Here is a 104928-nt window from a genome sequence, read left to right on the forward strand (position 1 = left end):
AGTTAGCTTGTCTTCAGGTTATCATCCCCAAAGTAACGGACAATCTGAGCAAGCCAACCAAGATTTAGAGAGGACGTTGCGATGTTTGGTCTCCAAGAATCCTTCTTCCTTGAGTCAACAACTCTCTATGGTGGAGTACGCTCACAAATCGTTACCAGTGTCAGCTACAGGCCTCTCTCCGTTTCAGTGCAGTTTAGGTTACCAGCCACCAGTCTTTCCCCAGTCTGGAATCTGAAGTCGCGGTCCCCTCTGCTCACGCGTTTGTCCAGGGGTGCCACCGCACCTGGACCAGAGCCCGCGAAACTCTGCTCCGGATGAGGGAGCGCACTAAGGCCAAGGCCGATCGCCACCGGTCAAAGCCTCCCGTTTACGTCGTGGGTCAAAAAGTGTGGCTTTCTACCAGTAACATTCCTCTGCGTTCCGTATCTAATAAATTAGCCCCCAAATTTATTGGCCCGTTTACTATCACCAAGATCATTACTTTTAATTAATTGCACTACTTTTAAGGTGCTTTAATAGTGTCCTTTTACAGATTGATAGCCGTTGGTCTATGCAAGGTAATGAGAATGTCTCAACATTCGTAAAATTTAGTTGTTACGATTCTGAGATTCTATCATGGTCCACTGAAATAAATTAAATTAAACCCACCCATAGTTACGACTAATAGGGGAGGAGTGGTGCAACAGTTTGCAGTTACTCTGGTGGTGGAAGATCTAAGTTTAATGTCGTAGTAACACGTGAGAGGCACAATGGATCCGAGAGAGCCAAGGAAATGAGAAGTTCCTTTGCGTGCATCTTGAAGGCAGTGTCCTATACATCAGGAAGCAACCAGCGGCTGCTCCCGAGGGGATTCAGTCAAATCTCTCCTCCACACAATGCGCTCTGAAAACAGCATGACGCAGAGTGTCCTTGACATTTAAAACAACAAAGCTCAATGCAGGATTAATGAGAGAACAAGATTTGCACTATTGTAGAATTCATTGAAAAATAAATAATGGGTGTGTTCAAAGATGTAAGGCTTCGACACGGCTTTCTGGCTATTACTGGCTGGGCCTTTGTGAATTCATGATTCTGGAAACAATTGTTCACACTCATTTTAATGCATTGATTTCCTCTTGTGGGACGATGGGGAATAGATGGTCTCACTGTGCCCCTGGCTAAAAAGATTAAATTCAGGGTAGCCTCTTTCAACTTATTCAGCGCTACCATTCTCACAGTGGCTCTTATTTTTGAGGTCCAGGAAAAAAAAAGAAAACTTTCTCTGAAAAATTTGAATGAAGTAATGTTTCTAACAGGATAGTCTTAGCTGCTTCAGATAGTACATGCAGCTAAAACACTGGATTGTCTGAAGAGTCTGCATAAATGACTAACTGCCAGTTCAGAATATTGTAGCATTGAGGGTACTTTATGATTATTTTTTTAATTGAGAATGGATGTCAACATGAAAGCTCTATATACTTTGAGGATGAAATAGATTTTAATGTTTTAAATACTCTAGTTTAAGAACATACACAAAAAATAAGTTGAATAGGTAAAAGAGTCCTAAAAAATTTCAGTGGAAATGAATGGGAAGTGGAAACATTTGGTACTGTGTCCAAGATAATCATAATGAAATCTTACTCTTTTTTTTTTTTTTTTTTTTTGAAACTTTATTTTTGAAAATATCAACCTAAAATTTGGAACAAAACTTATTTAGATTTATGGCTTAGAATTTCTTGCAGTTTCAGAGTAATAAATGTCTTGGAAAATATATATTTCATATAAAATGTTAAAAAAAGTAAAATTAAAGGTGCTCTAAGTGATGTCACACATTTTTTAGGCCAAAACATTTTTTTGTCACATTCAGCAAACATCTCCTCACTATCTGCTAGCTGCTTGTCCCCTGAACACACTGTAAACAAACGGGGTCTCTCTAGACACCACAGGCTCCACAAACAACAATATGGTCAATACCTATTATTACTACTGTCAAGATCATGCAGGCAAATACCTGTCTTAGACTATGTGGTATAATTGTTCTTTGCAAAACTGTTACACATTGCAAAACATTATAACATTTTATCAGCAAAATCTTTTAAACACAAATGTACCTTTTAAAACTAAATAAAACAGGAAAGCACCTTTAAAAGAGGAAACACTTTATTGACCACATTTCTAACACAAAAACACAGTGTTGCTTTTAGCCAAACTAAAAAAAAGGATGAAGGAAGGTGTAGAACATGGATGTTGCTCTAACCCCATATCCTGTCATTGTAAGCATGAAACCACAGCGGCAGAGAGCGAAGACCATCAGGCACTTTGGCTGCCCACTTATCCAAAAATGTGAGATATTCCCGAAACCCGAGTGAAGAAATAGCTTCTCTACACCTGATAAGCATTTGTCTCCATACAGCCTCTTAGCTTTCAGCATGAGAGAACGTGGGCCTCCCAAACTTCTGCACATAGAGTCTCAAGAGCAATTACCTGTCAATATAGATCACCAACTATAATTCTGAGAGCTGCTTGAAACATGCTTTCTAAAGGCTCAGAATGTCTTTTATTACATGGTTAAATATTTTCACTTATCAGAATATTACTCGCGTTCATTTCAGCCTATTTAATGAAAAATCTGTTATAAATTATGTTCTAGATACTACGTTTTAGATTTAGATGTGGTTACATTATGTGATTAAATCTACAATAAGGTTATGTATGTACAGTATATACCCTCGTAAAAAGAAATATATTTAAAATACATGTATTTCATATAGTATAGTTCAAATATAAACATATTTATGTATTGCTTTAAACTTACTGATATAAAAGTTGTAATTAATCTTTATTTGGAGTACGACTTGTGCACAATACACATATATTAAACCTAAACTGTGTGTTAATATCCCTACTGAAGACGATTGTGTGATTTTTAAATAATATCGGTCTTTAAATGCAAGATATTTAAAGTGTACCTGAAGTATACTTGCCATAGTTCCACCTTTTTCAAATATACTTCAGTATATCTTTAGTTGGACTTCAGCACTACTTCCGCACCATTAAAGTGCATTAATTGCATAAATTTGTTGTTCCAGTATAGCATACTAAAAGTACAGTTGCAGTGTATTTTTATTAAATGCATAAATACGTAAATGTATTTGTAGTACACTTAGCATGAAATAAATGTGTTTCAAATAGATTTTTGTATTATTTCTTTCACTGGTGCATGTACACACTAAACAATGTTGGGTTGAAAATAACCCAACCTGTAACCCAACTATGGGTTGGTATAGCACCTTCCCATCTATGGGTTATTTCAACCCAACCCATTGGGTTAAAATCCTGTTGGGTTTAAAGTTACTCAACAGTTGAGTTAATTATTTATATTAATTAACATCAGTATTTTTTATTAAAAATGACTTAATACCACCATATTTTGAAACTACTTTGTTGTAAATTACAGATTTTATTTTAATATGCAAATAACACATTTACAAGTATATTTTAAAATATTTTATTTAAATGTACAAGAATGTGTAAAAATACAACTGACATTTTCAAGATGTACAAATGTGTCAAATTCATATCAAAACACACAAACGTGCAAATACAGTTCACAGCTGTGGCCTAATGTGTAGAGAGTTGGACCTGTAACCCGAAGGTCGCCGGTTTGAGTCTCAGTGCCAGCAGGAGTTGTAGGTGGAGGGAGTGAATGAACAGTGCTCTCTTCCTCCCTCAATACTCATGGCTGAAGTGCACTTGAGCAAGGCACTGAACCCCCAGTTGTGTTCACTTCTCACTGCTGTGTGTGTGCACTTGGATGGGTTAAATGCAGAGCACCAATTCCGAATATGGGTTACCATACTTGGCAAATATTACGACTTTCAAATAAAATTAACCTAACATAAAATAATAAAACAAAAAATAATCATAAAATCAAGTAATAATAATAAAAATATACCAGCTGCTGGACCTACTGATGATCAATAAAATGAAAAAGTTTTTTACTGATTACAAAATACAAAGAAGAAACTATTAAAGACTGTGTGTTCCAAAAACTCTCAAATGGGAGCAGAGGGCTTTAGGTAGTAAATGTCATATACAAAGAAAAGTTTGAAACACAGATCGACTGCTTGTAGTATCATCTTCTGTTCCATCGCCTCCCTGTTTAAAATAATAAAATCTTGGGAGGAGTTTTCCTTGTCACCAAGCACCAGGACATGTGGATTCTGGCTTGTCTCATGATTCAAGTACAGCACTAATTAGTGCCAACCTTAAAAGAATAAAAAAAAAAAGTTCAGTTAACATGCATTGTGATGATATTTCATTGATACACTCACTTTACAAATGAGTGAATTTAAATGAGTTAAAAGCTATAGCGAATTTAAATTGATTAAAGTGATAATTCACCCATAAATTAAAATGCTGTCATCATTTTTTTTTTAAATATCTTCTTGGAACGATTTGTATTGTACAACGAGTGTCTTATACAAAATAAATGAAGGTGACTTGATTACACAGGGCACTGTAATTTTAAGTGTTGCTTTTACTTACAGGTTGAATGTCAATGAAGGACCGCTTCATTTCCGTGTATGATGTGCACACCATTTTTCCATTTGTGTGGTATGGTGCAGACAGCAGGAAGGGTTTTAAAGACAATTTCTGCACGAAGGCCTTTAAATGACAAAAGTACAGAGAAAGCTCAAGTAAAAAAAAAAAAAAACTAAGCTTACAGTTTACATTTTTACAGTCTTTGTGGGGATCTACTATCATTTGCACTAAGAGACAGACTAAACCAGTTTTCACTCCCTCCAGAAAATTTGTGGCAATATTTGTGGCTAATGTGAGTAAATTTTACCACCCTTTACCCTTTGACTGATTTGGACTTGTAGGGAGGAACAAAAGTACACTGTAAATGAAAGGAAGCTTTGTTGGACGGAATGTGGCAATACACTTATTTCACCTCATTTGTCTTTTTTCATAATTTTTGTAAGTCTTAGGTCTAAGTAAAATTGAAAACTTATGTATCATTAATTTAAATAGGTTACTGACCTTGAAATGTTTACATTAACAGGCAGAAATTCTATTGTTGCAATTTTTTTTCCCTTCACGAAAAAGTCCATTGTCTAAAACATAAGTATAAACACATTTAGTACAACCAGTGCTTTAAGTGGGCCGTTACGCACCGGTACTCAGTACCGCCACTTCCAAATATAGCTCTTGAGCGTACCGCCACCTCTCCATGCGCCCAGAACGTGCTTTTAGCGTACCGGTATGCTCATTTGGACATCTGTTTTAATAGAGGTTTTAATCTCTTGCCTGCACTGCCGCTTTTCAGAGCACCCTTCACAATGCAAGCTTCATAATTCGTCCCACCGAGAGCAAAGACTATATTAGCTATACACCCTTGAGTTTTACGAGTGAAAAGCGCATGCATCGTGAAAAGCGCATGCATCGTTTTTGCCGCCGTCAGTAACAACTCAAGTCAACGTGGCCAGAGAGGGTGTGTGAAACACGCACACTCTGCTTGGTAAAAATTTAAATACAGTGAACAACACTTAATATGCTCTCCTGGCGTCAGGCTCTGAGCACTAAAACAACTCGGTCAGGATCAGATGACTCGCTTGCAGACACCCCACCAGGCCTGGATGATATCGCTGCAAGTCAGACGCAAGCTAATGAAGTAATGCAGTAGCTCTTTCAGGTAGGGTGACCAGACGTCCCGAAAAATTTGGGACAGTCCCGAAATCGAAACTGTTGTCCCGAATCTCGAATCTGGTCCTAATTGTCCCGAAAATTATACTAAAGCAAAATCTTGAGTAGTTATTGTCTGATAAACATTAAAAACTGTCTGCGGAGGTTGAGTCGTCCTGCAACCAGCCCCCGCCGGCTGCTTATTGGCTGCAGGAGTGATTGACAGTTCGAGGCACGTGTACAAAAAATAAGTTTAAGCTCATTAGCGTTAGCATTACAGAAAGGTCTGATTTACCTACTGTTACAACAGTAATTGTTTTTTTTTTTTTTTTTACAATGACCTTTGAGTTCATGATTTTAATGTTGTTGTTTCTTGTGGCAGACTAAAGAGTAATGACAGACGGTTGACCTTTGAATGAAAATTGAAATTCATTATCTTTTATTATAGGCTACGAAGTCTAATATCATAAGCCCCCCATCCCGTCACCCAAGACCGCAGACACCCCCCTTAACCCCTAAAATGTAAATTTGGGGCACTGGTATAAATTTCCGCTGAAAGAGCGGATTGCCTCATGACTGCGCGCTTTTCTTTTGTCTAGGTTTTGAACTTTTATAACAGAAAATGGCAGGTTCATTCAAACGATTCTCGCGGAGTCTGTTGTCTGTTGCATGACTGATGTGTGAGTTCAGAGGTCGCTCGAGCAGCTTCTTCCACTGATCCGATCCGATAAATGGTCCGTGCGGCTTTTCTAGCTTAATTCTAATGATTTCTTCAAACTTTCACATTTCACCAGACATTATCAACTTTAAGTAGTACTTGTCTAAAAAGTTTTGCATGTATTAATGCTGGCGAATAGGATTCCTCTCTGGGGTAAACAAACGGGCTAAAGGTAATACCAGTCAAGCAGTAAATCTTCTTTACGGTCTGACTACGCCACCCCCTGATGATGGGCAGGAGGACCCACAAGTCTTCCCTTAATGTAGTTTAGCTAACTCTATATTTTCCCCGCAAAGGAACAGTTGACAAGAGGCAGATCTATAAATGTATTTCAAATTTATTACAATTTAGTACAAAAAGTGTGGAAAAGTTATTAAAATGGATCTTAAATACTGCTATAAACAATTGGTGGATTCTCCTCAGTCTAGGAAGGTCGGATCAGCCAATGCGAAACCCCTGCTCAGGAGGACCCTGGCGAGACAAAAAGAAACAGGAGACAGCAACCAAGCACCAGAAGAAGCATGCAACACAGCAAGCACCACACATTCAAGATCTTCAGATACCACGACAAAAATCTCACACCGTGTTATGGTTATAAATACACCCCAAACCAATGTCTCTAACAAAGTGGTCCCTTGGCAAGAAGGGGCAAAGCATCAGTGTGGATCCGGCCTTGTACAGGGATAGCCTAAGCAGAAGACATAGTTAGGGAGGAGAACCACCAGCATTGATAGCAGCAGAAGTTAAGGAACAATGCTACTACAAGCAGGGCACATGGGTGGTAGGCCCAAAAGCAAAATCACATCTCACAATCACACAAACAAACCAACCAAACAATAAAAAATGCATATTAATCACAAGAAAACAGTGGCTGGCCTGGTTCCTTTTTGGAAACAAACAATCATGTTAGTTGCCAGCCTCATTAAACACCATAGCATAGTCAACTCAAACATGGTTAGAAAATATAGGCCTACTTTTCAGTATGTTCGACTGTCCCACAGCTCATTGACATATGAAGACAAAGGTGAACATTCCGTTGCTACAGACAGAAAAACTATTTAAAACATGTTCCAATGCAGATATAAAACACTCAATGTGCATATTAAGGCATTTACCGATGCAGCCCAGCAGCTCAGGTCACAATGAGGTGATCAGAACAAATTTTAAAACACCATGCAGAAGCCTGTGTCCTCCATGAAGAGTAGACATGCGCTTCTAGAAATTACCCTGATAAAACAAAATAAATATTAAAATTCAAATGGCAGTGATTAATCATGCAACAGTACCTACATGAAAAGGAAGCCCAACGCGCACAACAGTGTCCAGCACCAACACAAAGAGAATCTGCCTTGCAACCAGCAGACACTTATCACTTCCTAATTGGTCATGTGACTTTTCAAAACATCATGTGATCCTGGGTGTTGTGTGAACGTGATGCAGATGTTGTGTGCCTGCCTGTGTAGATCCCCACACGTATAAAAAAAAAAAATAATAAACGTATCAGACACATTACTTAATGTTATAACAGTTAAATACATCATACGATTATATTAACAGTTACTTACCCTTCATAATCATGCAGGCTAAAATTAAAATGCAGAGTGCAGAGTAAAATTTAAACCGGAGTGAAGCAGGAAATATATTTAACCCAACAGTTGGGTTATAACTAAAAATAACCCAACGACGAAAAAAAAATGACCCAACAAATTTTAAGATAACCCAACACATTGATTCAATATGTGTAACCCAACGGTTGGGTTAAAAAAAACAACCCATCGTTTTTTACTATGTATGTATTTTGTAGCCAAGAATATTTGTGCCCATAGAGAAACTAACATATTAACCTACCCTGACAAATATTGCTTAGTAAAATTTCACTGATTAAAAAGCTACGATTTGTGTCTCTCGTATGGCACGTGTCATCAAAATGAATAAATGTAAATATAAAAAACATTTGCACTAATGCATAACCATAAATCACTCACTCACTCACTCACTCGATGGCACTTCACTCAAGGCACACTTTTAAAACAAAAAATCTAAATTGTTCCATAATGCATTGATTGAGTGCACTCACTGTCAGAACACCATGATGTTAATTTGAACAAATAGGGCTAATGGTTCCCATTTAAAGCTGTGAAAATATTGAGAGGGCCCGTGTCCCATCAATCCACAAGTTTCCGTGTTACTACAGTTCTCCAAGTCTGACTGTTTAGTTTCAAAACAAAGAACACAATATTTCCACACCATCGTGAGTGAAAAAGTGTTTACCAACTTCTATCACATGAGATCAGTCTGAGTGAGGTTTCACTATGATTTATTACAATATTTGAAATACTTTAAAGTAACAAAACAATCATTTTTAAGCCTTTATTTTAATTTATTTTATTTTATTTATTCGGCCAGTACATTTGAATGAAGTTTTACTACTAACTGCTATATGTTCAAATAAAAATAAACCAGGGTAGACATCACGCCTAATTTGAGTAGATTAAAACGATAATGAGGTTGCAAGGCACAGTACATTGTGGGGTGCTGTTTTGGATATATATCACTAGCATATAATCTGATCCGGTCCCACACATGTCCGTGAACAGACCTAAATATCTGCCCCTCACATCTTTATTTCAGTTGTCAAATAACCCAGATTTAGGTTAATTGCTTTTCATGAAATTTTGGCGTAATGAATAGAATGGTGAAGGAATGCTAGGTCTAATTCTTCTTTGGAAATAATAATTTTAACTATTTGCAAAAAGTGTTTTAAAATATGCACAAGTACACTCTATTGATATGTCAAATATGCAGAACATATATTGTGTCATCACATTCATTTCAGAATTACGAGAATAAGGCAAATTATACCCTATTTTCAATTAAAAAAAGGACATATTTGAGAAGATGTCGGAGTTTGCATTGCGCTATATTACTGGCAGTTGTTAAACATTTCAGTTGTCAAATATTAAATGTTTTGCAACTTCCATCTTATCAATCAGTTCCAAAAAGAAATACAAAACCTTTTGATAAAAAACACTTAATCCAAGATTTGGTAATAATAAAGCAAATGAGAGATTTATAAGCAATTTATAAGGCTGGTCATTTTTGTGAGTGGGAAATCCCAAAATAGTATATAGTTTAAAAATGATTTTATCTAATGCAATAACAATAGCATTTCAGGAAAAATAAAATCCCTGTTCAAGACAAAATGACTAGAATACATGAGGGTTAAACCGAGCGTTTAAGGCAAAGGTTTAAAATTCAGGGTAGAAAATTGCCTTTAATTTCGATGATTGTTTTAATAGTATAATAATACAAATATATTTTAGTTAAGCAATATTGCAGTTTTACAATGTTGAATTGTTAACATAATATATAAAGACCATGTAAACTTGATAATAAATATCCATTTCTTTAAACATACTCACGTGATTATTAAAATCTGTGAGGGTTTTTCTAAACCCTTCATTCCTTTTAGACATATCAGATGGGTTTAACAAGAATGGAGGTTTCAGACTGACCTCAGAGCACCAACAACATCTGATTGTTATCTGAGCAAAGGTGCTGTTACCCAGTCCACCTCCATCCTCCCATACATCTGAGACACACAAACAGAAAAAGTGCCGGATCTAACGCAGAGCAATTCACAGAATGCCTTGCATTTCCTCCCAGCAGGAAATACACAAAGGCTTGACCTTTGCTAAATGGTGCTTTGGGAATTACCACAGGGCCACACAGAGCAGATGGTGAGGAGCAGTTCAGACTTACACATAGCTACACCCATAAGAGGATGATGCCTGATTGCATGCAGTGTGAATGCATGGATTACGAAGAGCCGTTTCCAACAAGTCTTCAACTGGTCTGATAGAACATTTATACAACAGAATGTTTCAGTTATTTCAAAGAGACATTGAATGAAAAAGTAAAAAAAAATGCATAGGAGAAGTTACTTGAACTGAACTGGTGAGATCAAGAATCATGTTTATTATAAAAAACATTCAGCTTTTCCTCCCACATTTCTTAGTCATTTATTTTAAATGAACTAGTGTCAAGTTCACACGGGTGTCCTAGCAGAGTGAATACAAGTGTTGTTGTATTTTTTATTTTTTTTTGGCATTTTTCACCACAAGTATAACAGGGAAACAACACCAAATTAGTCCAGAAATGACCCAAAAAATAAAATAAAAATGATTTAATGAAAGGAAGTTGAAAAACACTGTGTGAGAAATGTCTGTAGGCAAGTTAATGCAATTACGGAACATTTCAATCAAAGGGCTAAATCAGGGTACAAAATTACCAGTGGTGTTCATCACATCAACTTTGGACATACTCCACTACCATAATTCATGCATTTTTTTTCTAACACTTTATTTTGATGGCCCAACAACACACATTCTACTGACTATGAATAACTTTGCAAGTACAAGACATTTTATTCTACTAACCCTAACCCTAACTAACAGTGGATGACAGAGATGCTTTGGAGGTGGTATAGGTGGGACACTACACAGTACTATAGTGCAGCCTTGTGGAGAAACCTAAGCGTAATTGGTCAATTCACTGAAGATTTTTTAAGCTTCAGTTTTTGAAAAAGTAATCTACACTAAACTGTATTGTGCAGTGTACGTAGCTGGTATATATATTTAAGAAAACCTTTATTTTTGTGTATTAAAAATATTTATCTATAAATTAATTTATATGAATATCAATATATACATGTAAATATTTTCTAAATCCTGTATATAGTGTATGTGTGTGTATTTATACATAAATAATAAATGTACATAGTACATGCATGTGTGTGTGTGTGTGTGTGTGTGTGTGTTGTGTATAACTCACCATTGGATAATCCATACAAAATTTTCTTAACATGACCTATTCCTCCAGATGCAATAAAGATTAGTGAAGACCTGCTCTTGAATGCTGAATCTTTTCCAAATCTATGCCCTTTTGATGTAATCATCCTCCTGTGCATCTGCTTTTCACTATTACTGTATGTGTATTATCTGACTGTCAGATTCTGACAAATGTGAATGTGCACAGTGTTCATGTCTCATGATGCTGTAGCGCACCTGCAGCACTAGAGGGCGACACAGAATTGCTATGTGAAAAACAGTGCTGCCTCTGGTTGTAAAACATAATTTAAGTAATTTAAATTCATAAAGAAATGAGATACCCTTTTACATGGTTTGTGATTTTAAATGGTGTATGACATCTTTTAAATGTCCACTTACCTATTGACTTTGTCTTGTTGTATTGTGTTAGTTTAGCATTTATAATGTTTCCAAATGCTTATTTAATTAAAGTTAAATGTGTTGTAAAATGTGTTTGTGTTGAAAGCCCTTACCCGAATATAAATTATTATATTGTATTGGATAGTAATGAATTTCAGAGATTTCCCTCTGAAAATGAAATAGAAAATTCTCTGGGGAAAGAGCTTTTTAGCTTTTCTTCTAATGCAGCCAGTATTTTGTGGGGAAACTCACTGATAGAACAGGTCAAACTGTACTAATAAGAGAGGAAGCAGTTCCATCAATTTTTGTATTTCCAGCACACTAAACAACGTCTATATTTGCACAGTAATATGTTTCATGTTGCCAGAAACTCCCCTCCAAAACCTTCAGCTTCTCTGGTAGAATGAGCTTATAACCTCCACTAAAACCAAAAAGCAAATAAAATTGCACCTCTTCAAGCACTTAACTAAACCACAACTATAGACCTTACAGCTCCGCCCCTTTTCAGCACTGCATTCATTGCATTTTATGTTCCATTCCTAAAGCGCAAATGTAAGGTTGTACAAATTTATGAATGAACAGCGTATTTTAACATTTAAAGGTCCCGTTTTTCATGCTTTTTTGAAGCTTTGATTGTGTTCACAGTGTGCAATATAACATGTGTTCATGTTTCGCGTGTAAAAAAAACACAGTATTTTTTACTCAATTCAATCTGTATACCGCTGTTTTCACTGTTATAAAAACGGGCTGATGACTTCCTTGCTCTATAAAGTCCCTCCTTCAGAAATACGTAACGAGTTCTGATTGGGCCAGCGGTTCCTGTGTTGTGATTCGACAGCAGCTGAGCGCAGGCTGCCCTCCTGGAAACACGATTGGGATAGTTTTGAGAAGCAAGTGTGCAGGAGCATGTGCTGGAGATGTACTTCTAATCACAGGAGTGTTTTTACTGACGAGATGCGCATGAAAATCGCATTCGATTTTTTTGCACAGCCCTAATATCTAGTTAACCAAGCTAAACAGCGTTGCCCTGTGTGTAATACGTTACAGAAACTGTTAAACGCACCAACTTAAATAATAAAATACACTTACCGTTTGTGGTCCATAAACAACGCCTTCTCCAGACAAAGAGGAAACTGCTCCATCTTTCAAGAAAAATCTTTGTGCGAATCCGGCATTAAACTGATTGAGATTGAGGAAGCTGTCCTCAGCAAAATGTGCTGCACATAGTTTTACATGTGGATTATAATTTTCAGGAACGGAGTTAAACATAAATTGTAACCATAAATCTCCAAGTACAGCGTCCCTGGAAAGCCCAAACAAAAGGTGATTGGACTCCGAGATGAAAATAACAGCGTTTCGACGACATGGCGACAAACACAAACACAGCTCTTCCTCCTCTCCGTCGGAGCGCAACAAGGCCACGCCCCCTTTTTTGTGTATTCATGTGGGCAGAGTTTAGTCAAAAAAACGGTTTTAGTGACGTCATTACTGCAGGAACTAGAGGGATGTAGTCCAAACGGGTCCTTTTTTGTAGGCGAATTCTGTTAAATAAAATATCTCGCTTGGCATTGAACTTTGAGCTTTAGAATTTTACAGATATTATTTATACTCTAACAACAACATTACACACTAACTAAAGTTTAAAACATGGGATCACGAAGAACAGGACCTTTAAAACCAATGCATGATAGCTTTCGTTAGTTCTACAATATGTAAATTCACCTCTTCTCTTCAACAGTCATGCAAAAAGATGGACGTTCAAATACACTATTCTAAAGATGGCAGTACGCTTGTTTCTCTTACACTTAGGCTACTAGAACTCTAGGCATACAACATACAAAACGTCACACAAATCTTGCAAAAGCAAACACTTCTTTGAAAACAGTTTTAACTCCTCTGAAAATTTTATTTTTGCATAGTAACTCTACACAAATCTAAATAATTGGCCACATACATGCCAAACTTCACACAGATGTGAGAAATGTAAACATACTCTCATGTGTCTTTTGCTTGTTCAGAGTGCAGTGGAGCAAAGGAGTTTGTCATAGCTCTCGCACATACTGTACATGCATATACACATACACACTGTATATACAGTATGTATATCTGATGAATTTTTCACAGTTATGCAAATGAAATGACTTGAATGATACTATTGACTTTTCACAGAACACAGCAGAATGTGAATTTTATACTATTGAGAAGCTGCGGTGAACCAATTTGGGCCCGGTTCCCCGATAACGCTCACTCTTAGCGTGCTAAGAAGACCTCGAAAGATATATCTTACCAAAGTTGTTTATGTTCCTAAGTGTGTTCCCCAAAGTGTCCCTTAGGAAGCTTCTTAGCATGCTGCCTCTTACGTCCGACGTTACAAGAGCGCTGTCCCGAGTGAGGGTGCTGAATTAGTTGGCATCGATTGCTCAGGAATCGATTTTCCACTTCACGCGAAGGTACAATACAGCGTTAAGAAAGACAACACATTCTATGCAAATGAAACATTCCTCAAATTATTACAGTAACATTTATTTTAACATAGTTTAAGCTATCAGTAGAATATAGACTATAAATTAAATTATCAAATGGTCAGTAATATGTTCACACGATAGGCTATGTTGTGACGGTTAGACGAACCGGGTATCCCTCGCTAATCATCCACCCTCCTTATCCTGTTGTGCCGCTTCTTGACGTGCGTTTAACGACTTATAAAAATTATATAATACACTTTTATATTAATGGTAAGGTACTTTACAATCAGAATTGATTGGCAAGCTACTTCTGTTTAATGCGGTATTGATTGCAATTGGTTTATGTTTTTAATAAAAAGCAACCTACAATGAACAGAGAGAGAGAGAGAGAGTGAGATACAAAATATGCTGGGGAAGCAACGTAAAAAAGGGCACCAAGCCTCTCGTCAGAGAAACTTTAAGTTTTGCTGGACCTTGCCACCAGGTCAGAGATCACACCCCTATGGTCCACTATAACCTGCATGTGCATTACGCGATAAGTAGCCTACGCCTGATCAATCACTGATGAATTGGCGATAGGGATGAGTGTGCCATCCACCAGGATGGAATCCCCGGCACGGCGCAGAAGGGTGTTGGAGGGAGTGTGGACGCACCTCCACACCATGGTCTTGATTAGGCCGTAGCCCTCCCCCACGACCTCGATGAAGCTCTCTGTAACAAAAAAAAAAAAAAAAACACGTAGCGCAAAATTCCGCCGCGTTTGCCTGGCAAGCGCAGGTCTGAGAAGGTCCAGCAGCTCCATAATGAGCTGTCTTGGGAGGCAAATTTTTTTTATATAGCCCCGTCAGGCAAAATGTCAAAAGGGCTTAAGTTTTGACGCATAAAAAAAATGTATATGGACTAAACGGCTCCGCGTCCGGCTCCGTCTTTGATTCAATATAAGGACACGTTGGATCGCTGCTATAGTTGGTCGCTTACTGGACACAACCATGATTACCCATTTATAGATCTTAGCCATTTAAAGCCAAATTGTTTGCCAGATTTTAATTATCAAAAAATTGATTGCCAATTCGCTTTAATTACATTACGAAAAAGCCTAGGCTAATTACCACCATATTAGTTCTGATACCACATCAAGTCATCTTCATAAATAGGCCTGTATCCATTGCGAACATAATTTATTATGAGTCTTAAGAAATAACATAAAATCATTTTTGAGCCACAACATTGTCAACATACCATGGTTTGACTTGTAGGCCTACTTCGCTCCGCTGATTTCTAAAGACTGCTATACAGTAGCGTCTTGAGCTCAAACAACGCTAAGAGCGAGCTTACGAATGGTCCAGACCAACCTTACGAAAGTGTGACTTACAGAAGATATACTTAGCGTACGAACGTGTCGGGAATAGTGCCATAAGGTTAAGAGAGAGGTAAGGAATAGGTTAAGAACTACTTAGCGTTACGAAAGTGTTAGGGAACCGGGCCCTATATTGTATAAAGCACTTTAGAAATAAAGTTGACTGTGTTTAGAGTTATGCAACAAGTTTGTTTTACAATTATGAGTTTAAAGCATGTAATGTGCTTTTAGTTTTGCAGATTTGGTCTAAAGATTAGGTATATGAGACTAAGTGGGACGCAAGTATCACTTTTAGTGTCTAAGCAACTTTAAAAAACTGTAATTGTTGAATACAGACGTGAGGTCTAAGCAGAGACCACAATCATGAATTAGAATCATCTGAAGTGTTTAAAGCTATTGTAAATGCATTTATGATGATTTGTCAAACATATCTAATAGTTCTAATGTCTCTTTCTTGAAGCTCTACATTGCACTGGTTTGTATCTCTACAAAAGTATTGTGAAGCCCTTTGTGCATTGCACAATATTACAGGTGAAGTTCTTTATATATGTAAACACACACACATGCACACACACACACACACACACACACACACACACACACACACACACATACACACACACACACATATATATATATACCCCTAAAGCTAATTCTCTTGTAAAAGTGAGCGCTCCTTTAGCTAATTAAATGCATACCCATTCAGGCACATCATCCTATTATGGGAAGATGAGATTATTTTCGGCCATTACAGATGTCTGGAGTCACACTCTTGAAGCTGACTTTGACAAGCGCTGCCTTTATCTTTGCATTAGGCTTAGGCAGAGCTATGGGAATTTAATTATCAGCATGCTTTCCCTAATATAAATAGCACAATGTTGAATGGGGTCAATAAGTATTTGTGCTAATTAATATGCATAACACACTAAGGGTACTTGAAAGAGCCATATTAAATATCGAAGAAGTCAACACATCCTAAAGAAGCACTTTATACAACCTCAAAACATCACAAGGATTCAGCCATAAATGCATCAGTTGATATTCAGGATGACATAATAGAAGAAAATGTGTAGTTAAATTCATTTAATGATGGGAAATACTTGTCTCATGAACCATTGTGAATGATGATGATAATATATAAAACAAGTAAAAAGTATAAAGAACAATATATCAGTCTAATAATGTAGAGTGTAGGGAGACTGGCTCAGTTACAGTTCAAAATTGTTATAAAGCACATATTAATGTCTTATTTTACATGACCATATTTTATATTACTTAATCATAACCAATACTTAAACTTAACAACTATCTTACTAACTATTAATAAGCAGCAGTTTAGTATTTTATTGAGGAAAAAATAAATAGTTAATTATGAGAATTGGTCCCAAAACTAAAGTGTGACTGAACATTAAACACTGTTTTAATCATTTTGAATGGGAATTTTAGGCAGAAATATTCAGTCAATGTTCACTTTCATTGCATTTTTTTCTTCCATCGGGTGAAAGTTAATGCTGACCACAAATGTGATTGTTTTTAATAAATGCAAGCAAAACTTTTATTTAGTAGTATTCAACAGAAGCCACCAAATTTCTAATGGTAAGCACTGTAGGCATTAATTAATAAAAGTTCCAATAAGTGTAAAATGCATGTAAAAACATGTTTATAATTCTCACGATGGAGAACACCATGCCCAACACAATATGTGTCTGCTAATGAAATGTCTTAGAGAAACTTTAAAAGCAAAAATTAAAAAGAAAAAATGATGTAATAATATGATAATAATTCTGACTTTGTCACAATGTTTTGACAAACGCACAAGACAAGTGGGCTTTCACACAATCTTTACCTTATCACTTACAATGGATTTACTTTATAGTCCAAATGTTTCTTGTCCAGCTTTAATTGTTAATTATGCTCTTTACTAACACTTTACTTTCATGTGTCACTTAGCAAGTGTTCATTTTAGACTCCACATGTTTTACTGCAGTTATATTTCCAGAATTTTACTGTACTGCAGGCAGTATAAAACAAATGATTGATGGAGCCTCGGTATACGTGATTGTAAAAGATTATCAGCCATTTACAACTGATGCTGGCTTAGAAGATGCAATGTCTAATGAGTGATATGGTAGCCAGTAGGTGCTGATTTCGCTACACAGAAGACAAACCTCAAAACTTAGTCTTAGGAAAATTAACACACAGTAAATTAATTTTGTGTACTGAGCCACTTTAACGAAACACCCATCAAATTGTTAATTGAGAGAGAGAGTGTCAGAGTCAACAGGGATTCCTCTTATGAATGCTGAGGTATGCAATCACCTCAAAGAGCTCACAGGTTGATAATGAGAAAGCTTTGGAATTGTGTAACATCCTCCTGAGGCTTCTTTCGCAGAGGATGTCTACATATGAGACATATGACCCTGCCAACACAGCTTGATTCACGTCTGTAGGCTTGTGCAGCAAGTCAAATGCACTGTCTGAATGAGCTGTAATCATAAGAGCTAAGGCAATCTGAAACAGCTCATTCAAATCCTCTCAAATCCCCTCATCACAGCCAGAGTCAGGAGGAGACACAGACGGCCATGTAATACACTCGAGAACTGTTTGTGTTAGGGATGTCCTGAGCTGATCTCAAACACTGGTATCAGCGCAGATTAAAACACTGGTATCAGCACAGATTATGCCTTTTTTTTTTTTTTTTACTAATTTTATCGGTTGTATGAAGCCTGTTACTTTAATTTATCAGCAGTCCCACAGGTGTCAGTAGCGGAGAGTGTAATTTAACAGGAATATGTGGCTAAAAAGTGATAGATAGATAATCAACCAGCTCACCATACAGTTAAGGGGACCAGTGAGCATAAGAGACTTCTTTCAAAAACATTAATAACCAGTATTGACTGGTTTTTATAGGTAGTGTATGTTTATTTCAGCTTGCCTTTAGTGGACTTTTGTTACTAAATCCTTGACTAGAAAGAAACATGAGGGCTATAAATACATTTTAATTAATTAATTCACCAACTAACACCTGAAGGAAACAATGGAAACAAAAATGAACATGAGGAGAAGGAAATGGTGAACAAGACTGAGGCAATGAGCAAGAATGGACTTCAAAATTAAAGGTATGACATAATTAAGGAGATGAACTAAAAACATCAAACATGAATCCAAGCACACTTGACAGTCATTGGTTTTAGGCTAAAAAAGCAAGAGAAGAAGAGGATTTTACACACTGCTGCAGGGCTCTAAAAATGATCTCTGATCACTTGTAGAACTTGTAGAAGTGTTTGATCCCCTAAATTATGCGACACTGATGTAACGATCTCTGTAGCTCAGCTCGGGCTTCTTCTGCTCTTTGAGAACATGAAACTGCTTGCTGACTTCAAGGGTTTTTCATCTGAACTTGGCGTTAAAATACCAGGAGGAAATTTGCCCTGGAACAATTGTAGTGGAATGACAGCATCTCTGATCATCAAACCATTCTCCAAATCTGACAGTTATGTGAGCTACGGAAGAAAGTCATTATTCATTGCATTAGACAAAAAGGATTTTCTCTTCAACAATGCATTTTGACTAACACTCCAAGACATCACACACCCTGCTTAGTGATATTCTTTCTAAGAAGTATCCCATCAGGATTTCAGTTACATAACTAGGCTCAGGACTTGCTCAAGTTCATTTGGCTATGATAAAGTAGATGTTATGCCAGTGTCAGATTTTCTAAGGGCTTATAAAATAGTCTAAATATAGCCTAGTTACACAAACTACACCCACAATTGTCCGATTTGGCCTGGCAAAATTTCAAAAGAAACCTGTCTAGTACAGGAATAGTACTGTTAAGATGAAGTGCATAGCTGTTTTTAATAAAAATCACTGCTTGGTGCTCCTGAATGGATGCATTCAAGTCTATATCCTGATCTCAACCCATTTGAGCATGCATTTCACTCACTGAAGACAAAACTAAAAGGCAGAAAGACCCACAAACAAACAAGTCAGCTGCAGTAAAGGCCTGGCAAAGCATCACAAAAGAGGAAAGGATTCTCAACAAAATATCTTTTTTTTTTTTTACATTTAATCTTTGATTATATTTCTTTGTCCAATTACATTTGAGCTCCTGAAAATGGGGGACTGTGTATAAAAATGGTTGTAATTCCTAAGCATTTTATGTTAAATTTTTGTTCAACCCCTTGAACTAAAATTTAATCTCGATTGTATCATTTTAATTCTATTATGATGTCATACAGAGCTAAAATTATGAAAATTGTGTCAGTGTCCAAATATATATGGAGCTAACTGTACATGCAGATTATCATAACATTTGAAACATTAATAACAAAATATCGTATGACGTTAACGGGCAATGAAGAAAACGAGTCTTTAGAAGGAAAATATTGTTAGAGCGGCAGCTTTGATCCTCGACAGACTCTTCATCATGACATCACCATTGCCCTGTCAATGGACGCGCGCACAAAACAACCTCAGGATTGCTCGAATCGCGCGGTCACACGCGCTTAAGGAGCAATTTGTCACCAGTGAAGAAGAGACAGAACTGTATCAAGTTGACAGGGAGGCAGACTCATCGCTTCTTCTACCTACTTCTGAAGCCTTTACTTGCTTGCTTGTAATCATGGATGCGTCCCTCTTTCAGTTCTTCATAGAGGAATTCGGCGACGCCAACTGTACTCTTATGGATGCTTTTCAGGACACTTTATACGAGAATTCGTCTTTCGCGTCGATGAGTGTCGACGGTGCGGATTGGCTTCTGTGTGTGCGCATTTGTTTTATTCAGCTCTTATAATGCACACTAATCAACACCGCTTGTATTTTCCTCTAAGGTCTCTATTGTAACGCCACCACGGATGAAATAGGAACTTGCTGGCCAAGAAGCAACTCTGGACAGATAATTGAGCGCCCCTGTCCAGAGTACATTAACGGGGTCAAATACAACACGACTAGTAAGTGGCTCCTATCTCCTTTCTATTCATTAAAAACGTCCAAGGATAAGGTTGGTGCCACCCTTTGCATTTATATGCATAACCTATTTATCTGCTTGTCAGTCATTCAGTCAAAGTTAAAATATTGCCTATATGGAAAAATATGGAGTCAGTGAGTAGATACATAGATACAATTAGATATTTTATCATTTCTGTTAGAACATTTCACAGCTTTATAAGATTTAAAGGTCGACTTGTATAGCTTTTGATAATCTTCCTCTCAAAGCTATTTTTACAATGGTTATAAATACAAATGACATGATATTAATAATTTAGCCCATTGCTCAGCAATTGTGCTTCTGCAGACAATGTTATCTGCTGTGCCACATGTTCTTTGCCTTAATGTGTGAAATGAAGCAGGACAGTGAAGTTCTCTTACACACACACACACACACACACACACACACACACACACACACACACACACACACACGCACACGCACACACACACACACACACACACACACACACACACACACACACACAGTGTGCATTGCATTCGTGCTAACACTCAGTCTCAGTGATGCAAGGATAACTTATTTAAGCTGAATAAATATGCCTTAAAATAACATGACATGTTAATGAGTTGGATGGGAAAGTTGTGCTTTTTTGGTGTGTGAGAGATTTCCCATAACAATTGCATACTTTTTGCATATTTACTGTTATCTGATAACACAGGATAAGAAAATAATTATCATTTGAAACAGTAAATACATTCATTAATTAAGTTCTACCATGATGGTAGACAATACAGTGGTAAACTCGAACATAAGATGGCTCAATAATTTCTTATATGTTTAAAGAGCATTTATTGTGTGTTAACTTAACTTGTACTTTACATACGGCTTCTGTTTTACTTGATGTTGATTATATTTCATAGTTAATGAGCTTTTAAAATATTAGTACATAAATGGACAGCATGCTAATATGCTAGTCCTAATAAATCAGCAATGAATGCCACTGAAAAATGCCAAATTGTAGGAGGCAAATATCATCCCTTAATAAAAAAAGAATACTTTCTGATATTGTTGTGCATATACATGATTATGTAAATTTCATGCATAATTATGTAATCTCGACCTCATGATGTTCAGATCATGAAACATTTGTTCTAAAGACATGGAGCAGACATACAGTATTGGATACAGTATGATCTATGTATAATCTCTCCCAGCTGCAGACGATTTTATCATTGCATATTAATATGACTTATGATAACATCGCTGCATGCATATAAATGTGAATTTTCCAAATGTCTCTTATATGCCTGCAGTTATGATCACAAATCAGTGCTTAGCGGTTTCCTCCTGTGAGCTTTGTTCAGTGTATTAATGTGACTTTCACATTGGAGAATAATACAGGGCTCCGAGGCATATTTAATCATTTCAATGCTGAGCTCTGAATGTGTATTTCAAATAGCAAAAAAGATCTCTGTTTGCTCATTGTGACCTGATGATGCCTCCTTTCTGTGGTTTATAATTAGGTTTATACTGTGTTTCATTCACAAAGGTCAGCACTGTTTGTTTACCATTGTTAATGTCAAAGGCATGTTTAATGACAAACCTAACTTGAAGGATTATTTATAGCTTGCATCAAAGTTATGCGTAATAGCATTGTGTCACTGAACTCTGCTGTGCAGAGCTGCTGCCCAAGGGACTTTGCGTAGCACTTATGTCTAAACCCTCCTGTTGGCAAGATCCATCCAGCTGTCTGGTGCTGTCTCTCCAATCCGTTTTAAGGCTCAGATACTTAGTACTGGTATCTCCCTCTGCTTCACAGGGTAACACTTAAGTTCACTTAAAGGTAATTTAAAATTGTTTAACAATTTTGATGAAATAATCAGTTACTAAATGATAGTATCAATTTGGAGAAAGTGGTATGTTAACATGTCACAAACGTGCTGTAAGTAATCTAAAAATGTTGTTGTAAATCATCAAATCATTAGAAAATGATTAATGACTAGTTATTGTATTATGAACTACTAATTTTTACAAATTAGTTAATACCTCACTACACTTTGGTTGATAATGAACAAATGATAAACAAATCACTAGTAAATGACCAGTCTATAACATGTTGATGTACTGTATCATACTTGTAAATTAGCCCATTAAAATGTCAAAAATGCAAACAAATAGGACATCATTTTTTCATTCCTCTAGCTGTTTCCTATAGCTTAACCAGTAAAATTTTAAGAATTTTCATAGTCAAATCAAAATTTTGGATTCTTGCTGATAGTCGACTGATAATCGAATCATATGTTTGGGGTCGGGGGGCAAAATACATTACCAAGAGTCAAGTCAGACATTCGACAGTCATAACGTTAACACACAGGGAAAATGTGTAATGGATACCTCGCAGATACAAACGGGGTAAATAATGTTTTATGTTTTGATTAAAAGATACAGTAGTTAACATTAGACGTCAGTGAAACGCTAAGAATTCACAACATTTTTTACAATAGTGCTCTCATTATAACATTATGTATATGGCAGTAGCCTAGTTATTGATGTTCTGCATTTCTGTTTTGAGCTGCGTACGTATTGAAGTATTTGATAGCAGGTTTTTAATCAATTAGATTTAGCTCATCATTTTTCTCATATAGAATATTCTTTGTTATTTATACAACATAACGTTAATATTATGACTTATAGGCTATCTGCACAAAATGCATATGAACGTGTCTGCATATCTCTGAATTAATTCTTTTTGTGGACGCGTTCTTCACACAAAAAACAACAAGCAGGAACATGACAACTAAACTCAAAAAATTCACAGCACTTTATTATAGTAGTGTTCTTATTATAATGTTATATCAAGGGCTCCAAACAAAAAAATAGAGTAAGGAGCCATTGGCTCCTATAAGAAAAAAACTTAGGTGCCAAATGATTTTTTTAGGTTCCACAGAATAAAAGTGTTTTATTTATTTTATTATTATTATTATTTTTTTTTTTACATTTTAACTTCTCAATCATATTGTAATTTGTTTATGTCTCATTTTTTTTTTGAATTTATCAGGATTTTAATCCAGCTTGTAGATGACCTGGGAACTAAGGGTCACTTAAAGTGGGAACTAATGTCTTTTTCAACTTGAAATATTCATTCACGCATTGTTTATTACACAGAATCTGTACCAAAATATCATGGACCATAAGCATCACTTGGTCACTGAGTGTAGTTTGGGCTCCTTCTCAATGCATCCTGGAAATGTCATACAATCTTAAAAATAACGGTGCTTCACAATGCCATATATAAGAACCTTTTTTGTCTAAATGGTTTCATAAAGAACCTTTAACATATGAAGAACCTTTGCGTTTCACAAAAGGTTTGTGGCAAAAGAAGGTTCTTCAGATTATAAAAAGGTCAGAAAGAGATGGTTCTTAAAAAGCCTTTGCCTGAATGGTTCTTTGTGGAACCAAAAAATTGTTCTGTGAAGAACCTTTTAAGCACCTTTCTTTTTAAGAGTGTATGTCTTTTACATTTTCAGTCTGTTTTTCTTAATTAGTAAAATGTAATTTTATAGGAGTTGAATCACAGGATAAGTAAAAGTATTAAAATGCAATAGCGCAGTGGTTCCCAACCTTTTTCAGCTCGCGGCCCACACAACCAAACACATATGTTTGCTCGGCCCACTTCAAAAAAATTAACTGACCCCGCTATTGTTGGGTTAATAACTTAGTACTCAGAAACTAGATTGTTAACTGTCTTTGTTGAATGAACTAGGGCTGTGCGATATGAACAACAACAAAAAAAACTATCACGATTTCTTTGATCAATTTTGTGATTTTGATTTTAATCACGATTTTGACACACAGATATGCTTTACAGTCATAAATGCATTCAGGATGATTTTGAAACATTTCCAAAAAAAAAACTTATTAGAGCTTTATCAAAAAGTTGTAACGTCTCTAGAACAGACATAAGTCAAAATAATCACTATAGTAAAAGGTGTAACAAAATTTATAGACTTATGGCAAAAAATATAAATAAATAAATCCCGTGTCCAGGGACTTTTTTTCTTTTTTGCCATGCATTGTTTATAGAGCTCATTAATTGTAGTGGTGCTGCAGGTGTTGAAATAGATTTGTTATTATACATTATACAGGTTCACACGTACTCTGTAGTCTGTATACAGTATGTGTATGTGATGCAGAAGCAGCAGCGAGAGCACATTAATGTAACACGAAAGCACATTAAAATAATGCACGAGCGCAAATCTCTCTGTTCGCACGCAGATTTCCTTTGCTCTGTCACAAAACCAGACGTGCTTGCTCAGATACACGCTGATCTCGCCCAGAGAGAGTGTGCGCACTTAAAACATGTCTCCTCTCACTTAAACTGCGTCCTGTGCACTCACAACTCTCTCTATGCTCATGTGCTAGATATTAATTATTTTCGCTTGTTTTTATTTCTAGCCTTTTACCGCGTGCATTGTGAACGCTCTGATCTGCAACATGGGCTCGGAAAAAGGCGCATCACAGACAGTGTGTGAACCTGGAGTTAGGCACATGCCCAGTCTGTTCTGTTCTTACACTAGGCGCGTTGCATTCTGACTGGATCGGATAGCATACTGCGGGAGGTCAGGGCCGCGGAAAATCGTGCTATAAAGCAATTTAGAGATCGTGCATGCTCAAATCGTGATTTTATGACGATTTCTATTAATCACAGAGCCCTAGAATGAACTGGCAATGAACAGAAAATAACTTGGGCTGGCACCGCTCAGCAAAACAGGAAAACCAGATCCAGACAGAGCTCGGCAGCGAGTGGAGCAAGCAGTCAGGAGGGAACATGTTGACAGCCATTTATGTTGAGCCTGTTGACAGCCTTGATTTATGCATGTTTGAATTTGTTGTTCTGTAGCATATGCAGCAAAAATATAAATTGGTTTAAAATATAAATTTATTCTTAAACCAATCAGCGAGCTCGAATAGTGGAAACATAGTTACAGTTTAATATTTATTTTTTGTTATTTAATTATATATATGAAATTATGTTATTATGTTAGGGTTAGGTTAGCAATACCTGCTAATACCTGCAATACCATCGGCCCACAGGTTGAAAACCACTCCATCATTTCTCTCTCTCGGGCTGCTCAACCATGTGTCCGCACTGTTGCGCGGCAGAGATGAGGACTGTTTGAAACTCTTTTTCCACTAAAACATTACATGAACATTTTAAAGTGATAACATGTAAATACATAGGCCTAGTCGCCAGTGGTGACCTCAGCAAAAACTTAACTCGCAATTTAATATTTATGGTCACAAATGCGACTGTTTTAGTCACAGTTTGAAGCCCTGGTATATGAAAGTCCCAGTCAAAGTTATTAATATTATGCATTTGTTCTACTCGCGCTGCCCGCTGAAGAGATAATCACCGTAGTACTAAAATGAACTGCTTTAATGAAGCACAACTAAACCAAATGCATCTTATACGAGATAAATAATATATACACAATATTTATAAACCGGCTGAAATGTTTTGAAATCACTTGTACCCTACCTGCTTGAACAAATCCAGTCTTTAACTCTGCCTGTGTTAATTTGAGTCTTGGTTTTTTTTCAAATCCCTGCCGCGAAGATGCTCCTCTGTCGGTCACGGATTATGGAAAGTGGAACTTAAATCTATAGGGGTATTTGTATTTATTCACGCAAGTAAAAATTTATTTGAAGGTTCTTTCTTTTCAGATTCTTATTTACAGCATTATTTTAATAAGCTGTATATTAACTTATTTGGAGAAAACTAGTAGTTCTATGTGAAATCAGACATTTTAGCAAACCTATACAGCCAAAATGCCATGATCAAATAAAATGTCCCTTTTACCCCAGTGCTGTCATGATTCGCTGTGGGAGAAACGTTGGAGACATGGAAAAACGTTCAACAGTCTTAAATACTTGAATGTCACAGGAAAATCTACAACAGGAACATGGGAAACACAACATCCAACAAATACTGTATACCCAACAACCACAAACTGAACAGCCTGGGGCTTTTAAACACAGGGCAATCAGGAGAACCCAGGTGCAAGGAATGAGTCAATTAACTGGGACATGGAACACATGGGGAGAAAAAAACACAACAATACCAGGGGTGTGACAAGTGGCCCTTTAGCCTTATCATACCCTAAATAGTTTAATTAGTGACACTTAGCCTGCATTTTAAAATCTTTATTTGACTGTATCAATTAACATTTTTATTTTAAAACTTTTATTTGAATATGACAACATAATATCGCGCTCTATTCCACTTCTATGAATGAATCTCTGACAGACTCTTATCAGCCACAGCTTTGTGCATAGGTTAGAGAAAGCTCTAAGCTAAAAACCTTTACTGCTATTTATGAGAACTCTTAGTGGTAAGATAAAATGTTTTGTGAATACTTTGGCCCAGGAGTGCATCCAATTTATGATCAGTAATAATTTTGATAAAAGTATTATAGTAGGTCAAACTTCATTAAATATTCATATTAAAATGTTCTTTTCATTATCTAATGCCCCGTTTCCACCGCAGGAACTTTACCCAGGAACTAGGGACTTTGGCCTGGTACTCGGTGTGTTTCCACCACAGGAACCAGGAACTAAATAAAGTTCCGGGTAAAAAAATGCCCCTCAGAAAGTCCCTGCTGGCGAGGTGGTACTTTTTCAAAGTTCCTGAACTTTCGGGGGCGGGACTTGGCCGCTAAACATCCTGATTGGTTGAGTTCACGCAGCATTGGTTGAGTTCAACCACCATTTATTCGGATCAACATTTTCAAAATATTACTGTTATTGTGTCATGAAATGTAATTTTAAAAGTATTTCAGGGGAGAATGTAGTTGTTTAAAACTCAAATCTGTGGTTTATTTATAAAGACAGCGCCTATTTAAAAATGTGTTTCACTCCACGCGATCAGCGGGTCCGTCGATCCGATCGATCCGCCGTGAAGCAGCCTCTCCTCGGCTAGACCTTCTGATGTGTGCCGCTGGCTCTGATGTCTCTTTAGTGGTTAAACATAACATATAATTCATTTTGGGGTAAATCTAACAGGTTATCTTTGGTCTGTATTCAATTTATCTATATGTTAAAATGAAAATAAAAGGCAAATCTATATAATATTTCGTTTTATTGTAATGGCTGTATATCCCTGAACTAAGTACATTTCTGCAGCTGTTATTATGCTTAAATGAAAACGAAAGGAGGCAGTGGTATTTGATATCCTATTTCGTTTTATTGTAAATATACAGAGAGGAAAATAGTAGCCATGGTCAGCTGACTGAAGTTATCAAGTACGCTGCTGTTTGCAGATTTACCGGATTTGCGTCGTCGCGGACATCACACTCCCGAGTCGAATGCGCAAAGTCTGAACTACCGAGGATGCACGTCCAAAATCAGAGTACTTTTGTATTGAGAAACGCGCGCAGACCTACGTCACCAGACTATTTGCCTAATCTTCCCGGTACTTTACACCGCGGTGGAAACGCAGAAAGCAACAGGTCTGGGGGGAAAAAAGTTCCTGGGAAAAAAAGTTCCTGGTACAAATGTTCCGGGTAATTTCGATGGAAACGCGGCATAAGTTGACCAGACTCGTTTTTAAAGGCTAACTTCAGTTTTCATATTTCATATTTTTTTCCATTTTATTTCAAGGAAATTGAGCAGCCTTTCAGAATGAACAAACAGAGGAATTGTTTTGTGATGCTTGCATTTGAGGAAAAACTGTCAAGATTTAAAAAAAATGATTTTTTATCCTCTGTTGCCTTGTGTTATTGGTAAATCCTCACATTTAATGATAATGTAAAAATGGTCTATTCAGAGCTGAAGCTTCAAAACATTTACGTTTATGTCAAAGATCAGTCAACTGATAAAAACTATGAATTATTTCACTCTTTCAGAAGCTTAGGCCCCTCTGGTTGGATTGTTTCTCTAGGTGAAGTCTGGTTTCTTCTCAACATAATTACACCCCTGCTGTGCTTAGATTACCTCAATGGAAGTCTAATTTCATTAGCACCTCCTTAGAGGTATAACATTCTCCTTAGCAGCCGCAACAAACAAATTCAAGTTGGATTTTTTGAGATATTTATTATTCCTTAATATTCTCACAGTCATGTTCCAAACCTATATGTGTCTATTTTTATTCCGTGGAGTACAAAAAAGAGAAATTTAAAGTTATTTTCCATATGACAGTGATGTTTCACTGAAAATCGTCTCTCAACATGTTCAAATTGACATATTGTTAGACCGAATCACACATGTGCCAAGAGTCTTTAGTGTCAGTGACATTTAGAGTTTAGAGATTCTGCTTTGGTGAAGATTGTCAGTGAATTTACGTTTCTGGAGCAGCAACTGGTTTAACTTGGTCTCATAGCAAAGCATTTCTGCAAAAATGAAAAAGCGTATCCTACTGTATAAGTACAAATCACTCCAGTTTCCAGTTGAATTGAACACTACCAGCGATAGAACTCAGATAACTTTTTTTTTTCACACAAAGTATGATTTGCAGGTCCACAGTTTTGCTTATTAAAGGCTAATTTTCACATCATTACTTGAGAAATATTATGTTTTTAATTCAAAACTATTTTAACATGCTGCAACATTTGAGCTCTGATACCTTTGAAGGTTAGCATCACATATCCAGCTTCAGATGCATGCATTTTCATGTTCAGTAGGTTTGCTTGATAGCTCACGCAGTATGGAGTTGTGCTTGAGAGATGAAGCGCTCTGGTACAAATCTCTTTAAAATAGCTACAGATTGACAATACAGCTCAAACCTGCATATCAGGAAGTTAAAATGGCATGGCTGCATCAGTGAATAGGTTTTATATAAGTTTAGCATTTGTTAACAGTACTGGGCAGGTTTAGAGTTGGGTTTGGTGTAGGGGATATTTTCAACACGATAGAACATTAACTTAGTTATTAGTTATTAACTTAAATTAGTGATACTGCTCAGATATTTGAATTATGACCCACATGAAAAAACGTGATAAAAACAGGAATCAATGTAGCTAAAAAGTTAACAGGGTCACGTACTGAACGGTTAGTGTTTTAGCGCCACTTTCTAGACGTTTCACTATTATTTTCCTTAGAAAATCTAATCACGATTATTGTCATTTAACTTTTGTTTTCAAAACATTTTAGCAAAATTACTGCAATTTCATATAAGCACAGATCGAGCACGTCAACTTGCATCATTTGCTTGCGAATTTAGTTACAGCAAACAGCACAAACAGAACAGAAAACAGACATAAGAGATCGCTAAACTTTAACTAACATGTTTATCTTTATCTGTAAGGTAGAGAGAGCTCATGCACATGATTGCCAGTTTGAAATGGTTAAGTAAACAACTAATCAGGAAATGTATCATTTTAAATGAAAAATCTCAGACTGCAGGATTTCAACTCTTGAAATCTGGCAGCCGCAGCCATGAAAGCTTCTGGAGGCTTGTTAATAATGCAAGACAATACACATGCCAAGTTAAAATAAACCCTTTTCAGGATAAATAACCAGTAGGCAAATATCACAGATGATTATACTTAATAAATCAATAAAAGCAGAAATTGTAATCATGAATGCAATATGATTGATTGTAGTCCTCTTTGAACTGAACCAGCACTGACTTGAGCTATATATGACACTGTTGTCTTTTACATCGTCTTTACATCAGAATTTAAATGGTCTCATAGTTGAGTTTCCATATTTGATTCTGCTATTTTCCAGTTTATCACGGTGAAGCTGAAACAATCTGTATTGTATGAAGAGCTATAGAAATTAAGGTGATGTAATTTGACTTGACAAACGGTCAATTGTAGACTGTTCAAGCTGTTTCAGTATGACAAGGGATGCCCACGTACACATTAGGGCATAATTGATTTCCGTTTGACTTCGCTCCATTACCTAATGAGAGCTACAGCATATAATGGCACGTTTATCTTGACTTTTACGCATCAGTAACTGAACTGTCAATAACTGCATTTTAATTGCATCACTAATCTGTGAATCTTAATCTGTTAAATGACTAACTCTGCTTTAAATAAGGTGCATTTTCACTTGGACTTACACTTGCATCTCTACAGCATGTTCACATGTGACAGAAGCTTGTAGCCCACTATAAAAACTTTGTTTATACAAAATCTACACCTCTCATCTTTTTTTACAGGTTTGAATGTGGATCAGACACATTTTGAGGTGGCTTACGCTCTCAGGCTTTGCCAGAATTACTACAGTCCTATGATAGAGCTGGTGGTGAGAAGGAAATGTAAAAATTTGATTGAGCTGATAACGAAGAATATATTTATACAGCCTTTTTCATCTCCTGGTTAGATTTTCCCTTCCATTAAGGTTCTTTTCTAGCACAGCAATTAGCCAACATTTAAGTATCTTCTCAATTATTAGTCTTCGAAACCATCCTGCTGAGAGAACATGGACACCTAAGCCATTAAATAAATAGTATAATGAAGCAAAATATTTCAACACTTTGATATTAATATCAGTATAATCATAGTTAATGTGACTTGTAGTTATTCTGCTGTGAGACCTGTATGAGTGGAACTGCATTCATACGTTTATAGCTCTATAAACACAGTTCAGCCCCCAACAAACTAATTAATTGTCATTTTAATTATTTACCAATCTTTGCCACCATCCTTTAAACCACTGGATTTATCTGTTTTTCAGCAAGAAGTTAATTATTTCTTAATTATTATTAATTCTTCTTATATTATTTCTATTGTTGATGTTATTATTATTATTATTATAAGTTTATTTTAGACATTTTACATTTCAGTTTATTTTATATTTCTTTTTATAATGCAACCCACTGCAAACTGTTCTAATAATTTGTCTTGCACAAAGAACCTATTGTTGCGAAGCATCAGCAGAGTCGGGATCCATTTGCAGCTTTATTGGAAAATCAGACAAGACAGGGTCTATCACCAGTAGATACAATAGTGGAGACTAGGGTTGATACAAAACTAGGGACAGGCTGAAGGTCGGGGCAGATGGCAAACAATCACAGAGTCAGGGCAGGCAGAGGCAGAGTGAGTTGGCGTGAGTGTGAGGCTTATATGTGTGAGTGTAGTTAGATGCAGGTGTGTGTTTGCAATCGGTCTCAGGTATGAGGCATGGTGGGAACTGGAGTCTAAATGGATATAGTCAATATTCAGGAGATAGTTCCCTATGGTGGTGAGAAGGAGGCGGTAACAGAACAGAGCCCTCCTCCTGCGAGCGGCTTGTGAAGCGAGGGGGCATGCACCGCCGGGGTCTACCACGAGGTCGTGGGGCAGGTTTTTCCGGAAGCGTCCTATGAAACTCTTCTGTGAGTGTTGGGTCGAGGATTTCTCCAGCTTTGATCTAGAACCGCTCCTCTAGTCCGTAGGCCTCCCAATCAGTCAGATACTGGAGAGTGCCACCCCGGCGCCTGGAGTCAAGCATCTCGTCGACTCAATACACCTCCTCGTCATCAACCGGAATAGGTTGCATAGGTCTGCAGCCTGACTCCCTCCTCCTACTCTCCTGCCGGACCACCAGCAGGTTTTAGAAGAGATGAACGATAATTTCCTGATTCAGGCATTCAGTCTGTCCATTGGATTAAGGATGGTAGCCAGATGTGAGGCTGATGTTTACATTTAGATGTTTGAAGAAGGCGGTCCATAACCTTGAGGTGAACTGAGGAGCCCGGTCTGAGACAATGTCCTCAGGTAAACCATAAAAAACAAAATACATGCATATTAGTTCTGCCGTTTCAAATGATGTGGGGAGTTTAGGCAGGGGAATTAGATGGCATGCTTTTGAAAATCGGTCTATAATTGTAAGTATAGATGTATTACCTTGAGAGTAAGGCAGATCAGTGATGAAGTCAGTGGCGATGTGAGACCATGTGGCGTGGCAGTGGTTGTAACAGGCTGTAACGACTGACACAGGCCTGCTGGTAGTTGTCTGGGTGATTTAGAAGTATTGCAGGTAATGCAGTTGTGGACGAATTTGGTTGTATTAGATAACAGAGTGGGCCACCAGATTCTTGGTTCTTGAGCAGATGTGCAGTTGCAGTGATTCTGTGGTGTCCTGAACTGGGCAGAACATGTACCTGTGTCAATAGGCCTTCTCGTTGGGATTCTGGAACATAGGTGAGATTAGTGGGACTTTCAGGAGGTGGCGGGTTCTGGAGATTCAAGTTGTTTGCTTCAGTCATAATGTCCCACTGCACAGGTGCGATAAGAAGTTTTGGTAACAATTTCTATGAAGGCCGTATTTATAATACATTATAAGGGTATTCTTAAGGCATTATAATTAATGCATAATGCATTATAAAAACCTTATAATATGTTATATCATTTCCTAAATATTCATAAGTTTTAATATATTATAATATTTACTTATTTGTGGTTATAGCTTTTAAGAGTATGATAATTTATAACATAATGAACACGTTGCATCAGCTTTTACAATGGATTATATTTCTCATAGTTATAATGTATTATAAGTCTCATATCTTGCCATTTTTTTATGCTACTTTACTTAAAGTAGTCAAAGACCACTTATAAGTAGTAGTAGTAATAATAATAATAATAATAAAAATTTTCTCAAACAGCCATAAGATCAGATATCAGATCAGATAAATGTGTAATATGACACATTTGCTTTGAACTATTTTTATTGTAATATCAGTACAATAATCAGATTATTTTAATGGTACCCTTTAGACATGTAACTCCTCAATGACAACACTGCACACGGTTTCTCGAGTACGGGCGCATTTATTAGCTTTCTCAGATGCGATGAAACGCCTTGAAAACTACAGGACAGAGTAAACAGTGCAATTAGACACTCCATTTTGGTTTGCTAACAAACAATTGTAAAATAAATTTAGCTACCTCGTGGCCGCCTGTCACTTCAGAGGTCTTTAGGCGAATATTGATTTGTGCATTTTCTAGCTGTGTACATTGAACAGTATAATCAGCACAACACAAATTCACAATTACAGTTATTAAACATGTACAAAACAAGTACCTTATGCAGCTGGATAGCTAGCCTTTGGAAGCTGCCTTAAACGTGGCTCTCGCTCTGAAAGTCTTGAGCATGTGAGGGTGTGTCTATTGTACCTGTGGCCCGATAGTCTCCGAAAGATCTCGTTTAATCTCGCAATACTAGCGGTAAAAACCAAAAGACAATAACTGATGTAACTTTATAATAAAACATACTGCATCTTAAGAAAAATAAAGACACATTTTATCCGTGTGAGTAATAATACTAAGATTCAACAAAAAAAAAATCCCTTTTTTCTGAACAAAAATCAACTTTATGCATGAATCCTTTCAATGACACTTACACTCCCACCAAAATCACCAAAACTTTCATTGTGATTTTCTAAGAAGTGTCTGAGTCTTAACTATGTGTATGAACTTTATCAGTCTCGATTAAAGTCACAACCTTGTGAATAGGTCTTTCTATGTGTATTAGTCTCGTCTGTGGTTTTCCTTTGTCAAAAGTAATGTCACTAGTCTTCAGCTTCACCTTTCAAACTTTTCCATCTGTGCTTTGGAATGTCTCTATCACACGAGCAAGTTTCCATTTACACCTTGGTGCATTGTCATCCTGCAGAATCACTATGTCATTTACTTGTAGGTTACATGGTGCTTTATGCCAATTTTGTCGCTGTTGGAGATTTAACAGGTATTCTCACTTCCATCTCTGCCAGAACTCATTTGCAAGAAACTGTACTCTTCTCTATCTTTTGTTTAAATACAAATTTTCTTTGGAGAACTGCCCGGGAGGAGGGAGAATAACTGATGACTTCATTGTTAATATGTGGTTTGGCGTAAGTGGTTCTGGACCAGTGGGATTGTTGAGATGTTCAACACTAAGTGGTCTACTATTGATGATTGCCATTGTCTCCTTAAGAAATGTTCTTAAACTTGTTGTGTCGAGTCTGTTTGAGGACTTGTCTAGCATTGCTGTTAGTATGCTTCGCACTGTTCGAATTTGACGTTCCAAGATGCCTCCCATATGGCTCGCTGCTGGGACATTCATCACGAACTCGCATCCAATGTTTTGTTGGCGTTCTTGATCCATTCCTTTCATTAACTCCGCAAACTCTCTTCTGGCGCCCACAAAGTTTGTCCCTTGGTCACATCTTATTTGACGGACGGGGCCTCTTATTGCTATGAGAGTACGTAGGGCATTAATAAAGGCATCTGTTGTTAGATTGTCTAGAGTTTCAATATGCACAGCTCATGAGCAGAAGCATGTGAACAGTAGTCCATATCTTTTGATTTCCTTTCGTCCTTCCTTTACTATGAAAGGGCCGAAACAGTCAACGCCACAATAGGTAAACGAAGGAGCTGTTTCTGTTCTCACTTCTAGCAAATCTGCCATCTGTTGGACGTCTGTAGCTCTTCTGTATCTTCTACACTTCACGCATTGATAGATATGCGAAGATACCACATTTCCACATCCTAGAATCCATATCCCATTTGTACGCAATTCGTTTAGAGTCTTGCCTTCCCTTGGTGGTGTACATGATCTGCCGGGTTGCTTTCGGAGATGACATGTTGCCATTGGTCGGGACTTGTGCTTTGTCTTATTACCTGGATACGATTTGCAACGAATGTGTGGAATCTTTTGGCATCGTTGTTTATATAAGCTAGTACAACTTGTGAGTCAGTCCAATAAAACTGTAGAAGATTTTCAACTTCAAGTTCTTGCTTGATTACATCTGCGTTGCGGACTGAAGTCACGGCGGAAGACAGTTAAAGCCTTGGGATGGTTGTTTGTTTAGTCGGTGTAACTCTTGCTTTACCCATGACGTGTGAGCAGGTGATCTGTCCTTCTCTGCTTATTGCTCTGAGCAAGCACCATAACCGTTAAGACTTGGATCGGAAAAGTTGTGTAGTTCTTATTGTGCAATGTCAATGTTCTGTGAGTAGCTTCGTGGGATTTTTAGAGCTGCTAATTTGGGCAGGTCTCGAAGCCCCGATTCCCATTGTGGCAGGATGTGTTCAGGGAGATCCTCATCCCAACTGACTTTGTCTTTACACAACGCCTGGAGTATTTGCTTTCAAATCAGTATAAATGGAGCAACGAACCCAAGAGGGTCATAGACTGATGCAACTGTCGAGAGCACCCCTCTCCTTGTTAGCGGGTTTTCTTTGACTAAGACTCTGAATTGGAATTCATCCGCCTCAATACACCATTGTACTCCCAGTGCGCGTTCAATGTGGGTTTCTCCAAGAGCCATGTCTTGATCCTTAGCTTGAGCTTGTTCTACTTGAGGTATTGCTGCAAGCACTTCTTGACAGTTTGACACAAATTTATGCAAACGGAGATTGCCTGTCTTACACAGGGCTCTTGACTCTTCAACTAGCTGTATGGCTTCAGCAGTTGATGTTACGCTAGCGAGTCCATCATCGACATAAAAACCTCTTTGGACGAACTGGATGGTCTCTTTGCTGAACTTATCTCGGCCTTGTTCTGCGAGATGTTTGAGTCCGAAGTTGCAACATCCAGGTGACGACGCTGCCCCGAAGAGGTGGACCTTCATCCTGTACACTGTTGGATTGGAGTTCCGATTACCTTTGTCCCACCAGAGAAATCTTAAGTAGTTTTGATGTTTCTTGATGACATGGTTTTGATGAAACATTATATCGACGTCACACATTATGGCTATGGGACCCTTTCTGAATCGGCATAACACTCCGACCAGTGCGTTGGTAAGATCTGGTCCAGTCAGAAGGTGATCGTTGAGAGAGGTTTCCTGAAAACGGGCTGAACAATCAAAAACTACACGGATCTTGTCGTGCTTGTGGGGGTGGTACACCCCATGGTGTGGAATGTACCAAGCTGCTTCGATGTCCAGCTCTTGTTCTGGGACCCTTTCTGCATCTCCACGAGAAATTATATCATCCATGAACTTGACGTAATCCTTATAGTATTTCTCATCCTTTCTGAGAAGACGTTCCAATGAAGACAGTCTGCGTTCTGCATACTGTTTGTTATTTGGGAAATTTGGATTGTCTGTTTTGAATGAAAGTGGGAGTTCATAGTGACTATCATCCTTCTGCCTGATGCCTTTGTTCACCTTTGACATGAACACTATGTCTTCATGGGAGCCTGGATTGTCATCTGTTGTGTGCTCAGCGAAATCTGCTTCCAGAGCCTTTATCACATCCAGTGGAGTGACTTCTTTCACTTGGGTTCTGCATACAAAGTGCACTTCTTGCTTGAGCTCAACCGATTGTTGCATTGTGGGGGTTACTTCACGCACAATGACTCTGTGACTGCTGCCAATAGCATCACTTTGATTGTGTACTTGATAAGAACAACCAACGATGCTCCAGCCAAGATCCGTTAGTTGTGTATAGGCTTGATTGTCTTTGCCAGCCAGAACTTCTCTTGGTAAAAGGGCTTGTTGGCAGTTGTAGCCGATAAGTAGGCCAACTTCACATTCCAGCAGTGGAGGTTACTTATCTGCCAGGCTTTCGAGGTGAGGCCACTTCAAGGCCATCTCAAACGTTGGGATGTGTGACTTATTCACTAAGATGAAGTCTCTTGTGAAGACTGGTGGCAATGCAATCCTCTGCTTACGATGGTATCCTCTTACTTGTAGGTTTAACAGCTTTTCACATGGTATAACTGTTAACTTGGCGGACATCGTCGATAGCTGTAAACTGGCTTTGTTTTTGTCTGTGTCAAGGTCTTGGGCTACTTCATCCAAGATGAAAGATGTATCGCTCTGTGAGTCGAGGAGAGCATACACCAGTACTTCTTGACCTGGATTCTTTGTGGATGAAACCCAGACAGGTAATATAGAGGATGTCAAAGTGCTTGGGCTTTCTTGAGCAACTCTATTGGTTGTTGCAATTGCAGGTACATCTTTGTCTTTAGGATCAACCTTTACTTGAATGGCCGTCTTATCTTGAGTACGGTACGGTTTCAAAGGAGCTATTCCTTTACATTCCGTGAATTTGTCATCATGCAGGCATGTTGGATGTCTCTTTTGACACTTATCACATGTGCTTCTCTTGTCACACTTCTTTGAGTGATGTCCTGTCCTTAAACATCCAAAACAAAGCTTTTCTGTTTGTACAAACTTGACACGATCATGAACAGCCTTTTCTACAAACTTGTGACATTTGTCGAGAGAGTGACCGGTTTTCTTGCAAAATATGCATGTAACAACATTGTGACTTGAGTTACTTGAGTTTGTTATTAGAGTTTTGGCTTGAGTGACTTGGTTTCTTGAGTGTTTTGGTTTATCAGCTTCCAAACCTTTGAGTGCCTGTATTGATGTTATGGGGTCACAAGCTAAGTCTGCTTCTGTTGACATGAATTCCACAAATGTCTGGAAATCTGGGTAATCTCCATTGGTTTGTCTCATCTCCTTCGCTTTTCGGTTCCATCTAGACACAAGCCAATTTGGTAGTTTCAGCAAGATCCTTTGACTCTCCATACAATCATTGATAACCTCTAGCGTCTTTATATGTGGCATTGCAGCTTCACAACTTTTAAGGAAGTCTGCAAATTTTCTCAACTCACATCCATCTTTGGAGCCTATTTTAGGCCAACTATGGAGCTTGTCCCTGAAACACTTTCCGATGGTGAAGGGATCACCAAATCTCTTTTCCAGCAATTGCCAAGTGGAGTCATATGCTTCATCTGTGCCTACCAGGAGAAATCCTTCAACTGCCTTTTTTGCAGGCCCACCAAGGTACTTTCTGAGGTAGTAGAGTCTCTCTTTTTTGGGAATGTTTTTTCTATCAATTAAGGTTTCGAATGACGATTGCTTTAATGGATACTTTAATGGATTTCCAATGAACAATGCCGGTTCTGGAGTTGGAAGACGATTAGCACTTATAGCTTCTGCCAATATGCTGACCAAATCTGAGTTTTGCTGAAGTTGTGTGACAGCTGTTGGGACTGGTGTTGCTTAAGGAATGAATGGTGGACTTGAGGCTTTGAGAGCTTGACTTGTGATTGCTGTATTAGCGAGTGGGGTAAATGTAGAACTTGTGGCATTTGGAGCTTGGAAGAGTGTGAGTGGTGTGACAGGAACTGCATGACATTCACTCACCAGTTTATTGCTGTATGGCAAGCTGCGGCTCTCATAGTAGTTTTCAGCCGCATTGTAGATTTTTACTCTGGACTTGGCAGCATTCAACCTTTTGATTTCTTCCAAACGTTCCAGTTTTCTCCGCTGCTCTTCCATTGCTTGCTGTCTTATAAAATTTTCAGGTTCACATTGTTTGGTTTCAACTTCAAATTTTTTTAGTGTACTTGCTTGTCTCTCTTGTTCCTCCATAACAACCAATATTTATTGAGATGCTGCTGCATCGGCTGCTGCTTCCACTCTTTTAAATGACTGCGCACTTGAGAGAACTGAGTTACAATTTGACCTTTGTGACTTTGATTCAGATCTTTTTGACTCCGACTTTGATTTGGATCTTTCTGACTCCAAGCATGATCCAACATCTGGCCATGGCTCTTTGTCTTCTTCAGCATGTCCCTCTAGCCATTTTTTAGCCCTTTTAACAATGAAATCTGAAAGGGACGTACATGCATCTACTTTGCATCTCATATCTCATAGGAGCTTGTATCTGACGGATCTCATTGTATATGGCTTGTACATTCCGCCAAGAGATGGTAAATGGTAAATGGACTGCATTTATATAGCGCATTTAACAGACCCATGGCCATCCAAAGTGCTTTACAAGTTGCCTCACACCCATTCACTCACTCATTCATACACCGACGGCGGTGTCAGCCATTCAAGGCGCCATCCAGCTCGTCAGGAGCAGCAGGGGTTAGATGTCTTTGCTCAAGGACACCTCGACACTTGGTCAGGTGGAGCCGGGGATTGAACCACCAACCCTCTGGTTTGTAGACAACCTACATGAACAACTGAGCCACTGCTTAACTTACTCTCAGTGGCAGTATCAGTCAGTATTACTTTACTTAATCTTGCCTCATATCTCCATTTTTCATAAGCAACCTTGTATCTGCGCTTGAGAGCTTTGAGCTTGTCTTCTTGAAGCTCTTTTCCCTTTTAGGTTAATGTTCTTGTTCTTTCGCTCTTGCGAGTCTTTGCTTCAGGTTGAGTAGTTGGTTCAGAGCAGTTCTTTTCATTGGGTTCATCACTCATTTTGTATGTCTAGTCAGATGTAATTGTTTTAACTCAGTGTAAATTTAAATATGCAGTGGTATGTAGATTAGTGAATATGTGCCTTAAATGTTGCATCAAGATTTCTATTGTTTTGTGTAAACCTTTGATTATAATGAACTTCTTAATCAGCAGGCTATGTTAACTTATAGCTTGAATAAACTTTCAATAGTTTTAACTTCAAACAAAATGCACAAAAACTTCAGTAATGAAAACAAAAGATAACCATAAAATGAAGTAGATATCAAGAACTTTTAAGAAAAAGTGCTATTGAATAACTTTAGTTAAGTTTAACTTGGCTTAAACCACTCTTACTTCCATTTAAGAGGTTGGACAGTGTTTTCTCTACTTCCTGTTGGCCTTCTGTAGCAAAAATGTAGCTCCGTGTAGCTGTTTTTATTTTATTTTTTCTCTAGAATCTTTATCTTACTATCACTCTCTGTTTTTTAAAGTGGTAAAACATAACTTAATTCACACCATATTTCTGATATTATCGATCAATCTTATCAGATTAACTTTGATCGTTCACTTTTATTTTATATCCGTGAGTGCAGTACACCTGCAAAGCGTTAGCACTCGTTAGCTTGTCATTAGCGTTTTCATTCGAACCTATCGCTGTTTTATTTTCTCCTCTCCCTCGCTCCAGTTTTTCACAAGTTCATCAAACAACCGCAGTAAGAATATTTCATCAAGCACGGTGAGTAATGGCTTCTCCCGTCATTGTTACTTGCACCTCTTGCCACATGTACAGTTTATCTATCTCTGTCGCTGATGAGGGATTCACATGTGATAAATGCAGGGAAATAGTTAGGCTGACAGAGAAGATTTCAGAATTAGAGACACGCATCCAAACTTTAATTGAGGACAGTAAGAATGTTAGGGCTCTAGATACGGCTTTGGATGCGTCTAGCTCAGGGATTCCTGTACATAGTTCGGTTCCGGAAACAGAGCCCCAGCAGCAGGGCAACTGGGTGACGGTGAGGCAGCGTAGTCGTGGGTCAAAACACCGCTCTTCTGTTCCGATCAAAACATTAAACAGGTTCTCCCCACTCAGTGATGCACCCACTGAGAAACCTGATGAAAGTGCTCTAGTTATTGGTGATTCTATTGTATGGAACGTGAATATAGAGACACCAGCCACCATAGTCAAATGTTTACCGGGAGCCAGAGCGCCTGACATCTTGGCAAATTTAAAAGTGCTGGCTAATGCTAAACGTAAATACAGTAAGATTGTTATTCATGCCGGCGCTAATGATGTTCGACTTCGCCAGTCGGAGATCACTAAAAATAACATTAAAGAGGTGTGTGAACTTGCAAGCACGATGTCAGACACTGTAATATGCTCTGGTCCCCTCCCTGCTTACCGTGGTGATGAGATGCATAGCAGATTGTCATCACTCAATGGCTGGATGTCTAAGTGGTGCCCACAGAATAACATAGGTTTCATGGACAATTGGACGAGCTTTTGGGGCAGACCTGACCTGTTGAAAAGAGATGGTCTTCATCCCTCCTGGGGTGGCGCCACTCTTCTCTCTAGAAATATGGCAAATAGTCTTAGTGTTTATACTTGTCTAACTGGGGCCCAGGTCAGGAAGCAGACAGACTGGCTAAACCGACCGTCTGCTAGCTGCCTCCCGTCACAGAGGTCAGTTAATTCTCAGCACATAGAGACTCTTTCACCTAGATATCACACTATAGAGACTGTGTCTGTTCCCCGAACTAGAAAATACAAAAAACGTCCAAACCAAGTTAAGATTAACAATTTAATTGAGGTTCAACAAATAAAAAACAGAAGCAATATGGATAAACAAATGATAAAGCTTGGCTTATTGAATATCAGATCCCTTTCTACGAAAACACTTTTTGTAAATAATATGATCATAATATAGATGTACTCTGTTTGACAGAAACCTGGCTAAAACCTGATGATTACATTATTTTAAATGAGTCCACCCCCCAAGATTACTGTTATAAACATGAGCCACATCTAAAAGGCAAAGGTGGAGGTGTTGCTTCAATTTATAACAACGTTTTCAGGATTTCTCAGAGGGCAGGCTACAAGTATAACTCGTTTGAAGTAATGGTACTTCATATAACATTATCCAAAGAAACAAATGTTAATGATAAATCCCCTGTTATGTTTGTACTGGCTACTGTATACAGGCCACCAGGGCACCATACAGACTTTATTAAAGAGTTTGGTGATTTTACATCCGAGTTAGTTCTGGCTGCAGATAAAGTTTTAATAGTTGGTGATTTTAATATCCATGTTGATAATGTAAACGATGCATTGGGATCAGCATTTATAGACATTCTGAACTCTATTGGTGTTAGACAACACGTTTCAGGACCTACTCATTGTCGAAATCATACTCTAGATTTAATACTGTCACATGGAATTGATGTTGATGGTGTTGAAATTATTCAGCCAAGTGATGATATCTCAGATCATTATTTAGTTCTTTGCAAAATTCATATAGCCAAAATTGTAAATTCTACTTCTTGTTACAAGTACGGAAGAACCATCACTTCTAACACAAAAGACTGCTTTTTAAGTTATCTTCCTGATGTATCCAAATTCCTTAGCATATCCAAAACCTCAGAACAACTTGATGATGTAACAGAAACTATGGACTCTTTAAATAAAGTTGCTCCTTTACGCTTAAGGAAGGTTAAGGAAAACAGTTTGACACCACGGTATAATGAGCATACTCGCACCCTAAAGAGAGCAGCCCGAAAAATGGAGCGCAGCTGGAGGAAAACAAAACTAGAGGTATTTCGTATTGCTTGGCGGGAAAGTAACATATCCTACAGAAAAGCATTAAAAACTGCTAGATCCGATTACTTTTCTTCTCTTTTAGAAGAAAACAAACATAATCCCAGGTATTTATTCAATACAGTGGCTAAATTAACGAAAAATAAAACCTCAACAAGTGTTGACATTTCCCAACACCACAGCAGTAATGACTTTATGAACTACTTTACTTCTAAAATCGATACTATTAGAGATAAAATTGCAACCATTCAGCCGTCAGCTACAGTATCACATCAGACAGTGCACTATAGACCCCCTGAGGAACAGTTCCACTCATTCTCTACCATAGGAGAGGAAGAATTGTATAAACTTGTTAAATCATCTAAACCAACAACATGTATGTTAGACCCTATACCATCTAAGCTCCTAAAAGAGGTGCTTCCAGAAGTCATAGATCCTCTTCTGACTATTATTAATTCCTCATTGTCATTAGGATATGTCCCCAAAACCTTCAAACTGGCTGTTATTAAGCCTCTCATCAAAAAACCACAACTTGACCCCAAAGAACTAGTTAATTATAGACCAATCTCGAATCTCCCTTTTCTGTCCAAGATACTAGAAAGTTGGTATCCACACAATTATATTCCTTCTTAGAGAAAAATGGTATATGTGAGGATTTCCAGTCAGGATTTAGACCGTATCATAGTACTGAGACTGCTCTCCTTAGAGTTACAAATGATCTGCTCTTATCATCTGATCGTGGGTGTATCTCTCTATTAGTTTTATTGGATCTTAGTGCTGCGTTTGACACAATTGACCACAACATTCTTTTGCATAGACTTGAACACTTTGTTGGCATCAGTGGAAGTGCATTAGCATGGTTTAAATCGTACTTATATGACCGCCATCAGTTCGTAGCAGTGAATGAAGATGTATCCTATCGATCACAAGTGCAGTATGGAGTACCTCAAGGCTCAGTACTAGGGCCACTACTCTTCACGCTTTATATGTTACCCTTGGGAGATATCATCAGGAAACATGGTGTTAGCTTTCACTGTTATGCTGATAAAACTCAGCTCTATATTTCTTCGCAGCCCGGTGAAACACACCAATTTGAAAAACTAATGGATTGCATAGTCGATATAAAAAACTGGATGACGAGTAATTTCTTACTGCTAAATTCTGAAAAAACAGAGGTGTTAATTATAGGACCTAAAAACTCTGCTTGTAATAACCTAGAACACTGTCTAAGACTTGATGGTTGCTCTGTCAATTCTTCGTCATCAGTTAGGAACCTAGGTGTGCTATTTGTTCGCAATCTTTCCTTAGAAAGCCACGTTTCTAGCATTTGTAAAACTGCATTTTTCCATCTCAAAAATATATCTAAATTACGGCCTATGCTCTCAATGTCAAATGCAGAAATGTTAATCCATGCATTTATGACCTCAAGGTTAGATTATTGTAATGCTTTATTGGGTGGTTGTTCTGCACGCTTAGTAAACATACTACAGCTAGTCCAAAATGCAGCAGCAAGAGTTCTTACTAGAACCAGGAAGTATGACCATATTAGCCCGGTCCTGTCAACACTGCACTGGCTCCCTATCAAGCATCGCATAGATTTTAAAATATTGCTTATTACTTATAAAGCCCTGAATGGTTTAGCACCTCAGTATTTGAATGAGCTCCTTTTACATTATAATCCTCTACGTCCGCTACGTTCTCAAAACTCAGGCAATTTGATAATACCTAGAATATCAAAATCAACTGCAGGCGGCAGATCCTTTTCCTATTTGGCGCCCAAACTCTGGAATAACCTACCTAACATTGTTCGGGAGGCAGACACACTCTTGCAGTTTAAATCTAGATTAAAGACCCATCTCTTTAACCTGGCATACACATAACATACTAATATGCTTTTATTATCCAAATCCGTTAAAGGATTTTTAGGCTGCATTAATTAGGTAAACTGGAACCGGAAACACTTCCCATAACACCCTATGTACTTGCTACATCATTAGAAGAATGGCATCTACGCTAATATTTGTCTGTTTCTCTCTTGTTCCGAGGTCAACGTGGCCACCAGATCCAGTCTGTGTCCAGATCAGAGGGTCACTGCAGTCACCCGGATCCAGTACGTATCCAGACCAGATGCTGGATCAGCACCTAGAAAGGACCTCTATATCCCTGAAAGACAGTGGAGACCAGGACAACTAGAGCCCCAGATACAGATCCCCTGTAAAGACCTTGTCTCAGAGGAGCACCAGGACAAGACCACAGGAAACAGATGATTCTTCTGCACAATCTGACTTTGCTGCAGCCTGGAATTGAACTACTGGTTTCGTCTGGTCAGAGGAGAACTGGCCCCCCAACTGAGCCTGGTTTCTCCCAAGGTTTTTTTCTCCATTCTGTCACCGATGGAGTTTCGGTTCCTTGCCGCTGTCGCCTCTGGCTTGCTTAGTTGGGGACACTTCATGTACAGCGATATCGTTGACTTGATTGCAAATAAATGCACAGACACTATTTAACTGAACAGAGATGACATAACTGAATCCAATGATGAACTGCCTTTAACTATCATTTTTGCATTATTGACACTGTTTTCCTAATGAATGTTGTTCAGTTGCTTTGACGCAATGTATTTTGTTTAAAGCGCTATATAAAAAAAGGTGACATTGACATTTAGCACAGTCTTTTAATTATTTTCTACTTTACTTCATTTTGATTTACTTTTATTGACGGAGCTCTGTTGATGGGGAGCGATGAGCTGGTGTAATGGCGCCACCTTGTGGTGTATCTCTTTACCGCGACCCACTGTAGCTGCCGTCTTCAACTCGAGTTTCTCACCGGCGCTGGGCTGGGCGAGTTTTCACTGTAACTCCTCAATGACAACACTGCACATGGTTTCTCGAGTACGGGCGCATTTATTAGTTTTCTCAGATGCGATGAGACGCCTTGAAAACTAGAGGACAGAGTAAACAGTGCAATTAGACACTCCATTTTGGTTTGCTAACACACAATTGTAAAATAAATTTAGCTACCTCGTGGCCGCCTGTCACTTCAGGGGTCTTAAGACGAATATCGATTTGTGCATTTTCTAGCTGTGTACATTGAACAGTATAATCAGCACAACACAAATTCACAATTACAGTTATTAAACATGTACAAAACAAGTACCTTATGCAGCTGGATAGCTAGCCTTTGGAAGCTGCCTTAAACGTGGCTCTCGCTCTGAAAGTCTTGAGCATGTGAGGGTGTGTCTATTGTACCTGTGGCCCGATAGTCTCTCAAGATCTCGTCAAATCTCGCAATACTAGTGGTAAAAACCAAAAGACAATAACTGATGTAAATTTATAATAAAACATACTGCATCTTAAAAAAAAATAAAGACACATTTTATCCGTGTGAGTAATAATAATAAGATTCAACAAAAAAAAATATTCCCTTTTTTCTGAACAAAAATCAACTTTATGCATGAATCCTTTCAATGACACAAGACATCTGTTGATAAGTAACTCTGCAACTACATCAACTAGCAGTCATTAGAGTATTAGTATGTCTGCTACTTTAAATATATGCTAACACTTTATTTTGATGGTCTACCAACAGATAAACTGTGTCTTTGCAAGTACGTCAACTTATTTTACCATAATAGATTCTACCATTCTTGACCATACTAATACTCTAATGAGAGTTAGTTGGCATGTAGTTGCAAAGTTGCTTATAGTCAGTTGATTAAGGAGACAATCAAAATAAAATCCAACCATATAAAACACTGGATTCTTTCAGTTGAAGTGTTAATCTCACATCAATTAATAAACATTACCTCCCCAGGACACACTCAAATAACACTCAACATCTAACCACTCACAAGCTGTAGTAAGATACTGTGCAGATCTTAAATAATGTCAAGATATGAAACTATTATACTGTAAATGAAGTAGATTTAATATGGTGTTCATTGTGTGTTATAAATAATCATACTCTTAAACTTATAACCACAAATACATAAGTATTATATGATGTATTATAAATGTTGTTATGATCATTCATGAGTTGATATAACATGTAATAAGTTTTTTATAATGCATTATGCATTTATTATAATGCCATAAGAAAAAAGTGTATAAACATTAAAAAGTGTATAAATCACAAATTTTTCTAAAGTGAAACAGTGAAAAGCAGCGGGGAGAGTTCTTTTTTACCTTCCCTGAGTCCACTGAGTTTTAACAGACCCCCTAAAGCATCCGATGGATTTGGTGGGGTTTAATTAAGAAAGAATGAGGGAAAATCAGGTGAGAGGAGGCAGTGCCTCAGTCATTCTTGTAATGCATGAGGAAGGCAAAGATTTTTGTGCAGTAGTTTATTTGAAATACAAGTGAAGATAATCCAAACAGATATGACATGTGATAAGAATCAAAGCATACAACATAACTCCCCAAATCTCTTAGATATGACCTCTTTGTCAAATCAAAATAAATCTTTAAACGGCCAGAAAACATGATTTGTGGGTTTTTTAGTGAGCAATCAGCCTGATGAAACAAAAGATACATCTCTCTGACTATGACCAGAGTTTTGGTGACTGATGATCCAAAAATAAGTTGACAATTAAAAAGAACAGCTGAGCATCAGTTCATAAATAAAATATTATAGATTATAGATTTATTATAGATTATTAATTAATCACATTAATGTTTATTGAACTAGGAAAATGTGACAACATTAAGTGCAACTGGGACATGAATTTGCATTTTATTTATACAAAATAAATGCTCAAATCTGTGAGGAATTTTCCTCCTCATTTCAGAACACCCTGCCTCTGCCCTGGAGATGTGCCCAGAGTCACATGGGTTAAACTCATGCGAGTCGACATGTTTGGATAAAATATGGTAATGAAAGTGGTTGCAACAGATTGTAATGCATATTTCAACACTTCAAGCAAAAGTCTGCCATAAACAACACTCATAAGTATGCTACAACATTCTACTCATTTGACATGTATATATAAATTGTAAATTGAAAAAAACCTTCTGTTAAAAAATATGATAAGATTTCCAGTCATGGTTACCAAAATTTTTAAGTTATAGGGATTAAAACAAATGTAGCTGTCCATCAATTCTAAGCAATGCTAGTTTCTGTACCTTCCTGCTGTAAAGGGTACTGTTCAGAGCATGTAGCAATATTAGATAATTTAAAGGGATAGTTCACCAAAAAAAATCTTTTTTTTTTTACTGATTCTCAGGCCTTCCCAGATGTGGGTGATGTTTGTTTTTCTGCAGGGAACACAAAATTAATACTTTTCAGAGCTCTTCATGTGTAACAGTTAAAAGTGTTAATGTTATTTATTTCACCATGACTATTGTTTATGTTCAATTAATCATTTTTGGGTGACCTCTGTTGGTGACCTCAGGCAATAAGTGGGTCATTAAGCTTTTTAGCCATTAAGCCACTCTCCTCTGTCCGGTAGATAAATCTTGTGCTGAGAAGTGGTGTGTAAAGTTTGCTGCTGACATTCTACTCTGAACGAGAGTAGGCATTGCTTTTGCAGTATCAAACCTGAATTACTGTTTGCTGACAAATTTGTACAGTCTTTGTGATCTGCACTCTGAAAAAATAATGTGTTGACTCAGCAAAAAAACAAACAAAAAAAAAAAAACAGCTGTTTGCATCAATCATTTTTATTCATGACAATTAAATTATGATCAGCTTACAAACTGCACTGAGCTAGAGGAACCTAATAATTTGTAGCAAAAAAATATAATGTAGATTATTTTTCCCCCTATATGCTCCGCCTTTCTGGAATGATTTTTACAAAGCTCATTGTTCTGAAAATTGAGGTGCTCTGATTGGCCAGCTATCCAGTGCATTATGATTGGCCGAATGCCTCAAGCATGTGATTGAAATGTTACGCCCCTTAACATACTGTCATGCTGTTTCCCGGTGCGACATGACAAAAACATTAAAACCCATAGTAATCAAGGCATTTGTTGCATCCAGTTGGGACATGATTATGGATTATAATGACTTATACTGCCTTTTCACGTGTTTCATTGAGTATCGCGCTGCGTAAACATAAAACCATGTCTGCATTTGTGATCAGAGAAAAGAAAAACAACAAGCTCTGCTCTACACTGCTCAAAACTTGAGTTTGAATCATCAGTGGCAAACCCTTTACATATGTAAATGTACTTAAAGACTGTGAGTCAGAACAGCCGGCATTGTACTCTACTCCCAGGACCACGAGACAGTCCTCCATAAAATGCACTGCACACATCTGAAATATTTGGGTTGAACTGTTCTGGAACAGTGTTGTAAATACAACTAAACCACTGATTTCTAGTCGTGTGCTCTTTTGGAAGGCCAAACAAAGTATTTTAGCTTTCGCAACAAAACACAGAGCATCTTCACAACATGGCAGCTGTGTTGGCAGCAACGATAAAGCTACACCTTCTTTTTTACGTGAACATTTGGGCAGTGTTATGCAAAAAAATATACAAAGTTACATTCCACCCCTTTGGCCACCCCACTCAAAACTGCAGTTTTTGTACTATTTTCCTTTAAATTAATGCATTCATTAAGATGCGGAACTGGCACATTTCTTTGCATCCGCATCAAAAGGGAAACTTTTCAGATGCGGACTTCAACTTCACCTCAGCACTAGGCGCAAGTCAACCGAACACGGAAAAGGTACAGCAGCCAAATGAGCTTCAGTAGAACAACAGTGACAACAGTGAGTCTGATGAGATGTTGTTAGGCTGTCGGTAAAACAAACTTTCCTTTCCTGTCAATGCTTTTACAGTATTCATGGGACACTCTCTACAACTGTACAAATATGCTGCGCATGCTCTGATTGCTTCATCATAAATAAACGCAGAAGAAATTCTGAACATATAACTTAGCTCTGTCTTCAGTTAAGTAATGAAATTACTAAAAAGGTCCAAACTGTGCATGCAGTTCATTTCAGAACGTCTCTCAAATGCATGCACTAAAATATAATCTGCAATTCCGGATCACAATATAAGGCACAAGCTGATATGTACTTTTTTTTTTTTTTTTTGTAATTGATGCACAAGTAAATGTGAGCACAGTGCACTATATTTCTATATTGAAATAATGAAGATTTCTGTGCCGCCAGCAGACTGGTTGCTGGCCCCTCCTTGACCACCCCTATGAAAAGATCCCGGCTCTGCCACTGATTAAATTATGTAATGATCCACTTTATTGTGCCAACAGAACTAATCAAAATATTGTTGGGAACTTAAGAGGTTTAATTAAATTAATACATTATAATTCTTTTACTTAAAACCATGCATTCCCCTAAATTATTTTTAGATGTTGTGCTCAACAACATCTCTTAACCATGGTAAAATCAATGCATACTCTTGCTATGTTGTACTCAATTTGATATGGACTAAGGATTGTGATGTGTAGTGAGTGCAGTCAGGTTAATTGTTGCAAAACTTATTACAAGACTCTGTACTCCCCTATATATATATATATATATATATATATATATATATATATATATATATATATATATATATATTAGTGCTGTCAACGTTAACGCGTTAACACATGCGATTAATTTTTGTCTGGTTTAACGTGTCAAAATATTTAACGCAATTAACGCAGCATCCGTATTTTCTGCCATCCGTTGGCTAGCTTTACATTATATGATCACCCTCTTATTCGTTTAAATGCTTTTAAACATTTCAAGCGTGGCAAGACAAAAGAGAATGCGCTGTCTGTGAATGCCCTTATGTGACACATACACACGTACACACACACACACACACACACACACACACACACACACACACACACACACATACAATGCATAGACAGGGCGCCAGAATCCAGTTCTCTTAAGCCCTTGAACTAACAATAAACATCCCAAAGTGCCAGTTTTGTCGATTATCCTCATAAGAGCAATCTTAAATGATTTATATAAAGTCTAAAATGAACAAAAAGAGTTGTGAGAGAATGAGGCGAGATCCATAGACAGTATATAAACGGTGAGATCCGCGTGTCTGTCTGCTCTTAAAGGGACAGCAGCCAATAAAGCTTCCTGTCAGTAAAGTTAAAGAACAAAGGGAACAGAGAAAGTGACTAGCTGCTCTTGACTAAATAACTTTTGTAGCTTTAATAAGGATTAACTATTTAATTTATAGTTTATGCAGTGCAGACTGCATATAACTTTGATAACTTTATTAAATTTCTGTATATTTCCTAACTGTTAAGACAGGAAGGGCAGGAGTAAACATGACATTTATTATGTTAGCATTGTTTTAAGTTTACTTAAATTAAAAACTGTTATATTTTTGAAGCCTAATAATAAATGTAAAAATAAAAAAAAAATCAGTAGCTGTATTAATATCATTCATAAAAAGATGCCATTTAAACAAGTATTTAAAATATACTGTCTTTATGTTGTTTCTACATTAATTTGATTAACTGTGAAATTATTACATTAAAAAATATATTAAAAACGTACAAAAACATTTATTTTTTTTATTGCGATTAATTGCGATTAATCACAGAAAAAATGTGTGATTAATCTAGTTAAAGTTTTTAATCGATTGACAGCACTAATATATATATATATATATATATATATTTTTTTTTTTTTTTTTTTGAGGTCAGTAAAAACCTGTTTATGACAATAAATTCCATGTCACCAATTTAAACTCTACTCAGTGTATAAATGAAAGAAGGGAGGGGCTGGAGTATATTCCTAAGAGCAAAGAGAATATAGTGAGGAGACATGAAAGCACCTATTGTGAAGAGACTTCTAAAGAGTCCAGAGAGGAGTGAGCATTTGATTCTCCCAACATATGTGCCAACACTGATGTGAAAAAAAAGGGTTTCAGAGAATCAAACCATTTGTTTTTTGTCTGGGGGCATTGTGCCAAAATAGGGGTGTAACGATTCACTCGTTTTCGCGATGCATCGATTACAAACCCTGTCGATTCATATGCATCGATCTTGAAACATGATTTTTGAATCGTGAATCGCCGATCTTGGACAGCAATCGATTCAAAATGCTAAGAATCGAATGAATCGCGATTTCTATAGCGATTCAATGCTTTCAAAATGTATACACATTAAATTACTACACGCACAAATTAATGGAGACCTTGAAGAGTGTTCGTGAATCGTGCCTCTTATCTGTCCTTCACGCGCTCCACTGTTTACCGCCTGAGACTGTCACAGGATTGCGCTCGCGCTCCGTTTGTGTCTGACGCAATGGCTCAGTTTGTCAATGGCTCTCTGCATCTTACCGACGGAGTTACCGGAGCCGTCGACAACTGTGTTTATTGCATGGACGGAGCAGAAATGTAAGTGTCTAAATCATACGCACAGTTCCACTGAATGATAAATGTGTTTAAACAATGCGGATGAACCGAATATACGAAGGAAACTTTTAAAATTAACCACAGCATTAACAACGACCTTGAAATAAGAGCACGAGATTTAGAGATGAAGACGTTTTCACACTGAAAGAGAAGCGATCTCGCTCTCATAGACGTGCATATCTGCAGCTAAACTGAATAAAAGCAGAATGAACTGATGAAACTAAAAAAAAAACACAAACAATTTATGAATGATGCAGTGCTAATTGACATTTATTACAGTACAGAAACTATAAAGTATATTTTCTACCTTATTCTGTGCAGAAAATTTAAATAATTGCTAATTAAATGTAGCCTAGTATATAAAACAATCATAAAATTGCCATTAGGAAAAAAATATATATTACAAATGATTGATTATTGTCCAGCAGTGTATTTGATTTATTACAGCTAATTGAAAGTAATTAAAAAAGTTCCTTGTAAAAAAGAATTCCTTGTAAAAAAATAAAATAAAATAATAATAATAATTATTATTATTATATAGGCTACATACATAAAATGATTGTATTTGACATTTCTGTCACTTCTGAAATTATGGCTATGCCCCTGGTGTGACAAAATGTTAGCTTATACATAATACTCTTTAAGCTCTTTTTTAAAAACTTGGCTTACATACATTTTTACGTATGCCATGTCGCATCATTAAACTAGCATTTAACAATGGACAAAAGGTTTTTTTTTTTTTTTTTTTTTTTACCTATGGTTCTCTAACCATAAATGCTACTGTAATTTGCCCCCTGACTAAGTATTTAAAGAATTTAGTAGAAGCATTTAAATAATCCCGTGAATGCACTTAAAGAATGCAGAATCGAATCGTAATAAATTTGCAAAAATCGTTCTTGAATCGAATCGAAAACCTATGAATCGTAATTGAATCGCTGCCTTGCCAAAGATTCACAGCCCTATGCCAAAATCATTGTTTGAAAATCATCTTTAATATAATGTTAAATAATCAAAGCTTATTCATTAGAGGAGTGTAGCATTTTAAATGATTTAAAAAAATGAAATGTGTAATTACAAAATGACATTTCAACCACACACATTAGCTACTCTTAAGTCAGTCACAGACACAGTCACGTGACCTTAATTGATAGAGGAAGGAAGCGAAGAAAAAAAAAGTGGAAAATGAAAAACAATGCATTAAAAATGACTTGCTTGTGATGGAGAAAGTTGCTTAGAACCAGTGGTGTAATTTTAACAAAGTTAAAATACTTTGTTACAGTACTTAAGTATTTTTTGGGAGTATCTGTACCGTATTTTCCGCACTATAAGGCGCACCGGATTATAAGGCGCACCTTCAATGAATGGCCTATTTTAGAACTGTTTTCATATATAGGGCGCACCGGATTATAAGGCCCATAAACAGAAGATACTGCAGTCAAACGTTTGAGTGGGTTTGTGTGATGCATCCACTAGATGGAGCTGTGCTAAAGGGAATGTCAACATTTTGACAGAGCGCCTTGATCCATATATAAGGGATTACTGGCGATTACTGGCCGGATTATAAGGCGCACTGTCGTTTTTTGAGAAAATTAAAAGCTTTTAAGTGCGCCTTATAGTGCGGAAAATACGGTACTTTATTTCAGTTTTTGTATTTCAGCCAACTTTTACTTTTACTCCACTACATTTCCTAATTAAAATGTATACTTTTACTATGATACATATCCCCGAAGTATATTCATTACTTACTACTAGTGTTGTCAAAAGACCCGGTACTTCGGTACCAAGTCGGTACTAAAAAACTAAAAAAAAATTTATGTGACGGTACCAGGTTTCTTTAAGTACCGGTAGTACCGAGGTCCCGTTCAAACCCGGTTCAGCGCTATGATTTCCGCACTATGTGTTCTGCGCGTCTCTGTGTGAATTAATGAATGGCAGAAACGTGCGGGTTTGTTTACTACATAGACCGAAGCTCATGACGCTTGCATTAATTTCAGCATCTGAGCTTCAGAGTTCTCTCTCCATCAAGCGATCTGAACTTTTCAGTTCATCTCAATGGACGCACAGCGCACCTGTAATTGATGCTCTGTAAACTCTTTGTGAAGGCGCACGACTCACCGTCGCTTTACTGACAGCGCTGTTTCTCACACATGCAAAGAGAGAGAGAGAGCGAGAGTCTTACCACGCTGAATCGACACGCTATATGTAAACTATTCTTTGTTGTCTTCTCCAGTCAAAATAATGGAGTTCATATAGAATTATTCATATTCATTTTCAAACAAGCAGAAGACATAACGGTTTCTCCGGTAGTGGGCGGAGCTAATGCGCAAATGGCAATTTCATTGGCTGGCGCTGATTTCTTACCGTCCCTGTTTTGATTTCAGCAAATCATTTTGACCGAACACAGACAACGTGATTAATATTCATGAACCCAGCAGCTCATCAATTCATAGTGCATTGTATATACATTGGTATGATAGTAGAATTAGTAGTAGTATTGTCTTTTAATAATAATTAATATGATTTATTACTATTTTTTACAGAAACCCTCAATGACCAAAAATATCTTAAGCATCACCACCAGTCTTAAGTTCAGTTAAAATGACAAATATGCATTCATTAGCTAGGCCTAAAAGTGAATTTTTACATCAAGGTGTTGTGCAAGAAATATTACTATTATTTAGTAAAATGTATGTGATGCTGCTACTACTGTTGAAAAAAATTATAATACTTTATTTTTTAGAGAAATAAATCACAATATTTCTTCCATGTTTTAATTTTAATAGCAAATCCCCTTTATTTACCAAAAATAAAATGTGTTTAAATTTCAAAAAAATAAAAGACAAATTAAATTTGGGTGAAACTTGTTTACTGTTTTTCATAATTATATAACTTGTAGAAAAACTTTAAACACAGTTGTAAATAAGTATAAAGAATGGCATTGGTTTTATTTTTAGTGCTAAAAAGTTATTTTTATTTTTAATAAGCATATTTTTGTGTTTTGCTTTGGTACCGAAATTGGTACCGAGAACCGTGGATTTTCACTGGTATCGGTACCGAATACTGAAATTTTGGTACCGTGACAACACTACTTACTACAAAATGGTCAGAAGAACAAAGACTGCAGGAAAGCAGGTTTGACAAATCAGTGGTCTGTTAGACTCCTAAAAACACCTTTGCTCATGTGCAAACAAGTGTGCGGCTGCGCTCCACACACAACCGCGGATAATTTCATTTTCCACTCAAGTCGAGTCAAGGGTGTGTGATATACAGCATCATCTGCGATAATATGGTAAATGTTGTTGTAAGTTATCAAGTATGGCTTTTTCACCAAAGCACAGACAGAGTGCACGCACATTAATTTATTTGTCTATTAACACTCAATATTCCAGGCATTTTAAACTGTAGTCGGCAAAAATGCTTCTGTATGCTTTTTATTAGTGGTGGGCCGGTATCGACGTTAACGTGCTGCGTTAACGGGAGACTCTTATCGGGCGATTAAAAAAAATATCGCTGTTAATCTATTCTCAAAGTTGGTTTGAGAGCTGGGTCTATACCAGGCGAGCTATGATGACTTTCACCTTGATATTTTAGCGCAGATTTATACCTAGCCGAAACTGTAGTATGGAGCCAAAAGAGTCTCAATAAAGATAAATGCACACACTACATTCACATATGCACACACAGGATTCATACATGCACACACATAATTTATAAATACACACACAGGATACACAAATGCGCACAAAATTCACAAATGCACACACAAAATTTAAAAAGCACAGAAGATGCTTTTTAAGGGGGGAAGTGGGGGAGAAAGCGTGTGTGTTCTTTGAGTCTGTAATGTAAGGTTTCATACGATTGTAGTGGATTATTTTTGCTTTTGCCCCCGGTCTGGATACATCCTGCACCTCGAAATTAACAGGGGTGGAAATACCAGAGGGGCATATTGGTTGCAAAACCTCATAGGGGCCGACCCAACGTGGAGACAGTTTGTTATGGCGGTGGGCAGGATCATCCACTAACACCAAGTCACCACAGTTATAAGGAGTGTACTTTAAACGACGATCGTAGTTCAGGCGTTGCTGATCTTGTGCCTTGTCTCGGTAAGCAGTTGCAGAATGATAAGCAGCGGTCAATCTTTTGCGCAGCTTGTTTGCATATTTGGAAGTCGTGGCCTAATGGTTAGAGAGTCGGACTCCCAATCGAAAGGTTGTGAGTTCGAGTCCCGGGCTGGCAGGAATTGTGGGTGGGGGGAGTGCATGTACAGTTCTCTCTCCACCTTCAATACCACGACTTAGGTGCCCTTGAGCAAGGCATCGAACCCCCAACTGTTCCCCGGGCGCCGCAGCATAAATGGCTGCCCACTGCTCCGGGTGTGTGCTCACAGTGTGTGTGTGTGTTCACTGCTCTGTGTGTGTGCATTTTGGATGGGTTAAATGCTGAGCACAAATTCTGAGTATGGGTCACCGTACTCGGCTGAATGTCACTTCACTTTCACTTTCACTTTCACTTTCACTTTCATATGCTGCTGGTGTGCCCGCTGTCGCTGTACTGCAAGCATTATCATTCTGGAGCACTGTGTCCAGGGAGATGCGTGCCTCACGGCCATGAGCCAGAAAGAAGGGTGTCAATCCCGTACTAGTGTGCTTGGTGGTGTTATAAGCCAATGCAACCTGCGGGAGGTGCTTGTCCCATTCTGTGCCAGATGCAAAAAGATGTTTGGAAAGTTCATCTTTTAGAGTACGATTAAAGCGTTCCACAGCCCCGTCGCATTGAGCGTGATAAGGGGACATACGAAGCTTCTTAATTGACAACAATTTACAAAGGTGCTTTATGAGGTCGGACTCGAACTGTCTGCCCTGGTCAGAGTTTAGGGCCTCAGGGACACCATGTTGTGGAACGTAGCGGTCAAAGATGCAGCCTGCTACGGAGACAGCCGTTTGATCCTTCAATGGGTAGAGATTGACAAATTTGGTGTATAGGTCCATCATTACTAGAACATAACGGTTACCCTTGGTAGAAATAGGCAATTCTGTTATGTCTGCAGCCACTATTTGAAATGGACGGTCCGGGGAGATAGGAATGAGTGGTGCCTGAGGTCGGGGCACAGGAGAACGCCTTGACTGACAAGCAGCACATTGGGAGCAATGTTTAGCAATGTCTGACGACATGTAAGGCCAGTAAAAGGACCGCATGGCTCTGTCCAGTGTTTTGGCCACACCATAATGACCCACTGAGGGGTGTCCATGGACATGACTAAGGATCTCAGGAATAAATGATGTAGGAATGACAACTTGCAAGGCCTTGTCACCACAAGAGTTGCGTGAATGTCTGCATAACACCCCATTATGAATAACGAGGCGACTTAACTGTGCCCACAGTTTTCTAAGGTATGATGATGCGTCACGTAGCCTCCATAAGGGTGGTCTACGTCCTGTTTCCATCCACGGAACAGCAGCTAAATCCGGATCTGACATTTGTTGTTCTATAATGTTCCAATCACTTTGGATTTGAACCATATTTGCTGTTGTGTGGTTTGGACCATGCATGGGCAAGGGGCATTTTTGTCCATGGGCAGTGTTTGGGAGTGTGCTAACATCGTTTTTTCCTGCAAACATTCTGATGTGGTCTGAGTTGCGGCAGAGACAGTCAATGCATTGCTCTGGAGACACCGGTCCGGTTCCCGAGGATCAGTCTCTGGCCATCTAGACATGGCATCTGCATTAAGGTGTTTAACTCCATTACGGTGAATGACATGCCAGTCATAAAGATCCAATTCTATAGCCCAACGTGCTCGTCTACCTGTGGGGTCATGATCTAAGGGAAGTTTCTTGAGACCAACCAAAGGTTTATGATCAGTAATGATGGTGAATGGATGACAAGCAAGTGCCGGAAATGATGGACCGACCACACAATGGCAAACAATTCCCGATCAAAGGTGGACCATTTTCTTTCCGCAGCAGATAGAACATGGCTGGCGTATGCAATGACATGCTCTTTTCCATCTACTTGTTGTGACAGAACAGAGCCTAGTGAATGAAGGGAAGCATCAGTGTAAAGGATAAAGGGAATTGAAAAATTTGGAAATGCCATTATTGGTTGGGACGTCAGTTCCTGTTTCAGTACACCGAAAGCTTCATCTGCTTCTGCTGACCAAGAGAATGGTACTCCTTTGTGTGTGAGATGGTACAAGGGTTCTGCCGTGCATGCAAAATGTCTAATGAATCGACGATAGTATGAGCACAGACCCAGGAAAGCCCTGACCTGCGTGGCTGATGTTGGAATTGGCCATGTCTTGACTTTGTCTATGTTTGCTGGGTCTGGCTCGACACCGGCACTCGAAACACGGTGGCCCAGGAAGGTAACAGAAGAACATGCCAGATGGCACTTGGACGGCTTAAGTTTGAGTCCAGCTGTACAAAATCGCTGAAAAACTTCGCGCAGATGCTGCAGGTGTTGGGGGAAATCAGCACTGTAGACGATAATATCGTCTAAGTAGATCAAACAAATACTCCAGTGCAAACCCCGGAGCACGAGCTCCATTAAGCGCTGGAAACTGGGTGGGGCATTCGAGATCCCCATTGGCATCATACAGAACTGATATAGGCCTGTACCAGTGGAGAAAGCGGATTGCTCTTTGTCACTTGGAGTGAGTGGTATTTGCCAGTAACCAGCAGTTAAATCAATTGTAGTAAACACTCTGGCCCCCGAAAGTCTATCGAGGGTATCATCTACCCGAGGAAGTGGGTGCGAATCCTTGATGGTGACGTCATTGAGACATCTATAATCTACACAGAACTGGTGTGTGCCTTCTTTTTTCCGGACCAGTACTACCGGAGCTGACCACGGACTGTGAGATTCCTCGATGACGTTATGATCCAAAAGCCTCGACACCTCTTGCTGTAATACAGCCTGAGTAGCTGGTGACGTTCTATAAGGGCGCAATTTTACTGGAGCCGCGTCACCTGTGTTGATACTATGTGTAATCAGGTCAGTTTTACCATAGTCATGAGAATGGGAGCTAAAAATGTTAGCAAACTCCGTCAACAGATTTTTGAGCTGTACCTGTTCTTCGGCATTTAAGTTTGTATTCTCCAAATGCACATCAGGCACTGGATGAGCAACTTCTGTGGAAGTGGTCACAGCTGAGACTAATGCATACTCATCAAGTGTATTGCCAGTGACAGAGAAAATCTGACCTAATGGGCATCCAGCCTCAAGAGAGACTGTTTCGTTGGTCGGGTTAACAACTCTAACAATGCCCCTCCCCTTTTGAACAGATGTCAGTGTTCGTGCGATGCCTAACATCATGACTAAAGAAGCCTGAGGTTCCAGTATAACTATATATGTGTCTGTGAAAGGATTTGCTACCCCATTATCTTTGACAGAAATTGGGATTGCCATTTCTGACATAGGCGGGACAGTCACCTGAGCAATAGTGACAGCAGAGCTTTGCACTGGAATCAGGGACTGGGGTGGTGAGAAAGGCACTGACGTGTTATACAGTTGTAAACTTGCATGTGGGATGTCAACAGTTACGGCATGTTCAATTAGAAAATCCCATCCTATTAGAACAGGATGAGTAGCTATACGTACCACATGGAAAACATGAGAAAATGTTACATCTCCAATATGTATGGGAGCTATGACAGAGCCAATTATGTCCAATAGCTGTCCGGTTACAGATGACGCTAACACAAATGATTTACTGATAGACTGGGTAGACAAAACTGGAATTGATTTACGACATTCATCTGTAATGAGGGACAGACCTGACCCAGTATCGACCAAAGCATGGAGTTCGGTACCCGCCAGTGCAATTTGGATGAATGGTGTAGGTGGAGTAGCTTTAAGACTAACTGTATCAGAATGGACCATTAGTGGAGATGAAGCTGGCATTTGGTCCCCAATGAAAACTTCTACTCGTTTCCCCGTTGTGGTGAGGAAGGCCCCTTGTGAGGTAGGGAGAAATGCACACGTTGTGTGGGTGATTTTGACAAACTCTGGGAATGTGGGGGTGTCGATGGGGAGCTGTGTCTGTGGTAACTGGAAGTTCTGTACTGTGGGCTTGGTGAGGGTGAACGAGCATAACGGGTTCTGTGTTCATATTCAAAGTCAGACCGACGGTCTCGTGTAGGCGAGCGGCCAGAGCTAAAGCTACTATAATAATGTTTATGGGGGGTATATTTGTCAGATTGTGTAGTGTGATAAACTGGTGACTCACGACTGCGGGAGGAAGGGGAGTAGCTGCGATGCCTTTGAAGTCATCCTTTGGAAGTGCTCGATCAGTTTCTGAACGGCCGTGGTAGTATCGTGGGGGACAGCAGTCATCCTGCGGGTGTTGTTGTCGACCTCGCTGTGTACATTGTGAAGAGCAGCAGCAGCCCTGGTTGTAGTGATGACCGTCTCGGCTGTAATGCTGATTGTCACGGCGGTAATGGTGGTCGTCCCGGCGGTAATGTTGATCGTCCCGGCGATAATGGTGGTCGTCCTGATCGGACTGCCGATGGCGCGCTGTAATGTCATAGTCCACTGCTGCACAGGTCCGATGTGGAGAGTGTGTGGAAGATGTCACATTGTCCTGAAGGCTGGAAATCTGCTGCGAGAGCTGGTCCATGCGTTCATCAGTTCGTCGCAGGTGAGATTGCAGGTAAGGCATGCAGGTTGGTTCGGAGTTCAGCAATGGCTGATGCTAGTTCAGTGATGTGGGTTGCAGACACTGTGCTGGAAGATGGTTGTGAATTTACAGTCACAGGCATAACAGCTGAAGGGTTAGCAACACTAATGGCCAACTGAGCACGTTCACATTGAGTGGCGACTTTCAAGGCATTAGCTAACGTTATAGCCCCGTGCTCATGGATTTTTTAGCTGAAGTGATGGATCTAAGCCGGTCACAAATCTGCAAAAAAATTCACAATTCCGTGCTGCTGTATCATAATGAGAAAATGCTTCAGTCACTAGATTTGTGAGCTCGGCCGCATAGACTTCAAGAGGTTCTTGTGGTTTATGGGGACGAGCATTCAAAAAAAGTCTGAAATGTGGCCAAAAAAGTTGTACGTCCAAAAACAGTGCTCAAACTGGCTTTAGTCGAATCGTAATCAGCTTTCACCGCAGTGGAGAGAGACTGCCAGTATGCAAATGCTGAACCAGTAAGCTTTACTGGGAGAAGTTTGGACTTTTCCAGTGGTACAGCTGAGACATTTAATGCTACTTCGAATCTCTGAATCCATGCACTAAAAGGCTCCTTACCATCTCCAGAAAAAGGAGCAGGCAGATCAATTTTAAATGGCATATGTGAACTCATTTCATCTGCAGCTTGTCTGTCTCTCTGTATTGCAGCTGCGTCATTCTCGTCATCCGCCCATTTTAATGAGGGGGGGGGGGTGTGTGCACGTAATCCAAACTTGCAAAAAGAGCACGTGAAAAAAAAAATGTAACAGTATTTCAATGGCTCTGCAGGATAAAGCGGTGATATTCGCATCGTTCAATATGGAGAAAAACAAGCGTCCAACAGAAAAAAAAAGCCAACCAGCGCTGCCACCAGTGTAACGCGCGTGAGTATTCACTTGCTAAAGTTCTTACCCAGCGCTGTGTCGTGGTTTCTTGGCTTCGTTCTGTTATCCACACTATAGAGAGGACACTGGCAAGGAGCTCGGGTGATTATAACACTTGTTTATTGAACAATCAGAGGCAATATTCCAACTTGACCGCAGCCGATTACAGAGTGCGTCTTAACTCTCCCTCTCTCTCATCTCAACAAAACCCCGCGTTCCTCCCCTCCCGCGATCTCAATCGCGGGGCGCTATTCTCGCGATATTAACCCAATTCCTATTTAAAGTCATAGAACATTATAACTAAATTTCACTTCCTACATATATATGGTTGTTACAAAATGTAGTAATATAATTCCTGTTACACAAGTACTTAGTTAAGTGAAAAAAAGTGTTGTTACCAATGTCCTGTTACACATTTGTACATACACAAACCATTCTGAGGGTTGTTACATGTGTGTAGTTACAGAAATATTACAGCTGCAGATACTATGTACCAATGTGTCAAAACTTACACTGTAGTTACATACTATGTACACATTTAGTTACTAAGTTCACAGGTATTAGGGACACTTAATATAACTGGACCAATTCATGTTTACAGTGAAGCTTGCGTACATACATAGGTTACTATTTCCTTATTTACTTAAATCCCATAAAATACTGTACACTACACAGACACTGTTTGCATGATATGTCCATTATAAATACAGTTTAAAGAGATACAACTATAGGTAACTCTTTAGTTTAGAGACTAATTCTCAATTCTCTAGTTGCTTTTTAGCATATTGACTGTTTATTAGTACTTATAAAGCACATATTAATGCCTTATTCTGCATGAGCATATTTTAGATCCCTTAATTCTACAACAATACCTAAACTTAGCACCTTGCTTATTAATAGGCAGCAAATTAGGAGTTTATTGAGGCAAAAGTCATGGTTAATAGTTGATTCAATATTACATTCCTGGGATATTAAATACTTATTGCTTTTCCTCTGAAACAGAAAATAATTCATAGAAAAGGTTACTTTGCAGCTGTTTGAGATGCTTAATGTGTTTAAAATAATTTTAGGTGGCAGAAACAGCGCTTCTACTGTAATGAGGCTTATCCTGTTTTCTCAAGAATAATATGGGTTACCAATTCAAACACTGCCAACATAGATCTATTGATATATTAATTTAATAAAACCAATCTAGATTGATCTAGGACTGCAGGGAGCAAATTGGGGTAGCGGTTTGGGGAGGTCCGATTCCCCTATAAAGAAGACATGACCCCCACAAAGGACATCTAAACAAGGTGTGGGGCATGAAGTTAAAGTTGTAATATACATTTATTTACCTGTAAATATAAAGTTACATTTATAGCTCTGACTGGTTATTTTTGGTCACCCCTTACATGGCCAGTTGAATTAAATACATTATTAAAGCTTATTCAGGGACCTGCATGTATTGTATGGGTGAAAAAAAGAGCATAATGTACAGTAAGTGTTTAGTATACATATATACACAGCTGATACATCAAAGACTCCTTTGTACCAGACAGGCTTAGATATACTGAAACCTAGCTCATTATATTTCCAGTTTCAGCTCTGGGCATGTCTACTTCTGTTATTAGGCTTGAGATATCAGTGATGGAAGCTTAGTTTCTTTTCTTTTCTTTTTTTAACTGTCAGAAAATCCTTATTATTGATTTTTCTGGAGCCTTACCATACAGCTGCACACACACTCTTTAACAGGTACTTGATATCCTTAATTAAAATTTCTGTAAATTTTAACTTTCAAATTGTAGCCAGTTTTCTCATCTTTTTTGTCTTCTTATTTTCAGTTTTGTAACAGAAACATGTAAATTTTATCAGCCAGAACATGTTCAACTGAGGATATTTCTCAACTCACCTCCATTAAGCATGCATAAAAGTGACAGAAATACTCAATTTGTAATTTGTATTGTTAGAGTTTTCAATAATCATTTTTATCACTTTTACCTTTAATACTAAGATGTAAAGATGTTCAAGATTGTTATAATACTAAGATGTAAAGGAGTTTGCCGAAAGTTAACACAAATGACATATTACATTACAGCAAAGTTAACAGGATCATTCAAATCATGAATTGGGAAGATTTTATGTTTTCTGGTAACTAGAGGACTGGTTTTGGATCTGAGTGTTAGTTGCAGATCATCTGACAGCTAGTTTGGTTAATGGGTGATGGGTTTTATGGGTGCATTTGCCATAAATGTATTGCCTTGCCATGATTAAATCATTCAAGATATAATTATAAAGATATAAAGTATATAAAGATATAATTGTAAATGAATAGGCATAAATTAAAATCAATCCACTCAATCAATCAATCAATGATACTTATAATAATGGGCAAATTATATATAATAATAATAATAATTTAATAATCTGACTGAAATGACTTCTTCATTCAGTATGGATAAAAACAGGTGACTGTGAATTATGAAGTTCTAAGAACTACACTGACTTATGAACTTCTTTCTCATCTCTGCAGGAATTGCATACAGAGAGTGTCTGGACAATGGCACTTGGGCACTGAAAAGTAACTACTCCAACTGTGAGCCCATTTTAGAGGAAAAGGTGGGTAAATGTGCAAGAAAACCTCAACTGGACATTAATTTTCTTTATTTATTTCTTGCTTTCTTATTATATGCCTTTGCATAAAGTTTTAAATACAGCTGTCAAGTGAGTTACAGTAAATTTGACACCCTTCCTTTGATCTGTTTTCCAAAAGGAAATGCTGTAATAACATTTCTCCCATTGTCCTCTTCACCAGCTGCAGTGTTTACTCTACTGTTGTTTCTATGGTCTTCAATAAGTAAATAAGATTTAAAAAATATATAAAGTAATAAATAAATATATAAAATAAAATAAAAATATTATCTTTGCAAGATTTGTGCATTATATATATATATATATATATATATATATATATATATATATATATATATATATATATATATATATATATATATATATATATATATATATATATAATTTACTTAGGGAAAGCAACTGAAAATGTTTTATCAGATTGCTATGTCAGTGCTCTTTCACTTTATTGTTTACAGAATCCAAAATGCCTCTGGCCTAAAATTCCGAATGGCATTCAAATAGCATGTTATTAATTTAGCTCAATTATTTTGTGATCATTGCATGCTATGGAGTAGCCTGTATTTGACTGTAAAAAATAAATAAAAATAATAATAATAATAATAATTGAAAAAAACCTGAAAGTAATCGAAAAAAATAGTAAACATTAATGGATGCTGTGTAACTGATGTACAGTATAGTCTTCATCTTACTTCTCATTTCACATTACTTCTGTGTGCAAGCATTGTGTAAAAGCACAATTGGATGCCTTTAGTGCTGCATCACAGTTTTGTGACCTCATTCAAGGACTCATGAGAAATAAAGAAATTAATCTGTTTCTAGTCTTTTGGAAGCTTCTATAAAATATCAGTCACTGAGTAACAGCTCTTGATTTGTGCCATAATTGCAATCATTTATTATCATTTCATATGTTAGGACACTCCTTCTTTATTTTTTTTATTATTCATTTATTATTAAACCTTTTTTTTCAGAGAAAGTATCCTATGCACTACAAGATAGCCCTCATCATCAACTACTTTGGTCACTGTATATCTGTTGGAGCTCTCATTATCGCTTTCATTCTCTTTCTGTGCTTGAGGTAGGTGTGTTGGTGTATTTTCAGCACCATACATTCTCAGAAATATAGGTGCAAAAGCTGTCACCGGGGCATTGCCTTTCTTAAAAGATTCATACTGTACCTAAAGTGTCCATTTTGGTACCTCAAAGGTACATATTAGTACTTAAAGTATACATATTTGAGCCTAATAGGTACAAAAGTGTACCTTTTAAAAAGGTACCAGCCCAGTGACAGCTTTTGTACCTTTATTTCTGAGAGTGTAGTGTGTGAGTAATACGTTGTGCTGAATTCAATGGAGAAAATTTATATTTTATGAAAATGATGGAAACTTAGATTCTAACGAGGATCATATATATGCAGTTTCTGTCATTTTTTTATTCTAATTGCATGAGCTAAGGTTGCTGATGTAATGCTCAAACAAATCACAATTTTTTGATAGCACAACAGTCAGAGTGTTTCCACTCATCAGGTGCAATTTAAGCATGAATCACTTGAAAATAAATAAAACATAATCTTTAAGTATGCAGGATAGAAAGTGTTACTGAACATTTCCTTAAATACATCTTTTAGAAACAACTGTTGTTGCTAACTCTGTCTCTGGCTCCTCTTCCTCTTTTCGTTTCATATTCATGCACATTTAAGTCCTTAATCAGCTCATGCAATGCTAAAACTGTGTAACAGTGTAATTTCTGAAATGATTGTTTCATTGATTTATCTTTTTAAATTCAAGGAGCATCCGATGCCTTCGCAACATTATCCACTGGAACTTAATTACGACATTCATTCTGAGGAATGTAATGTGGTTTTTGCTTCAACTGATCGACGAGAACATTTATGAGACGAATGAGGTATGAAGCAATTCTAAACATACTTTTCAGCCTACAGTCTGTAAACCCATCAGAAGGTTTCTAACATTTACATTTATAATGTCGCCAATCGATTCCTGACCGATATTGTATTACTGTATTACTGAAGATGTTGTAGTGGGTATTTTTTTCTCTGTAAAATACTTAAGTGTTATTTTAGTCTGCTGGTATCTAGTGCCTCCTTAGAGTCTTCCAGCATTTTTATTTCAAACTTGACAAAGTAATTGACTAGGGATGGGACGATAACCGGTTTTATCGATAACCGTGATAAAATGTGCTTAAGGTTAGTAATATCGTTTAAAAATTAATTATCATTAAAACCGTGTTTGATTATCGCGGTTTTAATAACTCGCTATTAAATCATGTCCAGCCAGCAACAGTCTGACGCAAGCGCAACGCACAATGTTTTTTTGTTTTTTTTTCCGAGAAGGAATGGCGAAAGTCAGTGACTTTTCTATGCTTTTCTATGCTTCTACACTTTTTATTGTAAGGAAGGAAATGCCACAGAATTTAATCTTTCTTTAAATTAAGTGCATAGAGTTGCTTGTTTTATTAGTTGTTTGTTGATTATTAAATATAAAACTTGCTGAAATGTTTTCAGTGTGAGCATCAACTATTTTTGAACACTTTCATCTTGTTTCAACAAAACCGTGATAATATTGATAATTGTGATAATTTTAGTCACTATAATCGTGATATTAAATTTTCATACCATCCCATCCCTATAATTGACAGTGAAGAGAAGAGAACAAAAGTCAAACGTACTTAATTTTGCAACGTTTCTAACATACAATGCTAATTTATACTCTGTAAAAAATGACAGTTGTCGAAAGCTTTACTAAAGAACAAAGGAACAATGTGTTCATTGAGAGTGACATGAGAGGAGTGCTTTCCAAAGCAAAAGACTTGACGAATACCATTTCAAAATATACACTTTGGGAACTAACACGTACCATTTAGGGGTAAATATGATATGAAGATGTCCCTCCTTGTTTACAGTACTGCCTAGTGACAGTTTGTACCTTTTTCTGAGAAAATGGAATAATAATAATGATAAAAAAACAACAACTGATAGATGTTGTTTCCATGAATTCAAGTTATAGCACCTTATAAAACACATCATAAAATGTTTGAAAAACAAAGACGTGAGGTTGTTTTATGACCCACAAAAGTTATATTTTAGCATAAAGTCTGTAAAAGGTTTGCAGTGTTGTAAAACATCTTTATATTCACCTCAATTAACACCCTGTTCCTTTCTTTCTGTACAGCCCTGGTGTCGTCTTATAACAACAATCTATAATTACTTTGTGGTGACCAATTTTTTCTGGATGTTTGTGGAGGGCTGCTATCTTCACACAGCTATTGTGATGACATATTCCACAGACAAGCTTCGGAAATGGGTCTTCCTCTTCATTGGATGGTGTGAGTTGATTTCTCTACACAAGTCTGATTATGTTGAAAGGGCTAATCATCTACAATTTGCACTGAATAAGAAAGCTGAAAAATAGTCTGCTATTCTTTTTGATTTATTTGAAACATTTCCATTTTTCATTATATTCTTTTGAATATCACAAAGCATTTGGACATTGCAAATGTTCTTAATATGCCACATAGACGACACACTTTCGGCTTGATGCCACAGAAACCTTCCAAGGTGAGGATGGGCACACAAAAGCATTAGTTAGCATGCTAAGAGTTTAAGCTAACATAGCTTATCAGCTAACACTGTTTACTGATAGCTTGTGAAAAGCCCACTTTTTTATGCGTCCTCAGAGTAAGCTCTTACATAAGTGTCAAATTTAGTGGAAATAAATAATTCTGTCTAATCTGAATAGTCATTTGTAGTAATGTGTTCGTAAAACTTGGTAGCCTATCCTTAGTTTTGTTTGGATTTTTAAAAAAACATAGTTATTGTAATTATGTAAGTGGTTTTATCTGATCAGTGAACAACCTAGAAAAATGTTTGCTAATGTCATTTATGTGATAAACCAGTGGTTTTCAACCTGTGGCCATCTAGTGGGTCGCGGTGGTATTGCAGGTGGGCCGCCAATTACTATTAAAAGAAATAATAATGTTGTTAATATATGTAAAAATGTCTAAGTCATAACATAATAACATCATTTCATATATATAATTAAATAACAAATAAATAAAATAAATATTAAACTGTAACTAAGGAATAAACCACCCGTTTATATTTTTGCTGCATATGCTACAGAACAACAAATTATAACATGCATAAATGGCTGTCAACATGTTCCCTCCTGATGCTTGCTCCACTGTCTGTCTATCCGCTGCTGAACTATGCCTGGATCTGGTTTTCCTGTTTTGCTGAGCGGTGCCAGCCCGAGATATTTTCTGTTCATTGCCAGTTCATTCTAGGGCTGTGTGATTAATCGGAATCTTCATAAAATTTCTAAATCCCTTTATAGCACGATTTTCCGTGGCCCTGACCTCCCGCAGTATGCTATCCGATCCAATCAGAATGCAACGCGCCTAGTGCAAGAACAGAACAGAATGTGCATATGGCTAACTCCAGATTCACACACTGTCTGTGATTTGCCTTTTTTCCGAGCCCATATTAATGGATCAGAGTGTTCACACTGAACACGGTAAAAGGCTAGAAATAAAAACGTGCGAAAATAATTAATATTTAGCACATGAGCATAGAAAGAGTTGTGAGTGCACAGGACGCAGTTTAAGTGAGAGGAGACATGTTTTAAGTGCACACACTCTCTCTGGGCGAGATCAGCGTGTATCTGAGCAAGCACGTCTGGTTTTGTGACAGAGCAAAGGAAATCTGCGTGCAAACAGAGAGATTTGCGCTCATGCATTATTTTAATGTGCTTTTGCGTTACATTAATGTGCTCTCGCTGTTGCTTCTGCACCGCGGACACATATACGCACTGCAAACGGAGTAACCTACGTGTGAACTTGTATAATGAAACACCTTTACTATAGTGATTATTTTGACTTATGTCTGTTCTAGAGACGTCACAACTTTTTGATACAACTCTAATTGGTTTTCTTTTGGAAATATGTTTCAAAATCATCCTGAATGCATTTATGACTGTAAAGCACATCCTGTGTGTCAAAATCGTGATTAAAATTGAAATCTCAAAATTTATAAAAGAAATCACGATAGGTTTTTTTTTTTTTGTCCATATCCCACAGCCCTAGTTCATACAATAAATGAAGTTAACAATCTAACTTCTGAGTGCTAAGTTATTAACCCAACAATAGCGGGGTCTGTTAATTTTTTTGCAGTGGGCCGCGCAAACATATGTGTTTTGTTGTGTGGGCCGCGAGCTGAAAAAGGTTGGGAACCACTGTGATAAACTATAACTGAGGGACGTATTTGGCATCATTGCACTATACATGGTACAAGGACTCCCATGCAAATATATGAACAAAATCAAAAGATTTAATCATATATTTTCACTAGATCACTAGAAGGCACCGGATCCAACCTTCTCAGGCTCCTTCAGGGCATTGTGGAAATGACACTTGCCAGGTTTGCCAATGTCCAAAATAGATGACATAGTAAAACGGGGTACTGTTTGACTCTATATGGTGGTCTGAATTAAGTGACCAGTTTTGTCATTATTAACCAAACTGTTCAGAAGTTATAACCAAAAATAGCAGTTTTGCATGTCCACCAGTAGTTGAAACTGTGCAGCTATCTCCAGGCCATGCTTGTGATGAAATTTAGCAAGTTTTGTCTCAGTGTGCTTAAGCTTTGTAGAGATTTAGCCTCTTGTTATATTTGGCATCAAATTTGCAAAATTTAAATAAAAATAGAACCCTTTTTTATTATATATATATATATATATATATATACAAAGGCTGGAAAGAAAACTACAGGTGGGTCATTCCACAAAATCTGTGCCTTTTGCAATCCTAAAAAAAATAATAAAATGTAGATTAAATATGACAAACAATTTTGCATTTTAAAAGGATAACAATACTATATATTATTTCATCAATATTACTTCAAAGAAAATCAGTAACCTATTATTTTAAATAATTTAAATGCATTTATGCTGATAAGGGTAAGGTTTTTAGCCCTTTTCAGCAGGACTTTTAATTTGCAAAATGAAGGCAAAATGATATAAAAATCACATTTGCATATTGTTTGAAATATAGAGGTCCCTATGGTAAACTGATCACTTCCTTTGGATTCTCGAGCGCTCTCTCCTCTGAATGAACCTCGCCTATCTCCACCACAACACTTCTCTGGTGATCCAAGCACATGTGATGGGTTCCTGACTCAGTGCTCTCTCACATTTTAATTACAACAATCTTCCTTCCCCTCAGATCGGGCCAAGATCCCATGTTATCACCCTCCTTTCTGGCAAGGCTATTTCTTGTGCAACAGTGGTCTGGAAGGCACAGGCGCCATTCTGGTCATGTTATTTTGCATTTGAAAAGGAGATCAAGCAAGTCTTTGAGCAAGTCCTTGATCTGGAGACTCTTATGGATCAAGAAATCTGGCTATATGATTGCTGGAGGGAGAGAATCCTAAACCGCCCATCTGTTTCCACATTATCTTTTAGTCCAGCTCTTGCTCAAATGCCCCAAGATTCTTCGAATCCCATGCAATTGGTTAGGACTAGGCTTTCACCATCAGAACAAGACCATCATATTAGAGAGTGCTGTTGTCTATATTGTGAATTGTATGGTCATTTTTGCTCTGCCTCTCCCTAGCTTTCGGGAAATGCCCAGTCTCGTACAGGCAAAGAAGGACTGTAACCGGAGTTACACACACTGCTTCACCTTCCAACTCTGGGTTGTTCCTTCCCATCACACTCACTTAGGGAGAACAAAAACACCAACTCCAGGAATTTCATGGATATTTCCTTTGCCAAAATCTTCAGATCCCTACTAATTCCCTTCCTGTTCCCCTAACTATGAGAGCCTTGGATGGAAGACCATTACCTCCAGGGAAAATAACCCACCTCACCTCTCCCCTTTGCCTCATCACTTAACAGCACCTTATACATCCTCCAGAGTTTCCTGTTATCCTTAATGTGACCCTGTTCTCGAGTCTCAAGTCCCTGCTCAGTACCACCACCTCAAAGCAGCGTTCAGCAAATGGAAGGCCACCTTCTCATCTCCTCATCGCCACTATGACTGCGCCATTGAGCTACTTCCAGGACCTACTTTGTCTTCCCCCGAACTAACTGCTATGGACAAATACATTAACAAAGCCCCTGTGGCAGGTATCATCCAACCATCCACTTCCCCTGCTGGAGCTGGATTATTTTCTGTTGGGAAGAAGGATGGCGGACTTCGGCCATGTATTGATTACAGGGGCCTTAACAAGATAACTATTCAAAACTGCTATGCTTTGCCGCTAATGGCCACTGCCTTCAAAATCCTGCAAGAAGCCTCTATCTTCACTAAGCTTGACTTGCACAATGCCTACCATTGTGTGCGCATTAGACAAGAAAATGAATGGAAGGCTGCCTTCAACACTCCCACGGGGCACTATGAGTATTTAGTTATGCCCTTCGGTCTCACTAATGCTCCAGCAGTATCATCAATAGCACTATTCGGATGGGACTAGTTTTACAGAGGGTTGATAGAGAAATTTGTGTTTCACAGACGTAATTGGTGATTATAATTCTCTCCGAATCTGCAACGTCTATGTTTTTCTCACACAACCTCTGTAATAATTCCAGAGCAAGTTCCCTACTGTTTTTCAGCAAACTCAATGATCCTGTGAGAAAACTAATCCCATCCGAATGTGAATGTCTGTGATTGCCGGTGATATTTTTTTTCACAACACGCTTCCTTTTTTCACAACACGTGTGTTTCACAACATGTTTCCTTTTTTTACAACACGTGTTTTGGCCAACGTGAATTACCGTAGATGCTATTACCGCATGCATGGTTAATATATCTGAATCCTGGCAAAGAAATAAAAAAATAACAATAATAAGATCAAGAGGTAGATCTCAGCCTGTCTGAGTGACATCTCTAGCTGGATGAATGACCATCACCTTCAGTTTAACCTTACGAAGACAGAATTCCTGGTGATTCCAGTTAACCCATTGCTTCATCACAACTTCTCTATACAGCTGGGCTCATCAACCATTACTCCTTCGAGGACAGCTAGAAACCTAGGAGTTGTGATGGATCATCAGTTAAGCTTCACAGACCACATTGCTACAACTACCCGGTCCTGCAGGTTTGCCTTATACAACATTAGGAAGATTAGACCCTTCCTGTCAGAGCAAGCAACCCAACTTCTTGTCCAAGCTCTTGTTCTCTCCAGACTGGACTATTGTAATGCTCTCCTGGCGGGCCTTCCTGCATGTACTGTCAAGCCTCTGCAATTGATCCAGAATGCAGCAGCGAGGGTTGTCTTCAATGAGCCAAAAAAAGCTCATGTTACTCCGCTCCTCATCAGGTTACACTGGCTACCAGTAGCTGCTCGCATCAAATTCAAGGTACTGATGCTAGCCTACAAGACGACCACTGGCACGGCACCAACTTACCTAAACTCATTGGTTAAATCTTATGTGCCCTCCAGAAGTTTGCGCTCTGCAAGTGATCGACGCCTTGTGGTACCATCCCAAAGAAGTTCAAAATCACTCTCACGGACCTTTTCCTGGACTGTGCCCAGCTGGTGGTATGACCTCCCAATCTCAATTCGCACAGCTGAGTCTTTACTCATTTTCAAGAAACAGCTTAAGACTCATCTTTTTCGCCTGCACTTAACCAACTAACACTAGCACTTTTCCTTTTCTTTAAAAAAAAAAAAAAAAAAAAAAAAAAAAAAAACCTACCTATGCGTTCTATACTAGACTAACTGAGACTTGTCATGGCACTTGTATACTGTTGTTGTTCTCTTGTTGACCTGACTGCTTCTATTGTTCTCATTTGTAAGTCGCTTTGGATAAAAGCGTCTGCTAAATGATTAAATGTAAATGTAAATGTAAGGTAGATCACGTAAACTGTTAAGACGAGATCACTCACGTTAATTTCTGCACTCATTTACATAATGTTTTAATTATATGTACCTTTTATTAAAATTAAACATGGGTTTATTATATATATATATATATATATATATATATATATATATATATATATATATATATATACAAGCTGCATCCATGTGAATTACTTTCCCACCGCGTTACACAGACTGAGAGGAACTATCATTGTAGGGGATTGAGAGTTACTGGCAGTTAAGCTTGTGCTTGAAGAGTGGAGGCATTGGCTTGAGGGGGCCAAACACCCATTCCAAGTACTCATAGACCACAAAATCTGCAATATATTCAGAAGGCAAAGCTACTCAACCCCTGCTAGGCACCTTGGTCCTTATGTTCAATTGATTCCAGTTAATCTTATCCTACCGCCCCAGATATAAGAACCTAAAACCTGATGCTTTGTTTGGAGTATATGTAAACACTCCTCAGGAAGATTCTGTTGCCTCTATTATCCCCAGTTCCAAAATAATAACTCCTATCAGGAGGAATTTGGAAATACGGTAAAACATGCCTGTCTGCTCCCAGATCCTCCCATCTCATCTCACTTGTCATCCTGGTACTTCTCGCACTCTTGAGTTCATACAAAGATGATTTTGGTGGCCAACGCATGTCCCACGTGCAACCAAAGTAAAGTTTGTTACCGTTCTCCTCAGGGTCTATTGCATCCTCACACCATACCTCATAGACCTTGGTCTCATCTCTCCATAGATTTTATTATTGGACTTTTATTATTATTGGAGGCACCACACCACTATCATGGTCATAGTTGATAGATTCTCCAAGGTGCCTCTGCCCAAACTACCGACCACTAAAGAAACTGCTGAATTTGTTATAAACCATGTCTTCCAAGTCTTTGGCATCCGACAAGACATCATCTCTAATTGAGGACCCCAATTTTCCTCCCGATTCTGGTGGGCTTATTGTCAGTCTCTGATGGCTACAGCAAGTTTATCTTTTGGGTTCCACCCAGAGTCCAATGGACAAACATAGAGGCTTAACCAAGATCTTGAAAGTATACCTATGTGTATGGGAGCTAACATCCCACCCTCTTGGTCTTTGTTCATCATGTGGGCAGAAAACATACCCAAATACCCTTCGCTCCTCTGCTACAGGCATGTCCCCTTTTGAGTGCCAGTTCGGGTACACCCCTCCACTATTCCCTGTGCAAGAAGTGGAGGTTGCAGTTCCCTCTGCTCAACAGTTTGTTAAATGCTGCCCGCCAGACATGGAAAATGGCACTACTCAAGTTCCTTAAGGTCTTTTAGCAGCACCAGCACCAGCACCAGCACCAGGCTAATCACAGACTCAGACCTGCGCCCACTCTGCGCCCTGGTCAAAGAGTCTGGCTCTCCACAAAGAACATTCCCTTGTGGGTGGAGTCCTGTAAACTTTCCCAGAGGTTCATTGGTCCCTTCAAGATTGCTATGAAAGTTAACCCAGTTACTTATCGTTTACACTTGCCTAAGTCTTTGAAGATAAATCCCATTTTCATGTCTAACTGTTAAAACCTGTGTACATTGGGGTCCAATCTTGTGCCTCTTGTAATCAGTGCTATTGTTTTCATGTGTGCCTCATTATTGGCTTTGTATAAAAGCTTAGAATTTCCTTTATATCTTTGCTTTTCTTGATTATTGTTGTTCCTAAGCCAGTTGCTGCCGTAAGTCTGCTCTAGTTCTAAGAACTATACTTTGAAAGCATTTTTGGATTGTTTTCCTGAGTTTTTGTTTTTGAGATTATTTTTTCTCCTTTTAGATCCTTTTTGGACTTTTTGTGGCTTTCTTTAAGAAAATAATTTTTGTACCCTTTTTGCTCCTTTTGTTAAATAAAAGAGTTAATTTAAGAACATGTCTGATTATTGGATTCAACTGCCTTCTGTTGCTCAGTGGTGAAGGTTAAGACTCTTGTGCCAGAGACCAAAGTTCAAACCCTGAATCTGACAATATGGTCTCATTGTTACATTCTGAAAAGCGAGGTGTAAGCTGATTGACCAGCTATTCAGTGCATTGTTATTGGCCGAATGCCTCAAGCATGTGATGGAAATGTTACGCCCCTTAACATACTTTGGTGCTGCGATAGAGCTGGTCCCTACAGCTGATATGAGGACAAAGTTTTACAGCCCTTACTTCACTGTACCAAAGAAAGGCGGTGGGTTTTGCCCAATCTTGGACATGGGTCTTGAACCGGGCCCTTCATCGGTTACTATTCAAGATGTTGACACAGAAACGCAACTTCTGGTGTGTCCGTCCCAGAGATTGGTTTGCAGTGATTGACCTGAAGGTCGCGTAATATTATGTGTCGATCCTTCTGCGCCACAGACCATTTCTGCGGTTTGCATTCGAAGGACGGGCATATCAGTACAAGGTCCTGCCCTTCGGGCTGTTCCTGTCTCCGGTGTCTTCACAAAAGTCGCGGAGGCGGCTCAGAGAGCAGGTTGTTTGCATCCTCAACTATCTCAAGTTGTGTGAGCATAGGGACCTGGTGCTCCAGCAGTCTTCTGGTCAACTGGGAAAAGAGCAAACTCTCCACTCTCTTTTCTCGGTATGGAGCAGACATTATGTCTTTCAGAGGAACATGCACGGTCGGTGTTGACCTGCTTGAATTCGTTCAAGAGCAGGACGGCGGTCTCACTGAATCTACTTCAGAGGCTCCTGGTGCATATGGCAACTGCAGCGGCACTTACACCGCATATCGCATGTAGCAACTCGCCTGCCACCTTCTCCTTTGGAGTCACAAGGTGCTGAGGTCACTTCATGCCTTTTACATTCCAGGCCTGCTCAACTGTACGGCCGAAGAGCTGTCTTGAGCTCCACTCCCGGGAGAATGGTGACTCCATCCCCTTATTGTTCAGCTGATTTGGAGACATTTTGGAGCCACTCAGGTATACCCGTTTGCCTCTCCAGAGACCTCTCACTGCCATTTGTTCTACTTCCTGACCAAGGGAACACTCTGAACGGACGCACTAGCACACAGCCGGCAGATTCCTCTGAGGAAGACTGACTCAGAGACGGGGTACCCTATGGCACCCACGTACAGACGTCTGGAAACTTCATGTCTGGACCCTGGATGGGACGTGGAGGTTCTTGGTGACCTACCCCAAGAGGTAGTGGACACCATCACTTCGGCAGGAGCACCATCACTTTGGCTCGTTTAGTTTACACTAGAAGTAGATTGGTCTATCAAAGCGATATCCCAATTCGTCAGTCATCCTTCAGGGAATGAGGGTTACCATATGTAACTGAGATGTTTCTTTTGTTTATGCAGACATACACTCTGGGTAATGTGCCGCCTGCTTTGGATTTTGTACATAGTTGTTTGTTGTTTCTTTTTCTTTTTTTATTATATGCCCTTCAACAGATATCAATACTTTTATTTATTTTGCTTTTCTTTTAAAAGAATTGTGTATCTAGATGGATGGGTACCTACACTGTAAGATATATACTAAAGTTTACATGTCACTGGCAGTATGGCAAGCAAGCACACAATGAAGGTTCTGAATATTTTATCATTGAATGTGAATGGCCTAAATTCTCCTATTAAGCTTATTTGTATATTAGAATATTTGCACCGTAAATCAATTTCCTGTGCCTTGATACAAGAGTCCCATTTAAAACAATGCAATGTGGCACATTTTCAAAACAAGTTTTACAATTCGTCCCCCGCACTTTTTCGGTCAAGTGTGTTCGCATAGAGGTTTTCAAAATCTGGTGTGAATAAATATAGATTTAAACTCAAAGAGACAGGATAGTCTGTGCAGGATATTTTATTTGGACCCAGAAGGCGAGATGAACATCGCTCAGCACTAAACACTCATGCAGTGTGTGTTTCATTCATCCTCGAAGCCGGAGGGTGCTCTCGCGCAGAAAGTCATACCAGGAAATTCCTAATATGGACAACAGCGTCCTGCTATTGCTGTAAGAAAACAGTTGTTTTCACAGAAAAACAGAAGCTTTTGTAAACACGAAGGCATTAAACATACGATTGTGACAATATATGGTTTTTTGAGTCATCTCCAGCAGGTGATAAATAAAGTATATGAACAATGCAGTGCTAATTGACAGAATTTATTACAGTATAGAAACTATTCTGCCTTATTATGTGATAAAAAAGTGTTTGTCCAGCAGTTATAGATTTCTGAGCCAATTAAAAGCTAGAAATTAGAGAAAAATTTAAGTTGCCTATAGTATCCTCTACCAGTCAAAAGTTTTTGAACAGTAAGCTTGTTAATGTTTTTGAAAGAAGTCTCTTCTGTTCACCAAGCCTGCATTTATTTGATCCAAAGTACAGCAAAACAGTTAAATTTTTAAATATTTTTACTAGCCTATTTAAAAAAACGTTTTCTATTTGAATATGTCAAAAAGTTAATTTATTACATTTACAGTTACATTTAATCATTTAGCAGACGCTTTTATCCAAGGCCCCTTACAAATGAGAACAATAGAAGGAATCAGATCAACAAGAGAACAACAATAGTATACAAGTGCCATGACAAGTCTCAGTTAGTCTAGTACAGAACGCATAGCCAAGTTTTTTTTTTTTATATGAAAGACAAGAAAAAAAAAACAGTGCTAATATTAGTGAAGTGCTGGCGAAAAAGATGAGTCTTTAGTTGTTTTTGAGATTGGGAGGTCATTCCACCATCTGGGCACAGTTCAGGAAAAGGTCCGTGAGAGTGATTTTGAACTTCTTTTTGGATGGCACCACAAAGCGTCGTTCACTTGCAGAGCGCAAACTTCTGGAGGGCACATAAGATCGAACTAGTGAGTTTAGGTATGTTGGTGCCGTGCCAGTGGTCGTCTTGTGGGCAAGCATCAGTACCTTGAATTTGATGCGAGCAGCTACTGGTAGCCAGTGTAACCTGATGAGGAGAGGAGTAACGTGAGCTTTTTTTAGCTCATTGAAGACATCCCTCGCTGCTGCATTCTGGATCAGTTGCAGAGGCTTGATAGTACATGCAGTTAGGCCCGCCAGGAGAGCATTACAATAGTCCAGTCTGGAGAGAGCAAGAGCTTTGACAAGAAGTTGGGTGGCTTGCTCTGACAGGAAGGGTCTAATCCTCCAAAATGAATTTGTTACCTCGGCTTAATTTTATTTTTTCTATGCTACCACTTTCCCCTCCTCCAAGAGACCAATTCCATAATTTCCCAGTTTATCTGGAATAATAAGCGACCCAGAATAAAACTTGTCACATTGCAGCGTCCTATACTTTAAGGATTATTGTCTGTGCCAAATTTTTGTCATTTCATCTTAAGACTATTTATATTTGGGTTGATCCTCAATCTACAGCTTCTTGGAGAGTTATGGAAGCTGACAAAGTTAAACCACATAGGCTCCAAAATATTTTATTTGCTGGCACAGGACATAAAAATTATTAATATACCTTATGACACAACTTAAATATTTTATGTGGAAATTGTCAATTTTTCCAGCCTTCTTGGTCTATATTAGGCATAAACACTTGCGGTGACTTATACGATAATCAAGGACTCTGCTCATTTTAAGAACCAAGAACTAAATTTTGTTTACCAGCTTCATCATATGTAGTTTTTTTCAGTTGTGCTCTGCCCTCAAGGCCCATGGAGTTCCCTGGGCATCCCCAATTTCCTCTCATCCTATGTGGGATTGGATCGCACCACCCTCTGTTCGGCCATCTGTTTCCTTATTATATAGTCAACTTAATGATCACACTGCAAAGCCTCTTTCTATTAAACATATATGGAATTGAATTAATATTGAATTAACAGATTTTGACTTATCGGTCGACTGGGAGAGGGTGTGGTCTAATCTAATCTTAAATTCTAAAAACTTGGCACATTGTCTTTTCCATTTCAAAGTCATCCATATAGCATACATAACTCCTTGCAAGAGGTTTAAAATTAAACCGCAATCGACCTTTAACTGTCATATGTGTATCACATGTGTAGCACATGGCCTTTTATTGTGGCCAGCCTAAGGCACACCTGTGCAATAATCAAGCTTGCTATTCAGCATCTTGAATGCAACACCTGTGAGGTGGATGGATTATCTCGGCAAAGGAAAAGTTCTCACTAACACAGATGTAGACAGATTTGTGAACAATATTTGGGAGAAATAGGCCTTTTGTGTACATAGAAAAAGTGTAAGATCTTTGAGTTCAGCTCATGAAAAACGGGGGCAAAATCAAAAGTGTTGCGTTTATAATTTTCTTCAGTGTAGTAGTAAACTCGTACGTTAACTATTTTAATACTCATTGGGACTAAATTGGCCCTCTTTCTAGTATATAAAAGTATACCTTTAAGTATACTTTATGTGTAACAGTAGTAAACTTTGAGTACACAACTAGTTTACATCTGTTATAGTTTGTACTGCAACTATACTAAAAGTGAACTTATAGGTATACTTATAGTTTACTAATACTTGTAGCATTTTTAGTACACTTTGAAGTATAGGGCCCTATTTTAACGATCTGAAACGCAAGTGTCAAAGCGCGAAGCGCAAGTAACTTTGTGGGCGGGTCTCGGCGCTGTTGCTATTTTCCCGGCGGGATAAATGGCTCTTGCGCCCGGCGCAAATCTAAAATGGGTTGGTCTGAAGTAGCTTCATTATTCATAGGTGTGGTTTGGGCGTAACGTGAAATAAACCAATCAGAGCGTCATCCAACATTCCCTTTAAAAGCAGGTGCGCAAGTTCCATTATGGATTGCTATTATTATGGCGTATTTACCAGGCGCACGCCAGGAGCGGTTCACAGCCGAGAAGACTGATGTTCTTGTAAGAGCAGTGAAAGACAGAGAAGTTGTGTTGTATGGGGATGAGAGAAACCCACCCAAAATAGCGTCGGTTAAACAGGCGTGGGAGGAAATAGCCACAATTGTTTCATCAGCTGGCATCCCCAGGACGTCGCACCAGTGCCGCAAGTGCTACAATGACATCAGAAGACGGGGAAAGTCCAAGCTTGCCAGCATCAATCGGGCACGCCGTGTAACGGGAGGTGGATCTACCTCTACTCAGGACCTGACGCCAGCAGAGGACATCGCTGCGTCCACCCTCACCGCTGAAAGCGTTGAAGGATTTGGGGGTTTTGAAATCGGCACCCAATCAGAAATGCAAGCAGTCCAACCCCAAGGTACACAAATTCACATACAAGGTTTCTTATGAAAATATTTTAATCGTTATTTACATGAAAAACATTTAACGCAGCCACAAAATAAAGAAAAACAATGTAACAGCTTTGCAGGAAGACCCTGGCCTCGCAAGCCGTGCGCATGGGCCATTTGAGGAGGGAACAGCGCAACCATCAATGTCCAGACCCACTACATGCCGTGGCAGCATTGCTAGACCGGAGGACCACCCCTTCCTACAGCTCCAGCAAACCGGATTTGAAATGCTGGAGCGGGAGCTGTCTGGGATGCGGCAAAGTGTGAATGGCCGTCTTGACTGGATGGCGATGTTGCTGCGGCCTCTCGGGCGCATCTCCTCAAGCCTGGAGAGGATTGCTGCAGCCATGGAGCGTGGCCCTTCAAGCACACCACCACCTCCTGTTGTGCCTCTTCCTCCTTCCCCCACTCCATCTCCATCCACCCGTTCCACCAGGCGCACATCGCGCAATGCCATTCCCGGACCCTCAGGTGTCCAATCCCGCCGTGACGCGCGTCGCAAAACTACCAGAGGAGGGAAAAAGAAATAAACTTTTTCTGTTTAAATATTTTTAACCTCATTTTCCATTTGTATTTTTTTTTTATCAATTACTGTTTGCTATTGATTTTTCTTTTTGACAAAATACAAAGAAATTTCACAAATAAATACTTTTGAATGTTTTGGACTCGTTCTCTCTGAATCACGAGTATGGTTATATTTTTGCAATGTAGTATAACATTAGACCGAGATAAATTTGCTTACCTCACTATAGACGATGCAGCAGTTCTTCTGTCAAATAAGCTCTCCTCTCCCATGCTGCTGCTGGGGCATTTGGGTTAAGTGGCTTCGGCACATGCAGTTCACCATCACGTCTCCTTAAGTCCTCATCTATTTCCTCATCTATGTCAACAACACAACCTTGATTTATGGAAATGTTGTGTAAAACACAACACACCACAAAGAATGCTGCGACCTTTTGAGGACTGTACTGTAAAGTGCCTCCTGATCTATCCAAACACCTGAAGCGCATTTTCAGTATGCCGAACGTTTGTTCAATTACACAGCGTGTTTGTGTGTGTTTTCTATTAAACTGCATTTCACGAATTGTTGTTGGCATCAAATATGGTGTCATCAGCCATGTCTTTAACGGATACCCGTTGTCCCCTAACAGCCACCCATCCAACGGGGGATTCCCCTCGAAGATGGCAGGAATGGTAGAGTTTGCCAGTATGAATGAGTCATGGCTCGAGCCAGGATAATTCGCAAAGACATGGGTGATTTTACTATAAGCATCGCAAATGACTTGTACGTTGATTGAATAGGTTCCCTTGCGGTTGATGTATACAAGTGCGTTTTCTGATGGGGCACGTAGCTGCACATGGGTGCAGTCTATAACACCAAGGACACCAGGGAACCCATACTTCGCACAAAATGCCTGCTTTGTTCTTTCCTGGTTGTCAGGTGTGACGGGGAATTTGATGTATTCCCCAGCATGTCGGACTAGACCTGATGTAACTGCATGTATAGCCGAACTTATGGCAGATTGTGAAATGCCTCCAATGGAGCTAAGGGGGTGCTGGAATGACCCAGATAGAATAGCATAGAAATGCAATGCCGCTGTAACCTTTACTGCCACGGGGAAGGCATAGGGACATTGTGCATCAGTCCCCAACTCATCTGCCAGGAGATGGCAGATGTCTGTCACAGCCTGTCGGGTCAGGCGTAGCTTTCTTATGCATTCCTCCTCACTGAGGGAGAGATAGGTCTGTCTGGGCCGGTATACCCTCTCCCTCTGGCGTCTAATTCGTTGTCCCAAGACATACTCCATCTCAATGTGCAAAAGAAAAAAATATGAGCAAGCTCAACTTAACTGGTAAGTTGAAGACTAAGGTTTTTAATGTACTTACATTATGGTAAAGGTGATTTCACAGTCTTTTTTTTTCAGTCTTTCAGTTTTTTCAGTCGATTTTTTTTTCCTGGTTCTTGACGGACAAACCAATTTGTCAGATGTCCTTATATACATATATGTCTTGCCACTATTGGGCAAACAGGTCTGATCCTTAATTACTACAATTAGCCTGAATAATTTGTAAGCTAGATTTATGCCTATTTTTTCACATCTTCGTGGCACACCACAATGATTTCCGTCATCTCATGTGTTAATATTTTTTTATTGTAACAATTTATGATTTGCAAAAATAACTGTTGCATCTGTGTAGATTACATGAGCAAAGTGTATGCGCGTTGTGCACGCTATACATTATGGTCAAGCATGTGCCCTTAAAATAGCATAATGAACAACGCGCAATGTGCCACTGACTTTAGACTAGGTTTTTTCTGGTCAGTGGCGCAATTGTTTAATGGAACAGCAAAATAGCACCAGGGATTGTTTGCGCCGGAACACGCCTCCTTTTCTGCGCTGAACCGCCCAGGGAGCGCAAGTTCATTCACTAGTTTAGCGACGTGCTTCTGTGGAGGGAAAAGCGAAAATAGGAATGACACATGCGTCGGTGTACAAAGTCAATTGCGCTGGGTGCAAGATAGGGCCCATAGTCTCAGTTAACTACTAGTTTAGTAGTTTTATACTGCAAGTATACTCGGAAGTTTTCTTTAAGTGAACTTTGCATCATATCTTTACATCAGTATACTTTAAGTATACTAATATGTGCCTATTTAGGTATTAATTTGTATATATTTTGTTATATGAATATCTGACGTACAAACCATCAAACGAAAGAATAGGGTATTTGCTTGTGAATAAAAACATTTTATTCTACAGTAGCTTCATGCATTCTTTTTATAAACACTTGAATGTGGGTTGAAAGTTACATAAAACAATAAATAAATAAAAAGTAAAATTTTTAACAAAAAGTTGAAAAAAGTCTATGAACTGTATTCAGAATGATAATGAAAACGTAGGTGGAGTTGATCAACACCCCAAAGCTTGACAGTCATTACCGCTTCATAGGTCGACATTTTATTCCATAACATTACACAGCTTTGATGCTGTTTTATGTCTGATAATCATGTTAGATCATGTGTGGAAGCATTTGTTGTTTTACAGTTTCTTCTTCGCTTGTGTTTTGGAAATTCTGTACAGAAGTTGTGTAATAGTGCCCCCTACAGTATAACAATAAAACTCACTTGGAACACAAGTATAGCTCAAATACATTTATACTTTTTATAAGTCAAGTATACTTAAATGTCATTTTAAGTATATTTCTGAGAAGTACATTAAGCACATTTCTTAGAAATTCATAAAAAGTAGACTAAAAGTATAGTTTCATATTTTTAGTTAAAAAGAATTATACTAAAAGCACACTTGAATAAACTTCTTTTTCATAAGGAAAGTATCATATATTAAACGAAATGAAACGCTGATGGTTTTACTTAAATGGTTACTCTTTTCATAGCTTCATCCTCTGGTTTTCCTGACGAACAGATTAGTTGATGGCAGTTTAATTTTGCTACAGTTACTACAGGCAGCTGACATAAATAATTGTAATTAATCAATTAATTGTAATTAATTTGTATAAATTTCCCTTTGGAGCTATTTTTCTATATATCACATAAATATGTGCAGTGTGCTGAAGAATGTGTGTTCTGTCATCACTGTTCCTCTGGTAAGTCCTGTTACTAGAACGTCAATCCTGTTACAGACATTAATTTCATAAAAGTTTTTAAAAAATTATATTTGATACAGCTTTCTAAAGCCCCTTTTTAATATCTTTCTTATAAAAATATATTTTTTTCTTAATTGATGCTGTCACCCTCCAAAATTAGGATGTTTTTGATCATCTGTATGACATCTGTATGACATCTGTATGAGTAAAGGAAACTCATTTTCATGTTCAAGAAACCAGTCTGAGATGATTTGAGCTTTGTGACGGTGCATTTTCCTGCTGGAAGTAGCCATCAGAAGATGGGTACACTGTAGTCATAAAGGGTTGGACATGGTCAGCAACAATACTCAGGTAGGCTGTGGTGTTTGAACGATGCTCAATTGGTACTAAGGTGCCCAAAGTGTGCCAAGAAAATATCCCCTACACCACCACCTCCAGCCCGAAGGGTTGCAACAATGCAGGTTGACTTGGCCAACTTATTTTGCAGCAAAAAATCGAGACTTATCAGACCTGGCAACGTTTTTTCAGTCTTCTATTGTCCAAGTTTGGTAAGCCTGTGTGAATTGTAGCCTCCTTTTCCTGTTTTTTAGATGACAGAAGCAGCACCCGGTGTGGTCTTCTGCTGCTGTAGCCCATCTGCTTCAGGGTTCAACGTGCTGTGCATTCAGACACTTGGTTGTAACGAGTGGTTATTTGAGTAACTGCTGCTCACTGGATATTTTCTTATTTTCTGACCATTCTCTGTAAACCCTAGATATGTTTGTGCATGAAACTCCCGAGAGATCAGCAGTGTTTGAAATACTCAGACCAGACTGTCTGGGACCAACAACCATTCCATGTTCAAAGTCACTTGAATCCCCTTTTTTCCCCATTCTGATGCTCGGTTTGAACTTCAGCAAGTCGTCTTCACCACATCTACAGTTAATGCCTAAAAGCATTGAGTTGCTGCCATGTGATTGGCTGATTAGCAGTTTGTGTTACCAAGCAATTGAACAGGTGTACTTAATAAAGTGGCTGGTTAGTGTGCAGCTAATGTAGCATATAGTTAGCATGATAGCCTTTGAAGGTGATTAAGAACAAAGTCTTAATGCTGAGACACCAAAGCCTCTGATTTAGTCAGAATTAAACAATCATTGAGGTAATTCAAGACACGCATGTCCTGGAGTCACAGACTACGTTTACATGCAGTTAAAATTCGGGTTATGGTCGGGTTAAGGTCACTATTCGAGTTTCTGAAACATTCGGGATAACCCGTTTACATGCGTGAGCAGAGAGAGTTACTCCTGTATGCATGAATGTGTAATCAGTCGCCAATCCCAATTTAAACGGCGACGCATGGTTAGCGTCTGGACGTACGGACAACAAGACGTAATATGCGTCATTTCCGATTCTTCTTCCTGTATCCAAAGACAACAACAACAACAACAGCAGCAGCAGGCGGATAATGAATAGTTTGGGGCAGATAGCGATAGTCTTTGTTTGCGCTTTGGCGCTGGTACTGATCCACCAGCAGCACTTGACACTACTGTGCCTCTATACTGCACGCGGGTTTTTTTTATGCGCCGTCTCTACTCAAAAGACCAAGATTCCTTGCGAATAGAACATGCGCAGAACACACATTTTGATGGGGATATGCCGAAACGCGTTTACAAGACCAAATATTCGGGTTAGAAAAGGGGTACCCCAGGTATAATATACCCCAGGTTTTTAAAAACCGGGATATGAGCAAATCCGGGTTTTTGCCGGTGTTTACATGGCCGTGCGCGATCGGGTTATTGCTAATATCCCGGTTTTGAACGGGTTACTGGCTGCATGTAAACGCAGTCACAGTTGAGACAGAAGCAGCTACAGACAGGCTTACCTAAAATTGGTAAGCTTTTCCGCCAGAAGAAGCCTGAGGAAATTCTTGTGTTTCTGAATGATTAAAAAAAAATCTTCTCCATCTTTCAGAACATAAAAAACAGTCTCCTCAAATCAAATCAAATCAAAACATCAAATCAAATCAAACTTTATTTATAAAGCACTTTAAAATGACTGAAGTAGATCAAAGTGCTGTACAAAAGAATACATACCAAATAAAACACAGCAACACAATTCATACAACATAAAATACAATGTGAAATATATTAAAAACAAAAACCTGTGAAACACAGCTAAACCATAAAACAATAAAATAAACAAAAGGTGTTTAAAGGCCAAAGAAAAAAAATAGTGTTTTAAAAGAGATTTAAAATGAGTGATCAAAGTGGCCTGTTTTATCTGCTGAGGCAGGTCATTCCTCAATTTTGGAGCTGCCACAGCAAAGGAGTGGTCCCCTCTGAGTTTACGATTTGTTTTGGGCACATGTAGGAGCAGTTGATCTGCTGATCTAAGGGAACAGATGGGTGTGTAAAGATGTAATAGCTCAGAGATGTAAAGTTGGGCAAGACCATTTAGTGATTTAAAAACAAATAAAATAATTTTAAAATCAATCCTGAACTGTACAGGCAGCCAGTGAAGCGAGGCTAAAATGGGGGAAATAAATGTGCTCATATTTATGCGTTCTAGTTAAAAGACCTGTTGCTGCATTTTGTACCATTTGGAGACGAGCTAAAGAAGACCCACTAACCCCCACATACAGTGTTTTACAGTAATTCAGCCGGCTAGTAATAAAGGCATGGATTACAAGGCTTTATTTTGGCCAGCTGCCTTAGGTGAAATAAATTTGTTTTAACTACTGCTCTAATCCGACTGTCAAGCTTTAGGTCAGCATCAATTTTAACCCCTAAGTTAGTGATAACTGGCTTAGTATACTGGGCCAAATCACTCAACTCCCAGTAGCACCACCAAAAATTGGGTCCCAGTAGTACCACCAAAAATCATCACTTCTGTTTTATTCGCATTATAACTTAAAAATTTATAGCCATCCAGGCTTTAACATCATCAACACACTCCATTAACAGTCTGACAGTGTCATTCTTTTTAAGAGGCATGTAAATCTTGGTCAAGACAAGATGGCGCCGGTGTCTGTGGCGTGCCATCAGTCTTGTGGTGAAATCCACAGTTTGTTTGTTTTATTTAGTTTTATTTCTTATTTTATACAGTGCGCCTTGTCATCATTTGTCTATGACAAATTAACGCTGTTAAGCCTACAACCTAGCGCAAACAAACTATTATCTCAAGCACGATATGGCTCAAATCACTCACCTCCGTTTCTGAAGTCAATACCTGGTTACCTTCGTAGTTGGCCAAGTTCCCTTCAGACGAGGAGGCGTAGGAAACGGCGCGGAAGTCGGGGTGGTCTTGCCGTTAACTGAAGCACTTCCTGGCTCAACAGCGCGAGTCGCGGCCTTATCAGGCTCTTCATCATGGGAAGGGTTTGGCCGGCGATTACTTCATTCGCTCTCGCTCCCTGGATCCAGTGCATAATTGGAATATCCCACTGACTCTGGCCGCGGATGTAAATATGGTCGTAAATATGGTCGCAGTGGAGGTTTGGTTACTACTTTTAAAGACAAATATTCTTGCCGCCAAATTATGATAAATGATTATCAGAGTTTTGAGCTGCAGCTGTTTATACTGGACATGAATTTCCCACTTTTGGTTGCTCTGATATACCGCCCCCCGAAAAAGCAGAACACAAACTTTTTAAATGAGTTGGCAGACTTCCTGGGGGAATTTATACCAAAATATGACAAATTGTTGATCTTGGCGATTTTAATGTACATGTATGCTGCACAGTGGATTCATTAGCTTAAGAATTTGTTGCTCTACTAAATGCATTTGATCTAGAACAACATGTGAATGTCCCCACTCATAAAATGGGACATACACTTGATCTGGTGCTATCATATGGCTTTTCACTGTCGGATCCTGGTGTCTGACAATGTGTTTTCTGATCATAAATCTGTCTTGTTTTCTGTTCCTTGGGTTTCTAATATTCCTAAAGTCACTCAATGAACCCGTAAATCTCGATTAATCACCTCTATAACCGGCAAAGCCTTTTCATTAGCTTTCTGTGATGCTATTAAATCAGTAGATGTCAGTAAATGTGACTTGAGTGCAGAGGACCTCCTGTCCAGGCTTAACTCCACATGTGTGGATGTCTTAGACTCAGTTGCTCCTGTAACATCCACAAAACTTAAACCTAGATCTGAGCCTTGGATTGTTGAAACATACGCTCTCTGAGCCAGTGTTGTAGGAGAGTGGAGCGAAAGTGGAAAAAGGACCAGCTCCAAATTTCATTTGAAATTTTAAGACACTCACTATCAAAATTTCAGAAGGCAGTGAGAGCAGCTAAATCCAGGTACTTTGCAGCAATCATTGAAAAGAATTACCATAGACCTAAAACACTTTTTACTATTTTTAAAGCTGTTGTTAATCCAACTGTTCGTGAGTACCCAGATGCGTCAAAAACTATGTGTGACGACTTTCTTAGATATTTTATAAATAAAATCAGTGATATCAGGTTAGGGATAGTTCCATCTGCGTTTGATCCTTCAATTTCTACTTTTGGTTATGCTGAGTTGAACCAGTTTGAACCTATTTCTTTTATATATCTTCAAGAAATAGTGTGTCAGTTAAAGCCGTCTGGCTCCTCTATTGATGCTCTTCCACCATATTTCTTCAAACAAGTTTTTGATGCTTTGGGTCCTTATTTTGTAACCATGATAAATCGATGTTTGGAAAGTAGTATTGTACCTGATGTGTTAAAACATGCCAAAGTTTATCCCTTGCTTAAGAGGCCGAACTTAGATTCCTTCTGTTTTAGCCAACTATAGACCCATGTCAAATTTGTCTTTTATTTCAAAGATCTTAGAAAAAGTAGTTCTGCAACAACAACAAAGCTTTCTGGATGAAAATAAGATCCTTGAAGTTTTTCAATCAGGTTTTAGAAAACACCACTCGACTGAGACCGCACTTATGAAGGTTTTAAATGATATTTTATTAACCGGTGACTCTGGGGATCATGCTGTGCTAGTGCTCCTAGACTTGAGTGCTGCTTTTGACACTGTGGACCATATCATCTTGCTAGCTCATTTGGAACACTGTGTAGGCATAAAAGGAAGTGCTCTTGAATGGTTTAACTCATCTTTCAAATCAAAGTTTCAGAGTTAACATTGGTGAAGGAAGCTACCTTGTAGTGTGGTGTTCCCCAGGGCTCCATTTTAGCTCCTATTCTTTTCTCACTGTATATGCTCCCTTTGGGTTCTATTTTTAGAAAATATGGCCTGTCATTTCATTGCTATGCAGACGATTCTCAAATCTATTTGCCCTTAAAACAGAGTTCAAATGGTTTGGAAGCACTTATGTCTTGCCTGTCTGATGTGAAAGCCTGGTTGTCTTTAATTTTTTTTAATTTTAATGAGAGTAAAACAGAAATAATTGTGTTTGGTCCATCAAATTCTTTTACTACGCCTAAAGTAACCCTGGGCGATAAAAATGTATCTGTGAAGCCTTGGGTAAAAAATCTGGGCGTTATGTTCGATGATGGTCTAAAGTTTGACAAACAGATAAATTCAGTGGTTAAATCATGTTTCTTTCAGCTTCGACTACTAGCAAAAGTTAAACCCATTTTATCTACTAAAAATTTCAAAAAAATAATTCATGCTTTTATTACATCTGGACTACTGCAATTCGCTGTAGCTAGGGATCAGTCAGTCAGCCCTCGCTTGCAGATAGTTCAAAATGCGGCTGCTAGGCTTTTAGCGCGCTCCAAAAAATGGGAGCATATTACGTCGGTTTTACGCTCTCTACACTGGCTACCCGTGGCTATCGAGTTAATTTTAAAATTCTACTTTTAGTGTTTAAATCATTAAATGTCTTGCCTCTACTTATCTTTCTGAATTATTGACTGAACACCGACCCATCTTGTCTCTCCGGTCGTCCAACCAGAGATTATTATGCATCCCCAAGTCGAGGCTGAAATGTAGGGGTGACCACGCTTTCTCGGTAGTTGCCCCTAGATTGTAGAATGCATTACCCCTTTGGATTAGATCTGCACCTTCACTATCTGTTTTTAAATCTATGTTGAAAATGTACCTTTTCGATTTAGCATTTTAAAACTGAGAATTTTCTACTGTATTGTTTTATAGTATTATTATGTTTTGTCTCATTGAAATGTTTTTATTGTTGTTGTTCAGCACATTGGTCAACCAGTGGTTGTGTTTAATAGTGCTATATAAATAAAATTGACATTGACATTGACAATCTGACTCATCAGCATAACAGTGGAAAGACATACCATGCTTCCTACAACCCGAATTCCGGAAAAGTTGGGACGTTTTTTAAATTTTAATTAAATGAAAACTAAAAGACTTTCAAATCACATGAGCCAATATTTTATTCACAATATAACATGTGATTTGAAATTCCTTTAGTTTTCATTTTATTAAAATTTTAAAAACGTCCCAAGTTTTCCGGAATTCGGGTTGTAATTACTGAGCCAAGAGGCAGCAAATAAAGAAAAAAGAGGGCCCAAAACTGAGCCCTGTGGGACCCCACAAGAGAGAGGGGCAGAAGAGGACTCAGAGTTCCCACAGCTGACACAGTGAGTGCGATCTTCCAAATATCACCTGAACCATTCGAGCGCTATGCCCTTTATGCCCACCCAATGCTCCAAACGAGAAATCAAAATTTGAAGAAAAAAAGAAGTCACCAGAATCGGTAGCTAAATAAATATCGTTAAACACTTTTAAAAGAGCAGATTCTGTACTGTGTAAAGATTTGAAACCAGACTGGAAAACATCAAGAATAACGTGGTCTTTCAAAAAAGGCATTATTTGATTACAGACTATCTTTTCAAGGATTTTTAAAAGAAAAGGTAGTTTTGAAATAGGCCTAAAATTTGCAAGATCTGTAGGATCAAGACCAGGTTTTTTGAGCAGAGGTTGCATTACTGCGTGTTTAAAAATTTTAGGGACCACAACTGAGGACAGACTGATATTAACACCTGCAAGAACAGACGGTCCTACAGTAGAAAAAAACGTCTTAAAGGTCCCATGACATGGATTATTTCCTTTACTTTAAATGCTTTTTAATGTTTCCTTAGGTGTACTTATATTAAAGTAAGATTTTTACATTAAAAATTTAGAAATAAAAAGCATTTTTATATCCTGATATTAGCCCTCTGGCTTGAATGCTCTGTTTGAAGGGGCGTGTCTGCTGTGAGACTCCGAGTAAATGACAACTGTTGTGATTGGCTGACATCTTTTGCATTTGAAATGCGTATTACATGTGGAACCCCTCTCAAATATATATATATATGTATATATATATATACTATTACAGCTGTCGAGATTAACGAATCGTGGATTTGTTGATTATATAATTATTTTTTAGATCTTTTCCCAACACATGAAAGGCTGCAGTGATGAGCATTGAGTAGACAGAGTCTGTTTATCGCGTGAATGCAGTGATCTCGTCATTATTGCAACACGTTTTCTCTCACAAAATGCTTTCACCACAACTAACAGCAAACACATGAATGCACCACATGAATACAGTAAGAGCTCCGTTGTGCAGCATAACAGCGTCATTCATTGTAATGGCAGTTTGGGCAAGAGTGCAGATATTCTCGCGATGTGTGATTGACAGCTCCGAAAAAAAAGGGAGCGTTCTTTGATCGCTCTCTGTAGTTAAATCACAATTTAAATAACAGATTTGTTTCATGCTACTAAGAGAAACAAGGTGAAGTTGATCGTTTAGTCACTTGTTTAGGCTTGATTCACTGATGCATAAACAGTATTAAACGATTTAGAAAGAAAGTCTGTGTGAACTTGAATAATTAGCTACACAACAGAAATCACTGATCACAGATCAGGCATTAATGAACACTGTTACTCACTGTTTGTGCTGGTGCTGTCGAATCCATATCATAAAAGTCTGTTTGTAACGCCTGTGCTGACATTGCGACTGAATTATATGTAAATATTTGGGCGGGCAAAGCAGAGAAAGGGGAGGTAACATTTCTCCTTACAACGTCACTAAGAGGAGATTCAAGATCAGCCTGTTTGAGCTTCCATTTTCTCAAAGGCAGAGAAAGATAGCAAAATCTCGATTTGCACCGATTTAAATTTCTAGAAACTTGGGGACCATATACAGGCTAGGGGAACTCATATTAATGTTAAAAAACCTCAGAAAGTGAAATTTTCATGTCATAGGACCTTTAAAGAGTCGAGGAGGAATAGCATCATGTGAGGGCAAAACTGAGGGCTTCAAATTACCAACAAAGACAGCAGAGCAGGGGACAGACACTGAGGTGTCGCAGGCAGAATGTGAAATTAGAGCTCTAATGGAAGTAACTTCACAGTTGTCTGATAATGACACCAACAGTCCCTTAGATGTTCAAATGACACTTGCAATCTATATTTTTTCCATTTGCGCTCGACTTGACGGCACTTGCGTCTGACAGCACACAATGTCATTTAGCCATGGTTCAGATTTAGTTTTTGGCTGCCTGAGTTTCAGTGGAGCCACAATATCTATAACAGATTGGCAGGTGAACTGTAACCATGAGCTAAGCTCCTCTGAATCATTATATATTTGCTTTTAATTCTGATTAAAAACAGATGAAAATTTAACAACAGTAGAAGAGTTTATAATGCGGCAGGGCCCGAGAAAAAATGCGAGGTTTGTTTGTATTACAAACAAGTGCAATCTCAAATAGTATAGGCATATGGTCAGAAAACACTGTGTCACCAATCTCTAGATTATAAACAGGCACAGGTACAGGTACAGGTACAGGTACAGGTAACACCGCCCCCAGGGGCGTAGCAAGCTTTTCACAAGTGTGGGGGATGGATGTGGTTTGTTTATAAACAATAAAAATTATGAATACAGTGACAGAGGGGTACAAAATGCAGGGCTTAAAGTTCTCTGCCACTGTGCCGGATTTACAGCTTGCAGCGTTTGGCGGGGAAAAAAAATAATCCTACATTTAAAAAAAAAAAAAAAAAAAATCAGAAAAGGGGAGAAAAAATACGCCCACACAAAGCTTTTTCTCTGGTGGTATAAATAATGTAACAATTTACTGTTTTTAAACATTAAAATAATATAGACTTTTCTTTCATAGTTCTTCAACAGGAATGCAAACAATAGCTGCTGAACAGTATCCCAATAATAGCAAATAGCATTAGTCTAAAAAACGAAATATAATACCGAAAACACTCGACATGTCAACAAAACGATAACAGAACATCTTCCCAAACACATATCAAGCTTATTTAAAAACCTCGAAAGCACAAACACTCATTCAAAGTACCTGGAAAAGGGAGATGTAAATAACCATAACCATAAGTTCCCGCCTCCTCAGCACGAGCTGACCGATAACACCCCAAGAGAGGCGGGACTTAATGCAGAACAGCCAATCATTAGCCGGTCACACTCAAAGCCGGTGTCATGTTTGAGAGGGAGGGGGAGAGGAGGCAGCTGCAGCGAGCGCAGACACAGAGCGGCCAGAGAAACGGAGGAGCGACTGTACAGTAGTAAGGCGTTTGTGCAAAACTGCGGAAAAACTGCAGAAAACGTGCAGGTGTTGAACCCTCTCACCAGGAACCATCTCACCCCCACGGGTGCGACGCCCCTGACCGCCCCCTTTACGCAGAGTATGCAGTCTGCGTAGGGCACCAACTCCCAGAGGGGGCACCATCCCAGTTGCTCAAAAAAGAAACAAACAGAAAAAAAAAACATGCGCCATTCTCCCATCCGCGCTCGGGACCGCTCGCACCTCATGTTTGCGGCTGAATATTCATAATTGATGGATGGACATCTATACCCGGGTAAAGGACATCAGCAATCCGGCACAGAGAAAAGAAAACGAAAGAAAGTAAATAGTAAAATTTTTAATTTTGGTTTTAACAATAACACCACAAATCATCATTCTTGTAGCAATGGTAAGCATGGTTTTGTTACTTCAAATAATAATTTACAAAGAAGTATTAATATACTGTAATTTTTTTTGTTGTTGCTATAAAAACAGACCTAAGCCATCAATAGCCTTTAAAATGACTTAAAATGCATTATATAAAAAAACAATGAGGCAATAATTATTGGTTAATAATAACACTGTTAAAATACATAATGTACTTACAGGACAATCAAATCCTTGTTTAGACTACTGACCAAACATTTAATTCAAATATTCACTTAATCTTTCATTTTTGGCCACCTTTTTGCTATATAGATGACACAGCCTTTATAATTTCTTCAACAAAAAATATATGTATATCACAACCCTTACAAAAATAAACCATGGTTTTATCATAGTAAAACTCATTATGCATGATTTCTGAATGCTTGAGACTATAAAATAAATTAGAGTCATAATAAAGTTATAGCCATGTTTTTTTTTCATCATCATATTTGAGGAAGGGGGGCACAACAATACACTCCTGCTTAGGTCACCCATTTGGCCAGCAGCGGCCCTGAACAGGCAAACCAAAGGATAGAACATGATCAAGTGTATGTCCACGTTCATGAGTGGGGCCAGACACAGACTGCGTGAGATTAAAAGAGTCAATAAGGTGTAAGAAGTCCTTTACCGTTGGGGTGTCAGTACAACACACATGCACGTTAAAATCCCCAACAATGAGGACGCGGTCATATTTAGGCATAATTTCAGCCAGGAAGACAGAATACTCATTTATAAAGTCCTTGTTGTATTTGGGAGGCTGATAGACCACTGCATATAATACAGTATGAGAACGACCCAGCTCAAATAAGCGAAGTTCAAAATTGCCAAAGGGTGGTGATAAAAATATCTGTTTGCATTTATAGGTGTTCTTATAAACAGTTGCTATTCCTCCTCCTCGACCCAACTTTCACTGGGAATTTAAGTAGCTGCAAACATGCGGTACAAACTCGCTGGACAAACTCACTGGAAAAATGCTGGACTCACCAACACTCAACCAAGTCTCAGTCACACAGAGAAAATCCAGTCCCAGAGAGGTGAAAAAATCCTTTAGGATAAAAGATTTGTTTGCTAGTGATCTAGCATTTACTACACCAATCCTGGCAGGGGCCGGCAAGTCTACAATGCTGTCTTTCCGAGAGACCTGGCACAAAGGGCCGCAGGTCTCGCAGATTCACCCCACGCCAACGGGGGCGAGGAGAGCAGGGAGCGCGGGCCTGAAACTCCTCATCCAGTCCGACGACAGATACAAACCAAGCGTCGACAGTGTCCAGCGATCGGTGAGAAATAAAAGGACGAGACACTGCTTGGTACTTGGTCCAGGAGATCATGGAAAGGTGCGCCAGGCAAGCCTTTATTCTCACCAGCCATCTGCTGCATTTACCCTGGGGACGATGTCGCTTACGCCTGTGATGTAAAGCCGTAAAATGACAGAGGAAAGCTGGGATCTCAGATAGGAATGGGGGCAGTGTATTTTGTCCATCATGATCAAACTTAACAGTAAGTCGAAGATCCAGTAAACTTTGGCACTCATATACCAGTAGAGAGTCAACATGTTGAACAACGAGCGACAAACAGCACAAACACACACAATGACTGCAGGATAAGACAGCGGGCCACACACACTGGCACCATCTTGTAAAAAAAAATATATATAAAACATGAGTCATAATGTGTTTCTCTGCATCAACACTCTGAAACTAGTCTTTTTTTGTTAGAGTGAAGTTCAGCAAACACTGCAGTCAAGTGGCCAATCTCACAAACTGAGTTTTTGGTGGCACAAAGTGCCAAATCAGTCACAGTCTAAGCTATTTGACTGCCTCTGACATCCAGCCAGCACATATATTCCTCAACCATATATTTGAGGAGATTAGCCCAGTATTGTTGCACAAGGCACATTAATTTTCCATTCAGGGCTGAGGTTGTCCTGCAATGCTGCAATTTTCAAGGAGCTGAATATGGAAAAATATAGGCTCTGAGCATCATTTCAACCACCCAGTGTTTCATTTAAACTCAATCTCACTATACCCCTGATTAAAGGGATAGTTCAAAATCAAAACTCTGACATAATTGATTCACCTTAGGTTGTTATAAACCTCTGTGTTTCTTTCTTCTGTTGAAAAATAAATAAATAAAATAATTTAAAGAACATTTGCAACCAAACGGTTGATGGTAGTCATTGACATCTATAGTATTTTCTCTCTATACTATGTAAGTTACTGTTTGGATACCAACATTCTTCAAAATATCAGTTTCATTGCAGACAGTTTAATTGTGATGACATTACAACTCAGGTATTGATTGCATTGAGCTGAAATGTCAAATTAGCTGTGTCACACAGGTCATTCTAATTATAAAATGGTTCAATTTTTCATTACATGTTCTATAATTGTATTATTTGCAATATGACATTTTAATTATCTGAGCTCTTTATATTTAGAAATGCTACTCAGCCCAACCCAACACAACTGGTGTCAACATTCAGAAAATGAGTGAATTTCATTGTCTTAAACAACAGATTGTCACATCATTAAGCACTTAAAAGATTCTGACACTAATTAAACTAAATGTTATAAAGTATTTAAAGTGCAGTACAGATTATTGTGAAGAGCTCCACATAATAGAAGTTCAAAATCACTCTCACGGACCTTTTCCTGGACTGTGCCCAGCTGGTGGAATGACCTCCCAATCTCAATTCGTACAGCTGAGTCTTTACTCATTTTCAAGAAACATCTAAAGACTCATCTTTTTCGCCTGGACTTAACCAACTAAGACTAGCACTTTTCCTTTTCTTGTCTTTTAATTTTATAAAAAAAACATGCGTTCTATACTATGCGTTCTATACTAGACTAACTGAGACTTGTCATGGCACTTGTATACTGTTGTTGTTCTCTTGTTGACCTGACTGCTTCTGTTGTTCTCATTTGTAAGTTGCTTTGGATAAAAGCATCTGCTAAATGATTAAATGTAAATGTAAATAATATTTGAAGGGATCTATTTCTGAAAACACTAAATGCCATGGACTTGTGTAAACTGTTTGATATTTGACATTCACTGTGTTCTCTGTCTGTGTAACTAGAGGATTCTGGGTTTTCAGAGCTGTCTGTAGGCAGCAGTCCACCAATGCAGTTAAGCACATCCAAACCATGTACAACTCTAAAGTTTCAGGAGTGACAACTATATTTAAATATAGGAATATATGCAATAAATTACAGTTCCCTTACAAGGGAACTTCGAACTGCGTCCTCTAAGGGGCGCTATGTGGAACACCTCGTCGTGACCCGTGTCTGAAGCATACATTGAAAAAACACCAACTTGTTGGCTCGCTACAGCCTCTGACGTCACTACCAGCACGACTATAAACAGGCACCGGGAGAACACGTCATTCTCTTCAGTGGCGGACTGGGACAGTAAATCAGGCCGGGAATTTGACTCCACCCCAGGCCACCTCTGTTGCTGCAGTCACCACCACCCAATTCATGTGTCCACCAGACTGCTAAACGTTTTGGCTCTTTCCGTTGTTTGAATTGGATTATACTTAAAAAAAATAAATCAAAAACCTTAGACTGTGGACGGGCAAAATAATCAAATAAAGTGTCAAGAAGTATTAAGGCATTCACTGTCTCTATCATCTTTCCCTTAATCCCGCTCTCTCTCACTCTGCACATTGAGTTTCTCTGCAATATGAAATAAGCACTTTCAATAATCTATATTAATTATGCAGCCATCAATTGTATGTCCCAATGATCACAGGCCTACTACTGATGACCTTATAAATCATAAAAGCACATATTTTTAAGAATATAGCCAGCATGTTTGTTTTGCTTATAGCTTAAACTTTAGCTGAAGGTTCCTGCTCTGACTCAAAAGCTGAACTGTCCACCCTCTCTTGTTCAACAGCTAGAGCACTAGCAGCACTAGTGCTACTGTTGCTTCCTTCGTCACCTTCAAAATAAATAATCATTGTACACTAGGCTACATATTTTCAGGCTAGAAATGGAAAATGAATTTCTGTTCAATTTTGGCCCTAAAAAAATACGGTATCCCCGTAAATGTAAAACAGTGTGCTAGTTTGTATATATATATATATATATATATATATATATCATTTTTTAAAATAGATTTTATCTATTGTAAGTCGCTTTGAATGAAAGCGTCCGTCTGCCAAATGATTATGTATATATTAGGGTGGAGCAGTTCAACTTTTTCACAGTTATGTTTGTTTCACGGTTTTAGAGTCACGATTTCGGTATAGTTGTATGTGCTTAAAAAAAAAAAAAAAAAAAAAAAAAAAATTATATATATATATATATATATATATATATCTCATATTATTAAGAATATTATAACTACAAGCAACAGCACAAATAAATACAATAGAGTAAAGATACAAATTAAATAATCTGACTTTCAGGGTTTTTTAGGTAGGTCTTGCATTAGTTTTTAGGTACAGAAATTAAAGTAATCAAATGTAAAACAGCATTGCATTTTGGACTATAAATTAAAGATTATTCTTTATTAAAGTAAAAAAAACTTTTTAATCAAGAGCAGTGAGTGATTTATTGGTTGATGCAGTTCGATTAATATAAAGACTGTCACTTTAAGATAATGCACTGATACAGTGTTCGTATTAGTATTGAACAAGAGTGAATGATTTGTAGAGTTTTTTTCATCGCTGTTGTTGTAATGTCTTGGAATCCAGAATGCGCATGCATTAACATAAACATTTTATTTGAACCCTGTTTGTTTTACGTGTTATTTATAGTAAACCATATTACAGATTCTTTGTCAGATTCAAGTTGAACATCGGTCCCAGCGCGTGCCGAACCGTGTGTGGTGAACTGAACGGTTCGTTTTTTTCAGTGAACCATCGTAAATGTAATTCTGACCAACCTGCTCCCTTACTGGCGAACATGGCTGGGATTTTTCAGCAACTTGCTGCGTCTGTGGCCAGGGCTTTTCTCCATTTTTTGCACGATTTTATAAGATAAAGCCTGCCTCTGGATATAGCCAATTAGGCAGTGCTTCGCTGATGTTTGATCATGTGGTGGTGTCATTTTCACTCCGCGATCGCCGGATTCGTACATTCATAAGACTGTCAATTAATTTGCAGTTGCATACTAGCCTATTGCATGTCAGCCTGATCGACTGCACAGCGGCAGCCGGCAGGCCACAATGACCGTCAGGCCACTGGGAAATGTCCCGGTGCTCCCGATGGCCAGTCCGCCCCTGATTCTCTTCTTCATCTTTACTGACTGTTCTGGAACTGGTTAGAGCGATCATTCTCTGTATATCATGGTGTCTACTAGCAAGCGTTAAGACAATGTGTGCATCAGTTTCGCCGTTATTTGACACCCGATGACACGCGATCTTTGCGTCATTTGTTTGGGTGAAGAGCACGCACGCGATGTCTTTGAGGAGGCAATCCGCTCTCGTTAGTCTCTCTTCCGAAATAAAGGAAAACGTTCAGGACCTGCCGCTGCTGAGGCACGGAGGAGAATTAGCTAGTGAGAATACAGGTGGATCTGTTTGAATGTTTTAAAGAGGGGTTTTCCCTTTCGCGCTCGTAATGGCGGTGGACGAGAGAGAGGCTCGGGAGGATGATGTTATATCTTTTAACACTATCTGATGAGGTTAGTGCTCTGCTGGGTTTTTACCCAGGGAAAGCAGGAGATATTTGAGGATGGTGAAGAGGCTGAGGCTGAGGCTGAGCCTTCTCAATTCTCCTGCCCTGCATATGTAGAGCTGTTAGAGGTTATGGATCGCGCCACAGCAGAGTTGGACTTGCCATGAAAATGCGCTAACAAGATAATGATGTAGGGCCATTAAAAAAAAAAAAAACCTTGATGAGCGTTTTTTTTCTGACCATAGCCCTCCAGCTCAGATGAGCCTTCCAATTCTGCAAAATTGGCGGCTATGAGAGCGGCTATGAGAGGATGCCCCCTGTAGAAAGAGCAAAAAAAAAAAAAAAAAATTTAGGCGGGGGGTACATCCTCTCTTAAGCTTCCTCCTTGCCATCTAAGCCCCTTCAGAAATTCATCTGGCTTAAATGGCAAGGCATACGCAGTAGCAGGTCAGGCTGTGGCTTTGTTACACACGATGGTGGTGCTTCAAGCATACCAGGCTGATCTGCTAAAAGACCTGGATGGAGGCAAGGGCCTTTCTCCTGATCAGGTAGCCGCGCCCCACCACGGACCTCTCTCCATGCTACCAAGCAGGCCGCCTCCGCCATGGGCGGGACTATGGTGGCCATGGTGGCAGCGGAGAGACGTCTGTGGATGAACCTGGCAGACATCGAGAAGAAGGAAAAAGCTTTCTTCTCGATACTCAGGTTTCGCCTTCTGAACTTATTGGTATTTCTGTTGAGACGGTGATCGAGAAGTTCAGGGAGATGAAGGCACGCTCTGCTGCTTTCAGATCCTTCGTTCCACGAAGGTCCAGGTCCGAGCCCGAACAACATAGGGATCCTGGCCTGTCTCGATCTGAGGATCAAAGACGGGCACAGAAGGCTAGTGTCGCGACTCGCGCTCCTCCTCCACCTGCGGTTAGGGGTAAGAGGAATTGTGGGTGACGAGGAGATAAGCAGAACCTAAGGGATGTGATCCAGACGAGGCAGCATTCTCGTCCGAATCAGAGTGATACCAAGGAATCTACTCATTCCCTTCAGGGATTTTTTTACTTCTGCATTTATCCTCCCCTTCCTAATTCCCCTGTAACCACCAGCTCTCCACCTGATCGAGGTTAGGTGGAAACCTCTCACATAACAGTCTCCTATGCTGGACCTATAATGTTCTTGGTTTGTTTTATGTTCATAGCAAACACCTTACTGATGATCCGGACTAAAAGGAGGCACCTCTTGAGCGGGTTTCCAGCTCAGGAGGGTGGGTGAGTATGTAACCCTCTCTATATACTCATGTGTATTAAATTGCTGGTGGTTATGTGTCTACTAATAAACTTTGTGAGTTTCCTTTGCAGTGCTCAATTACAGTGTTTACTCAACACTCGCCAGCACCACCCGGCTTCATGTTCCGGAATTAGGTGGCTGAGATCACAGGCTTCTGCAGGAGCCTCGTTGATCATCAGGCCTGGCACAGCACTGCAGGGAATTTCATGGATCTCTGGTGCTGTTGCATCTAGTGGGAAGTGGAGGTTGCAGTTACAGAAGTCTTCTTGTATATGCTGCCTCAGGTGATGCTCCCCTCGCCCGAGGTTTGTAAAATTGAGCTTGCCTCTCCCGTGCAACTCTGCCATGCTTAGGAACCTTTAGGTACACACGCTAAGCTTTGTGTACTTTCTCAAAACCACATGGTGGTCAGTGTGCACGTGAACACTTTGCACATTGTCTAAAATCAGCGTAAGTGGTAAGTGTGCACGCAAGACTCTGCGCACTTTCTGAAAGCCTGTTTTTGTAAGGGTTACGCGCACTGCCTCGATCCCTTTCTTGAGATGATTAGACCTTGGTTCCTTGGGCTTCATTCAGCCAGTGTGTATTTATTTATACACTTCAAGCATTGCTTCCCTCAACATGAGGGGGTGTTTGGGTGATTCTCATGGTAGTTTAGGAGCGCTCCCCTTTTTCCAAAAAAGGGTCACCTATGAGCATGCTACTCTGAGCTCGGAGTTCTCCTCTCATATGAGACTGAGTTCTCTGTTGACCATCAAATTGGGGATCTCGCTAGAGTGACCAATCTACTTAAGAGTGTAAACTAAATGAGCCAATGCACATTGCAGGGACCTGCAGGGTGGCTGCAGGTCCTTAAAAAGTCTTAGAATGTCTTAAATTCAGATTTGATGGGTCTTAAACATTTAACATGGTCCGATTACTTCAAATAATTTCTACAGTCTGATGGACCCAGTGACCACTTACAATAATTTGACAGAGAGATCTGTCATATACATTATATTCCTTATTATATATATATATATACACACACACACAGTATATATATGGAGGCAGTTAGATGCCCATTGTAAAGGTTAGTTTTCATTTGTTTCTTGAAGATTGTGTGGGGTTGAGGGAATGACAAGGGCCTTGACGAGAACCTGTGTAAAGGACAACACAGTATAACACAGTAAGGAAGCTGTGTGCATGTTTTGTTAGGAAGGGTCTAATCTTCCTGTGTAGTGAAAACCTGCATGATCATGCTGTTTTTGAAATATCAAATTTAAAGGTCAGCTGATCATCGAGGATCACCCCAAGATTCCTGGCTGAACCCGATGGGATTATCGTTGATGAGCCAGTTGGATGGTAAACTGGTGCTGTACTGATGGAGTGGCTGAGAAGATGAGAAACTCTGTCTTTGCCAGACTGAGTTGCAGGTGATGTCCTTTCATCCATGTTGAGATGTCCGTCAGGCAGTCTGATATCTGAGCAGGCACCATTGGATCATTGCTGCATGTCATCAGTATAGCAATGGTAGAAAAAAACCATGTGCCTGAATGATGGGTCCCAGTGATGTAGTGTATATAGAGAAGAAGAGAGGTCAAAGAACTGATCCCTGAGGAACCTTAGTGACCAGTTGATGGGATTTGGATTCCCCTTCTCCCTAAGACACCATGAAGGACCTACCTGTAAGGTAAGACCCAAACCAGTGGAGTGCAGTTCTTGTGATGCCCAGCAATGAGAGGGTTGGACAAAAGGATTTAATGATTAACAGTGTCGAATGCAGAATGAGAACTGAAGATTTGGACTCTTGCACTACATAGCACTTTAGTGATCGACAGCGAGGGGGTTTCAGTTGAATGACCACTTTTAAATTCAGACTGATTATTGTCCAGCAGGTTGTTCTGTGAGAGGAAGGACGACACTTGGTGGAGGACATTGGTTAACTAGGGGTTGGAAGGAGTAGCACATGCTGGTCTGGAGTAAATAGGACAGATATTCTCTAGGCAGCTAGGTTGGGTAATATATATTGTATCTGTGGTAGGGCTGCACGATTATGACAGAAATCCTAATTGTCAATTATTCCCTTGAAATTGTAATTGCGACAGTGAATGAATGATGTTTATACCCTTGTTTGATGCAACTCCATGCTGTATTTTTATATGAAAATATACAAGCTGAAAACACTGTAACTGAAAATCTTTTACTGCTTTTCTATAGTATTAAGCCTCAAATGTCAACTATACATTGAATTGGTTTCTTTTTAAATTATAAAAAATATGAATGGTATTATAATGTTATACTAAAACTAAAATTTAAATAATGCGAAAAACCCTTAAGATAACATGTAGAAAGTAAAAATGTATCTTAAGCACGCAGTATAACATAAGTGGACTTTGAACGATTAATTGCCGCTTTGAATCATTACCTAATTGTGGCATCCATAATTGTAATTGTGATTAGAAATTCCTTTTATTTTGCAGCCCTAACCTGTAGCACAATTCACATCTAATTATGAGAAATGTGTTGGGGTGGGAAGGGAGGATGAAACTATGGAGGAGAGTTGAGAAGGAGAAAGAAACCTCAGATTTAATCTAAATAAAACTGGCAGAGGGGTTGGTGGTTTGGAAGAAGGTAGATGAAATGATCCCAAACATTAAAGGGTTTGATCAAGATGTTGTCTTTGCTACAATTGTGTGTAAAGATGAGATCAAGCTGGTCACCTGACTTATGGGTATTTGCGGTGTTGAGCCCCTGAAGGTCGAAAGAGGCTAGGAGAGAGTGGAAGTCAGCAGCAAATGGCTTGTCATGGTGGACATTGAAATCACCAAGAAGAAGGGGTGTACCGAATGTTCGGCAACCAAAATTGTTCGGCTGAAAATATCAAAAGAATCCCATTTCTGTGTTCAGATGGGTAAGCGAAGAGACCAAATAAATTGTGCTGGACAATGACATGATCGGGAAATGAGGACAGCAGCATGCCCAGACAGCAGCGTGTACAGTTTTAAAATTATTATAGGCTTGTTCTTGTTTGCTGTTTTTTAAATGTCAATATCATAGTCAAAAAGTACCTCCTTCAATGTGATTTATTGCATGACAACTTTGATACACATTTAAATATGTCTTTAACAACAAGTTGTTCAGTTTGTTACTGTGTACACTAAATAGAAATTTTCAGGAGTCAGTTCAGTTGTAGAATGCAGCTCCCTTAAATTACTGAACTGTGTGTGTCCAGATCAGGATTAAGAACTAAAAGGACAACCAGATTTATCTGCAGTGTGTACGTGTGCAAGAAAACCATACTTCAGTCAAGCGATCAGCACTTCTGTCACTTTGCTGATTTAATTGGAACAGTACTTTTAATTAGGCCAAACTTATTTTTTTGCAAGAAGCATAGGTTATTGCCATTTTCACTGAGAAGGCAAAAAAGCGAAACAAAACAAGGTAAACAAACAAAAAACAAAACAAAACCTGGTTTATGTTGCAGTATAGCTCCTGTAGCATTGTTTGATTGTGAAGGAGGAACTGCTACATACAGGCAAAAGGTCATGAGAGGAGGCAATGTTTCCATCAGCTATACGATTTCAGTAAAACAGAAAAAAAAAAAAAACTACTATGCTCGGTTTCTTTTCAATTATTTTGAACAGACATTAGTACAATTTTTTTTTTAAAAGTCCACATAGATGTGAAAATACTAAATATTATTACATTGTTATATATATATATATATATATATATATATATATATATATATATATATATATATATATATATATATATATATATATATATATATATATATATATATATATATATATAATATGCAGTAGGCCTACATATATACATACAAGAAAAATAATCTTGAAATATATTTGATTTAGTTAATAGATAAACAAGGGGAAAAAAGTGACACGTAACGTAGCCTATATATGGTGAGTTTCAGTTAATTTTTGTGGCAGGCTTAATTTGTTCACAGAAAGGAAACTCAAATGGCAGAAAGCAACATCCTGTTTGTTTTCTTTATTTTAAAAAAGCAGAATGTTTTGTTTTCATTGTGAATTTACACAAATAAAAGCAGACATTTATACAGTGATGCATTATTAATAATACAATAAGTGTTTAATTCAGATAGCAAAATACACAAAATAGTTTCACACATGGAAACCAAAATATAACACGTATAAACAATAAACACTCAAGTAACACTTCACGATTTACGATATGTTTTCATTTGTTAACATTAGTTACCTACCCAACATGGACTAACATGGCAAATACTTAACATTAACCTTAGTTAACTGTAGTTAATATATTCACCTAGTTAATTTCAGCATTTACTAATACATTATTAGGAACAAAAGTTGTGCCTGTTGACATTATTTAATGGATCAGAGCTAACATGAACTAACAAAGAACAGTTGTTGTTTTTTAACACTATCAAAGATTAATGCATATTGTAACAAATGTATTGCTCATTGATATTTAATGTTAATTTCAACATTTCAGTAATATAACACTAATGTTAACTAATGATACCTTATTTTAAAGATACACCAAACTTAGTGTTTTGAGTACATTAGTAAATGGCAAAGTTTTAAAATTAAACACATTTTGTATTAATCATTTACAGCTATTACCATGGATAATTTTTAAATGAAA

The 104928-nt window shown here is 38.5% G+C and overlaps 1 protein-coding gene across 1 annotated transcript; it reads left to right on the forward strand.

Moving 5' to 3' along the window:
* The first annotated feature begins 19925 nt into the window (after positions 1–19925).
* On the forward strand, positions 19926–74017 carry LOC132095929 (corticotropin-releasing factor receptor 2-like). The gene is made up of 7 exons (XM_059501017.1): positions 19926–20180; positions 20268–20387; positions 63720–63805; positions 64810–64916; positions 65626–65743; positions 70809–70983; positions 73875–74017. Exons 1-7 carry the CDS (start codon positions 20060–20062, stop codon positions 74015–74017), a joined length of 870 nt encoding a protein of 289 aa, XP_059357000.1. The 5' UTR covers positions 19926–20059.
* The last annotated feature ends 30911 nt before the right edge of the window (positions 74018–104928 follow it).

This window comes from Carassius carassius, chromosome 20, assembly GCF_963082965.1.
Source record: "Carassius carassius chromosome 20, fCarCar2.1, whole genome shotgun sequence".
NCBI lineage: Eukaryota > Metazoa > Chordata > Actinopteri > Cypriniformes > Cyprinidae > Carassius > Carassius carassius.

Bases quoted from the DNA above. Each gene is read 5' to 3' on its own strand.
- LOC132095929 (XM_059501017.1), top strand. From the start codon at position 20,060: ATGGATGCGTCCCTCTTTCAGTTCTTCATAGAGGAATTCGGCGACGCC. The intron at 20,388-63,719 runs GTAAGTGGCTCC...TCATCTCTGCAG, and splicing joins GGTCAAATACAACACGACTA to GAATTGCATACAGAGAGTGT. The intron at 64,917-65,625 runs GTAGGTGTGTTG...TTTAAATTCAAG, and splicing joins ATTCTCTTTCTGTGCTTGAG to GAGCATCCGATGCCTTCGCA.